Below are 141,714 nucleotides of genomic sequence, written 5' to 3'. Positions count from 1 at the left end.
GGCATTCTGAGACCTACCTTTCTAACATTGGGCCTGAGGCCAGACAATCATCAGAGATCCTTACTGGCCTGAACACTGGCCGTACTGAAATTGGGCCCCCTTAACCCTGTTGAGGGCTACAGCTCCTACCTTGATGACCAGCTGCAAAATATGGAAGAGGGACAATGGGGCCTGGCAGAGGATCTTTTTGCATCTGTGATTCAGAGGGGAAGAAGGGGCCTGCTGACTGAGACCACACAACTCAGTGACCCCAGTCTCCTCCTCCTGCTGCCACATTCTCACCACCTGCAAGGGGCCATGGAGGGAGCTGTGGAAGGAAGGCTGCAAGGAAGACCAGGAGTTGATTCCCTGGCTTCAAGCTGATCTGCCAGAAAACCAAGGTTGTTGTAGTACCACAGCTTGGGGTAATGTATGACATCTGCTGCTGCTTCTGATTTCTGGGATTTGGGGACCACATTGTGACCCCAATTAGAGGGCAGAGGCGTCCCTAGGGGGGGGCCAGAGGGGGCCCTGGCCCCCCCAACATCATGCTGTGCCCCACCATGTGCCCCCCAAAAAAAAAAAATTTTTTTTTTTTTTTTTGCAATTTTTGTATTTTGCTCCCCGAGAGGGAGAGCGATCCCAGTCAGCTCTGCGGGGGATTCCTCCCCCTCCCTCTGCTCGCCGACACTGCATAATGCAAGCACTCACACAACCAGATATTCTAGCCTGGACCGTGTTTAAGTGTGTGCACTGCAGACTGCAGTACACTGTAATCACTGAACTACATTATCTCCATCCCTTCTCTCCCCCCCATTTGTCTCCCTCCCCCTCTCCTGTTCTTTCAAAACATTAACAATTTACTCACACTTTCAGTTAGGCAGATAATATACGGTGCAAATTTCTTTCCTGCATCCACAGATTGCAGGAAAGAAACTTGCATGATTCCCCCATCAACAGACAGTGGTGACAGGGGAATATCCCTCCTGCCCAGCAATTATATTCTCCCGACAAACAGTGATTATCACCAGTGGCTATACAGCAACCACTAGTGATAATCATAAGAGAATCTGCTCATTAATGGTTCAAATCTCAGCCAGTTTCTGCTGAACCAGCTGAGATTTAAACTGTCTATGGCTAGTCTTAGCTCTTAGGCAGCCCATACATTGATTAGCACTGTGGAGTGTCGGTTTCCTGGCGTGATCGGGCATGTGTGATTTTAAACACACCCGAGCCCATCTCTATTGGTTGTAGACAGTTGAGCTCCCTGCAGGTTGCTTAGCAGCAGTGGACCCTTCTCTGACATGCTGATCGGGATGCAATCCAGGTGATGCTCCTAGTCAAATCCTAGTCATAAATATCAGTGATTTTATTGATCAAAGCCCACACTTTTCAGGCCAAGAGCCCACATGGCTGCTGAACATACGGTTGATTATATTTATGTGGTTGTACTCTTGATGCTAATAAATACTGTGTTTATTAGATCTGATTGGGAGCATCACCTGGATCACATGCCGATCAGCATGTCAACAGAGAAGGTTATACAGCATTACTGCTGCTAGGTGACCAGCTGGGGGCTCGGCTCTCTATAACCAATAGTGCCAGCCTTCCCCTGCATGCACCCATAATGTCACCAGCACTAGGTCCTAATAGACTGCCGCCGCTGCCAAGGAGACAGATGCCAGACCAGCGCTGTAAATAGCAGGGACAGGACAGCTGGGGAACCCCACAGTGGCAGAACACCAGGGCCCGGTGGCAAGACAACCTTTGCAACCCTGATAGTTCTCCCACTGCTTTGTACCCTTATATTTTCTCGGTGTGCTGGTGACATATATCTTGTTTTCTGCCACCCTGGGGGGCCCCAGTATAGTAGGAAGGGAGCTCACTGCAGAACATGTGAAAGGGCTCATAGTGGGATCGTAGTAAAGGGCCCCAGGAGATTATATATATATATATATATATATATATATATAAAATTGCATTTTATAGTTGGCCCCCCTACTTTTGTCCCTGTCCCCCCATGTGCCCCCCCTAAATATGAAAGCTGGAGACGCCACTGTTAGAGGGACTCCTCATGTTATTGATGTTGTTGTTTATCATGGTGGAATGTGCCTTTGGGGTCCAAAGTCTGCATATATTTGGCTGATTGCTCAATTGTTGCCCTTCATGTTTAATTTTTTGGTCCAGAATAAATGGAGATTTAATTTATGTTAAATACTTGTCTATTGTGTTTTTCTGATGAATAGCCATAAAACATTTTAGAAATACAATGTGTAATTAACAAAGGACACAACCTCCTTGTGCACAATGATTAATAACATTTCAACAATAAAATGTAGATATAAAAATGGACAACATATAAAGCGCACCTGTCAGATTGTAGAACCATAATATGGTATTGATGCTAGAAGTATACAGGTAGTGCATAATTATTAGGTAAGTTGTATTTTTGAGGATTCATTTTATTATTGAACAACAACCATGTTCTCAATGAACCCCAAAAACTCATTAATATCAAAGCTGAATTTTTTTGGAAGTAGTTTTTAGTTTGTTTTTAATGTTAGTTATTTTCGGGGGATATCTGTGTGTGCAGGTGACTACTATTACTGTGCAGAATTATTAGGCAACTTAACAAAAAAATAAATAGATACCCATTTCAATGATTTATTTTTAACAGTGAAACCAATATAACATCTCAACATTCACAAATACACATTTCTGACATTTAAAAACAAAACAAAAACAAATCAGTGACCAATATAGCCACCTTTCTTTGCAAGGACACTCAAAAGCCTGACATCCATGGATTCTGTCAGTGTTTTGATCTGTTCACCATCAACATTGCGTGCAGCAGCAACCACAGCCTCCCAGACACTGTTCATAGAGGTGTACTGTTTTCCCTCCTTGTAAATCCCACATTTGATGATGGACCACAGGTTCTCAATGGGGTTCAGATCAGGTGAACAAGGAGGCCATGTCATTACTTTTTTTTATTTAATACCCTTTCTTGCCAGCCACGCTGTGGAGTACTTTGACACGTGTGATGGAGCATTGTCCTGCATGAAAATCATGTTTTTCTTGAAGGATGGTGACTTCTTCCTGTACCACTGCTTGAAGAAGGTCTCTTCCATAATCTGGCAGTAGGACTGGGAGTTGAGCTTGACTCCATCCTCAATCCGAAAAGGCCCCACAAGCTCATCTTTGATGATACCAGCCCAAACCAGTACTCCACCACCACCTTGCTGGCGTCTGAGTCGGACTGGAGCTCCCTGCCCTTTACCAATCCAGCCACGGGCTCTTCCATCTGGCCCATCAAGACTCACTCTCATTTCAGCAGTCCATAAAACCTTAGAAAAATCTTTCTTGAGATATTTATTGGCACAGTCTTGACGTTGCAGCTTGTGTGTCTTGTTCAGTGGTCGTCGTCTTTCAGCCTTTCTTACCTTGGCCATGTCTCTGGGTATTGCACACCTTGTGCTTTTGGGCACCCCAGTGATGTTGCAGCTCTGAAATATGGCCAATCTGGTGGCAAGTGGCATCTTGGCAGCTGCACGCTTAACTTTTCTCAGTTCATGGGCAGTTATTTTGCACCTTTGTTTTTCCACACGCTTCTTTTGTTTGATGATCACGCTTCAGAAGCTTTGCAATTTTAAGAGTGCTGCATCCCTCTGCTAGATATCTCTCTATTTTGGACTTTTCAGAGTCTGTCAAGTCCTTCTTTTGGCCCATTTTGCCAAAGAAAAGGAAATTGACTAATAATTATGCACACCTGATATAGAGTGTTGATGTCATTAGACCACACACCTTCTCATTACAGAGATGTACATTACCTAATATGCCTAATCGGTAGTAGGCTTTCGAGCCCTTTACAGCTTGGAGTAAGACAACATGCATAAAGAGGATGATGTGGTCCAAATACTCATTTGCCTAATAATTCTGCACTCCCGGGATGTGTTAGACACATAACAAGTGTATACACATGATAATGATTGATTAATAAGCAAAAAAAATATTTTATTTATTTGGTAACGTTCTTTGAAATCCAAATGTTTTTTTATTATATCCTAACAGCATCAAGAGATCTGAGAAGGCAGAACAGACTCATCAAAAAGACCCACCAGAGGATCCTGCAAAACCAACACAAGATCCGCTACCTGACGCAGCAAAATGCGCTGCTAGAGCAGCAGCAATCCGAACATATTGCGGAACTGGAACGGATTCAGAAACGCATTGATAGTTATATTTGAATTTATTTTTTTATTAAAAAATCTTATTTTTTGGAAATGTTTCATTTCTTTTTGAGATAGATTTGTAGGTTTTTCAACACATCTAACTTCACATCAAACAAATCAACATCAACACATTTAACTTCATAATAAGCAAAAACATTTTATACTATTATTTTATTTAACAGTAACCTAGGACAAACTAAAGCACACGACACAGACACGACGAACACAAAATAAACTGTTGAAAAATGAACATAACAAAAGCAACAATATATATATATATACAAAGAGAGAGAGAGGGAGAGCAAGAAAGAGAGAGAGAATGCAGATGAGCTCTTGCAGACAGCCCAATGGTTGCAGTATAAATGCCGCAAAACAGGGTTTAACATAAGGTTCATTGTTATAGTTACACTTGCTGTTTAGATCCGGTCTGGTAGCTTGTAGCGGAGGCTGTTGGTGGATCCGCTGTGCCAGAGAGGTCATGAAGCTTTACTCAGCATGGAGGCAGCAGCAGGAGTATTAAAATATAATATAACTAGACAATGCATTTCCTGAGGAAAATGCGAGTGGGAATGCTGAATAGCTTAATTGGTGAGCCCCTTGCCAAAGACATTCACCATAACCACTACACTATCTTTAGGACACACAGCTTCTTTCTCTATCTGCAAAGTATAGAGTATGCTGACTTCCTGGTCGCCCCTCCCCCCTCAATAGGTTTCCCCTCCCCCCCAGGTCAGTGAGGAGGAATATTGCACTGAGGTCAGGAAAGTTATTTATGGAAAGAAATAACATTACAAACGCTTTTAATTCACAGATCTAATACATGATTTAAGCCTCCAAACAAAGCTTAATAAATCCTCAACCGTACATGCGATCGATACAACGACTACACCGTTTGAAATACACGGCCCTTGTAAACGCATCGATATGAAATTTATGTTGATAAACTTAAAAATGTGGCCATGTCTGCGATTTAGAAAAGAGCGTCTTTGTGAGTTCTGCAGCAACATTTTTTAGATAATTTAACATGAGAGTCTATGAGACATAATTTCTGGCTGTTGCTCCAATAACTAAAACTAAAATACGTATCGCAGAATTGATCACATTGCCATAAACCAGACAAGCATAGCTACGTTTTGATATAAAAATTGTGTATGAAAAGTAAATCTTGTGGGCGTGAGACCAATTTGTTTCCCCTTTTTCTAAAGATATTTTTAATTACAAAGATCTCCAATGTTAAGGTCACATGACAGACTCTAAATCCCCTCCATATGATTACATTATAACCGATTGCATTTTTGTGAAAAATTCGCCAAACGTAAATTGCGTTTTCACCAAAAAATTGTAAACGATAACGATCTGAAAAGTCATAGCCGGATAGCTAAATATTTTGTGACCGCTTTAAAGTTTGTTTAGTGTCTGTAAGTGAAAGTATGAAGTAGCTGAAACTTTTGGCAGGGCATGTGAATTCAAAGGGGAAAAGGATGTTCTCATTGACTTCAATGTTAAAAAAAAGGGTCTAAAAGCTTAAAATTTATAAAAGTGTAAATAGTCGAAAAAAACTTGAAGAAGTCCCATCATTAGCTGAACGAGATGAACATTTTTACAGTTGAATGGTCTCAATAGCTGAAAGTATGCCGAAGTTACGCAGAACCAAAAAACGTAAGGAATAATAAGATTACTAAATTTACGTATATCAATACTGGAAATGTTTATTAAAGCATTCACACTAATTAAGATTAATACATTTACGGGTATCCATACTGGGAATGCTTATTAAAGCATTCCCACTAAGTATCACACAGGCATGATTTACAAGCAGTAGTGGTAATAGTACTAGATAGCATAAAAACACTTGGGGAATACTTTACAGCATCAGTAGTGGTCATAGTAGTCAATAGTGTACCAAAAAATTGGGACACAGGTGTCTTGACTGAGCTGTAATAGTAGTAGTAGACATTGACAATACAGTGTCAAATCACTCGGGCAAGAGGTGCCATGATGAACAGCAGCAGCAGCATCAGTAGTGGTAATAGTAGTATAGAGTGGCAAATAACTAGTGACATAGGTGTCTTGATTGAGCAGTAGTAGTAGTAGTAGACATTGACAATACAGAGTCATATCACTTGGGCAGGAGGTGCCATGATGAACAGCAGTAGGAATAGGAGTATATAGAGTGTGAAATAACTGCTGACATAGGTGTATTGACTGGGCAGCAGCAGCAGAAGCAGCAGTAGTAGTATTACCAGTAGTAGTTGATACAGAGTCATATCACTTGGGCAGGAGGTGCCATGATGAACAGCAGTGTTAATAAGAGTATATAGGGTGTGAAATAACTGCTGACATAGGTGTCTTGACTGGGCAGCAGAAGCAGCAGTAGTAGTATTAACAGTAGTAGTTGATACAGAGTCATATCACATGGGCAGGAGGTGCCATGATGAACAGCAGTAGGAATAGGAGTATATAGAGTGTGAAATAACTGCTGACATAGGTGTATTGACTGGGCAGCAGCAGCAGAAGCAGCAGTAGTAGTATTAGCAGTAGTAGTTGATACAGAGTCATATCACTTGGGCAGGAGGTGCCATGATGAACAGCAGTGTTAATAAGAGTATATAGGGTGTGAAATAACTGCTGACATAGATGTCTTGACTGGGCAGCAGAAGCAGCAGTAGTAGTATTACCAGTAGTAGTTGATACAGAGTCATATCACATGGGCAGGAGGTGCCATGATGAACAGCAGTAGGAATAGGAGTATATAGAGTGTGAAATAACTGCTGACATAGGTGTATTGACTGGGCAGCAGCAGCAGAAGCAGCAGTAGTAGTATTAACAGTAGTAGTTGATACAGAGTCATATCACATGGGCAGGAGGTGCCATGATGAACAGCAGTAGGAATAGGAGTATATAGAGTGTGAAATAACTGCTGACATAGGTGTATTGACTGGGCAGCAGCAGCAGAAGCAGCAGTAGTAGTATTAGCAGTAGTAGTTGATACAGAGTCATATCACATGGGCAGGAGGTGCCATGATGAACAGCAGTAGGAATAGGAGTATATAGAGTGTGAAATAACTGCTGACATAGGTGTATTGACTGGGCAGCAGCAGCAGAAGCAGCAGTAGTAGTATTACCAGTAGTAGTTGATACAGAGTCATATCACTTGGGCAGGAGGTGCCATGATGAACAGCAGTGTTAATAAGAGTATATAGGGTGTGAAATAACTGCTGACATAGATGTCTTGACTGGGCAGCAGAAGCAGCAGTAGTAGTATTACCAGTAGTAGTTGATACAGAGTCATATCACATGGGCAGGAGGTGCCATGATGAACAGCAGTAGGAATAGGAGTATATAGAGTGTGAAATAACTGCTGACATAGGTGTATTGACTGGGCAGCAGCAGCAGAAGCAGCAGTAGTAGTATTAGCAGTAGTAGTTGATACAGAGTCATATCACTTGGGCAGGAGGTGCCATGATGAACAGCAGTGTTAATAAGAGTATATAGGGTGTGAAATAACTGCTGACATAGATGTCTTGACTGGGCAGCAGAAGCAGCAGTAGTAGTATTACCAGTAGTAGTTGATACAGAGTCATATCACATGGGCAGGAGGTGCCATGATGAACAGCAGTAGGAATAGGAGTATATAGAGTGTGAAATAACTGCTGACATAGGTGTATTGACTGGGCAGCAGCAGCAGAAGCAGCAGTAGTAGTATTAACAGTAGTAGTTGATACAGAGTCATATCACATGGGCAGGAGGTGCCATGATGAACAGCAGTAGGAATAGGAGTATATAGAGTGTGAAATAACTGCTGACATAGGTGTATTGACTGGGCAGCAGCAGCAGAAGCAGCAGTAGTAGTATTACCAGTAGTAGTTGATACAGAGTCATATCACTTGGGCAGGAGGTGCCATGATGAACAGCAGTGTTAATAAGAGTATATAGGGTGTGAAATAACTGCTGACATAGGTGTCTTGACTGATCCAGAGGAGTCATGGGAGAAAATCATGTGGTCAGATGAGACCATAATATAACTTTTTGATCATAATTTCACTAACCGTGTTCGGAGGAAGAATAATGATGAGTACCATGCCAAGAACGCCATCCCTAATGTGAAGCATGGGGGTGGTAGCATCATGCTTTGGTGGTGTTTTTCTGCACATGGGACAGGGTGACTGCACTGTATTAAGGAGAGGATGACCGTGGCCATGTATTGCGAGATTTTGGGCAACAACCTCCTTCCCTGAGTTAGAGCTTTGAAGATGGGTCGAGACTGGGTCTTCCAACATGACAATGACCCAAAGCACACAGCCAGGATAACCAAGGATTGGCTCTGTAAGGAGCATATCAAGGTTCTGGCGTGGCCTAGCCAGTCTCCAGACCTAAACCCAATAGAGAATCTTTGGAGGGAGCTCAAACTCCGTGTTTCTCAGCGAGAGCCCAGAAACCTGACTGATGTAGAGAAGATCTGTGTGGAGGAGTGGGCCAAAATCCCTCCTCCAGTGTGTGCAAAGCTGGTGTAAAACTACAAGAAAGGTTTGACCGCTGTAATTGCAAAGAAAGCCTACTGTACCAAATATTAACATTGATTTTCTCAGATGTTAAAATAGTTATATTCAGCACTGTAAATACATCAGGTCCGGGGCTCCATCAGGGAATGCATGACAAGGGACCCTTCAGCGCCCTGAACCGACGACGGGTGCCAGAAAGTCACCGCCGATCCAGGACTCATTCATCTTTATGAATGTGAGTCTGTCCACGGAGTCTGTGGACAGACGGGTCCTCTTGTCCGTGACCACCCCACCTGCCGCGCTGAATGTCCGCTCAGATAGTACGCTGGAGGGGGGGCAAGACAATAACTCCAGCGCATACTGAGCGAGCTCGCGGCAGGTGTCCAATCTGGCAACCCAGTACTCCATGGGGTCGTCGGTGCTCATACTGTCAGAAGCACCGACGGACGCCATGTAGTCTGCCACCATGTGGGCCAGCCGCTGGTGGTGACTGCTGCTGCTGCTGGTGCTGGTACTGGGTCGCTCGGTTTGGAAGAACATCCTCATCTCATCCATTAGGTCCCCTGCTCGGCTGCTGCTGGGTGCAGCCACCTGCTTGGTGAGATGAGGGGGGACAACTGGAGGCCGGGGAGTTGCCTGCTCCAACCGTCTGACAATGCCTGCCTGCAGTTCCTCCATCCGGTGCTGCCTCCGGCTGGCTGGGATGAACTGCTCCAGTTTCCCCTTGCACCTGGGATCCAAAAGGGTGGCCATCCAGAAATCATCCCTCGCCTTGATGGTCTTAACCCGGGGGTCCCTCCTGAGGCATCTCAGCATGTGGGCAGCCATGGGGAAGAGCACAGCCCGCTGTGACTCCTCACTGCTGGCCAGGTGAATGAGGTGCGACTCTTCATCCCTGAGGCGCTGCTGGTCAAACTCAGAGATGCCCAACCCCCGGACTATCGGTGCCCCCAACACCGGCTCTCCCTCCTGACCAGGCCCTGACTCCGGGACGACACCAGCAACCACCTCCTCCTCATCATCATCATCCTCCTCCTCCTCCTCGTCCTGGCCCTGGTCTCGGTGGAGCATTGCTGACTCCTGCTCCACCAAGGCACTCTCCCCAGCTTCGAGCAGGCGATCTAGTGTCCTCTCCAGCATGAACACTATTGGCAGCACGCTATTGAGGCCGACGTGCTCACTGCTGACCATCTTGGTCGCCTGCTCGAAGGAGGACAACACTTGGCAGACCTGGTTTATCTGCCCCCACTCCGCACAGGCGATGAAAGGGAGTTGTGGTGAAGCCCTTTCAGTGCCTAGTTCCATCAGGTACTCCCTCACCGCCCTTTGCTGCTCCCACAACCTCTTCAGCATGTGGAGGGTGGAGTTCCACCGCGTCACACTGTCCACAATCAGCCTGTGAAGGGGCAGACTGTACTTCCGCTGCAACTTGGACAGGGACGCGGTAGCGGTTGGGGAGCGCCTGAAGTGGCTGGCAATCCTACGCGCCTTTGCCACAATGTCACTCAACCCGGGATAAGTGCGCAGGAACTTCTGCACCACCAGGTTGAGGACATGTGCCATACAGGGCACGTGGGTCAGACTGCCAGCACTGAGGGCGGCGAGTAGGTTGCTGCCGTTATCGCAGACAACCATACCTGCCTGGAGCCTTCGGGGTGTCAGCCACTTCTGGACCTGAGCCTGAAGTGCTTTCAGCACTTCTTCTCCAGTGTGTCTCCGGTCCCCTAAACTAACAAGCTGGAGCACGGCCTGACAGCGCACGTGCCCCACACTTGAGTAGCTACGGGGGCGCTTGCTGGGAGGCTCAGCAGCTGCGGAGACAGTGGCTTGAGGGAGACCAGCAGTTCTCCCCTGGACACCCCGGGGCGGCACCACAAGATCGGTTGCCGCCGATCCCTCACCGACGCCTCGGAGGGAAACCCAATGGGCCGTGAAGCTGATGTAGCGCCCCTGCCCATGCCTGCTGGTCCAGCCATCCATTGTCAGATGAACCCTGTCGCTGACAGCGTGATCCAGCGACAGGGTTACATTCTGCACCATGTGCTGGTGTAGGGCAGGGACACCAGTCCTGGCAAAGAAATGGCGGCTGGGGACACGCCATTGGGGTTGGGCCTGCTCCAACATCTGCCTGAAGGGGTTGCTGTCAACTATGTTGAAGGGCAGCAGATGTTGGGCAATAACCCTTGCCAGGAGCCCATTGAGGGAACGCACACGTCGGTCTCCAGGGGGGAAGGGAGTGGTGCGGTCAAAGGCGTCTGAAATCGACGCCTGGCGCCGGACGGCAGTGCGGGACACAGACGTGGAGGGTGCTGTGGAAGTAGAGGTCTGGCTGCCGGTACCAGTACCTCTACTAGAGGGAGCGGGGGGGCATGACCTGCTGGAAAGAGATGAAGATGTGGCAGGGGCTGCTGTACCCTGCTCACTTGTGGTGGTGGCGCTGCTACCACCACCACGCTTCATCTCGTCAAACACCGCCCAGTGGTTTATCCTCAGGTGCTGGTTCAGGGCTGTGGTACCCACCCGAGCCAAACACTTCCCTCTCTTCACCCTCACTTTACAAATCCGGCAGATGGCCACGGTAGGGTTGTCTGCCACCAGGGTAAAGTAGTTCCAGACAGGTGACTTCAGCACCGCCCTCCTGTCAGATGGGGTGACGCTTACTTGCACCTGCTGGGACTCGGTGCGCACAGGTGGAGCTGCCTGCTGCTGCTGCTGCTGCTCCTCCTGACACCTCCTGCTGCCATCACCAGTGGAGACCCTGACGATGGTCTCCCTGGTGGTGACCTGGCGCACCGTTTCACCAGGGTGCCTACCTTCCCCGTCGTCACTGACGTAGTGAGCCGACGCATCAGATGGCAACCATGATGGGTCACCCTCTTCGCCCACAGAGATGTCAGACCAAGGGCTGAGATGTGTTGGTCTGAGGGAACCAACTGACATGGAGCCTCTAGCCTGGCTCCGCTGTCCCCTCACCCACGCCTGGGTCTGACTAGGTGCTGCTGTTTCCTGCACCAAAACAGCAGCACCAGTTTGAAGGGATGTCTCTGGGATACTGCCAGCAGGTATCCCATCCTCCTCATCCATCCCTTCAAAAAGGTCCTGACCATCAGGACAGAGCTGAAGGTCTGCCTGATGCATGGCCTCCCCCAAGATATCCCTCTCACTGTCGCTGTCGAACAGTAAGATGCTGGACTCTTGGGGGCTGGGGGGGGTACTACAGGCACCGGTGTAATGGTGGTACTACTGTGAGTCGGGACCGACGACTCAGTGGCACTGCTGTGCCCCATGTAGTCCACCACTACTTCAGCCTGAGATGGCAATATCGGGCGGCTGCCCGATGGGAAGAACTCCCGGATCAGGCGTACTCCCCTTGCACCCGATCCTCTACCACTAGTAGGGGCACGAGAGGTACCCCGTGCTGGCAGCGACCCAGCACTGGGAGTAACTCCCCTACCCCTGCTGCCACGGCCACGGATGCCGCTCATTATTGCTGATATGTGTGTGGGGGGGGTAAACTTTATTGGGGGGGGGGAAATGTGAACAAAATGTGTTTTTGTGTTTTTTTTACAAGACAGGCACGCAGACAAAGACGTACACAGACAGCTACTAAACTATAAGAAAAGTAGTACACCAAAGACAAGGACTACAAAATTAAAGAAAAAAAAAAAAAGCACTAAACAAACACTAACTTTTTTTTTTTTTTTTTTTTTTAAACACAAAACACAGACACTAAACAGACACTAAGCTAAGCTAGATGAAATAAATGTACACTAACAGTGTGTACACTTACTACACAAAATTTAACTAAACTGAACACAAAACTTAGCTTTTAGAAAAGCTCTTTAGGAAAAACTAAGCAAAATGTGCACTGAAATGACTAGCAAATATCACTGAACAGCGAAGCTGCAAGATCAAACAGTAACACAAGATGAACAAAACTTAGCTTTTAGAAAAGCTCTTTTAGAAAGCTCAGCAAAATATGCACTGAAATCTCTAGCAAATATCACTGAACAGCGAAGATGCAGGATCAAACAGTAACACAAATGAATAAAACAGCACAAAACAGCACAAAACGTAGCTTTGAAAAAAGCTCTTGGGTCTATTGCTTTGAAAAAAGCAGTTGATATACTGGAAAAGATGCACTGGAATCACTAAATAGCAATGCAGCACTATGCTGGTGATGATATAAATCAATCATGAACAAAGACACAGGAACACAGAAACAGCCTCCACACTCTCTAGCCAGCTTCTGAATCTGCAATGAAATGGTGCTGGGAGTGAGCTTATATAATGTCCATGCAGGCAGGTTCCTATTGGTTGCTAACCTCTGACGAGTGTGGAAGGAGAACTCTTATTGGCTCTGATGCAAAAGGGCGGAGAAAATAATCGCGCAATATTCCTATTGCCGAATATTCGCATTGCGAATATTCGGCAATATAAAATGATCGCTTCAGCTACTCGGCCCAAGGTCTCTAATCATACCAGCAATGCTTTTAGACGTCTATGGAGATCACTAGGATGTGATCTGTTTTAAAAATGAAACTGTAAAAATCGCTCTGATGCGGAAGATAGGGGCGAAGAAAATAATCGCGCGATATTGCGTTTGCCGAATAATCGCATTGCGATTTTTCGGGAAAATTCAATGAACGCTTCAGCTACTCGGCCCAGGGTCTCTAATCATACCAGCAATGCTTTTAGACGTCGATGGAGATATCTAGGATGTGATCTGTTTTAAAAAAAAATTGTAAAAAATCGAATATTCGGAATTGCGAATATTCACCGCGAAATTCGAAATATAGCGCGATTTCTCGAATATGCTATATTCGAGTCGAATATTCGCAATGCGAATATTCGTGAGCAACACTGGTAAATATATAGAGTAGTTGGATACAGTTTAAGAGCACAAGGAAATATTCAATGTTGGTGGGAGTCTGAGAGGAGAAGTGAAGTGTACATAAGGAAATAAAATAAATATATTATATTTTAAAGGAGAAAGAGGGATAATGGGGAGAGGGAGAGGGAAAAAGGGAAGAATTTTGTGAAAGTGATTGTGAATAAACTATTTATTTTTTGTATAAATGGAAATGAATAAAAATGCGAAAACAATAATAATAATAGGTACCTTTGCTGCTCTGAAATGGTAAGCAGTGTTGTCAGCCCATCCCTGCAGGACTACAGAACTTCACCTAAACCTTCATTTATATCCCAGCAATAGTACATACCTCCAAAATGTCCCTGATTTTGAGGGACTTTTCCTGATTTGGAGAAATGTCCCTCTGTCCCTATTTCCTCCTTGTTTCCCCTCATTTTGGTCTGATTCATATAGTTGTTTATAAAATGCACTATTTATCTTTCAAAAAGTGTTTTCCAGTGCTAAACTTTTCATCTGATTTCTAAATTGCTGCATTTGTCAATTTTAAAAGCCAATATAAAGGAATATTAGTGGCAAATAAAAGTACTTGTGGATTTAATTAACCTTTTTTTTTGGTAATGTCCCCTTTAAGGGGTGTGGCAGTGGGCGTGTCATGTGCCTACATATGTTTGCTAATAGGTGTTCCTCATTCCCATCTCAAAATGTTGGTAGGTATGCAATACAGTGTTGTTGCCTCAATTCCAGAGAGCCTGCTTACAGGCTTTAGGGCATGCTCTGACATTCCCCAAACATTTACTGTCGGATCTAGCCGAGATGCCATCGTATCTTGTTTTGAGGATTCAAAACAAAGATACGACGCGGGAATTTTGAAATTACGCCTGCGTATCAATAGATACGCCGGCGTAATTTCTTTGTGGCTCTGCCCCTGAGTCTGCAGTGAAGACGTTTTTCAGGCGGGATAGCAGCGCTATTTTTAGCACTGTACCGCCTGAAAAACTCCTCAATGTGAAAGGGGTCTTAGTCGTGAAACACTGTGCCCAAATTAATTTTTTATTATTTTTTGAGACAGATAAAGCTTTCTTCTGGTGGAATTTAAATTTGCTATGTAAAAGAAAAAGACTGAACATTTAAAAGAAAAAGTTGTTTTTTCTTTGTTTTTGTTCTAAAACTTTGCAAAAAATAATCTTTCTTCAAAAAAGTATTTTTCTACCTTTCTTTGGTGGAAAAAAACCCCATTTGGGGGCCTCTTATGTAGTCTGTGTTATAGAGTCTTCAAACTATGGTGTAGGGCCCAATGACCCTTTTTTTTTAAAGTAGACAGGTCCAAGGTATTTAAGAGGCATGGTGTAGAGGAGAGAAGGGGAGCAAAAGGAAAGGGTTAAAAAACAATCCCACAATAAATGAAAATCCATCATTTGTTGTTGTTCTTTTCACAAATCTTTATACTCACTACTTTTCCTTCCTCTATAGTGTTTGCACTTGTAATTGCTGTGGTTGATCATCACAGTGGTTATAAAGTACAAGGCCACTCATATTGGCTCTGTGCATTGTCCGGTGATGGCCCAGATCACAGGCATTACCAGGCACAGTGGGAACCCATACTTAAATCAGGAAGGCTGGAAACTCGGATACTCTTGAATAAAAGTACTTTATTAGTTACATGGGTACACAGGTACAGGCTATAGGCCGACGTGTTTCGTCTAAGAAGCCTTCATCAAAGCTTTGATGAAGGCTTCTTAGACGAAACACGTCAGTGTGGGGATCATGGCCCAGATTCACAAAGCACTTACGCCGACGTATAACAAGTTACGCCGACGTAAGTGCAAATGTGCGCCGTCGTATCTGTGCGCCAGACCCACAAACAGATATGCGCTTAAAACCAGGCTACACCCCGCAGCTTGCTTACGCCGGTGTAGGGTGGGCGCACATTTAGGCTGGGTGCATGGTGCCGCTCCCATTAATTAGCCATTCCAACATGCAAATGAGGGAAATATGGCGATTCACGAACGTACGTGCGCCCGACGCAGGCTACGCGAGGTGCGCGTAAGTTGTACGTCCGGCGTAAAATTATTCCCCATAAAGGAGGCGCAACCCAGCAGCAGACATGCAAAGGCCTGCACCAGGGAACACAAGCCGGCGTATTTTACGTTGGACGTGTGTCTGGCTGGGCGTAGGTTACGTTCACGCCGTACGCAGTAATCCGGCGTAGTTTAGGCAGTTGTTCCGACGTGGTTGTGAGCAGGCGCAGGGGGATTCGTCCACGTCACGGTGCATGCACAGTTTGTGATACGTATCTGTCTGGCGCTCGGCCCATCATTTGCATGGGGTCACGCCTCATTTGCATGGGTCACGCCCACTTCCACCTACACCGGCGTACGCCTTTGAAACCCACGCCACGCTGGCGCAGTGTTGGGAGCACTGGCTTGCTGATTTCCATGCTTGCCTCTCTGCACTGCGTTGGCGTAGCGTACAGTGGTTACTCTACAGCAGCGTAATGTGCGCCGTGCTCTCTGTGAATCTGTGCCAAAGTCCCTAACCACTGATGCAGCCGACCATATTGCAGCCTCCAATCCTGCCAACAAACACATTATTGTTATTAAGTTTATTTCTTTTTCATGTATGTCATAAATATCAATGAAAAAAACTGTACGTTCCATATAAGGACATAGGTCATATCAGAAACAGCATCTATGGTTATGTCTTCAAGTCATCAGAAAGTGTAGAAAATAACTGTCAATTCTGCAGAAAAACGAGAACTTTCTATTTCTAAATGTTTCAGATAAAATGATGGATTGCAAGTTTGTATTTCAAAAGCGATTGCAAGTTTTTATTTCAAAAGCTGTAAAGTGCTTTTCAGATATAATACTGAATTCGTTATTTAGTACAACTAGTGTACATTGTGTAAAGACATCATTTTGGTTTGATATGAGATTCCAGTACAGCAGTTCTTGGGCATATTCAAGTGTGCTGCATTCACCTGTGTAGATTGAGAACTTGCTGAAAATTATTTTACTTCTCAGTAAAATCCAACATGTAACACATCTATGAACAGCAAAAAACTGACGATCCGCCGATTCCTATAAAAATAGAATTATTTGGATTTATCTATTGTAAAATAATTTTATTCCCTTATGCTTTAATGTGTATATCAGGTCAACATTAATAAAAAAAAATGATATACAGTTCTTCTGCACAATACATGTACAACTTCCCACATTTTGACTGTATAAAATGCTGCAAATACAGAAATCAGTGATAATCACCTAATATATCACCTAATAAATGCAGCAAAAAATTTTGGATTCCAAAATATCGGCAATGACCAGAAAGCCTAACGATTAGGCCTCGTACAGACGAGGGGACAGTCTGCTGAAAACGGTCCACCGGACCGTTTTCAGCAGACATGTCCCCTCGGAGATTTCTGTCTGATGGTTGTACACACCATCAGACAGAAATCCGCGCGGACGATGACGTGGCGATGTGCGCAACCTTGGAAGTCAATGCTTCCATGCATGCGTCAAAGTGATTCGACGCATGCGAGGGATGGTGGCCGCTCGGACATGTACGGTGAGTCTGTACAGATGACCGAACATGTCCGACGGACAGGATTCCAGCGGACATGTTTCTTAGCATGCTAAGAAACATTTGTCCGCTGCAAAACGGTCGGCTGGACAAATGTCCGCTGGAAACCTGTCCGGTCGGCCTTACACACGACCGAACATGTCTGCTGAAACTGGTCTGCGGACCAGTTTTAGCAGACATGTTCGGTCGTGTGTACAAGGCCTTAGAGATTAGATTACTGTAAAAGGGTAGAATTTATCTAAAAACATAATTTATCTACAACATGGAATAATTGTATCATTATGGAGAGGATAACATAGACAAATGTCTAAATATATGGAGTGGTTGGATACAGTTTAAAGCGGGAGTTCACCCGAAAAAAAAATTTTAACATTAGATTGATGCTCATTTTGTCAAGGGGAATCGGGTAGTTTTTTTAAAATTGAAGCAGTACTTACCGTTTTAGAGAGCGAACTTCTCCGCCGCTTCCGGGTATGGTCTTCGGGACTGGGCGTTCCTATTTGATTGACAGGCTTCCGACGGTCGCATACATCGCGTCACGAGTAGCCGAAAGAAGCCGAACGTCGGTGCGGCTCTGTACGGCGCCTGCACACCGACGTTCGGCTACTTTCGGAAAATCGTGACGCGATGTATGCGACCGTCGGAAGCCTGTCAGAAGCCTGTCAATCAAATAAGAACGCCCAGTCCCGCAGCCCATACCCGGAAGCGGCGGAGAAGATCGCTCTCTGAAACGGTAAGTACTGCTTCGATTTTAAGATCGAGCATCAATCTAATGTTAAAAATTAAGTTTTCGGGTGAACCTCCACTTTAAGAGTACAAGGAAATATTCAATGTTGATGGGAGTGGAGAAGTGAAGGGTACAGAGGAAATAAAAAAAAAATATATATATATTATATATTAAAGGAGACAGAATGGGGGGGGGGGCAGAGGGAAAAAGGGAAGAATTTTGTGAAAGTGATTGTGAATAAAGTATTTATATTTTGTATAATCGGAAAATTTATAAAAATTTGATTAAAAAATAATAATAAAAATAAAATGCTGTAAATACAAAAATCGGTGATAGTCATCTAATAAATGCAGAAAAATTCTGGATTCAAAAATATTGGCAATTGCCAGAAAGCCTAATGATAAGAGATTGTGTTAAAAGGGTAGAATTTGTCTACAACATGGAATAACTGTATCATTATAGAGATGATAAAAAAAATAAAAATGTGTAAATATATGGAGTAGTTGGATGCAGTTTAAAAGTACAAGGAAATATTCAATGTTGGTGGGAGTCTGAGAGGAGAAGTGAAGGGTACATAAGGAAAATAAAATAAATATATTATATGTTAAAGGAGAAAGAAGGATAATGGGGGGAGGGAGAGGAAAAAAGGGAAGAATTTTGTGAAAGTGATTATGAATAAACTATTTATATTTTGTAAAATCGGAAAATGAATAAAATGTGATTTAAAAATAAAAAGCTTCAAATACAGAAATCGGTGATAATCACCTAAAATATAACCTAATAAATGCAGTTAAATACTGGATTCCAAAATATTGGCAATCACCAGAAAGCCAAATGATAAGAGTTTGGGTTAAAAGGGTAGAATGTATCTAAAACATTTTTTATCTATAACATGGAATAATTGTATCATTATGGAGAGCATAAAATGTGTAAACATATGGAGTGGTTGGATACAGTTTAGGAGCACAAGGAAATATTCAATGTTGGTGGGAGTGAAGAAGTAAAGGGTACAGAGGAAATAATTGTTTTTATTATATGTTAAAGGAGAAAGAAGGATAATGGGTGAAGGGAGAGGAGGAAAAAAGGGAAGAATTTTGTGAAAGTGATTGTGAATAAAGTATTTATATTTTGTATAATCGGAAAATGAATAAAAATGTGATTAAAAAAATAATAAAAATAAAATGCTGCAAATACAGAAATCGGTGATAATCACCTAATATTGGCAATCACCAGAATGCCTAATGACAAGGCCTCGTACACACGACCGAGAATCTCGTCGTAAATGAAACGTCGTTTTCCTTGACGAGTTCCTTGTTAGGCTTGTCGAGAATCTTGTCAAGCTTTCTTTGCATAAACACTGTCAAGACAAAATCTCGTCGTTCTCAAACGCGGTGACGTACAACGCGTACGACGGCACTATAAAGGGGAAGTTTGATTCCACTGGCACAACCCTTGGGGCTGCTTTTACTAATCTCATGTTACTGCGTGTTAAGTAAAAGTTTGGTGACAGACGATTCGCGCTTTTCAGTCTGTTATAGCGTGACGAATGTGCTATCTCCATTACAAACCCTACTTTTACCGAAGGCACGCTCCCATCTCATACTTTATTCTGAGCATGCGCGCGTTTCTAAGCATACACACAAACGTGTTTCTCGTTGTAAACCAGCCCGACGAGAAACACGACGAGGAAATTGAGACTCCCTACGAGAAAAAAGAGAACATGTTCTCTTTTTTTCTCGTCGAGATCCACGACAGTTTTCTCGACGAAAAACATACACACGACCGTTTTCCTCGGCAAAAAAGCTCTGCCAGCATTTTTCTTGATGGATTTTTGTCGAGGAAAATGGTCGTGTGTACGAGGCCTGAGAGATTTGGTTAAAAGGGTAGAATGTATCTACAACATGGAATAACTGTATCATTATGGAGAGAATAAAATTGAAAAATGTGTAAATATATGGAGTGGTTGGATACAGTTTAAGCGTACAAAGAAATATTCCATGTTGGTGGGAGTGGAGAAGTGAAGGGTACAGCATAAAATAAAATAAATATATTATATGTTAAAGGAGAAAGACGGATAATGGGGGGAGGGAGAGGGAAAAGGGGAAGAATTTTGAGAAAGTGATTGTGAATAAAGTATTTATATTTTTTATAATCGGAAAATGAATAAAAGTGTGATTAAAAAAATTATAATAAAAAAAAAATGCTGCAAATACAGAAATCAGTCATAATCACCTAATATATTACCTAATAAATGCAGCAAAATTCTGGATTCCAAAATATTGGCAATCACCAGAAAGCCTAATGATAAGAGATTGGGTTAAAAGGGTAGAATTTGTCTACAACATGGAAGAATAGTATCTTTATGGAGAGAATAAAATAGAAAAATGTGTAAATATATGGAGTAGTTGGATACAGTTTAAGAGTACAAGGACATATTCAATGTTGGTGGGAGTCTGAGAGGAGAAGTGAATTGTACAAAGAAAAAGAAAATAAATATATTATATGTTAAAGGAGAAAGAGGGATAATGGTGGAAGAGGGAAAAAGGGAAGAATTTTTTGAAAGTGATTGTGAATAAAGGGCCAGATTCACAGATGAAATACCCCGGCCTATCTACTGATACGCCGGCGTATTTTAAAATTTCCCGCGTCGTATCTTTAGTTTGAATCCTCAAACCAAGATACGATGGCATTTGGGTAAGATCCGACAGGCGTACGGCTTCGTACGCCTTCGGATCTTAGGATGCAATACTTTGGCGCCCGCTGGGTGGAGTTCGCGTCGTTTTCCGCGTTGGGTATGCTAATTAGCTGTTTACGGCGATCCACGAAGGTACGCGTGGTCTTCGCATTCTCTTACGTCGCTAGTCGGCTTTTCCCGGCGTAAAGTTACGGATGCTATTTCAATGGCTTATATTTAGACTAGCCATGTTAAAGTATGGCCGTCGTTCCCGCGTCGAATTTAAATTTTTTTTTTTTGCGTAAGTCGTCCGTGAATAGGAAAGGACGTAACGCATGTCGCCGTTCAAAAAATTACGTCGGTGCGACGTCATTTCGCGCAAAGCACGGCGGGAAATTTCAAAACGGAGCATGCGCAGTACGTTCCGCGCGGGAACGCGCCTAATTTAAATGACACACGCCCCATTTGAATTAGGCGCCGGACGGATTTACGTTACGCCGCCGCAAGTTTACAGGCAAGTGCTTTGTGAATCAAGCACTTGACCTTTTTCGCTAAAAAGAGGTCAAATTGAGCTTGTTGTCACCATGGACAAAGTTATGACACCTGGAATTTCCTTTGGGTCAGCTTGTTGGAGCGTCATTTAGGGTATAAGAAGAGAGAGATACCGCCATGGCATAATAACGTTTTATTTTAAAATTTAAAAACAACACAGTGCCGAATGGCCGCTTACTTGGATAGTGCCCGCGTCCCCGCACTGAGGCTATAGGCTTATGGTCGAAATGGATCGATTGAATGGATCGTGTAGAGAGCGATGTCCATGCTGGGGAGACTTACAGCGTGCGCTCCACCTCTCGATGATGAGGAACCAGCTGGACCAGAAGGTGCTGTGCGTGCGAGGTGAACACGCACAGCACCTTCCAGTCCAGCTGGTTCCTCATCAATACATGTCCTCAGCATTACATAACAGAATATCTTCCTAAATGCTTGTAGCTCCCTCAAATACCAGGGCCCATAGTCAGTAGACAAGAGACTAGCATTCAGTTCCCTTCAAAAGCCTCTGTCCCGAGTGAGTCTGTCACAGTAGCCAATCAGCCTCTAACTTCAGCTTATTCAATTAAGTTTTGACAATAAAAGCTGGGAGCTGGTTGGTTTCTATGTAGAGTTGCACCACATTTTGCACTCTCCAGTTTAGTAAATAACCCCCATTATACTTAATGGTGCCTGTTCACATCAATGCGACTCAGCACGTAATGATTTTGGAAAAAGTTCCTGTACTACTTTGGTAAGACTCCAGTGCAATTTTGGCCCCATAGACTTCAATGCAAACTCACAGAAATAATTTCTGCCTGCTATTTGATGTGATTCTGAAAGCGATTCCAGTGCTTTTTTTTACCCTCTACCCAGGCATGCTCCCCCCAGTACAGAGATGTAAAACTTGCATAAAAATTGTGTAAATCAGTTAGGTGTCCGATCTGTCCGCCGCAATGTCGCAGTCCCACTAAAAATCACTAATCGCCGCCATTACTAGTAAAAAAATTATAAAAATGCCATAAATCTATCCCCTATTTTGTAGACGCTATAACTTTTGCGCAAACCAATTAATATACACTTATTGCAATTTTTTACCAAAAATATGTAGAAGAATACATATTGGCCTAAACTGATGAAGGAATTATTATTTTATTTTTTTGGAGGATATTTATTATAGCAAAAAGTAAAAAATATTGTTTTTTTTTTTCAAAATTATTGCTCTTTTTCTGTTTATAACGCAAAAAATAAAAACTGCAGAGCTGATAAAATACCACCAAAAGAAAGTTCTATTTCTGGTAAAAAAGGACGTCAATTTTGTTTAGGTACAGCGTCACACGACCGCGCAATTGTCAGCTAAAGCGACGCAGTGCCGTATCGGAAAAAGTGACTTGGTCATTAGGGGGAAAATCTTCCGAGGCTGAAGTGGTTAAATAAAGCAGTTAAAACTCTTATTACACAGGTAGGGAAGGCAAACAGTATTGTCAAGTTTTACCTATTGGTGGCTCTCTAAAAATGTTAAAAAAAAAACCTCTCTGAACACTAAGATCCTTCTTCAGGTATAATAATGCATTAGAAGTACCGAAAGAAGAAGCCTAGTGTTCCAAAAGCTTGTATCTTTTTAATATTTTTATTTCATATATTTTTATTGTATATATGCTTTATATTTTTATACTTTATATTGATTTTTGCCTTCCCTACCTGTGCATTTTTTCTGCCTAATACTAATTTTTTATTTTCCTTTACCTCCTATGACATTATTTATTTAAACCTTCTTTTCAATGGAAATGTATTAGACTTCATTTTCAAAGTAATGTCCAAAGACCTGAACTTCACACAGATGAAGATAATCGGATTTTCCTCGCAAAATGACATTGACGTATCGGGCAACCATGCCATTACACATGAAGGTCTCTGTTCCTCCAGCTGGGATTGAGATCACCATTGCACACCTGTAGAGAGGAAATTATCATGGTAATGAACAAGTTTTTAGGAAGTTTATAGGAAAACAAAAGGAAAAACATGAAGTGTTCAGGAGGACAGTCTTCATTGTATGATAGTATGAGAATGAGGCCTTATTGAAGCTCTTAGCTGGAAATAGGGATGTGTATGGGGGCCTAGGTAGTGTTCGGGGTATCGCTTAGAATTGAGCTCTCCAAGTCCCGTAACACTCGATATAAAGGTCCCACTTGCGGTGGAATCTAGGTGTTTTCCAATGATGGGATAGGACCAGGTCCAGCTTTTTTTTCGGCAGTGGGTTCAGCAAATCAAGTTTAATATCTTTGATGGTGGGGGGATGTCCATTGTTTAAGGATGGCTCTATTGGTTGTCCACCATGCTTTGTTGTACTGAATGATTTTGGTTTGCGTTTTCAGTTAACTGGGAGAAGAGGCATCCAAAGAGCCAAAAAGTAAAGAGTATGGGGCAGATCCACAAAAGATATGCCGCGTAATTTTAAATTTCCTGCGTCGTATCTTTGTTTTGTATCCACAAAACAAGATACAACGGCATCTGGGATCGATCCGACAGGTGTACGTCTTAGTACGCCGTCGGATCTAAGATGCAATTTTTCGGAGGCCGCTAGGTGTCGTTTCCGTCGAATTCCGCGTCGAGTATGCAAATTAGCTATTTACGGCGATCCACGAACGTACGTCCGGCCGGCGCATTTTTTTACGTCGTTTGCGTTCGGCTTTTTCCAGCGTATAGTTAAAGCTACTGTTATGAGGCGTACTCAATGTTAAGTATGGCCGTCGTTCCTGTGTAGAAATTTGAAATTTTTACGTCGTTCGCGAATAGGGATTTGCGTAGAGTGACGTCACCGTCGGAAGCATTGGCTTGTTCCGGGTTAATTTCGAGCATGCGCACTGGGATACCCCCACGGACGGCGCATGCGCAGTTAAAAAAAAAACGTTGTTTACGTCGGGTCAGGACGTATTTACATAAAACACGCCCCCATCACAGAGATTTGAATGCCGCGCCATTACGCCGCCAAAGATACACTACGCCGCCGTAACTTACGGCGCAAATTCTTTGAGGATTCGAAAAAAAAAGGTAAGTTATGGCGGCGTAGTGTATCTTAGATACGCTACGCCCGGCGTAATAATGCGCCGTTGTACGTAGATCTACCCCTATATGTCTCTGCGAGACTCTAACTGAAACTGAAGTCCTCACAGCTATCTCCTTGGTCTCCCCCATCCTAGTGGTCTTCCAGGTCACACCGACTTATGAAGTGAAGCTAGTCTCAGATTTCCTCTCAGACCAGAGATGTGCACTTCCTCCTCCTTCTCCTGGGAACACACAATGTGCACAGCGCCCCCATCCTCTGGCGCGGAACTATATATATATTTTTTCTTTTTAGCACTGATAATGTGTTTGGCCTCCTTTTGTCTATTAGACTCTTGTGCCAACTGGCTACTTAACTACTTAGGAACCCTGTTGGAAGGCAACATGGTTCAATATAACATTTCTGGAGTTTCACTTACTGGTTGATACCGCTAGGTTGCCAATCGGTGCCCAGTCAATGCCCCATCATAACCCACTGTCAGTGCTCAATAAAGTGCAAATCAGTGCCCACCACAGTGCAAATCAGTGCCCACCATAGTGTCAATCAGTGTCCATCACAGTGCCAATCAGTGCCCAGGATTAACACCTGTCAGTACCTGCCCAATCAGTGCTGCCCATCCGTGACATCTATTAGTGTCCATCAATGCCACCTGTCAGTGCCCATCAGTGCCGCCTGTCAGTGCCCATCAGTGCCACCTGTCAGTGCTGCCTGTTAGTGCCCATCAGTGCCACCTGTCAGTGCCACCTATTGGTGCCCATAAGTGCTGCATATCAGTGCCGCATATCAGTGCCCATAAATTCTGCATACCAATCAATAAAAGCTTATTGTGATTTTTTTTACCAAAAATATATAAAATAATACATATTGGCCTAAACTGTGGAAAAAAAATAATTTTATATACTTTATGGGAATATTTATTATAGCAAAAAGTAAAAAATATTGAATTTTTTTCAAAATTGTCGCTCTATTTTTGTTTATAGCGCAAAAAATAAAGATCGCAGTGGTGATCAAATACCACAAAAAGGAAACTATTTGTGGGAAAAAAAGGACGTAAATTTTGTTTGGTAGCCACATCGCACGACCACGCAATTGCGAGTTAAAGTGACGCAGTGCTGAATTGCAAAAAGTGGCCTGGTGGCCTGGTCATTTAGCAACAAAATGGTCTGGGGGTTAAGTGGTTAAAGTGGATGTAAATCCACTCTCATCCTTTCTAAACTACTGTCATAGTGCTGATCTATAGAGATATACATGCCTCCTGATTCTGTGGGTGGGTCTGTTGTCCGGGGTTGGTGGGTGGAGTTGTGATGTCAGTAGACTCCCCGCCCACCTCTGCACTCCCCTTGTCAACATGCATTTTCTCCTGTGTATTTCTTACACTGAACTTCTGATATGATCACTAACATCGAGAAAAAACCCAGAAAAGTCACCACATGACTTCAGCATGCCCAATCATGATGAGGTGTGGAGCTGCCAATTCTGGGATAGCTGGAGAAGAAAGGAGGAAGGGATCTGAAGTACACAGAATGTCTGTCTCTCTCAGGCTCGTACATGAGATATGTAAATGACCTGTCACTCACAGCAAGGGGGAGAAACGGACTCCTATTTTTATCTCACTGAAAAAAGATAAGAGGATTGCTCAGAGCTGGATTAACTCTTCGTGGAAAGACTGGGCACAGAAGACATGAAATCCTATACTTTACAAGGTGTAAGCCTTAATAAAAAATAAAATTTCGGGTTTAAATCCACTTTAATTGTTAAAGCATGACATGTTAGGTATCTATTTACTCGGCGTAACACCATATTTTATATTTTACCAAAAATTAGGTATTGTTATGTGTTTTTGTGCATTCAAATTCATTAAAGTGTATTTTTTCCAAAAAAAAAATTAAAAACCGCTGTGAAAAACCCATAATTGTATTCTCTGGGGCCTCTGCTAAATATATATATACTATTTGAATTTTCTGGCAAAAAAATACAGATTTTTCCTTAACCTCCCTGGCGGTATGATTCTTTCAGAAAAAACATGCTGAAAGCGGTACCATTATTTGCAAGGAAATTTGGCGTTTTATATTGTAGGCCTGTAATTTTTAGAAATAACTCACTTAAATCTGACCAAACAAGATTCTAATAGGCATCCCGGGTATGACATTTTTTTTAAAACAAAATTATAAATTATAATATAATAAATAACTATAAATAATTATAACAAATAATAATATAATTATAATAAAAAATATTCAATAATGTAATCAAATCAAAATCACTGAAATTTGCTCAGTTGCAGAATTGTCGTTGTCATTATTTTTTTTTTTTTATGACAAATTTCCCCACAAATCGCTATCGCACAATTCTGCAAGTGATTATAATTTATTATCGCTGTTTTCTAGCTGATCTAAAACTATTTTTGACATAAAGGGACACTTTTGGTTGCTATGGACAATCTACAGTTTGCAGGGAGAAAAAAAGGTTTTTATTATATAAAATGACATGCAGGACACTGGGCAGACCACTAGGGACAAGGGGGGTGAGTTTTTTTTACATACAGTACTGTAATCTATAAGATTACAGTATACTGTAATCTATAAGATTACAGTATACTGTATGTAATGTGTTTGTTTACTTTTTTAAATTTGGCGCCGTTCTCCGTCCCCGTGCATCGTAACGTCGCAGGGAACGGAGATCGGCGGCACAGGAGGACGCTGTGTGAATCGAGCGAGGTCCCGCTCGCTCACACAGCGCGGTGGCATCGCTGGATCCAGGGACAAGGTAAGTAAAAACTCCCTGTACATCCAGCAAGGCGAGCCTGAGTCTGACTCGGGGTTACCGATCCTAGCCCAAAAATCTCACCCCGAGTCAGACTCGGGAACACCGCCCAGGAGGTTAAAAACAAAAAGTGTCAGGAAAAGGCCTGGTCTTCAAGTGGTTAATGAAAAGTAGACCAGAACTTTGGGCCGGATTCACATACATCGGCGCATATATATCTCTTTTACGCTGACGCAACGCAGAGAGGCAAGCATGGAATTCACAAAGCAAATGCTCCCAACGTTGCGCCGGCGTAACTTAAATTCGTAGGCGTAAGCCAGCCTAATTCAAAGTAGGTGGAAGTGGGCGTGATCCATTTAAATGAAGAGTGACCCCGTGCAAATGATGGGCCGAACGAACGGCGCATGTGCCGTCCCGTGGACGCATCCCAGTGCGCATGCTCAGAATCACATCGAAAATACTCCCTAAGATACGTCGAATCACTGCCTAAGACGTGAACGTAACCTACGCCCAGCCCTATTCACGTACTACGTAAATGACGTAAATAACGACGGCTGTGTTCCCTGGTGCAGCCATTTGCATTGATGCTGCTGACTTACACCTGCTTTATGAGTCGTAACTTTACGCCGGACGTACGACCTACGTAAACCGCGTATATTAATGCGCCGGGCGCAAGTACGTTCGTGAATCGGCGTATCTCACTCATTTGCATAATCGAATCGTAAATCAATGGGAGCGCCCCTTGCGGCCAGCGTAAATATGCGCCCACGATACGACGGGGTAGGAAACTTACGTTGGTCGGATGAAGCCTATTTACAAGCGTATCTTGCTTTCAGAGTCAGGGCGCATAGATACGACGGCGCATATGTGCACTTACGTGGTGTATCTCGAGATACGTCGGCGTAAGTGCTACGTGAATCTGGGCCTTTGTTTTTAGCCTGTGATCCCAAATGGCATTTCATTCGTGATAGGGAGTTTCTGTGACTTTTGCCTGTAGGTGTTTTTACTTATTGTGGTGGAGGATTTCACCCTTTCATATACTGTATGTGGAAGAAAGTAGGCTAAACCCAACCTCACCTGGGATTATCATTTCCATTGTTGGACAAAGAGTTTCCAATGAGAATTTCAGCACCGTTCAGTCTTTCAGCACAGCAGTCCCCTCTGTTAGTAATGTTGATGTGATAGATTCTATAAGATGTCAGCAGGTCCACCCTCCACCAAGGAGATGGGTCATTATGTGTATGGGAGCAGGAGCCGTGGGAAAAGTCTGAGTCCTGGTTACCATCTATTGCATTGATTGCTGCTGACTGATAGCCGCTGTTAGAACTTCGTAAAATTGAAGACTGAGTTGCCCGACCTCGGAGGGCAGCATTTATATCTGAGAACATAAGCAAACAAATATACAAATATTATTCAGTATACAAACATAGTAAAATAGACATGACAAACAGACAGATACCTGCTTCTCCATACCCAAGCAGTGGTTCCTGCCTTCTCATACATGGCTACAAGGGGTAGGAGCCAGTGGGAGGAAACCCTAGTGTTGATTTACTAAAGGAAAATAGGTTGTTCTCTTTACAAGGAAAATTAAACATTTTCCCCAGAGCTTAGTAAATGTGGCGAAATGTCGCTTTCGAAAGAATACCCAATCATGCCTTGGCGTACCTAGCATATCTTGGACCTCGGGTTGATCCTTTTTTTACAACTCCTCCTGCACAGACACAAAAAATAAGTAAAGGAAAAAAAGCAGCAGAAGTGGGGCCAAATTGCACAATGAGATGGGCTTAAAGGACAATAGTTAAATGAAATCTGAGCCCACTCACTGTATACACAGCACACACGTCACAGTACTTATACAGTACCCACACTCCCAGGAGGGCATATTGCTCAGAGTTTAGGGCTCAGGAAAGTACAGTACAAATCCTCCCCCACAGGCCAGGATCCCCCAATCCAGTGTACCACCTCAGTATCGACACCCTTCCAAGCCTAACTCTTCAGTACATACCAACCGAAGCCCAGACCCCAACTCCTAGTCTAACACCAGAAAGAGGGGACCTATTTTAATGTGCATATATCACGTGGTGACACCGCGAATGCACCTGTATATAATGTGCCAACGCCCCGATATAACGAGAATTGAAAGAAGAACTAATAAGTTGGGCTTTAAGGGCACACAGTACAAATAGATGTAGAAAACTAGAGATTTATTTAGTATGAAATATCATAAAAGTGGAACGACATAAAATCAAAAAATTACGAAATTAAGTCAGCAACTAATACTACAGCAGTGATTACAACAGTATACAATCTTGTTATATATAGGCTTCGTTAGAGAGCACAGTTACAGGTACAGTGTTGAGTTGTATATCCAGTGTAGTATTCCAAAAGTTTGGTGAAGAGCTTGCTCTACATGTTACGCGCTTAGCGCTTCCTCAGGAGCATAGGATATTGCATAAAATAGGTCGCATTGGGGGTAGACATGCGACAGTAGTGTGTTAGCCCCACAGTGGCTGGACGGACAGAATGTATCAAGCCAGCCGAACGTGGGGGTATGGTCAAAAACACTAAATTATAAACATACAGGTGTTCGGACAGTCAGGTGCTGGTAGGCACTAAAATTTCGGATCCAGGGATCTGAACATGCGGTAATTCAAGGCTCACAGTGCTGGGCTGGGCAAGATAGGTAATAGCGTATAATAAGGCAATCTCAAAATCCTGGGTATATAAACCCAAGGATATTGTATAGGATTACCAAGGCTAATTCCTGCAGCCTGGTCAGCAAAATGAGTACCGCACGTGTCCCCAAGGAAACGATGACGCCAATACAGTCTAACACCAGTCCAGTATAACACCAGTCCAGACCCCCCAGTACAAATCCCCCTTCCAGCTTAACTCTTCAGTATTGACCCTTTTCAGAAAAAAAACCTCCTATCCTAACCTCCTATGTAGTGTACAGACCCCACCCCAATATGACTCCCCTTCTATCCTAACCCCTCAGTACAAAACCCCAGGATGACCCTCCTATCCCTCCTAACCCCTCAATACAGACCCCTCAGTACAGATCTTCCCTCCCACCCTATCACCTCAAAACAGACCCCTCTTCTATCGTAACCCATAAATACAGACCCCCCTTCTATCCTAACCCCTAAATACAGACCCCCCTTCTATCCTAACCCCTCAGTTCAGAACCCCTATTATCCTAACCCCTCAGTACAGCCCTCCAATACAACTCCCCTTTCAATTCTAACCCCTCAGTAAAAATCCCCCTTCCATCCTGACCCCTCAGTACAGATCCCCCTCCTATCTTAACCCCCGAGTACAGACTCCCCTATTATCCTAACCCCTCAGTACAGACCCCCCCTAGTACAAATCCCCCTCCTAACCTAACCCCTCAATACAGACCCCCTATCATCCTAACCCCTCAGTACAGCCCTCCAATACAACTCCCCTTTCATTGTAACCCCTCAGTACAGACCCCCCAGTACAAATCCCTCTCCCATCCTGAACCCTAAATACAGATCCCCCTCCTTTTCTAACCCCTCAGTAAAGCCCCCCAGTTCAACTCCCCTTTCATCCCCTGTACAAACCCCCCTGCTATCATAACCCCTCAAAACAGACCCCCTCTTATCCTAACCCCTCAGTACAACCCCCCAGTATAACTGCCCGCTTATCCTAACCCTTCAGTATAGACCCCCAGTACATACCCCCCTCCCATCCTAACCCCTCAGCACAGACCCCCTTAAGTATAGTCCCCCTCCCAGCCTAAACCTTCAGCACTGTACCCCCCCATACAGACCCCCCGATTATGGACCCCCTCCAGGTACAGACCCCCCCATCCTAACCCCTCAGTACAGCCCACCCAGTACAGTTTTCAGTTCCAGTGCAACCCCTCAGCACAACCCCCCCCCTCCCCCTACCCAATACAGACTCCCTCTGAACAGAGGCACCTCCCAGGACAGACCTCCCCATCTTAACCCCTCAGTACAGCCCACCCAGTACAGTTAGTTATCAATCCCAGTGCAACCCCTCAGCACAGAACCCCCACCCCCCACCCAATACAGATTTCCTCTGAACAGAGGCACCTTCCAGGATAGACCTCCCCATCCTATAAACCCTTAGTAGAGCCCACCCAGTACAGTCCTCCATCCCAGTCTAGAGAACATAAATATTTGGATGATGGAAGCCAGCCTACCTTCATCTCATCCACTAACCTCAGGGAAAATTCCACCTGCAAAATTAACAGCCGACTTGCCTTTAGTAAATCAACTCCACTGGGTGCAGTGTGAGGAACAAGTATACTTTTTTTTTATTTAGAGATTATTATTTTTTTTACAGAATAACATAGTCACTATAATGATAGCTGTACTGTATATTATTCTTGGTTCTTACATTCGGCAGTAACTCCAAAGAGAGTCCACAAGAGGGCAACAGACTGTAGAAATATCATTCTTATGATCCTGTAGATACACCTAAAGGAAAACATACAGAACATGATCAGACCTTTATATTGCAACAAAAAGTTTGTCGGAAGTCCGAACCTGTCAATTCTATTAAAATTGTGCTTTTATCTGAGTCCCTGCTGGAGAGATTTTACATAACTAAAAGGAATGGATAGGGCACATCAAATGTTAATTGATGATACTAGTGTATTTATATAACAGAGCATATATCCCCAACCTACAGGATCAATTGTTTTTTTTGTATCAAGCAAGGCCAGAGACTTGATGTCATTGCCTTCCACATTGCCCAGCTTACAATAGGATGACCAGACATACCTGTCTTTAGAATGGTGTCCTCAGACAAAAAGTGCCCATCCCTGATTTTGGGATGCTGTCTCCATATTTCACAATGATTTCATTGGAAATAAGTGAGGAAAAATTTGCAACAGGGACATGGACAGAATTTTGTCTTTTAAACACACGCCCCCTTCTATGACACTGCTGTGAGAGGCGTGCCTCCACTGCAGCATTTTTAATGAGCAGCTTGGGCCAATGGTACTTTATTATCAGTCCAAGTCTCCAAGCTGTCCATTGAGCTTGGTGCCTCATTGTGAGCTCAACCTCTCAGTCTGCTGCAAACAGAGTGTGTCAGCTTGAATTTAACCTGGCCGCTCTGTATGTAGCTTCTGACAGGCTGTGCAAGGAGCCCCGTATCTCGGAAACCATAGATGATAGGAGCCCCATGGTGGGGTAGCACTTAAGCTACCTACCCCCTAAATTTAGGGTCTCTGTGACCCCAGGTCGCTGAGCTACGACCCTCAAAGTTGATTGTTTTTTTTCTTTATTTTCATGGCAGATGAGGCTTTGCCTCACTTGCCTCCCCTGACAACACTTGACAACTGGGCACTTAAACACCCTTAATAACCAGACCAATTTTCAGCTTTCGGTGCTCTCACATTTTGAATGACAATTACTCAGTCATACAACATTGTACCCAAATGAATTTTTTGTTCTTTTTTTCCCACAAATAGAGCTTTCTTTTGGTGGTATTTAATCAACGTTGGTTTTTTTATTTTTTGCGCTATAAAAGAAAAAAGACTGAAAATTCTGTAAAAAAATGAATTTTTCTTTGTTTCTGTTATAAAATTTAGCAAATTTGTAATTTTTCTTCATAAATTTTGACCAAAAGTTATACCTATACCACATATCTTTGGTAAAAAAAAAGTACAAATTGGTGGATATTATTTGGTCTTTGTGAAAGTTATAGCGTCCACAAGCTATGGTGCCAATATCTGAAAATTGATCACACCTGAAGTACTGATGGCCTATCTCATTTCTTGAGACCCTAACATGCCAGAAAAGTACAAATACCCCCCAAATGACCCCTTTTTGGAAAGAAGACATTCCAAGGTATTTAGAAAGAGGCATGGTGTGTTTTTGAAGTTGTAATTTTTTCCCAGAATTCTTTGCAAAATCAAGATTTTTTTTTTCACAAAATTTTCATATTAGCAGGTTATTTCTCACACACAGCATATGCATACCACAAATTACACCCCAAAACACATTCTGCTATTCCTACATGTGTGAGACTTTTACACAGCCTGGCTACATACAGAGGCCCAACATGCAGGGAGCACCATCAGGCTTTCTGGAGCACCCAGACCAATTCTGACATTCCTCTCCTACATGTAAAAGTCATAATTTATTTGCTAGAAAATATCATAGAACCCCAAAACATTATATATATGCTTTTTTAGCAAAGACCCTAGAGAATACAATGGTGGTCGTTGCAACTTTTTTATCGTGCACAGCAATTTTTCGAACGCGTTTTTTTTGGAAATAAAACTGTTTTGTGCTTTAAAAAAAAAACATTAAAGTTAGCCCAATGTTTTTGCATAATATGAAAGATGAAGTTACGCCAAGTAAATAGATACCCAACATGTCACCCTTCAAAACTTTGCTACTTAAAAATCCTCATAGGTGACATTTTAAATATTTTTACTGGTTACATATTTTTAGTTACAGAGGAGGTCTATGGCCAAAATTATTGCTCTCGCTCTAACGTTCGCAGCGAGACCTCACATGTGTGGTTTGAACACCGTTTTCATATGTGGGCGGGACTTACGTGTGCGTTCGCTTCTGTATATGAGCACACGGGAACAGGGGCGCTTTCAATTATTTGTATTTATTTTTTATTGTTCATTTTACTTTATTTATTTTAGTTTGACATGTTTTTCCCCAAAAACAAATGTTTTGATCACTTTTATTCCTATTAAAAGGAATGTAAACATCCCTTGTAATAGGAATATAACATGACAGGTCCTATTTACAGTGCGATATGGGGTCAATAAGACCCCACATCTCACCTCTAGCTTGGGAAGCCTGAAATAATAAAAAAATAAAAAAACTATCCTGGCTTTGAACGTAGCAGTGAGTCAGAAGAAGCACCGGAGGGCGACGGGAGGGGGGGACGTCCCCTTTCGCCTCCCGTAAGAACGATCAAGAGGTGGAACAGCCACCATGATCATTATTATGGTTTAGAGAATCCCTGTCTGAAAAAGATGATATCTGAATGATGCCTGTAGCTGCAGGCATCATTCAGATATCCCTGCACAAAGTCAAGGACGTCATATGACGGCCGGCGGGCAGGAAGTGGTTAAAACGCATTTTTCCAGAGTATTTTCTGGGTATTGCAGAGTATTGTGCGGGGGTATTGCAGAGTATTGTGCGAGGGTATTGCAGAGTATTGTGCGGGGGTAGTGCAGAGTATTGTGCGGGGGTATTGCAGAGTATTGTGCGGGGGTATTGCAGAGTACTGGCAGGGGTATTTCAGAATATTGTGCGGGGGTATTGCAGAGTACTGGCAGGGGTATTTCAGAATATTGTGCGGGGGTATTGCAGAGTATTGTGCGGGGGTATTGCAGAGTATTGTGCGGGGTATTGCAGAGTACTGGCAGGGGTATTGCAGAGTATTGTGCGAGGGTATTGCAGATCCAGCCCACAGCGCTGCTGACACCCGCTCTCTCCTCTCACACTGTACCGATCAGTACAGAGAGAGGAGGGAGGAACCGGCGTCATCAAATGACGCTGGTTTGTTTACATGTGATCGTTCCGTCATTGGGACGGAGCGATCACGTGGTAAACGGCCACTATCAGTGGCAATTTACCACGATCCGTGATGCGCCGGGTGCGTGATTCTGGGAGGACGTCAATGTACGCCCTCCCAGAGTTAACGAACCGCCCTGTAGACGTATTTTGTCTATGGGCGGGTCGTTAAGTGGTTAATTTAGGGCACACATGCAACAAATTATCCAAATTTTGGTCAAATATAAAAGATGAGGTCACACCGAGCAAATAGATACCCAACATGTCAAACTTTAAATGTGATCACGCCCGTGAAATGGCGTCAAAAAATAGTGCCCTATATTTTCTATAGGAGACACTTTAAAAGCCCCCCGTAAGGGTCGCTCCTGGAACCGCCTAGGGTGGTTCTCCACTCGTGGCAATACCAGAGCCCGAAACGCGCTGTGCTTAGATAACTGAGGAGGGTAGGCGAGCCATCCACCCTACTCTCAAGAATAATCTTCTTATGCTTTACTTGTTTTGGCTACCTTCGGATATTTCTTTGTGTTTTCTTTGTTGTTTTGTTGTAATGGAAAAATGTACGTCACTGTTACTAACGAGTATTGCTAAACTGTAAGATGTGACTGAACTCAATAAAATATGTTTTACAAAAAAAAAAAGCCTCCCGTATGTAACCATTTTAGCGTTATGTAGAAGTTCTGCTGCTAAAAAATTTGCTCTCACTCCGGCGTGCTCAGTGATACGTAACATGTGTACTTCAATCAATGTTTTCATGTGTAAGTTCCCTCCGATTTGTGTGTTTAGATTTGTACATACGTATATGTAAGAGTTGGGGGTCTCAACATTTGAAGGGAATTATATATGCTTAGGTGGAACTTACATTTTTTACAATTTAAAAATAAATGCTTACTTAACTTTTCTTTTCATCACATAAGGGACAAAAAGTCCTCTATGTGATGATTTTTCTCTTTAATGACACATCCAGGTTCAAAAAAGACCCTGGATGTCTCCGATGTGCTCCACTAAATGTCATGCAATGCAGATTACACTGCATTACATTTTTTCCTAGACATACTGGCTGGGGAAACTGACAGGGGGACCCAGAAGTGACATTTTACACACCGATTCCGGATCAGCAACAAGAAGGATAAGAGAGCGGATGTTCACTCGGCTCCCTCCACCTCTAACTGGTGGCACCTGCTTTGGTGGTCCCAGGCCCACAGGTGGGCAAGTATAGGTGTAAACAGAAAAGATATTCTCCTGCACTCGTGCTGGCGGCCTTATTACACGGTGGTAGTATTTTCAAATAATATGATAAATTTTACAAAGAGCCCATCCGTGTCCTGCTGCCTAAACTGACCGCAGGAAGTCCGAAAGAGCTAAGTAACAAAGGAGAAAGAAGGCTTGTGAACTAACGCATGGATCAAATGAAAAAAAAAAGTTTATTCTACACAAAATGAATGAATACAAAGAAAATGACTACATGTTCATAAATAAATAAGTTATAATGTTCTAATTTAGTAAAATGATAAAAGTAATAAATAAAAAATAATTAATTAGAACCCATGCAAGTGTATAGGCTAAATAAATGGCTAACGCGTTTCGAGGGGATTCCTCTTCATCAGACCCTTGGAAGACAGGAAATGGTCTTTATAGTGTGGTAGATTTAAACAGAGAGCGATGACTGTATGGGAGATGTATCACATGATAGATGATGTATTTCCATATGTGGAATCTTCTTTGTTCTAGTGGTATTCCCATCTACATCACAAAGCTCTATGTGGGCAAGTGGGCAAGCAGAGCCGGGGTAACATGGCAGAGGCATGCACACGGGGGTAGGGTGCCCCGGGGGGGGGGGGTGTATGAACTGGTGTAAGGTAAGACTGTTGTATCATGTATAGTTGTGTCAACTTGTTTATTAATGGCTGGAGACACCTGTAAATGAGAGGAACGAGCCTCTTCTCAATCCTCCTCTGTTAAATATGGTATGATTTGTTGCCATTTGGTGGATTTTTGCTAACAGCAGCATTTAAAAGTTAGGTATAGACTTCAGATATGAGTCCTCCAGGACCTTGCGACTTTAATATGCCTGTGAGTGGGTAATTGAAAAATTTTGAGACGTTAGTCCTAAACTGAGCATGAAGTTGAAGGTATTTATAAAAGTTTGTACGGGGGTAGGTCAAAGTCAACAAAGGGTGAAAGAACAGTGCCATTATAGATATCCTCTAGAGTAGTTAACCCTTTTTATTCCCAGAAAGAGTAGTCCATAAAATGTAGTAATTGAGAAAACATGGGGTTATGCTAAGTAGTCAGTGTCCTTAAATCCTACAATGTGTTTGGACTCTCTCCACACCGCTCTGGCCAAATTCAGAATCGGCAAATGCACTTTTTTTAGGACTGTCTTTGGTGCCTCCAAATGGGCTGTCTTTAACCACATCCCACCCAGCCACTGCATATATACAGCCGGTTGGGCGCTTCCTCCTTCTGAGTGGACATTCAGAAACATCCCTCAGAAGGAGGGGGGGTCACGTGCGTGCGTGCCCGCAGAGCAGCGCGATCCCGATGCGCTCGTGTCACCCGGACGCGGCACATCTCAGATCGGCAAGAGGGCTCTGTGATTGGCCCTCCTGATCACATGATGAATGTGTCCAATCACAGCCGTCATGTGATGTAAACAGAGAGCCGGTTGCTAGGCGATTGGCTCTCCTCTCCTCACACATAAGTTGTCAGTGAGGAGAGGAGAGGAATTGCTGCAGCCCAGCTAGTGATCAGTGAAAATTAGCTGTTTTTTTTACAGCTTTTTACACACTGATCACCAGCCTAGTGTCACAACAGTTTAAACACACAAAGTCCCCAAAATAATGTCCCCAAAACACTGTCCCCGCACAGTAAAAACACCTGTCCTCCACATGTCCCAGTAAAATCACATGTCCCAATGATCATCTGCACACATATGTCCGCGATCACCTACGCACATCTGTACATGATCATCTGCGTACATATGTCCGTGATCACACAAACCAATTATTATACACTTAACAGGATTTTTTTTTACCAAAGACTTGTAGCAGAATACATTTTGGCTTACATTTATGACAAAATTCAATTTGATTGGATTTCTTATAAAATAGAAAGAAGAAAATATTGTTTTTTTTTGCTTATATCGCTAAAAATGAAAAAATTAATAACATTTAATTAATAAAAAAATTAAAAAATAAATACCACCAAAAGAAAGCTCTATTTGTGCGAACAAAATGATAAAAATGTCATTTGGGTACAGCGTAGCATGACCCCGCAATTGTCATCGAAAGTGCGAGAGCGCTGAAAGCTGAAAATTGGCATGTGCGCGTTCATCTTCTGAAGATACATATGGAGAATCATCTGATATACAAGGAATAATCTGGAATCCTAAACTACGTGATCAGACAGAATGTACAGACAAATATTTAAGAGAATCAAAGAGTGCTGAATCAGCAATCGCTGTAATGTGATCATTCCAAATAAAGTTGTTTTATTATTAGCATTATAATATTATTATTGTTATTCTTATAATTATTATTATTATTAGTGTTATTAGTATTATACTGTAAGTGTTATTAGTATTATTATCATTATTAGTGTTATTAGTATTATGCTGTAAGTGTTATTAGTATTATACTGTAAGTGTTATTATTATCATTATTAGTGTTATTAGTATTATACTGTAAGTGTTATTATTATCATTATTAGTGTTATTAGTATTATGCTGTAAGTGTTATTAGTATTATACTGTAAGTGTTATTATTATCATTATTAGTGTTATTAGTATTATGCTGTAAGTGTTATTATTATTATCATTATTATTGTTATTAGTATTATATTGTAAGTGATATAAAGTTAGCCTCTATAGGGTACATATGATATAGAATTAATTAAAAGTACCATCATCCAGGGTTCTAAATTGAATAAAGGTTGGAATTTGGGTCTCAAACCAAAGACCAGGGAAGTTGTGGGCAATGGACTATTACGGTACGATAAGCAAAGGTAAGGAATACACATGTGAAGGAAAGTACACATTTTTATTTAATATGGCTGTAAAACAATAAAATACAAACAAACATGAAATTAAAAAAGTGACACTCCATGTGTATCACCACAGTAAACGACCCCTAAGAGGGGGAAGGTCATAGTGGGAGTAGAGGTCACTAGAAGTTTCTCTACTAGTTTCGCGGGCAAAGCCGCTTCTTCAGGAGAACAGTCTATGACCCCCACCATCCGCGGGGGCAGGAGTGACCAGGTGAGGTCTCCTGCGGCGACGAGCGGGGGACATGTGTGTGGATGGACTTAGAATCTGTACTGGTAAGTAACAGGAGTATGGGGTCCCTGGAAAAGGAACCCAGCCGGAACTGGTGCTGGGACAACATGGTGATTGAAGGCAGCAAAGGTGCTGCTTGGTGCAGGGGTAAAAAGCACAAGCAATGGCACCTGGGACTGGAGATAGTAGCCAGGGTAACTGAGCACTGGATAAAGTGGCAGAAATCCCGACCCCTGCACCAAGCAGCACCTTTGCTGCCTTCAATCACCATGTTGTCCCAGCACCAGTTCCGGCTGGGTCCCTTTTCCAGGGACCCCATACTCCTGTTACTTACCAGTACAGATTCTAAGTCCATCCACACACATGTCCCCCGCTCGTCGCTGAAGGAGACCTCACCTGGTCATTCCTGCCCCTGCGGATGGTGGGGGTCATAGACTGTTCTCCTGAAGAAGCGTCTTTGCCCGCAAAACTAGTAGAGAAACTTCTAGTGACCTCTACTCCCACTATGACCTTCCCCCTCTTAGGGGTCGTTTACTGTGGTGATACACATGGAGTGTCACTTTTTTAATTTCATGTTTGTTTGTATTTTATTGTTTTACAGCCATATTAATAACAATTTGTACTTTCCTTCACATGTGTATTCCTTACCTTTGCTTATCGTACCGTAATAGTCCAATTGCCCACAACTTCCCTGGTCTTTGGTTTGGGACCCAAATTCCAACCTTTATTCAATTATACTGTAAGTGTTATTAGTATTATTAGTATTATAGTGTGAGTGTTATTATTATCATTATATAGTGTTAGTATTATGCTGTAAGTGTTATTATTATTATTATTATTATTATTATTATTATTATTATTATTATTATTATTATCATCATTATTAGTGATATTAGTATTATGCTGTAAGTGTTATTAGTATTATTATGATCATTAATAGTGTTATTAGTGTTATTAGTATTATACTGTAAGTGTTGTTATTATTATCATTATATAGTGTTAGTATTATGCTGTAAGTGTTGTTATTATTATTATTATTATTATTATTATTATTATTATTATTATTATCATCATTATTAGTGATATTAGTATTATGCTGTAAGTGTTATTAGTATTATTATGATCATTAATAGTGTTATTAGTGTTATAAGTATTATACTGTAAGTGTTATTATTATCATTATATAGTGTTAGTATTATGCTGTAAGTGTTGTTATTATTATTAGTATTATCATCATTATTAGTGATATTAGTATTATGCTGTAAGTGTTATTAGTATTATTATTATCATTATTAGTGTTATTAGTATTATACTGTAAGTGTTATTATTATCATTATATAGTGTTAGTATTATGCTGTAAGTGTTGTTATTATTATTATTATTATTATTATTATTATTATTATTATCATCATTATTAGTGATATTAGTATTATGCTGTAAGTGTTATTAGTATTATTATTATCATTAATAGTGTTATTAGTATTATACTGTAAGTGTTATTGTCATTATTAGTGTTATTAGTATTATTATTATCATCATTATTGCTACTACTACAACATACCTAAGAAAGAATAGCTTTCTACCGTAGGGAATCTTCCTCCAATACTAGTTAAAATTGCAAGAACAGTTACATACATTTACAGTTTCTGATGAGACCGCGCTACTGTTTTTCGTTGTGTCAGGATAATTATTGTGCAACAGTTATTTTTATAAATTCTTATCTTCCAGCACAGGAAATCCACTACCAGCACAACTGAGAAATTAGATATGGGGAAACGCAGGATGGCTTCTTATGGGACACATTATACACTATATTGTCAAAAGTATTGGGACATCTGCCTTTACATGCACACAAACTTTAATGTCATCCCAGTCTTAGTCTGTAGGGTTCAATATTCAGTTGGCCCACCCTTTTCAGCTATAACAGCTTTAACTCTTCTGGGAAGGCTGTCCACAAGGTTTAGGAGTGTGTCTATAAGAATGTTAGACCATTCCTTCAGAAGCGCAGTTGAGAGGTTAGGCATTGATGTTGGACAAGAAGGCCTGACTCGCAGTCTCCGCTCTAATTCATCCCAAAGGTGTTCTATCAGGTTGAGGTCAGGCCAGTCAAGTTCCTCCACCCCAAACTTGCTCATCCATGTCTGTATGGACCTTGCTTTGTGCTCTGGTACGCAGTCATGTTGTAACAGACAGGGGTCATCCCCAAACTGTTCCCAAAACGTTGGGAGCATGAAATTGTTCAAAATGTCTGACACCTTAAGAATTTCCTTCGCTGGCTCTAAGGGGAGAAGCCCAACCCCTGAAAAACAACCCCACATCATAATCTCCCCTCTACCAAATGATTTGGACCAGTAGAATGGTATTTATTTTTATAATTTACTAGCCAGTAGATTGAGGCACCCTTCTACAGTATACTATTAATTAAAGTGGATTTCCGCCCCCCCCCCCCAGCAAAATTAAAAGTCAGCAGCTACACATACTGTAGTTGCTGACTTTTAATATTGGGACATTTACCTATCCTGGAATCCAGCCTATTTTCTGATTGGCTCTCGGATGCTGACACTGCCATTCGTGGTAAGGGAAACCAGCAGTAAAGCCTTTCGGCTTCACAGCCGATTCCCTACCATGCATGTGCAAAGCGTGCTGCACTTTCTGAATGGTCCGACGGTGGGGGAAGGAGGAGAGAGGCAGAAATTCCGAGTGAACTTGTCGCGCAAAGATCTCTCCGAAGAGGGATGGGTCAGCACGCCGCTCTGCTCAGCCCTACGTCATTTCGCAATAGAGTTACATCTTCTAGGGGCCACAAGTGCCCCTGGAAGATGCAACTCTATTGTGAAAACGATAACTGCCAGAGCGGAGCTGCGTGCTGACGTCATCACCCATTACTCTCATACATCCAGTAGGACGGGTTTGCCTGTTTGTGTCCGGCCGGCAACAACAGGCTTAAGGCCTTTTATTACTGTATAATTGTTACTGTGCTACCTTTTTATTTCAATAAACTTCAAAACGGTTTGCACTATGGAAGCATTGGGGGTTATTTACGAAAGGCAACTTGGAGGTGCAGTCGCTGTAGATTTAAGGGGAAGATCTGAAATGAGGGGAAGCTCTGTTGATTTTATCATCCAATCATGTGCAAGCTAAAATTCTGTTTTTTATTTTCCTTGCATGTCCCCCTCAGATCTACAGCGACTGCACGTCCAAGTGCAAAACAGATTATAGCGCACACATGCACACAGATTATAGCGCACTTGCAGTGCAAAGTGGATTTGCCTTTCGTAAATAACCCCCATTATGTCTTTCACATGGTACATACACACGAGTCTGAGATCCATTGAGTGTCTACGGAATGTGCCGATTGAGATTGCTGTCCAATTTGGGTATCTTTGGAGAAAATCATGCTTTTTAATCCCAGCTTCTCCGGATCCTCTGTCACAGGCGGTCACGGAGCTCTGGTAAGGAGGCATTTTATTCTATCTGGTGGTAGATTTCACAGCAGCTTCCCTTTATATTCTGAAGAGCTTGCACTTATGGATCATCTTCTCTGAGCATATTATTATTTTTTGCACGGGTACAAGGACTTTATATAATTTTATATATTTTAATTTTTATGAACTTTGACTCACGGTTGATTCGTAATTTTTATTAGTTTTCAGTTAAGATATCACTGTTGGATTTTTTTCACATATGTATGGTTTATTTATTTGACATTCATAATACTTTTTTGGGGATATTTACATTTTTCACTCATGTGTTGATGTATTCACAATGTTATTTGTAGCTGTGCACTTAGTTGTGCAATCTCTTTAGGGTTAGCGCAACCATATTTTTTTTTCACAAAAAAGTCTTCTCCTTCTCAAAATGATGGTGCTGGCTCAGTGTGCAAATAGCAAATAGAAAAGAATTCAATTCAGATGGCCGCACTCCAACAATGATTTCTTTATTGGTTAAATCTGCTGGCTACTGGGAGACACCTGCTTGTGGATACTGGAACCACACCCTTAAGGTATATAGAAAATAATTCAAACCGGATGGCCGCACTCCAACAACGATTTCTTTATTGGTTAAAACCATACATCAAAAGAGGCAATCAACAGCTGACATGTTTCACACTGTAACTCTTGGTGCTTACTCAGCTATGACTAAGCACCAAGAGTTACAGTGTGAAACATGTCAGCTGTTGATTGCCTCTTTTGATGTATGGTTTTAACCAATAAAGAAATCGTTGTCGGAGTGCGGCCATCCGGATTGAATTATTTTCTATATCCGGATGGCCGCACTCCAACGGCACTTCTCATAATATGGGATGATGCCCTCGAAGCAGCAGGCGAAGGAGAATCATGTCTTCTGATCCTGCTGGACCTTAGTGCGGCCTTCAACACAGTAGATCACAAAATGTTGCTGACTCGGCTCACAGAAGTAGCCAGAGTCGCTGACTCCGATCTACCATGGTTCGCTTCATTCCTGGAAAATCGATCCCAGATAGTGAATCTGGGACCATTCACCTCGGAAGCACGAACTCTGACATGTGGAGTCCCCCAAGGGTCCCCCCTGTCACCCGTGCTATTCAATATCTATCTTCGCCCACTCCTCAAAATTATCAGTAACCAGGATGTACTCTACCACTCCTACGCCGACGACACTCAACTCTACTTTCGAATAAACAACAAAAAGGACCAACACGTCAGACTTGAAAAATGCCTCACTTTGATGGTTAATTGGATGACAGAAAGTCACCTTAAACTTAATGGATCAAAAACAGAACTCCTTCTGCTTCACGCAAGCAAAAAGAGACTTGCTGGTGCAATATGGACACCCCCTGCCCATATTGGGACAGACCATTACCCCAAGCACCAAGGTCAAAAGTCTCGGAGTAATTTTTGACTCTGACATGACAATGGATGCACAAATTGGGTCCGTAGTCAGTGGATCCCACCATCTTCTCCGTCTGATACGAAGACTTGTTCCGTTCATCCTGGAAAAAGACACCGCAGTAGTGGTTGGTACAATAATCAACTCCAGGCTCGACTATGCCAACTCCCTTTACCTCGAGCTCCCAAAATACCAGATTGCCCATCTACAAGTCGTCCAGAACACAGCGGCACGACTGGTAATGGGAAAAAAAAAACATGGGAGTCAATTTCTCCCTCCCTGAGGTCTCTCCATTGGTTGACCGTAAAGGACAGAATCACATTTAAGGCCCTCTGCCTGACGCACAAATGTGTACAAGGAACCGCCCCCCAATATCTGTGCGAGAAAATAAAACACCACACCACCAATCGCATTCTTCGGTCTACTAACCAAAATCTTCTACAAATCCCCAAGGCCCGAAAAATCCAAAAGAATGAAAATAAGAAAATAAGAACAAAAATCTAAAAAAAAAAAAATCAAAAACCCGAAAATCTGAAATAATAGCTAACTAATAATAACTTAAAGCGGATGTCCACCCTAAAGTGAAGTCGCGCTGATCGGCACCCTCCCCCCCTCCGGTGTCACATTTGACACCTTTCAGGGGGAGGGGGTGCAGATACCTGTCTACAGACAGGTATTTGCACCCACTTCCGGCCACACGATATGGGCAAAGGACGGGTTTTTTCCTGGCATCCCGTCCGTCCCCCGTTGTATGCTGGGAACACTCGGCTCCCAGCACACAGCAGGAGCCAATCGGCGGGCGCAGCGCGACTCGCGCATGCGCCGTAGGGAACCGGGCAGTGAAGCCAGAGTGCTTCACTTCCTGGTTCCCTCACCGTGGATGGAGGGGGGAGCAGCAGGGTGACGAGCGATCGCTCGTCATCTGCTGCGGACGGCGCTGGACTCCAGGACAGGTAAGTGTCCTTATATTAAAAGTCAGCAGCTGCAGTATTTGTAGCTGCTGGCTTTTAATATATTTTTTTAGTGGCACATCCGCTTTAACTATTACTAACTATTAAATTATAGGTATTGGTCCTTTCAAATTTGACTGTTAGTGAACGTAATGAATACAAATTTATCAAACGTTAAGAATTATCCGTAATAACGAATGGAACGTAACAGATAAATAATAATAAATAACAATAATAATATTTATTATTTTGTTTTGTTTCATTTGTTTAGATGCGGAATTATTTATTTGGAATAATTGGTAACTTCAGATAGATAAATTTGTATTTGTTACATTCACTAACAGTCAAATTTGTAAGGAAATCACAATATCTACAATTTATTATTTCGAATTTGGGGATTTTTGGATTTTCGTTCATTCAAATTTTTGGATTTTACTTTCTTATTTTTGAATTTCCACATTTCCAAATTTTCGAATGCTCGAATTTCAAAATTTACGAAATTTTCTGATTTACAAAATTTTGTAATTCCGAATTTTCAAATTTGCAAAATTTACAAATTCCGCATTTACAAATTTTTTAATTTACGAATTTAGAAATTTCTAATTTCTGAATTCCGAATTTTCTAATTTACAAATTCACAAATTTCAGAATTTTTGAATTGACGAATTTTCGAATTTCCGAAAAAAACAAATAATGAATGAAATGAAAACAAACACATTTTTCGACAGTGCACATGTCTAGGCACTATTTTTATTTTTTTGCTAAAGGTGCACTAACCCTTTAAATTATAGTACAAGTTCATCTGACTGGATCTAAATATAATAATTGCTTAGGTTCGTACTCTGCATAGTTACTGGTTTATCTTACAAAATGGTTATATAATCAAACTATATGGCGACAAGTTTAATGCTGAACATACACATTGTTATCTCATCTTTCAAGAATATTTTTTACTTCTTGGTTGTGAATACACTTTATTTTTATAACAATTAAAATAGACTGCAAACCTCCTTCTAACCCTCCCTGTCACACATTTTCAGGAGGTACTAGCTCCCAGTTCCTTATTTCTTGCATGGGGAGGATAATGTTGTCATGCCTCCCCTTCCCATACCCTCCTGGGATAACATTACACATCCCAGAAGACTACAAGACCAATCATCAATGAAACAAAAAAAGCCGCTTCAGGCGAGTGAGTGTCTGGTTAATCCCCCCACACACACACTAGCCAGGTGCTAGCCCAGCTTGCATGCTGTGCAACATAAGGAAATTATTCCGGGCGGCTGCACTTCTAAAAATACTTTTATTGAAGCTTCACATAACCAGTGGTTGACAGATGGAACAGGGGACAAAGAGGTAGACGCGTTTCGTGAAAATTTTAGCTAACATCTACCTCTTTGTCCCCTGCTCCATCTGTCAACCACTGGTCATATGAAGCTTCAATAAAAGGATTATTGGAGGTGCAGCCATTCGGAATAATTCCCTTATGTTACAAGACCAGTCATCTGATTTCAAGTCTAGTGCTTACCCCCTTAAGGGCCCGCTGTGTTGTCCCAGGGTTCTTTCCCATAGTTTGTGTATTAGCAGCTAGTCACACAGTCCCAGTCACTCTTCTAGCTCAATGAAAAGTCTCGGGCTATCCTTTTTTTGGTGCTTTATTATAACTTGAATTTAGATGGGGTGCAGGGTAACTATGGGTTACTTCCAGTGTAGGAGAATAACAACTTGAGGACATTTCCTAGCACAGTCCTTGCAGCAGCACATAAACTGAACTGGACAGGAACACCATAAGAAATGTCCACCTTTAAGCAAAAGTTGACTTTGATGCAAGAGGGGTAGCAGCAGCAGCACACAGTCCCTGGGATCTCAAACACCGGTCTGTACTCACAAATGTCCCTGGATATGTGGATGCCTCCTTACAATGTGAGCCAGATACTGTATCTGGCTGACATTGTTATGTACTTTCCGAGTAACTTACTGGACCTCCTCCCCCAGGGTCTGGCTGGAACCACATAAATATTCAGGCTGTAGATTTGACTCTTCCAGCCCACTACTTTCTAGAGGAGGACATGAGAGAACACACAGACAGTTGTCATGATGGACACGTTTGAGGTGTGGTCTTTTTTATCAAGGTGACCTCTAACCTTGACACCTCCTAAAGTCGCAATGGCTACTGTCTGATGTGTGTTCTCTTCTGTCCTCCTCTGGAAAGTAGTGGTCTGGAAGAGTCATATCTACAGCCTGAATATTTATGTGGTCCCAGCCAATCCCTGGCTGACTGGGAAAGTGCATAAAGTTTTTGGTCTAGTTTGAGGTCTTGAGGAGAAGAGTTCTTGTTCAGGAGGAGAAGTTCCAAGCCGGTCTCTGATCTTCCTGGTGTCGTTGGTTCACTGACTATGTGCGGCTCCGGCTGGACCGGGCGCATGTGCATCGGGGTATGATAGGATCCATGCAGCCAGCAGTTCTGAGACCTCCCTCACTTTGACTTTGATGTGCCTTTTTATCGTCTGTTAAAGGGGTTGTAAAGGTTCATGTTTTTTCACCTTAATGCATCCTATGGGGTCACAGAGCTGAAGAATGGGGAGAGGTAAGTGTAAACAAACCTTTCCTAGTGAGACTGTCACTGATAGTCTGTTCCCTGTCACAGTTAGAATCACTCACTAGGAAATACTTAACCCCTACAGGTTAACCCCTTCACTGCCAGTGTCATTTTCACAGTAAACAGTGCATTTTTATAGCACCGATCGCTGTAAAATTACATTGATCCCAAAAATGTGTCAAAAGCGTCCACCATAATGTCGCAGTCACAATAAAAAATTGCCGATCGTCGCCATTACTACTAAATAAAAAATATGAATAAAAATGCCATTAAACTATCCCCTATTTTGTAGACATTATACATTTTGCGCACACTGATCAATAAACGCTTATTGCGATTTTTTTTTTACCAAAAATATTTAGACGAATACGTATCGCCCTAAACTGAGGATTATTTTTTATCTTTTTTGGGGATATTATAGCAAAAAATATAGTTTTTTTCAAAATCGTCGCTCTATTTTTGTTTATAGCGCAAAAAAAACGCAGAGGTGATCAAACACCACCAAAAGAAAGCTCCATTTGTGGGAAAAAAGGGACGTCAATTTTGTTTGGGAGCCACTTCGCATGACCACACATTTGTCAGTTAAAGTGACGCAGTGCCGAATCCCAAAAAGGGGCCTGGTCCTTTAGCAACAAAATGGTCCGGGGTTTAAGTGGTTAAAGTCTTTTTAATAAATTAATGTTATAAAGCTGTGTCACACTAGGACAGATGTGTGCTCTCTCTCTCCAACTCTCTTTTTTTGTTTTGTAAGTTAATTTGATAACTCTCTCTTGCTCATTATTGCAAGGTCTGATTGAACTAAATTTCCCAGCCTGGAAAATAGAAGAAAGAGGCACTGTGCATAAATTAGAGGTAAGTGACACTGTAATACAGATGTATGAGGCATTGTAAATGGAAAACTACTCATACACAAAGGATTCATGTAGGCCGTTCCAAGGAAGCAATACAATAATATATAAACAATGCTATCAGAAGCAGAGATTTTCCAAATTGCTGCCAAAGAGAACAACATTCTTTTTTTTTTGTACATACACGGTTTGTCACTAATGCCTGAACCGCAATTGATTAAATCCTACCACCAGGGGCATCGGGAGCCTGGCTTGGGGGGATTGGAGCCCTGAAAAGCTTAGAGTCTATGGAATGATGGAATTCTATTGTTAGCCCCTGATCGCAGCCGTGGCCGAGTGCGGGTGCGGCCGAAAGTGGCCGAGTGCCATAGGTCCCGCCTTCTGGAGCCTGCAGCACCAATGCCAGGAGTGGACCATGGGATGTGTGACGTCCATCATAGCCTGCAGTCTCCAGAAGGCGGGAATTTCAAATGCAGCCGCCGAACAATATCCCTGCTCGGGCGGGCGGCTCTCCTCCTCCTCTGCTCGGCAGCTCCTCTGACTGCCTGCTCCCTGCACACCACGGCTGAGCTCAGGCAGGTCAGTGTAGGTAGCTCAGGCAGGTCAGTGGTCAGCATTGATGGGCACTGGTAAGTCACACAACCCCAAAAACGCTGCGCCAGATACAACACCACCACTCAGTCCCCCCCCCATTCCGGCCTTGGACTTCAGGCTGAAGCCCCTGGTCTTTGCCACCTAGCAACGCCCCTGCCTACCACCCTTTATGGAATGTAGTGACCATTCCATTTTTTTTATATATGGCTGCCCACGATTTAAAAATTACTTTACAAATGGTGTCCGACAATAACTCTTGTATATTATGGACTATCATTTATAAATGCAGATCATACCCAGTGACATCTGCTACATTATGAAAAAGAGGGGTGTACTGCACCAATTTGATAAATGGTAAAGCGGCAACTAAAAATGTTATACAACACAAATAATAATGGTCAAAGGAAGAGCTGCGCTGTTATAGGCTAAAATGTGACACTAGTGACAATGAAGTGCTAGATAAATATTAAAATTATGAAACACTGACTGAGTGAAAAAAAAATAATATCTGTAAATAGATCTGTGAGATAACAGGGGGTTAATTCCTAAATTAGGTAGAAAGCTGAAAGTCACCAAGTGAATAAATACCAGTCCGTATGAACAAACCAAAAAAATCTTTAGGAATACCATTAATAAAGCGTCAAAGGTAAAAAAAACGTGAATGTGAATATAATAAAAAAAAAAAAAAGAAAATCTGCTACATTGTATTGTTTGCAAGGTATACTGTTTATTTATCAGCATGCTTAATCGTTATTATTGGGACATATTTTAGTGCAGCCACAGCATTCATCATTAATCACAGGTACTCCGTAGATCTCAATTTCACAAAATGTCATATATCCTGCTTTTCCAGGTAGGACGACATTTACGTACTGGCCCTTCATATCGAAGCAGTGGAAGGTTTGAGTAGCACCCTGTGGAATTGATGAAATCTGAGCACATCTATGCCAAAAAAAAAAAAAAAGAAGCACATAATCAAATAGAATATGGAATTCTGGAGATTATGTATGAATGTATGAATATATATATATTATATAGGGCTATATTATATAGGGCTATAGGGCTATAAAAAGTGGAGAAGAAAAAAAAGCACAAGAGCAAGACGAATATGAAAGAAAAAAATGAGGAGAAGGGGAGAGAAAAGGAGAAAATAGATTATAGTAGAAGTGGAGAGAGAGAAGTACAGTAAATGAGAGGAGAGGGAAAAAAAAGAGAAGAATAATACAAATGGAGGAAGAAAGGAGAATATGGGAGAAAAAGAAGGAGCATATAGTAGAAGAAGATGTAAGAATATGAGAGCAAAATAAAAGAGGAGAATACAAGAGGAGAAAAAAGAAGAAGAAAATATGAACGGAGAAAAGAAAAAACTGAAGAAGAGAGGAATGAGAGGGGAGGAAGAAAGGAACAGAAGAGAGGGAAAAGTAAATATAGAGAAGACCTAAAGAGAAGAGATCAGAGGATAAAAAAGAAGAAAGAATATGAATGGATAGGATAACATAGGGGAGAGAAAAGGGAGAGGAGAATATCAGAGGATAATATAGGAGAAGTGGTAAAAAAAAAAAAAAAGGAGAATATGAGATGAATAGAAAGAGGTGAGGAGAACATTAGGGGAGAGGAAAATGAAGAGGGAGAGGAGATGACAATATGAGGTGCAATAGAGAGGATATTACAATATGAAAGAACTGGAGACTATAAAGGGAGAAGAAATGAGAAGCATTTGAGAGAAGAGAATAAGAGGAGATGAAGAGGAGAGTATGAAAAAAAAAAAATAGGAAGAATATGAGTAGAAATGAGTATTAGGGGACAGAAAAAAAAAAAGGAAAGAAAACAGGAAAAAAAAAAAAAAGAGAATTCTAGGCATAAGGAAAAGAGAGGGCAACATGAGAGAAGAGAGGGCAACATGAGAGAAGAGAGGGCAACATGAGAGAAGAGAGGGCAACATGAGAGAAGAGAGGGCAACATGAGAGGAGTGAACATAAGAGGAATGATGGAAGAGAAAAAAAAAACAATAGAGAATATGAAGAGCAGGGAAGAAGAGAAGAACAGGAGAGGGTTGGGTATACTGTGATGCCTTGAACATATGACCGGTTTTCCCGTCTGAAAACTGCGATGAGAGCTTTTGGCCGGGAATTCCATCGCAGTTTCCGATGGGAGAACTGTCGGGGAAAAATAGGCTTGAGAGGAATTCCGTAGGGAAAACCATCGTTTTTTTTATCCAACAGGGGAAACCGGTCATGTGTACGAGGCACAAGAGCAGGAGAGAGGTAATGTGAATATGAGAAAAGAAGGGAAATGAGAGAAGAGGAATAACTTGCCTCGAATTGCTATTTCCATTATTGGCCAGAGAGTCTCCAATAAGGATTTCTGCTCCATTTAGATAGTCTGGACAGCAGTCTCCTCTACTGATTATTATATGGGATATTTTATGGCTTGTCAATAAATCCACCCTCCACCAAGGTGACATTTGGCTTTTGCTGGAGAAGCAGGAACCATGCAAATAGTCCGAGTCCAAATTTCCATCAATGGCATTTGTTGCTGTGCTTAAAGTTGCATGATTTGTAGACTGTGTTGCACGGCCTTGAAGGGCCACGTTTTTGTCTGGTTGAGAAGATTGAATAAGATTAGATTAGATTAGCCAAACATTGTTACAAATAGTTTTTTTCACTTAAAGGAGTTGTAAAGGAAAACATGTTTTTGCCTAAAATGTATGTCTGCAAGGTAGACAGACAAATAGTGTAATGATTCTGTTAAAAAAACGAGTAAATACCTATTGAATTCCTTCATCTATATCACCTCCGGCATTCTAGTTTCTGTTCTCTCATTCACTTCCTGGTTTGCGGCGCTCGTTCATGTAAGAACTAGATTTCCCAGTATGCATTGCGGCACGCCCAGTAATTCACACCTCCTTGAAGTCTAACACGTAGAGAGTGTCCTGCCGCACAGATGTAGGTCCCAGGAGAGGGCGAGCACGTCACTAACCACCGCAGTAAAGCCTCCCTTCATGGTGGTGAGTAACAATCAGACAAGCAGGAAGTGAACAGAACAGAGAAGAAATAGAGCAACTTCTGAGCAAAAACGAACAATGAGGAAGTGAAAAGAGGAATGTCTGCAGGTAAAGGATGCTTATTATGAAAAACATTTTTTTCCTTTACAACCCCTTTAATAAAATACAGCATTTGTAACTGTAATTTTAAATCCAGTGCATACCTTTATACAATATGGAAATCTGAAAAGTTTAATTTTAAACCGTACAGCAAAAGGCACAATGGATAATTTAGAAAGTTATTCAGATTAGTAAGAGTCATATGTTTAGCAAGTTTATAAACCCCCCCCCCCCCCCCTTGCAGGACTACACCTACACTTGATCCAGTGGAAACTAAAAAACCTTTATAAAGTGTGGACCAAACTGCTCTAAAAATAAATAATTATTTTCCTGATGGCTTCATGTCAACGGGTATAGGCCTTGCTCCAATATTCTTTCAGGAACTTAACTCAAGTTTGAGTCCACCTGCAGCCTCTGTGTTCCTCCTATATACAGGGCCTAGGTGTGCTCCTCTACCTGGCTGGTCTAAAGGGCTGGCCGACTGTCCATGTATGTGGGTTTAGGCTGGACTCAGTCCCTGGTGTCTCAGCTAAATAACCGATAATCCTGGGAGCCCCGCTGCTGGTCCTCTGGGTTGCTTTTATCATTGCCAACAGCCTTGTCTGGGGTCCGCGTGAAGTGGGCAGCAGTGTTGGCAGAGTCTCTCCTAGGCACGCACACCCACGCTGTGCCAGCGTTTACAGGCAGATGGCAGAGGTTGGGTGAGCTCAATTTAAAAATGCTTTGTACCAAATGAATGCTGCATTGTTGTCCAGTATTGTTGTGCCTTGCTCCCTGCAGCTGCATAACAGGTGCACAAAGTAATACATTCCATCTGTTCACACATGGCATTAAGCCGTTGGTGGCTTCTCATGTTTGCTTTACTATTGTGCCATTGTGCCAACCCCCTCAGAAGACCAGCATTCCCAGAGAAGTTAGAGGAGTTGACTACTGTAGCCAGCTATTAACCTGTTTAAGTATAGGATGTCCTTTTATATTTCTATGTGCTCTCCATTGTTTCTCCCAAAAGAAAAAGTGAGAAGCATGCTTTTGATGTCTACATTTCCTTGGGTCAAGCATGCATAAAAAAGGAGTGCGGCTATCCCAACATCCATAGCACGCTGGCTCTGAAACGTGTCACATATCAGTGACGTCACTGCCCGGCGCCGCACCGTTTGCTTCCCAAGCCTCGCTCTGGACTGCCACCGCATGCCCGTTTTCCACCATTGCGGATGCCAGATGCCAAAACAAAGCCTCAGCGCGGCTTGCTATAGGCGCTGGCACCACACTGCCTTCACCTCTTTCAGAATTTAACCCTGCTTAGTGGATCATTACTAAGCCACCGCATTCTTTCTGAGCTTGAAAGTGCTGCACCTGGCCAGTACCCAGGGACTTGCTGTGACCTTGAGTTCCACACCATCCTGACTGACTTTTGTTGTGCTGCATCCTGCAAGCCAAAAGTGGACTCACTGCAACTTGTAGTCCCACCTCGTCAGCCCAGAAGATGTGCCTGAACTCAACTCTACTTTCACATGAGTGGATATTGTTTTTTATAATAAAGTATTTTTGATATACACTCAGAGGCACCCCTTTCCTTGTCTTTAAACTTGTGGTTGGAGAAGCCCTACTTTAAGAGCAATGGGCTCAGGGCCCTTTTTCGAGGGTCCAATATGGTGTCCAACATCCTGGAGTTAGCAGCATTTCAGGATCCCCTGCCCTTCAGTTACCTCATCTGGGGTGAACCTGTCCTGCTGAAGTTAGCCAGCACAATAACTGTGGCATACATCTGGAAACAAGGCTCAGTCACTCACTCCTGAAGAAGGTTTCTCTGATTCTAGAGTCTACCCAAGTCAATCTTCTGCAGCCATCTGCAACCTATGTGCCTGGTCAGAAGTTTTTTTAGGCAAACTATTTGTCCAGGACAATTCTGGACAACAGTGAATGTTCTAGACTGCTGCGAGTCTCAGAAACTAACAGAGCTAGGTAATTTCTTCCAGAGGTAGACATGGAAGAAACAGGTGGTGGGCATCCACTGGCCTATAAAAGACTACTGCTGGGTTCACCAGATTGCTGGATTGTCATCAGCCTTTCTGGGCTCCTGAGCCTTTGTGGGCGTTTCCTTGGATTTCCTGTTGACCCAGCTTGCCCTTGACCCGTCTGATCTCTGCTCCTGGCTTTGACCCCTGGCTTGTTCTAACAACCCTTCTACTTACCTGTTCATCTGTATATGACCCTGGCTTGCATTATGGTCTTTTTTTACAACTTGCCTGATCACCTGTGTATGACCTCGGCCTGTTCCTACTACCCGCCTCCGCTACTGACTGATCCACCGGGTTGACCCCTGTCCTGACTTCCATTACCATTTACTGTGTGCACGGTTGCCAAGTACACCTTGAGACAACTGCCTTATCGTACATCCTGCCTATCCAACACTTAATTATACTATTTTTCAAGATGCAATTTGTTTGAAACCTCCCTAAGGGATTGTTGTTCATGAAGTGGGATCTCCCATTAATGTTGGATGTTTTTGCATCAGATGCCTTCAAACAAAGTGGCACCTCTCACTGAAAACTGCTTTCCTGGTGGCAATTACATCAGCTAGAAGAAAGTCTGTATTAGTGGCCTTGGGGTTTAAAGACATGGAACTATCAGGAAAATGTAAAATTAAATGACAGATACTTATACCGTAATTTTCCTTTCCCGACAAGAAACATGGCAGCAGAGATCCCACCCAGCTTGGTAAGACTAGTTACAGAACACTGAGGCTGCAGGTGGGCTCAAATTTGAGTTAGAGTTGTAAAGGCAGAAGGTTTTTTATCTTAATGCATTTAGATTAAAAAAACGTGTTTAGCAGCCTCCCCAGCACCCCCTAATTACTTACCTAAACCCCATCTCCCTCCAGCGATGTCCACGAATGTCTAAGTCCTCCGGGACACTCCTCCTGATTGGCTGAGACACAGCAGCGGTGCCATTGGCTCCTGTGGCAATCAAAGCCTATCAGGGGAGAGGGGCCGGGGCACTGTGTCTGAATGAACACACGGAGCTGTTCACAGCACCCCAGTATTACCTGCAGTCCTAACTCCAGATTTTGAGAGCCTTCATAGTAGAAGCACATGCATTATAATGAATAGGCAGAGGGTAGGTGAGCCTGGAGGGAGCCCACCCCTCCTTAAAGGCACAGGGGTGCACTAGACACCCAGCATATACTGTAGCACAATTGTAGCAAAGGTGTCCAGTGCATCCCCTCACCAGTATTCCAATAGTACAAATAAATGGCCACTGCCCACACCTATAACTGGCCTTTGCAGCAAGGAGTACATGGAAGGGGCGACATGTCAAACAAAACGAAAGAAAACAAAACAAAACCCCTGTTTTAATGCGTACTGCTAGACAAGATAATTTGGTTGGTTTTGCTTGACATGTGTCGCCCCTTTCATGTGCTCCTTGCTGCAAAGGCCAGTTATATGTATGGTCAGTGGCCATTAGCTTGTACTGTTGGAATACTGGTGAGGGGATGCACTGGACACCTTTTCTGCCATTGTGATATATGCTGGGGTGTCCAGTGCACCCCTGTACCTTTGAGGGGTGGGCTCCCTCCAGGCTCTCCTGTCATCTGCCTATCTATTATAATGCATGTGCTTCTACTATGGAGGCTCTCAACATTTGGAGTTAGAACTGCAGATAATACTGGGGTGCCATGAAGTGGCTCTGAGGCTTATGCATGTATAAGCAAATGTGTGCAAACTAAACACTTGTTTTTAATGCATACTGTTAGACAGGATACTTTGGTTGTTTGCAGGCTGGTCGGTAAGTTGAGCTCGGAATTTTCTTTGGTTTTGTTTATCACGATTGATGTGGATTTGCATCGCTTGACAACGTGCTTCGTGTACACCGTGGAAATTGTCAAATTTTGCATTTGTGTCTATTTACACGTAAAATTTTTTGCTGAATGAGCAGGGGTTCTATATACCGCTTACTTATTCACATGGGGAGACTGATATCTGGGTGTCCCCTTATTGTTAAAGGAGGATTCCAATAAACCCCCCTGTCCCAAACCCCCACAACCACCAGGCTAGGGTTGCAGGAAAGAGGCCCTTATTCTCAAGTAGTTGTATAAAATTTGAAAAGGGAGACACATGTGTTTTTTTTTCTTTGTGTGGCATCCCCCCCCCCTTTAAATTCATACCAGACCTGAAGGCCTTTTATGAATTTCGAGGGAACCCCCATGCAGTTTTTTTTTTTACTATACCCAGCTTCTTAGTTGACATGCCCTGGGATTCCCACCACTTCTTTAACATCAATTGAGAGCAAGAAGCTTTCATATATTTACACAGTAGCGGGAGAAAAACCCACTACTATATATGACATGTGTCCCTTGCCAAATGGGCTGAAAGTCCAGTGTATAAGCATATACCCGAACAGGCAAAGTTTGGTTCAAACCTGTGTTCAGACTGAGCTGGAGCTCATTTCTATTGGGGATAAGACATGAAACAAATGAGATAAAATAAATAAAAGCATACAGCAATTAAATATTCATCCAAAAATGTAAACCATGACTGCTTTACCATACACTTACCGTATATACTCGAGTATAACCAGACCCGAGTATAAGCTGTGGTACCTAATTTCACCACAAAAAAAATGTGAAAACTTATTGACGTGAGTATAAGCCGAGGGTGAGAATACAGCAGCTACTGTAAGCTGAAAAGAGCGTCAACAATGCCCATTTGCATGCCTCACTGTTCCTATTGCATCCTCACCGTGCCCATCCTCACCATGCCTGTTGTCAGTGTACCTGAAATTGACAGGCTGCGGGTATCCATTCATTGTTTAAAACTCGCGGTCTCCTCCTGGTCCCTTCCGTGATAGGCGGAACTGTGTCTGCTGAGAAACGCCTATCACGAATGTTCTCTCATCCTCGGACTCAGTTTCCCAGCAGACAGTTACATAGTTAATCAGGTTGAAAAAAGGACACAAGTCCATCCAGTTCAACCACAAAAAAAAAAATATATAAAATAAAAAAAATACATATTACACTCCCATACACCCAACTCCATACCCACAGTTGATCCAGAGGAAGGCAAAAGACAGGATTCAGAGAATAGTGGTTAATGATTCTTACTCTGAATGGTCCAAGGTTATCAGTGGTGTACCCCAAGGTTCAGTGCTGGGACCCTTACTTTTTAATATCTTTATAAATGATATTGGGTCTGAGATCAAAAGCAACATTTCTGTCTTTGCAGATGACACCAAGCTATGCAGTGGAATAACGTCCTTACAGGATGTCTCCAATTTACAAGCCGACCTCAATGCTCTGTCTAATTGGGCAACTAAGTGGCAGATGAGGTTTAATGTTGATAAATGTAAAGTTATGCACTTGGGGGCTAAGAATATGCATGCATCATATATACTAGGAGGAGTGCAACTGGGGGGATCCGTAGTAGAGAAGGATCTGGGGGTTTTGGTAGATCATAAGCTCAATGGCATGCAATGCCAAGCTGCGGTTTCCAAAGCGAGCAAAGTCCTTTCTTGTATAAGAGAGGTATGGACTCCAGAGAGAGAGATATAATTTTCCCCCTGTACAAATCATTAGTAAGACCTCATCTGGAATATGCAGTTCAGTTTTGGGCTCCAGTTCTCAAAAGGGATATCGGGGGAACTGGAGGAAGAGAAGAGCAACCAAACTGATAAGAGGCATGGAGAATTCTGTCTTTTAGCCAGTTTATTAGCCAATCACGGACGTCCTCTTGTCCGAGGATGAAAAGGCTTCCCTGATTGGTGGAACACTGAACACAGTGTCTGCTGGGATGGGTGAGGATGAGAGAACGTTCGTGATAGGCATTTCTCAGCAGACACAGTTCTGCCTATCACGGAATGGACCAGGAGGAGACCGCGAGTTTCTAAACGATGGACACCCGCAGCCTCTCAATAATTTTAGCTACACTGACTCGAGTTTAAGCCGAGAGGGGCATTTTCAGCCCAAAAAAAAAGTCTGGAAATCTTGGCTTATACTCGGTATATATGGTACATAAAACTCTAATAAACAGTGTCAGGCCCCATACACACGATAGAATCCATCCGCTGAAAAATCCCAGCGAATGGGTTTCAGCGGATAGATCCTATGGTGTGTACACTCCAGCGGATCTTTTTCAGCGGATATTTATCCCCTGGGATGGATTCCAGAAGATAAATATTTGCTGACATGCTAAACAAATCTATCCGCTGGAATCCATCCCAACGGATGGATCCGCTGGTCTGTATAGACTCACCGGATCCATCCGTCCGAAGGGATCCCCCGCATGCGTCGTAATGATTCGACGCATGCGTGGAATTCCTTATATGACAGCGTCGCGCACGTCGCTGCGTCATAATAGCGGCGACGGCGCGACACGTCATCGCCAGAGGATTTCGGCGCGGATTTCAATGCGATGGTGAGTACACTCCATCGCATGGAAATCCGCTCAAATCCTCGAGAGGATTTATCCGCGGAAACGGTCCGCTGGACCGTATTCGCGGATAAATCCTCTCGTGTGTATGGGGCCTCAGAGTTAAATTAATGAACACAATTAAAATATATTTTACAGCTTAGTGAATCAACCCTATTAGAAAGTAAAGATTGCTGTATTGTTAAGTCAATGTCTGCATTATTCCTTAAAGCGGTGGTTCACCCTCCTTAACATCATTATACCATTACATTCGGCATCGTAGCGCGAGCTACGGTATGCCGGTCTTAAATTTTTAATCCCTGTACTCACTGTGCTATCGATCATTGAAGTTTCCGACTCCCGCGGGGAATGGGCGTGCCTATGGAGAGGGAGGATGATTGACGGCCGGCTCTGGCACGTCACGCTCCCCGAAGACAGCCGGAGTAGGTCTCGGCTCTTCACGGCGCCTGCGCACAGGCTATGCGCAGGCGCCGTGAAGAGCCAAGCCTATTTCGGCTATTTCCGGAGGAGCGTGACGTGCCAGGGCCGGCCGTCAATCACCTTCTCTCACCATAGGAACGCCCATTCCCCGGAATCTTCAATGATCCATAGCACAGTGAGTATGGGGATAAAAAATGTAAGACCGGCATACTGTAGCTCGCGCTACGATGCCGAATGTAATGGTATAATAATTTTTTTTTTTTTTTTTTTTTTAATAGGGTGAACCCCCGCTTTAAAGAGGACATTAGTTACAAGAATAATCAGGGGGTGAGGGGGGATTGTGCTACAAGCCCAAGTGAATAATAAAAAAAAATAATAACTGGTTGTAACATGAATATATGTACTTACAAATCTTAGCACTGCTGGCTAATGTCCACAAGAAGGTGAAAATTATCCATTGATTCATGATTTTTAAATGACTTCCAGTTGTTGATCGATGACTTGGGCGAGTCTACCCTAAAAGATAAACACTAGTTACATAGATAAAAGAATAAAAGTTTTCTCATTCTATGAATTGCATATTGGCAGGGCTTTTTTTTCAGGGGGAACTTGGTGGAACTCAGTTCCACCACCTCTGGCTCAAACCCTTTGGTGCCTGCTCACCACAATCACTTGTAAACACAAAAGTCTGGTTTCTGTGTTTACAAGTGACAGCTCTGCACTCTGTATGTAATGCAATCCTGGTATTTAATGCCCCCTTAAGACCCTACACTATTTGATGTGATTTGGAGGGTGTGTGTAGGGGAGGGGTTAAGTTTCAGCACCTATTGTTTGAGAAAAAAAGCCCTGCTTATTGGGATCCCTATATTTTGCTTCACGCAAGTCTTATTAAAAAAAAAAATAATGTAATAAAAGTTCCCTATGAAGCCATTGAACAACTACCTTTTTGAGGAGCCCAAGCAAAGTTACATAGTTAGTCAGGTTGAAAAAAGACACAAGTCCATCCAGTTCAACCATTTAAAAAAAATAAAATCATACAAACAATCCCATATACCCAATTCTATACCCACAGTTGATCCAGAGGAAGGCGAAAAACCCCAGCAGAGCATGATCCAGTTTGCTACAGCAGGGGAAAAAATTGCTTCCTGATCCTCCCTGATCTTCAGGAGGGTTGGATGCTTGTGTCTCCCGCCACAAGCTTTAGTGTAATCTTCTAGGGCTAGGTCAATACAGGACACAGTAGTGCCATGAAATAACCACTAGGTGCTGCGGAAATCCAGACAGTCAACACCAGAAGTATTTAGGATATGAAGATTCTGGCAGATGTTGTAGCACTTGAAGACTATGAGGCTGGGTTCACACTGCCAGTTCCCCGTTTCAGGTCTGATTTCAGTCCCAATTTTTGGTTTAAAGGGTCACTAAAGGAAAAACAAAAATTGCCTAAAATTAATGTCTGCAAGGTAGATAGAATTCCTTCATCTATATCACCTCCGGCATTCTAGTTTCTGTTCTCTCATTCACTTCCTGGTTTTCAGCGCTCGTTCATGTAAGAACTACATTTCCCAGTATGAATTGCGTCACGCCCAGTAATTCACACCTCCTTGAAGTCTAACACGTAGAGAGCGTCCTGCCGCACAGATGTAGTTCCCAGGAGTGGGTGAGCACGTTACTCACCACCGCAGTAAAGCCTCCCATCACGGTGGTGAGTAACAATCAGACAAGCAGGAAGTGAACAGAACAGAGAAGAAATAGAGCGACTTCTGAGCAAAAACAAACAATGAGGAAGTGAAAAGAGGAATGTCTGCAGGTAAAGGATGCTTATTATGAGAAAAAGAAAAAAAAAGTTCCTTTACAACCCCTTTAATTTGGACCTGAAACGGACAAGAAGACGCAACTCGTCCGGAGCATCTCTGAAGATGTGAACCAACTCCATTAAGAGCCAGTCACAATCTCCTGAGAAACCCGCATCCAATTAGCATACTATATGTGAACCCAGTCTAATGCCGTGTACACACGACCATTTTTAATGGTCTAGAAAAAAAAAGTTCTCTTCAACCCGATTGTTAATCTTGCCTACACAAAAAAAAAATGCTCTAGCAAAGCGCGGTGACGTACGACGGCACTATAAAGGGGAAGTTCCGTTCGGATAGCGCCACCCTCGGGTCTGCTTTTGCGTTAGTAAAAGTTTGGTGAGAGACGATTCGCGCTTTTCAGTCTGTTACAGCGTGACGAATGTGCCATCTCCATTACGAACGCTAGTTTTACCAGAACGAGCGCTCCCGTCTCATAAGTTGCTTCTGAGCATGCGTGTTTTTTTCACGTCGTTAAAGTCCACACACGACCATTGTTTATGACGTTAAAAAAGACGTGAAAAATTAGAGCATGTTCTAAATTTTTAATGCCCATTTTATACTCTGTGAAAAATGCTCTGGAGCCCACACACATTCGTTTTTAATGCCTTTCAAAAAGTCATTTTTTACATCCCGAAAAACGGTCGTGTGTATGCGACATAAAGTATGAACTCATATCTGCTGGAAAAGTGAGTATTCAATGGCTTTCATCACAGGTAGTTTTTATATATATTTTATTTGAATTTTTTTAATTTTTGCTGATCTAACACTATAGTACAAGTACATATAGGTTGTTGTACACCCTTTTTGTACCCCCCCCCCCCCCACCTTTCTAAAAAAATAAATTAGATATGTTGTAGTATCTGTAAAAATGATGTGATTAAAAAACAATTACTCCCTAAGTTTTGGAGATTGGGATAATTTGTGGTTTAGCAAAAAGCAGCTGGGTAGGGCCGACATCATTCCTTGCAATTTCAGTCCATAAAAGGCACTCAGGTGGATCTATAGGCTTTTGTTGATCACTATTTAGTGTCTGAGATGCCCATTAAGCCCTGCTCGGGCATTTAGGCATTGATCCATCTGCTGGGGTGATCTATCCTTGTTCATCTATTTGTCCTAGCATTGCTGTGTGAGTAACTGTTGGTGTGCATGTCTGGACACTGTTGTGTGTATTTTTATGTGCGACAACGTTGTTAATCTTGATGTTAAATTAGGTGTTTTGAGGGTTTATGGCCATCTGGCTATTTTTTTTCTGCTACTTTTTGCAATTCAATAAAGTTTTTCGAATTACTATATATTGCAGATGGTCTTCATTTACAACTACGTGTTGGGTGGTCACCCTTTGACTCCCTGTTGCTTTTTGGTTACATTTGACCAGTTGTTGAGGTACCCCACCTTAAAGACAGGCCTGTCGCTACAAGGCAGGCAAACCAAGCAATTGCTTGGGGCCCCAAGCTAGCCTGGGGCCCCAAGCAGGTCCCTTTGCCGCGCTTCCTATATGCTGCAGCCGCCTGAGTGTTCTATAGAGAACCTGCAGCACTGCTGCCTCGAGTCGTCACTTCCCCTTCTCTGTAGCGTGGCCGAGCTCCTCTTCAGTCCGGACTCTGGCCGGGTACCGTGCGGTACAGGAGATTCAGTTTCCTGTTCCCGGACTGACAGGAAGTGCACAGTGAGTGCTTACTTCCTGTCAGTCCGACCGGGAACAGAAAAATGAATCTCCTGCCATGCAGTACAGACCCGGTATGGGGGGGGGGGGGGCTGGGGCGGTCGTAAAAAGAACATAGGGAGGGGGGGCACGTGGGAGTAAAAAGAACATGGGGGGGGCTTTGCATGCGTGTGTGCGGGGGGGGGATTGGGGGGCCTCCATGTCCATTTTGCTTGGGGCCCCCAAATTCCTTCAAACGGCCCTGCTTAAAGGGGTTGTAAAGGTTTGTTTTTTATTTTCTAAATAGGTTCCTTTAAGCTAGTGCATTGTTGGTTCACTTATCTTTTCTTTCGATTTCCCTTCTAAATGTATTTTTCCTTTGTCTGAATTTCTCACTTCCTGTTTCTCCTCAGTAAGCTTGACACCATCATCCAAGCAGTGGTAAGTCAGCCAGAACAGCTTACTGAACAGCTTACTGAGGAGGAAAAGGAAGTGAGAATTTCAGACAAAGAAAAAAAAACATTTAGAAGGGAAATTTGAAGGAAAAGGTAAGTGAACCAACAATGCACAAGCTTAAAGGAACCTTTACAACCCCTTTAAAAGGTGAGTCGGTGACTGATCTGCTAGAAGCGGCGTTATTACACAATTAACCTCTGGTGGGAACTTTGGCCCCTTGGTTTTTATTTTTATATAACTTTGATATTTGAAAAGAGTAGAGGCTGTTCACTTAGCTCAGTCTATCATCAAATCACATGTAAGAGAAAATCCTGCTAAAGTTTTAAAAGGAGCCTTGATATTAATGATGCTTAAAGTGAAACAATAAAAATGAAAGATTCCTTCAAATATATTGTGTATGGGGGTCCCCTTTGTCTGCCCGTAAAGCGGCACATCTGTACTATATATATATAAAAATTAGGGCTGTGACTGATTAAAATGTTTGTGTTCGATTAATCGTTTTTTTTTTTAATCGATTAATCGACTAATTTCGATTAATTAACGCACATACAGATACAACTACTTTTAGCTGATCTCCTTGCATTGCAACTCTGCATTAGCCACTGGTAAATGTGGTGGGGGCAGTATGGGGGCAGATGTGTATATTACAGCATCTGCCCCCATGCTGTAATATACACATCTGCCCCCATGCTGTAATGTACACATCTGACCCCATGCTGTAATATACACATCTGCCCCCATACTGCAAGAATATACACATCTGCCCCCCATACTGCCCCCACCACATTTACCAGTGGCTAATGCAGAGTTGCAATGCAAGGAGATCAGCTAAAAGTAGTTGTGTGGCAGATGTGTACATTACAGCATGGGGCAGATGTGTATATTCTTGCAGTTTGGGGGCAGATGTGTACATTACAGCATGGGGGCAGATGTGTACATTACAGCATGGGGGCAGATGTGTACATTACAGCATGGGGGCAGATGTGTACATTACAGCATCTGCCCCCATGCTTTAATATACACATCTGCCCCCATGCTTTAATATACACATCTGCCTCCCATACTGCAAGAATATACACATCTGCCCCCATGTGTACATTACAGCATGGGGGCAGATGTGTATATTCTTGCAGTATGGGGGCAGATGTGTACATTACAGCATGGGGGCAGATGTGTACATTACAGCATGGGGGCAGATGTGTACATTACAGCATGGGGGCAGATGTGTACATTACAGCATGGGGGCAGATGTGTACATTACAGCATGGGGGCAGATGTGTACATTACAGCATGGAGGCAGATGTGTACATTACAGCATGGGGGCAGATGTGTACATTACAGCATCTGCCTCCATGCTTTAATATACACATCTGCCTCCCATACTGCAAGAATATACACATATGCCCCCATGTGTACATTACAGCATGGGGGCAGATGTGTACATTACAGCATGGGGGCAGATGTGTACATTACAGCATCTGCCCCCATGCTTTAATATACACATCTGTCCCCATACTCCAGGAATATATACATCTGCCCCATAATGTTACCACACACAGATGGTTGTCCTTTCTTACCTGACTATCAGGCAGGCAGACCCATCTGCAGCGTAGCCGATGGACACACGTGCGCAAGGGAAGAAGATACAAGCAGGCGGGCAGGTGATGATGACGTCAGCGCGCCGCGGCTCCGGAGCTAGGCCGAAGCCGCGGCCTTTCCTATGGGCGAGACCGCGGAGCTCACTCCGCGGATCGTCATCGATCAAAATAATTTTAATCGACCAAAGAAATTAACGATTAATCGACCAATTAATCGTTAATTTCCGCAGCCCTAATAAAAATGTAAATAGATTTTCCTAAAAAAAAAAGGTGGCAATTGGCGGTCCCCCCCAATCTATACCAGGCCCTTTGGGTCTTGGATTTTAAGAGGAACCCAATGCCAAAAACAAAACAAAGGTGTATTTGAGGGGAATGCGTACGCCAAAATGTAAAAAAAAAAAAAAAAGGCATGGGTTTCCCCCAAAATCCATAAAAGACTCTTCTCTGAGCATGCAGGTGAGGGGGGGGGGTGAGGGAGCGACCCCCCCTGAACCATACCAGGTCACATGCCCTCAAAATGGGCTCTGCCCCCCCATCCCAAAGCACCTTGTCCCTGAAAAAAAACTCTGCCCACGACAAAGGCTACATAGCTGCTCCATCGTGTGACAGTTCTTAAATAGCTAAGGGACAGAGTCACCTGACATCATCTGGTGGCACCGTCCCATGTGACATCACAACTGGTGCAAGCTGGGTTGATGTCACATGAGAGCGGTGCCATAAGGTGACCTCACCAGGTGGTCCCGCCCCTTACCTATTTAAGTACTGTCACACAGGGGAGCAGGCAGATGGCAGGGAGCATTTGTCACAGGCAGAGCTTCTTTTTTTATTTATTTTGGGGCGTCGTGATTGATGATGGATCTAAATGGGGGAATATGTCAAATACTGTGTATGCGTTTGTTTATTTTTGTCAATGTACCCCAAATTCATTTACATGAGAGAGGGGCGGGATCTAGGGGCCCCCATGTTAATGGGGGCTTCCAGATTCCAATAAGCCCCCTGCCCACAGACCCCCACAAGCATCGCCCAGGGTTGTGGGGAAGAGGTCCTTGTCCCCCCCTGCCCTAAAGCACCCCCCATGTTGAGGGCATGTGGCCTGGTATGGTTCAGGAGGGGAGCGCTCGCTCTTCCCCTCCTTTCCTGGTCTGCCAGGTTGCATGCTCGGATAAGGTTTTCCACATTTTTGTATTTACAGCAATGTTTTTTTTTTAAATCGGCTGTCAGCGGGAAAGGTCGCTGACAGCTGATGACTCATCCATTGTTAAGAATGCTGCAGCCAGCTTCCTGTCCTGCTTCTTAACAACCAGCTATTCACTGTGCCTTGATTGGGCAAAGCCTTGCACCTCACCATCGATCAGGTGCATTTTTTCAGCCAATTAGGGAATTAGAATGCACTGTGCAGCACGCAGTGCATTGTGGGGCACTCGGCGGGCAAACATCTCTCTGAGCGTGCCGCAAATTTGGGTGTTCGGGTTAACACCCAAACAGGCGCTGTTCAGCCCAAACTGTTCGCCCATTAGTACTGATGGCAGAGTAGTCTTCCTGCTGTCAGAATACAAAAACACAGCAGGGAGGATTGGGGCAGTTTTATTTTCAACCCCCTAGCCAGATTTAATTCAATTAGAATTAATTAGAAGGTCAATTATAGATCAATTAGAAGCCCTGCAGAGCAAACTGTGCTTTCTACATGTTATAGCAAGTTATGAATATTCACTGTTACACACAACTGAAGTACATACTGTATATAATAGCTGGTTTACCTAAATTAAAAATGTGTGTATATCTATATATATATATATATATATATATATATATATATATATATATATATATATATATATATCTATATCTATATCTATATCTATATCTATATATATATATATATATATATATATATATATATATATATATATATATATATATATATATATATATATATATGTATTTAGGAATATGGAGCTGTAATAATTTGTGCCTTTTATATCTATCCGGATTTCAGCTTTAAATGTTTGCATTACTAATATGATCAATTTCTTTTTTTGCTATCAAAAATAGGAAATCTTACCCAAATGAAGCCTTTTGGTTCCTGTGATTGCTAGTGGAGTGAGCATTTATTAAACCATTGGATTCTGTCACTACAATACTATATATGTTTTTCATACTACTTAAAATGCAGTCCTGTACTTATTTACCAGACTGATACTTCATTGAAGGCAACCCTTGTACCTTAGACTGCTGTGTGTTAGAAATATCTTGTTAATTGACAACTTTCTGTAAAAAAATTAAAATTATTTCCTGAATTTTCAAACAAATTAGGGCAACAAAAAGGTAATTTTCAAAAGACTCAATATGCCTTTCAGAAAATTCCTTGGAGTGTTTGCTATGCAAAATAGGGTAATTTTCAAAGTATTTCTACTCTTGGTGGCTCCAGGGCATCTAAAAATGTGTTAGGTAGTCAGGAAATCGGATGCATAATTTATGTTCCTTGACAGCCCAAAGGTGCTCCTTGGATTGTGGGCCCCTCTATGCATCTAGGCTGTAAAAAAAGGCTCACACTTGTGGTAACCACATACTCAGGAGACCTATCAAAATGTTTTTTTGCGGTGTAATTATATATTCCAAAAATCTGAGACAAAGAAAATTGCAGCTTCAAAAAAACTCACCATGAGTACTACTAAATACCTTGGACTGTCTTCTTTCCAATAAGGGATCATTTGGTGGGCATTTGTACTTTCTTGGAATTGTAGGCCCTCATGAATTGACATGCAGTCAGTACATCAGGAATTATTAATTTTCCAATTATATACCATAGTATTGTACACTCTATAACTTTCACACATGATGCCATTCGTTTTCATCTGTTCTGTTTATTTCCATTTTTAGGCAACATTTTTTGTTTATACTTTTGTAACCTGCTATTGGTCTCTGCAACAGCTTAATCAAGCAGAGGTAAAAATGGATGTAAACTGAACTGAATAGAGATGTGTTAACAGGATGTAAACTGAGTAATTTTTTTTCTCTGAAAAAATGTGACTGAATGGATGATGCCCATTTAAATGGCACCTTATTTTAGTTAATTTCATTAATATCCTTTGTATATTTCCCCTTTAGTGTTTCATCATTATCTGTGTACTATAGTTTTAAAGTGATACTATGGGTTCAGTTTTTTTAAATAACAAACATGTCATACTTACTTCCACTGTGCAGTTCGTTTTGCACAGAGTGGCCCCAATCGTCCTCTTCTGAGGTACCATGGCGGTTCCTCCCTGCAATAGATAACCCCCTCTAGGAAGCTCTCTCCAGAGGGGGTAACCCTGCGGGCGCGCTCCCGTGTCATACCGAGTGTATGACTCGGCCCCGCCCTGGCGGCCGCGTCATTGGATTTGATTGACAGCAGCGGGAGCCAATGGCTGCGCTGCTATCAAACTATCCAATGAAGAGCCGAGAAGCTGTGGGGATAGCAACATGGGATCACGTCCACAATAATTCAGGGCTCAGGTAAGTAAAACGGGGGGGGCAGGCATAGCAAGGTGTTTTTTACCTTAATGCATAGGATGAAAACAGCCGGGCAAAGGTCCACTTGTTTTCCTGGCAAAAAAAAAAAAAAGAGTTGGTTCTCTTTTTTTTGGCTGACGCTTTTTGGGCAGTTTTCTCGTCGGAAAAAACTGCGAGGAGCATACACAGGCCGGGATTCCTGGCCAAAATCTCTCCTCCCATTTTTCCCGTCGGGAAAACTGGCCTGGTGTACGAGGCTTAATAGTTGTCCTGTGGACAGATTCTAAAACCTGAGCTGTGGATCTCTGCTGTTCCTCAAGAGTTACCATGGGCCTCTTGGCTGCTTCTCTGATTAATGCTCTCCTTGCCTGGTTTGTCCACCTAAACTGACAGGCCAGGCAAGAACAGCATTAATTAGAGAAGCAGCCAGGAGGTCCAGCCAAGAGTCCCATGGTAACTCTTGAGGAACAGCAGAGATCCACAGCTCAGGTTTGAGAATCTGTCCACAGGACAACTATTAGTCGTGCACTCCACAAATCTGGCTTTTATGGAAGAGTGGCAAGAAGAAAGCCATTGTTGAAAGAAAGCCATTTGCAGGTGGCTTAACCACTTAAGGAACGCCTCCTGCAGATACACGTTGGCAGAAGCACGGCTGGGCACAAGCACATACCTTTATGTCCTCTTTAAGTGCCCAGCCGTGGGTCGCGGGCGAAGTCCGAAGCCCCTTGACCGCGGGATCCGATCGCCGCTGGAGTCCCGCGATCGGTCCCCGGAGCTTAAGAACAGGGAGAGCTGTGTGTAAACGAGCGAGCGCCCCCCTCCTGAGCCGTACCAGGCCGCATGCCCTCATCATGGGGGGTGGGTGCTTTGGGGTGGGGGGGCACCAGATACCGGTAAGCCCCCCGCCCGCAGACCCCGACAACCAATGGCCAGGGATGTCGGGAAGAGACCCTTGTCCCCATCAACATGGGGACAAGGTGCATTGGGGTGGGGGGGCGCAGTGCCCCCCTGCTCCAAAGCACCCACCCCCCATGTTGAGGGCATGCGGCCTGGTATGGCTCAGGAGGGGGGGCGCTCACTCGTCCCCACCCCCATTCCTGACCGACCGGGCGGCGTGTTTGGATAAGGGTCTGGTATGGATTTTGGGGGAACCCCTAGCCGTTTTTTCGGCATAGGTGTTCCCCTTAAAATCCATACCAGACCGAAGGGTCTGGTATCATCCTGTGGGGGAACCTCACGCAAATTTTCATCCTCCGCGGTGGATTCTCTTCCTCCTCCTACACTCGGTTTCTTCTTGTGAATGGGGCGCGCTGCATTCTGGGAACTGTGTGTATCCCAGAAAGCAGCCGGCCCATTCACAAAGCGCCGCGCTGCTTGCACATGTACGGCTTCACTGCCTGTTTCCCTTACTGTGTATGGCGGCGCCTGGAGCTGCCAGGATCGAGGATCGGCCTTGGCGGGGGCCGACATCGCGGGCGACTAGGACAGGTAAGTGTCCTTATTAAAAGTCAGCAGCTACAGTGTTAGCAGCTGCTGACTTTTAGTACATTTTTTTTTTTTACCGGACCTCCGCTTTAAGAACATATCTGTAATACTATTTTCATCCTTCGATATCTAATGTTACAGGGAGGTTGGAGCAATACTTGAAAAACTGGAAAATCAGATGCCAGATAATCTTCTACATTTGCCAGGAGTTGTTCCTCCTGTTCATCTCCTGGCCCCTTTTTCACAAAAGAGAGATTTGGAACTTGATCTGTTGGGGAGTGCTAAGCTTTGAAAAACATTAGGTTATACAACATAATCCAAATCATCAACATGTTAATTATTGATTGGCCAATAGAAGTAAAAACACGCATAGACTATTTCTGTAATTCTGTTTGGTTGTCAGAAATGGATGTCCTCACTTTGTCTCTCTGCTCGTTTTTGCTCTTCTACTTCATTATCTCAGTATGGAGAATACAGAAAATGCGGCTCCGGCTTCCTCCAGGACCGACCCCTCTGCCGTTTATCGGTAATCTGCTTCAAGTGAGCTTTGCATTGTATCAGTTTTATCCCAAGGTGAGTCCAGGGCAGCCATCACAAATTTTGGGGCCCCTTACACAGCTTTAGGCAGGGCCCCCTGGAGCAGAGAACGGGGGGGGTGGTGCTGACGAAAGTGTCATCTCTTCTTGTAATGAATCCCTATGGGAACGCGTCCGTTAGCGGATGGAGCATCCGCTAGCGTCCACGTCAGTCGGGATCCGCTTTTCCGAACGGAAGAAACCCTATTTTTCTTCCGTTCGGCGGAACGGACCGGATGCAGACGGACAGACGGTCCGTCTGCATCCGGTCCCCCATAGGGAACAGCGGAGCAGAGACAGAGCGTTCCCTGCACTGTGTGCGGGGACCGCCCTATCCGCCGAAAGCTCAGCGGGGATCCCCGCTGAGCTTTGGCGGACACACGGAGCGGACCCAGAAACGGTCCGCTCCGTGTGAAAGAGCCCTAAAGGTGTAATGCAAAAAAACAAAAAACGGGAGGGGGGCCGGTTGGGCCTGTAAGGGGCCCTGGGGACCATTTGGCCCCTTACAGGTGTAATGCAAAAAATAAATAAATACAAAACAATTAAAAAAATTAAAACCGGGAGGGGGGCCAGCCGGGCCTGTAGGGGGCCCTGGGGACCATTGGACCCCTTACAGGTGTAATGCAAAAAAAAGTAAAAAATAAATAAATACAATTTATAAATTAAAAAAAATAGGGAGGGGGGCTAGCTGGGCCCCTGGGGACCATTGGGTCCCTTACAGGTGTAATGCCTGTACCCCCCTGATGGCGGCCCTAGGTCAAATACCCAGGTGTAGAAGAGATATCTAGTGAAACTATGGGGTTTATTTACTAAAACTGAAGAATGAAAAGATCAGGCCCCTTTCTGCATAGAAACCAATCAGCTTCCAGGTTTTATTGGCAAAGCTTACTTAAACAAGCTGAGGTTAGAAGCTGATTGGTTTCTAGGCAGAAATGTGTTTGATTTTGAACTCTCTAGCTTTAGTAAATAAACCCCTAATGACGATCGGACATTCCGACAACAAAACCATGGATTTTTTTTCCGACGGATGTTAGCTCAAACTTGTCTTGCATACACACGGTCGCACAAATGTTGTTGGAAATTCTGAACGCCAAGAACACGGTCACGTACAACACGTATGACGGCACTATTAGAGGGAAGTTCAATACCAGTCGTGTTAGTAGAAGTTTGGTGAGCCTCATACTTTTCAGTCCGTCATAGCTATCTCCATTCCGAACGCTAGTTTTACCAGAACGAGCGCTTCTGTCTCGTACTTGATTCAGTGCATGCGTGGAATTTTGTGCGTCGAAATTTGTCCACACACGATCGGAATTTACAAAAACAGATTTTGTTGTCGGAAAATTTCAGAACCAGCTTTCAAATTTTTGTTGTCGGAAATTCCGATAGCAATTGTCCGATGGAGCCTACACACGGTTGGAATTTTCGACAACAAGCTCCCATCGAACATTTGTTGTCGGAAATTCTGAGTGTGTGTACGCGGCATAAGAGTTTTAGAGCTTTGCTTTGCTAAAATGTTGCCAGCACCGAAATTGGTAATTTTGCACATCCCTAGCAGAGACAAATTAAACATGATTTAACCACTTAAGGACCGGAAGGATTTACCCCCTTAATTACCAGACCATTTTTTGTGATACGGCACTGCGTCGCTTTAACTAACAATTGCACGATCGTGCGATGCTGTACCCAAACAAAATTGACGTCCTTTTTCCCCCCACAAATAGAGCTTTCTTTTGGTGGTATTTGATCACCTCTACAGTTTTTATTTCTTAAGCCTCATACACACTCTTGGTTTACTCGGCAAGAACCAGCAAGAAAACTGCTGGCAGAGCTTTCTTGCCGAGTAAACCGAGCGTGTGTACGAGGCTTTCAGGTTTCTCGACAAGAAAACTGCCCAGAATCTAGATGAGAAAAATAGAGAACATGTTCTCTATTTTCTCCTCATGAGATTCTCTGCAGTTTTTCAGCCGAGAAACCTGAGTGTGTGTATACTTACCTGTCGCCGTGGAAACCCGCACATGCTCGAAATGACTTTGACACATGCGCGGTAGCTTCCTAGGCATAGGTAGGGTGCAGCAAGATGGCAGCGACAGCGGCATCGAATGTGACGAGCGCAAGCTCGTCGTACATGACGACGTCACCGTGATGACGTCAAAACAAGGGTTTTTTCCTGATGAGATTCTGGCCCCGTGTGTACAGGGCTTTACGCTATAAACAAAAAAAAGTCAATTTAAAAAAAAAAATTAAAAATGTTTTACTTTTTGCTATAATAAATATACCCCCAAAACATATTTAAAAAAAAAAAATCTTCCTCAGTTTAGACCAATATGTGTTCTTCTACATATTTTTGGTAAAAAGAAAAACGCAATAAGCGTTTATGATTGGTTTGCGCAAAAGTTATAGCGTTTACAATAAAGGGGATAGATTTATGGCATTTTTATTATTATTATTTTTACTAGTAATGGCAGTGATCTGCAATTTTTATTGGGACTGCGACATTGCAGTGGACACATCGGACACTTTTGACACTTTTTTGGGACCAGTGACATTTATACAGCAATCAGTGCTAAATGCACTGATTGTTGTATAAATGTCACTGGCAGGGAAGGAGTTAACACTAGGGGCGATCAACAGGTTAAATGTGTTCCCTGGGAGGTGTTTCTAACTGTGGGGGGAGTGGACTGACTGGAAGAGGAGAGAGATCGCTGTTCCTGATCACTAGGAACAGACTATCTCTCTCTCTTCTCCCCTAATCTGTTTGTTTACACTGACAGATCCCTGTTCTGGCTCTCTGTGTAAGGTGACCAGGTTTTTTAAATGAAATCCGGAGACATATATTTTTTTTTACTAGTAATGGCAGCAATCAACCACTCTCTGGCCATCGCCCGCCTCACAGCCTCTCAAATCTCACTCTCCGGGCCCCAGCTACTACTGGGTGGGGAGCGGAGTAAGAAGCCAAGGCAGAAGAACATGCGAGCGGAGCTAAATGGGCATGCACCCAAAACTGAATAAATATTCCCTCCGCAGATTGGTGGTAGATTGCCTCTGGGGGAGGCCTGCCTACTCCCAACTCCTGCAGTCCGGCTCATGTCTCGAGTACACGCACAAAATACACTTAAAAAAAAAAAAAAAAAAAAAAAATATTCCCTCTGCTCCGACCAGCACATGATCATCAGAAAGGGGCACAGATAATGGAGGAAAATACACCTCATTAAGCTAGTAGGAGCAGCAGAGCGGGGGGGGGTGTATTTCAGAATAAAACTGAATGTGTGTACCAGGCATTATAAGGGTATATCAAGACCATCAAAAGTTAGAGAAATGGAGATACGGGAACTGTTCAAGTAAATACATTTAAAAGCTTTATGGCAAATAGCATACCTTAACAGACCAAAAACATTAATAATTGGGACATGTAATCCCACATCCCAATTGGATGTTGTATCTTCTCCTTATTCCATATTCTTAATGGGCGCAATGCAGTTTAGGTCCTGCAAACAGACAGTGGAAATAAAACACTAATTAAAGGCGATGAGTGCAGTAAACTTTGACAGGGGGTAGGCACATCAGGAATAGGAGCAAACATGAGACACGTAGGCCCCGTACACACGGACGGACAGTCCGCTGAAAACGGTCCGCCGGACCGTTTTCAGCGGACATGTCCGCCCGGAGATTTCTGTCTGATGATTGTACACACCATCAGAGAGAAATCCGAGCATAAACAATACGCAGGGACGTGGCCGCGCCGTCGCCGCGACGATGACGTGGGCGGCCTTGAAGTTCAAAGCTTCCACGCATGCGTCGAATCAGTACGACGCAGGCGAGGGATGGCGGTCGGACATGTCCGGTGAGTCTGTACAGACGACCGAACACATCCGACGGACAGGTTTCCAGCGGACAGATTTCTTAGCATGCTAGGAAATTTTAGTCCGCTGGAAAAAGTCCGCTCGGCCGGGAATCCGGTCCGGTCGGCTGTACACGCGACCGGATCTGTCCGCTGAAACTGTCCGTCGGACAAATATCAGCGGACAGATCCGGTCGTGTGTACGGGGCCATAGGCATGGTCAAGGAGAAAAGTGATCCTGCTATTTGGGCCATTTTAGTGGCTGCTTGTTGTCAAAGAGGACATAGCTCCTTGGAACTTCAAAAGATGTGACAAGGGTGCCTCAGGCTAGGCAACCATGAAAACAATTTAACTGTTCTATATGTGTTTTCTCTTACAGCTGCTCAAGCAGTATGGGCCCATCTTCACCATCTGGTTTGGTTCTAAACCAGTGGTAGTGCTTTGTGGGTATGCAGCTATTAAAGAGGCCCTGATCAATAATTCTCATCAATTTGGTTCTCGTGGATCCTTACCGATATCAGAAAGACTGGCGGATGGTTATGGTAAGGAAAATCTGTGCATTGTAGGGAGTTTTTTATATACAGGTCATTCTCAAAAAATTAGCATATTGTGATAACGTTCTTTATTTTCTGTAATGTACTGATAAACATTAGACTTTCATATATTTTAGATTCCTTATACACAACTGAAGTAGTTCAAGCCTTTTTGTTTTAATATTGATGATTTTGGCATAAAGCTCATGAAAACCCAAAATTCCTATCTCAAAAAATTAGCATATCATGAAAAGGTTCTCTAAGCGAGCTCTTAACCTAATCATCTGAATCAACTAATTAACTCTAAACACCTGCAAAAGATTCCTGAGGCTTTTAAAAACTCCCAGCCTGGTTCATTACTCCTAACCGCAATCATGGGTAAGACTGCCGACCTGACTGCTGTCCAGAAGGCCATCATTGACACCCTCAAGCAAGAGGGTAAGACACAGAAAGAAATTTCTGAACGAATAGGCTGTTCCCAGAGTGCTGTATCAAGGCATCTCAGTGGGAAGTCTGTGGGAAGGAAAAAGTGTGGCAAAAAACGCTGCACAACGAGAAGAGGTGACCGGACCCTGAGGAAGATTGTGGAGAAGGACCGATTCCAGACCTTGGGGGACCTGCGGAAGCAGTGGACTGAGTCTGGAGTAGAAACATCCAGAGCCACCGTGTACAGGCGTGTGCAGGAAATGGGCTACAGGTGCCGCATTCCCCAGGTCAAGCCACTTTTGAACCAGAAACAGCGGCAGAAGCGCCTGACCTGGGCTACAGAGAAGCAACACTGGACTGTTGCTCAGTGGTCCAAAGTACTTTTTTCGGATGAAAGCAAATTTTGCATGTCATTCGGTAATCAAGGTGCCAGAGTCTGGAGGAAGACTGGGGAGAGGGAAATGCCAAAATGCCTGAAGTCCAGTGTCAAGTACCCACAGTCAGTGATGGTCTGGGGTGCCATGTCAGCTGCTGGTGTTGGTTCACTGTGTTTTATCAAGGGCAGGGTGAATGCAGCTAGCTATCAGGAGATTTTGGAGCACTTCATGCTTCCATCTGCTGAAAAGCTTTATGGAGATGAAGATTTCATTTTTCAGCACGACCTGGCACCTGCTCACAGTGCCAAAACCACTGGTAAATGGTTTACTGACCATGGTATTACTGTGCTCAATTGGCCTGCCAACTCTCCTGACCTGAACCCCATAGAGAATCTGTGGGATATTGGGAATAGAAAGTTGAGAGACGCAAGACCCAACACTCTGGATGAGCTTAAGGCCGCTACCGAAGAATCCTGGGCCTCCATAACACCTCAGCAGTGCCACAGGCTGATTGCCTCCATGCCACGCCGCATTGAAGCAGTCATTTCTGCAAAAGGATTCCCGACCAAGTATTGAGTGCATAACTGAACATAATTATTTGAAGGTTGACTTTTTTTTTATTAAAAACTCTTTTCTTTTATTGGTCGGATGAAATATGCTAATTTTTTGAGATAGGAATTTTGGGTTTTCATGAGCTGTATGCCAAAATCATCAATATTAAAACAATAAAAAGGCTTGAACTACTTCAGTTGTGTGTAATGAATCTAAAATATATGAAAGTCTAACGTTTATCAGTACATTACAGAAAATAATGAACTTTATCACAATATGCTAATTTTTTGAGAATGACCTGTAATATATATATATATATATATATATATATATATATATATATATATATATATATATATATATATATATATATATATATATATATATATATTATATATTGACATGGGAGAAAACCAGGGTTTACAATTGTTCTACAGGGTTTTTTTTACAATTTTTTTTTTTAAGAGCTCACAGTGTGATTTGCAAAATGTGAACACAAAATACCTTTGGGTCTACCTTTGGTCCTTCTCTAAAGAAAATGGTCTCAAATATCCCTGAACCCCCCCCCCCCCAGGTGCATTGCTACAGACAAAGGCCGTCAATATTGGTCCACTTAGGCAAAGTCAGGCAGAATCAATTCTTCAGGTGACCTGGCAAAGCTCGTTCACCCAGGTACTAGGATGAGACTACCTCAATGGTGAAAAGAAACTCCCAAGTGGTGGACATAAACATAATCAAGATTTACAGCATAGATCTAATTCTAAAGGTATATATTGTGGGAATCCAGGGGCTCACTCACCCTGCAAGGCTATAGCTGTAGCAAAAATATCACTTTAGGGTAAACTGACCATTTAAAGGGGTTGTAAAGGTTTGTTTTTTAAAATACCAAACATGTCATACTTACCTCTGCTATGCAAGTGTTTTGCACAGTGCGACTCTGATCCTCCTCTTCTGGGGTCCCTTAGCAGCACATCGGACTCCTCCTCCAGGTGCCTCCGTGGAGAGCCGCATTCCATGGGGGAACTCCCGAGTCCTGCTGCTGCATTCATTGACACAGACAGCAGGACTCAGCCCTGCCCCCCCCCCCCCCAGCACCTGCGTCACTGGATTTGATTGACAGCAGCAGTAGCCAATGGCTCCTGCTGCTATCAATCTTTTCAATGAGGACCCGAGATTTGGACTGTTTATTTATTTTGGCTGAAGTAAGCTGTCATTTTGGTTTAGTTGCGATTAAAATAAATGAACTGTTTTGCTTTCACCAAACTGTCTGGCAGTCATTCCAGAGATACCCCAGGTTACTATATATACTGTGTGTATATGTATATATATATATATATATATATATATATATATATATATATATATATATATATATATACAGTGGGGATCGAAAGTTTGGGCACCCCAGGTAAAAATTAATGTGCATAACGAAGCCAAGGAAAGATGGAAAAATCTCCAATAGGCATCAAATTACAGATTAGATATTCCTATAATATGTCAAAAAAAGTTAGATTTTTTTCCATCATTTACACTTTCAAAATTACAGAAAACAAAAAAATGGTGTCTGCAAAAGTTTGGGCACCCTGCAGAATTTATAGCATGCCCCCTTTGCAAAGCTGAGACCTGCCAGTGTCATGGATTGTTCTCAATCATCGTCTGGAAAGACCAGGTGATGTCAATCTCAAAGGTTTTAAATGCCCAGACTCATCTGACCTTGCCCCAACAATCAGCACCATGGGTTCTTCTAAGCAGTTGTCTAGAAAACTGAAACTGAAAATAGTTGACGCTCACAAAGCTGGAGAAGGCTATAAGAAGATAGCAAAGCATTTTCAGATGTCAATATCCTCTGTTTGGAATGTAATTAAGAAATTGCAGTCATCAGGAACAGTGGAAGCTAAAGCAAGATCTGGAAAACCAAGAAAAATATCAGACAGAACAGCTCGCAGGATTGTGAGAAAAGCAATTCAAAACCCACGTTTGACTGCACAATCCCTCCAGAAAGATCTGGCAGACACTGGAGTTGTGGTACACTATTCCACTATAAAGAGATACTTGTACAAATATGGTCTTCATGGAAGAGTCATCAGAAGAAAACCTCTTCTACGTCCTCACCACAAAAATCAGCGTTTGAACTTTGCAAATGAACATATAGACAAGCCTGATGCATTTTGGAAACAAGTTCTGTGGACCGATGAGGTTAAAATAGAACTTTTTGGCCGGAATGAGCAAAGGTACGTTTGGAGAAGAAAGGGCACAGAATTTAATGAAAAGAACCTCTGTCCAACTGTTAAGCATGGGGGTGGATCAATCATGCTTTGGGTTTGTATTGCAGCCAGTGGCACAGGGAACATTTCACGAGTAGAAGGAAAAATGGATTCAATAAAATTTCAGCAAATTTTGGATGGTAACTTGATGCCATCTGTGAAAAAGCTGAAGTTAAAGAGAGGATGGCTTCCACGAAGAATGGGCAAAGACACCTCAAACAAGAATTGAAAGACTCTTGGCTGGCTACAAAAAGCATTTACAAGCTGTGATACTTGCCAAAGGGGGCAGTACAAGATATTAACTCTGCAGGGTGCCCAAACTTTTGCAGACGCAATTTTTTTTTTTTCTGTCATTTTGAAAGTGTAAATGATGGAAATAAAATCTAACTTTTTTTGACATATTATAAGAATGTCTAATCTGTAATTTGATGCCTTTTGGAGATTTTTCCATCTTTCCTTGGCTTCGTTATGCACATTAATACACATTTTTACCTGGGGTGCCCAAACGTTTGATCCCCACTGTATATTACAATACCAAATGCAATACAATAGATTAATGTTCTATTCCATATTTAGGTATCATCACCACAAATGGTGAACGCTGGCTGCAAGTTAGGCGGTTTGCTATGACCACACTGAGGAATTTTGGAATGGGGAAGCGATCAATGGAGGAGCGAGTGCAGGAAGAATCCAGACACCTAATAAAGGCTATAGAGGAAACTAGAGGTAAGATCAGGCAGAGGGAAGTCATTGAAAAGTTATGATGTAACAAGCAGGCCATTCTTGGTGTGTAAGGTAAGACGACCAGATTTTTTTAATTAAATTCGGGGACATCAGCGACTCTCTGGCCGTCGGCGCCCGCCTCACAGCCTGTTGAATCTTACTCTCAGGGCCCCGGCTACTACTGGGTGGGGAGCGGAGGAAGATCAATCTGCCAGGGAAGGCAAGAAGATAAACAGGCAGGTGACTGGCCGGGACAAGGCAGAAGAACATGCAAGCGGAGCTGAATGGGCATGCGCCCAAAACTGAAGAAATATTGCCTCCGCTCCGACCAGCACATGATCATCAGAAAGGGGCACATGTATTGAAAAAAAAATACACCCCCCTAAGCTAGTAGGAGCGGCGGAGCAAGGGTGTGCAATTTTGATTTTTTTAAATTTTTATTCTGCACTTACTGTCTTTGAAATTGCCCCAGCACCTGTTCAAATCCAATCCGGGGACAAAACCGGGGACAAACTTGGTCCAGGGACAGTGTCCTCAATTCGGGGACTTTCCCCAGAAACCGGGGATGTCTGATCACCCTAGTGTAAGGTGTAGAGCTGGATATTGAGGAAGAAATCTTTCCATGACTGTCTGTTCATTTGGAATATCTTTGAGGTGGCTTGACCTGTGCAGAAATTGGTAATTTCTGGCTTGGCAGAAATACATCTTACGTAGCTACAGGTAAGAAGCTCCAGAAATATAGTCAAAAGAACTGTCTAAATGATAAATTTGTTCCTTTAATGATAGTGAATTAAAAAAATCCAACATGTCTTGAGAGTTTTTCAGGAATGTTTGTTCTGCAGCAAAGTCCGAGCTATGCTACAAATACAGAACCAGAGTTTTTACGACCCCCAAAACCAGTGCCTCCAAAACCATTGAAGCATGAATTTGATTTTACTATTGATGAAAAAAATAGATTTAGCAGAGCATATGCTCTTATGATTTCTTTGTGCAAATATTGAATACAAGTTGCACAAGGTGTTATCACCAGGACAGAAAATTAGTCCAACGCTTCTCACAAAGGCAACTCTCCCAAGCTTTCTTCCAACCCCAACCGAAACTAACAAAAAATGTTTTGTTGGAGTTAAACTTTAACATTCTAGAGTGTTTCAAATGTAAACCAATAGCCAGATTCAGGTAGACGTGCCTAACGTTAGACAGGCGTAGCGTATCTCATATACGCTACGCCGCCGTAAGTATAAAAATACCTAGGTCATGAGACATAGTGCAGAATAGAGTGGAGTCATGACCTAATGCAGTTTCACACATTTGGGTCCCAAACCCATAGTGTTACTCTAGTGTGACATAGTTGCCACTCTCAGGTGATGTTTGCCAGCACATGCAGTTGTATTTCCAGCTCTCAGCCCGACCAGGAAGCACTACTCAAATAAGAAAGTGCTGGGCCCCTGAGCTCTCCACACACTAAGGAAGTAATACCGACCCCCATCTTATCTAGTGGACTCTTAATTTGGATTCTGATGAAGGTCCCTAAGGATCCCCATCATACCACCAGAGATACTATAGATGATAAGGTTGAATAAAGACACCAGTCCATCCAGTTCAACCTCTATAAGCCATTCCTGCCAAAATCCCAGAATGACAGTGGAGTACCCCTACTGGACACCGATAAAAACAGATATTATACTTGACCTTAGCCAAAAGGTTGAGAAGCGATAAGGTCCCATATTGTATTAATGCTTATTCCTTACCTCCCTAGGTAAAGCATTCAATCCGCACACAGTTCTCGGGCGTGCAGTAAACAATGTGATTAACTTGGTGGTATTTGGGCGGCGATGGGACTATGAGGACGAGAACTTCTTGAAATTTCTCTGCATCACCAACAATCTGTTAAATTTTCTCCGAAGGCCTCTAGGAGTGGTCAGTGCTTTTTTTTCTTGTATAAAGCTTTACTGAGTTCAACAAAAATTGTACAGCTACATCTTCAGCTACAGAGGTCAGTGAGGAATTGTTTTAAAGCTCTTTTACTGATTGTTAAAATATGTACAGTGCCTTGCGCAAGTATTCGGCCCCCTTGAACTTTGCGACCTTTTGCCACATTTCAGGCTTCAAACATAAAGATATAAAACTGTCATTTTTTTATTAACAATCAACAACAAGTGGGACACAATCATGAAGTGGAAAGAAATGTATTGGATATTTCAAACTTTAAAAAATGAAAAATTGGGCGTGCAAAATTATTCAGCCCCCTTAAGTTAATACTTTGTAGCGCCACCTTTTGCTGCGATTACAGCTGTAAGTCGCTTGGGGTATGTCTCTATCAGTTTTGCACATCGAGAGACTGACATTTTTGCCCATTCCTCCTTGCAAAACAGCTCGAGCTCAGTGAGGTTGGATGGAGAGCGTTTGTGAACAGCAGTTTTCAGTTCTTTCCACAGATTCTTGATTGGATTCAGGTCTGGACTTTGACTTGGCCATTCTAACACCTGGATATGTTTATTTGTGAACCATTCCATTGTAGATTTTGCTTTATGTTTTGGATTGTTGTCTTGTTGGAAGACAAATCTCCATCCCAGTCTCAGGTCTTTTGCAGACTCCATCAGGTTTTCTTCCAGAATGGTCCTGTATTTGGCTCCATCCATCTTCCCATCAATTTTAACCATCTTCCCTGTCCCTGCTGAAGAAAAGCAGACCCAAACCATGATGCTGCCACCACCATGTTTGACAGTGGGGATGGTGTGTTCAGGGTGATGAGCTGTGTTGCTTTTACGCCAAACATAACGTTTTGCATTGTTGCCAAAAAGTTGGATTTTGGTTTCATCTGACCAGAGCACCTTCTTCCACATGTTTGGTGTGTCTCCCAGGTGGCTTGTGGCAAACTTTATACGACACTTTTTATGGATATCTTTAAGAAATGTCTTTCTTCTTGCCACTCTTCCATAAAGGCCAGATTTGTGCAGTATACAGGGACTGATTGTTGTCCTATGGACAGAGTCTCCCACCTCAGCTGTAGATCTCTGCAGTTCATCCAGAGTGATCATGGGCCTCTTGGCTGCATCTCTGATCAGTCTTCTTGTATGAGCTGGAAGTTTAGAGGGACGGCCAGGTCTTCGTAGATTTGCAGTGGTCTGATACTCCTTCCATTTCAATATTATCGCTTGCACAGTGCTCCTTGGGATGTTTAAAGCTTGGAAAATCTTTTTGTATCCAAATCCGGCTTTAAACTTCTCCACAACAGTATCTCGGACCTGCCTGGTGTGTTCCTTGTTCTTCATGATGCTCTCTGCTCTTTAAACGGACCTCTGAGACTATCACAGTGCAGGTGCATTGATACGGAGACTTGATTACACACATGTGGATTCTATTTATCATCATTAGTCATTTAGGTCAACATTGGATCATTCAGAGATCCTCACTCAACTTCTGGAGAGAGTTTGCTGCACTGAAAGTAAAGGGGCTGAATAATTTTGCACGCCCAATTTTTCCTTTTTTTTTTTTTTTTTTTTTTAAAGTTTGAAATATCCAATAAATTTCGTTCCACTTCATGAGTGTGTCCCACTTGTTGTTGATTCTTCAAAAGAAATTACAGTTTTATATCTTTATGTTTAAAGCCTGAAATGTGGCAAAAGGTCGCAAAGTTCAAGGGGGCCGAATACTTTCGCAAGGCACTGTAAATACCTTATTGTCCTCAGTTAGGGCAAAAGTTAACTTTGAGAGTAAGATAGAGAACTTTAGTGTATATAATGTAAATTTGCTCTTCTCCCTCCCCAGGCATATGCTACATTTGACAATCTTATGAAGCATCTTCCAGGTCCCCATCAGAAGGTGTTTGCAGACTGTGATCATGTGAAAACTTTCATCAGTGAGGAAATTAACTCCCATAGGAGATCCCTGGATCCAGAGTCCCCCCGAGACTTCATAGATTGCTTCCTAATTCAGGCTAACAAGGTAATGGTCTACCTCCCAACTTTTTGAGATGGGAATGAGGGACACCTATCAGCAAAAGTATGCAGGCATAGGACACACCCCTTGCCATGCCCCCTTAAAGGGGGATTGTACAAAAAAACAAGATTGGTTAAACCCACAAGTGCTTTTTTTTACCACTACTTTTCTTTTATATTGGCTTTTGGAATTTACAAATGCAGCAATTTAGAAATCAGATGAAAGTTTTAGCTCTGGAAAAAACTTTTTGATAGATAGAAAGTGCATTTAATTTACATCTATATAGATCAGACCAAAATTAGGGACAAATGAGGTGGAATGAGGGACAGAGGGACATTGCTCGAAATCAGGGACAGTCCCTCGAAATTAGGGACAGTTGGGAGCTATGTAATGGGCTGTATGCATGAGGCTGCACCATTGAATATCAGTAAATATTCTAATACCGAGGGCTGATTTAGACTTCTTTCACACTGAAGCCGCGTACACACGATCGGTCCATCCGATGAGAACGGTCTGATGGACCGTTTTCATCAGTTAACCGAAGAAGCTGACTGATGGTCCATCGCGCCTACACACCATTGGTTAAAAAAACGATTGTGTCAGAACGCGGTGACGTAAAACACAATGACGTGCTGAAAAAAACGAAGTTCAATGCTTCCAAGCAAGCGTCGACTTGATTCTGAGCATGCGTGGATTTTTAACCGATGGACGTGCCTACTAACGATCGTTTTTTTCCCATCGGTTAGGTATCCATAGGTTAAATTTAAAGCAAGTTGGCTTTTTTTTTAACCGATGGTTAAATAACCTATGGGGCCCACACATGATCGGTTTTGACAGATAAAAGCGGTCCATCAGACCGTTGTCCTCTGTTTAACCTATCCTGTGTACGAGGCCTTAGGCAGTTTTCAGATGTTTTAGCGCTAGAAAAAGCTCCTGTAAAACGCCTGAAAACTGTCTCCCATTCACTGAAATGAGTGCTTTCACACCCGGTCGGTACGCTTGCAGGGCCTTTTGGAAACCAAGTGTTACTGCAATGCTGGTGTGTCTAAGACCAGGATGTACTATCCCGCTTGCCAATTCACCAAAAGGTAGAGCGGCACTAGTACTGACACTCTGCTGCATACAGGGGACACATCATGCTATTAGACATGTGCACAGCAAAAATTTTCGTTTATTTCTGTTTCGTTTCTGTTCGTTTATCGTGATTCGTAACGAGTCGTAATTTCGTAAGACGTTAGTTATCGTATTCGTACTCTTTAGTATTTTCGTAACACTCTTTTTTCCGTTTCCGTTTTTTTCTGTTAGTTTATTTTTCGTTGAATCGAGATTCGTATTTTCGTTATATTTTGTCTTCTGCCGCGTTCGTATTTTTAAAATGATTTTATTTGTTTCTTAGTTTTTACGTTAGTTTAATTTTCGTTGTTTTGCTATTCGTATTTACATTATATTTTCCATCATGCCGCATTCGTATTTTCGTAAGAAATATATTTTCGTTGCTTTATGATCATTCGTATTTTCGTGTCTAATTTCCTTTGATTGTAAAAACGTACTTTTGTAGATTTTATTGCATTCGTAATTCCGTTAGAATACATTTTACGTTTATTCGACACACTACTCGTCGTAATTTTGTAATTCGTACTTTACTGTGATTGACTTGACTGTCTTAGTTAGCACACACACCCTGTCTAGAATAAAGTCTGACGTAGAAGAAAACTAAAATATGTCAGATATTACAAATACAAATCTAGAAATTAGATGCACTGCAGTCTAACACAGAAAAAGACACAAGGAGCCAGGAGGTAATGAGAAAGAAGCTCATTGGGGGAAGGAACAAATCTCTTTAGAGGAAAGGGACAGCGCTCAGTGGCTATTGGTCAATGTCCAGAAATATTTCAGTACTAACGAAAGCTAATTTACATTATTTTGTATTTTCGTTGGTTTCATTTCCGTTTTCGAAGATTCGTAATTTATTTTTCGTTAGTTTTGATTTTCGTTTTTTATTCTTTGTTCGGCATTTCGGTTGTTTTCTTTTCGGTCTTCGAATATTAGTAAGTTTGCATTTTCGTTCATTTTGTTTTTCGTAATTATTATTTTTTTTGGCTTCGGTATTTTCATTGTTTTCGTTTCTTTCATCTTTCGTATCTTCGTTGTTTTTCATATTCGTTATTTTGAAAATATCGTTATTCGTTATTAATTGCGCTAAACCGTTCGTTCATTCGTATGTTAACGAATCAACTAAAATAACTAAAATTGACGGAAAACGTATTCGTAACTTAAAAAATTGCACATGCCTACATGCTATTATACCCCCCAGCAACCAGGGCACAGGGTCGGGTACACCTTACCCTAGCAGGGACCTCTACTCAATCGTCTGAGCTATCTGTCAGGGTGCCGCTGCTCTCAGTGAGGATACCCCATTGCACTTATCTGTCATGCTCAGAATCATGTAGGTCTATTCATTTTGACCACTAAATTTACAGGTACCTGGTGCAATTTACTTCATTAATTGCTTCCTTATTCAGGCTAAGAAGATAATGGGCTGTATACATGAGGCTGTACCATTGAATATCAGCAAATATTCTAATGCTGAGGGCTTATTTAGACCCCTTTCACACTGAGGCAGTTTTCAGGCGCTAGAAATAGCTCTTGTAAAGAGCCTGAAAACTGCCTAGCGTTCTCTACAATGGGTGCTTTTACACCCAGGCGCAGGGCCGCTGATAGGGGGGGACCACCAGTCCTCCTGTAGGGGGCCCGGGCACACAGGGGGGCCCAAACACCAGAGGGAAGGAGGGGCAATTACAGGATGCCCTGTGCGGCGGCTCTCAGCAGCAGCTGAAATCCCTCTCGCTGACTTTTAGCTGTTGCAGGGAGAGACGCATAGGTAGATTCACAAAGAGTTAGGCCGGCTTATCTGCAGATAAGCCAACCTAACTCTGAATCTACGCCGGCGTTTGTTTAAGTGTATGCTCAAACAGAGATATGCTTAAACAAAGCTAAGATAGGCCGGCTTGCGCCGTTCTATCTTAGCTTGCAATGTTTCTGATGGCTGCTAGATGGCGCGTCCATTGCGGCCGGCGTAGATTATGTAAATGAGGGGATATTTATTGTGAAAACATTTTTTTATATATATTTGAGGGGGGGCCCTGCCAGGTAGGCTGTATGTGGCCCCGTGATTTCTAACAGCAGCCCTGCACAGCCGGTGCGCTTGCGGGGCTTCTGAAGTGCCTGTAAAGTGCCTAGGAAACTCCGGCCACACAGGGGTTTTTAACCCTTTCTTTGGGGTTCAAAGCGCCTTGCTAGCAGCTGAAATGCAGTGCAGCGGTACAGCGCAGCTAAAACGAGCGGCGCTTTGCTTTGGTTTCTGATTGTGTTGTATTGTTACATATCTATATATATAAAACTCAACGTGTGTGTATGTATGTATGTTCCAGCATCACGTCCAAACGGCTAAAGATATTAACATGAAACTTGGCACACATGTTACTTATATGTCAGCAACAAACATAGGATAGGTGGTTTAACCCTTACCCACCCCCATTTGCCATGGTCGGGGTTTTTCTTTAAAGTCCCATTCAACTCTATGGGAAATACATGTTACTTCATAACTTCCAAACGGCTGTAGATATTTCGATAACACTTGGTCACATGTTACTTATATGTCCACTTAAACTATAGGATAGTTAATTTATCCCTTAACTACCCCCATTTGTGAGGGTCGGGGTTTTTGTTTAAAGTCCCATGCAAATCAATGGGAAATGTATGTTCCCACATAACTTCTGTACGCCTGGAGATATTTCAATAATACCTGCTACACATATTACTTATATGCCAAATAAAAATATATGACAGTTAAATTAACCCTTACCTACACCCTTATATAAAAGATGGGTATATTTATATTACTATGATTTTCCTCCCCAAAAGGTTAAGATAGGAAGACCGGGCAACGCCGGGTATTCAGCTAGTTTATTATAAAAGTTTTGTGGCAGGGAGTCTTTGAGGCGTTGCACACCACTGCTGGAAACAATGTCCATGAACGAGCCTCACACAGACTAAAACTCACAATTCTGCTTCTAAATTGCAGGAAAAAGATATGAAGAACAGCGAATTTTGCCAAGGGAATCTTCTGATTTCTGTTTTTGAACTTTTTATGGCTGGAACTGAGACCACATCCAGCACCCTACAGTTCAGCTTGCTGGTGATGATAAAACACCAAAAGATTCAAGGTAAGGTGATCAATGATCAGCAGAGGAATGATCACAGGATGTGCAGAACATCGATAGATTGAAGAACATAAGCAAGTGCCAACCCATCTGTCTCCCTCTACCCAATCCTCAAGGAAAGGTCCACTTTTTCTGTGGTCAATGCCCACTTATACTGTGAAGAGACAGTATGATAGTTTTGGGACAGGTTTATATTAGCATTTTCTTGTTTAACATTTATGGGTGTTTAACCACATCCCACCCGCCCTATAGCAAAATGACGACCAGACGGTGGCTCTCCCATTCTGACTGGACATCATATGACATCCAGCAGAACAGGCCCCTTATGCACGCCCCCGGGGGAGCGCAATGCTGCTTTAGATAGTGCAGTGTGTCTCTCCTACATACTGCATCTCCGATCATGGTAAAGAGCCTATGATGTAGGCTCTTTACCATGTGATCAGCTGTGCCCAATCACAGCTGATCACTGCGTTACCAGGAAGTGCCAGTATTCGGCATTCCTCTATTCACTGCTGACAAGGTAGAGGAGAGACGATAAGTGCTCTCCTGACAGGGGGGTCTGCACTCATAATCAGTACAGTGATTATCAGTGCAGCCCCATCAGCAATGCCCATCTGTGATGCCAATCAGTGCCCGCCTGTGATGTCACATGTGATGCCAATTAGTGCATATTTGTAATGCCTGTCAGTGCCTATCAGTAATGCCTGTCAATGCCTTCTCATAAGTGCTGCTCCTCAGTGCCATCTATCAGTGCCCAGCATTGCCCATCTATGCCAATCAGTGCTGCCTATCAGTGCCACCTTTCAGTGCCCATCAGTGCTGCATATCAGTGCCGACTATCGGTGCCCATCAGTGCTCCATATTAGTGCCTACTCATCAGTGCCAATCAGTGCTGCATATCAGTGCCGACTATCAGTGCCCATCAGTGCTCCATATTAGTGCCTACTCATCAGTGCCTTTCAGTTCAGCCTCATCAGTGCCTTTCAGTTCAGCCTCATCAGTGCCATCTCATTAGTACCACCTCATCAATGCCCGTCAGTTCAGCCTCATCAGTGCCCATCAGTGAAGGAGAAAATTTACTTCTTTACAACATTTTATAACAGAAACAAAGAAAACTAATTGTATTTGTTTAGCAAAAAAAAAATCCCCAAATCCTGCGCAATTGTCATTCAAAATGCGGCAGCGCTGAAAGCTGAAAATTGGCCTGGGCGGGGAACGGGGTGAAAGTGCCCAGTATTGAAGTAGTCAAGGGATTGTTTGCACTTGTGTTGCCCTCTGAAAAGTGATGCACACATGAATGGGTAGCATTTGGAGGAAGTACTGGCTGCTGAATGCAACATGGGATATCATTTTTGCTGTAGCCATGAAGCAAAGCATCACAGCTGCTACATGTGTACCATCTCTCTGGTCCCCATTGTAGCTTAGCCCCTTAGCTTTCTGCAGATATTCCTGCCATTCAGAATCACAATTTCTAGGATTCCTAAACAATGTGACAAGTTATCCTCTGAAATCCTTTATCCTTATTTCCTAATAATTATTCCACAGGGAAATAGAGAATGTTTAATGTTGCACATTTTAATTAAAATACTTATATAGAAGAGAGGAGTTTGTGGGACTTTAAATGAGGGAGCGCCATGTAAAAAGAAATACCATAAAAAGTAAATTACAGTACATGATTTATTTTTACAATCTTATATACATGTCAAATATTTTGTATTAAATAAATAGGTAGTCACAAGGCTTACTCTAGATATGCTGCTACATAGCATGCAATACAGAAATAAAATCAAAGACATGGCAGATATATGTAATAAAATCGGTAAGTATGTGGAATATGAACAGGTGATTGTTGGCATCTGGGGGCACTCTACGCGTTTCCTGGCATTTCAGCCAATCATCAGGAGTGTTTTTAGGACAGTATACTGGAAATGAGAATAAACAGAAATAATTGATGATGCATGAAAAATGGGGAAGTACAGGGACTGTCCAACAGAATGGAAATAGTTGGGAAACTTACTATGCCACCACAAGACCCGGTCCGGTATCTGCCAAGGAAAGAAGGGGGGTCCGGGCAGGATGTCTCCCCCGGGGTTGAAACGGGGAACCCATGAGAACGAGGAACAGTGCCCGGAGTAAGACACGGTGGTCAAAGCCTGATCCAAAATGTTATGTGTGCACGTAAAGTGCATAGTGTACCTAAAACAATGTATCAAAAATAAATAAGTAAATAAAAAATATTTGTAAAGAGGAGGTAAGGAAATAACAATGTGTTCCCATAAGGGGATGCATGGGAAAGTGTGCAAAGGGGAGAGCCAGACAGGGGAAGAAAAAACATACCATAAATTGGTGACTAGGCTCCCAACAAGGGAGGGTGACCTGTGTGCAGGATCAGATGTGTTGTTCCTAGTGGTTGAGTCAAGCAAATGAACCACCAGCCACTCCAAGGCTACTATATACCTCCATTCCCAGGTGGGGCCCCCATCAACATCATGCCTAATTGACCATTTAGCACAAGGAAGGCGGGGAGGGAAATCCCAGCTGCGTATGGTGAACCATCAGCAGTGGGTTCCCCGCCCAGCTAGTATGGTCAAAGATGGAAATAAACATCAAAGTGATGTCAGTGACGCTGTTAATACAGCATCAGAGCATGATGCCGATGCGCAGGAGGCCGACCCCAACACCCACCAAAGGGTGGGGGGAGGGGCCGGACTGCCACGCATCGCAACCCCGGAGCCAGAAAAACCACCCAGGCCCCCCAAAAAAAACCAGACCACACCAGACAAGGAGTTGGGAATTGGTCTGGTAGCAATAATGAGTCAAATATAACACATGGAAAAGTAGTAGCTAAAGGGTCTATTGAAAAAAGGAGGGGGGTTTAATAACAGTGTTACTGAACACTGATAAAGGGGCAGTAAACAAAAATGAGGAAATTAGTCTATTATCAGTAGTAGACCAAAAATAATACATGGGAAAATAATAAATGCAGGGATGTGTTCAAAAATAAAAAGGTGATCTAATAACAGTGTTACTAAAAACTGGTATAGGAGCAATAAACAAAGGTTGGGAATTGGTCTGGTAGCAATAGGGATTAATAATATAGGGATATATTCAAAGGTAGGGAAGGGATCTAATAGCAATGGGGCTAGACATTGGTATAGAAACAATGAACAAAGGTTAGGAATTAGTCTGGTAATGCATAGGAAATTTATAAGTAGCAGTATTGCTAAATGCCAATATGGGGACAATAGGCAAAAATTAATAGCAGTGTATTAGGTGTGACAGGTCACTTGGCGGGTGTCTTCCACCCAAATCTTTGTTATATAGTAAATGGATGTGACCTGACATACACTATAATAAAAGTAGAACACATGGCGGCCTCCATCCCTAAATTTGTTATATAGAAGAGAGGAGTTTGTGGGACTTTAAATGAGGGAGCGCCATGTAAAAAGAAATACCATAAAAAGTAAATTACAGTACATGATTTATTTTTACAATCTTATATACATGTCAAATATTTTGTATTAAATAAATAGGTAGTCACAAGGCTTACTCTAGATATGCTGCTACATAGCATGCAATACAGAAATAAAATCAAAGACATGGCAGATATATGTAATAAAATCGGTAAGTATGTGGAATATGAACAGGTGATTGTTGGCATTTGGGGGCACTCTACGCGTTTCCTGGCATTTCAGCCAATCATCAGGAGTGTTTTTAGGACAGTATACTGGAAATGAGAATAAACAGAAATAATTGATGATGCATGAAAAATGGGGAAGTACAGGGACTGTCCAACAGAATGGAAATAGTTGGGAAACTTACTATGCCACCACAAGACCCGGTCCGGTATCTGCCAAGGAAAGAAGGGGGGTCCGGGCAGGATGTCTCCCCCGGGGTTGAAACGGGGAACCCATGAGAACGAGGAACAGTGCCCGGAGTAAGACACGGTGGTCAAAGCCTGATCCAAAATGTTATGTGTGCACGTAAAGTGCATAGTGTACCTAAAACAATGTATCAAAAATAAATAAAAAATATTTGTAAAGAGGAGGTAAGGAAATAACAATGTGTTCCCATAAGGGGATGCATGGGAAAGTGTGCAAAGGGGAGAGCCAGACAGGGGAAGAAAAAACATACCATAAATTGGTGACTAGGCTCCCAACAAGGGAGGGTGACCTGTGTGCAGGATCAGATGTGTTGTTCCTAGTGGTTGAGTCAAGCAAATGAACCACCAGCCACTCCAAGGCTACTATATACCTCCATTCCCAGGTGGGGCCCCCATCAACATCATGCCTAATTGACCATTTAGCACAAGGAAGGCGGGGAGGGAAATCCCAGCTGCGTATGGTGAACCATCAGCAGTGGGTTCCCCGCCCAGCTAGTATGGTCAAAGATGGAAATAAACATCATTCTGTTGGACAGTCCCTGTACTTCCCCATTTTTCATGCATCATCAATTATTTCTGTTTATTCTCATTTCCAGTATACTGTCCTAAAAACACTCCTGATGATTGGCTGAAATGCCAGGAAACGCGTAGAGTGCCCCCAGATGCCAACAATCACCTGTTCATATTCCACATACTTACCGATTTTATTACATATATCTGCCATGTCTTTGATTTTATTTCTGTATTGCATGCTATGTAGCAGCATATCTAGAGTAAGCCTTGTGACTACCTATTTATTTAATACAAAATATTTGACATGTATATAAGATTGTAAAAATAAATCATGTACTGTAATTTACTTTTTATGGTATTTCTTTTTACATGGCGCTCCCTCATTTAAAGTCCCACAAACTCCTCTCTTCTATATAACAAATTTAGGGATGGAGGCCGCCATGTGTTCTACTTTTATTATAGTGTATGTCAGGTCACATCCATTTACTATATAACAAAGATTTGGGTGGAAGACACCCGCCAAGTGACCTGTCACACCTAATACACTGCTATTAATTTTTGCCTATTGTCCCCATATTGGCATTTAGCAATACTGCTACTTATAAATTTCCTATGCATTACCAGACTAATTCCTAACCTTTGTTCATTGTTTCTATACCAATGTCTAGCCCCATTGCTATTAGATTCCTTCCCTACCTTTGAATATATCCCTATATTATTAATCCCTATTGCTACCAGACCAATTCCCAACCTTTGTTTATTGCTCCTATACCAGTTTTTAGTAACACTGTTATTAGATCACCTTTTTATTTTTGAACAAATCCCTGCATTTATTATTTTCCCATGTATTATTTTTGGTCTACTACTGATAATAGACTAATTTCCTCATTTTTGTTTACTGCCCCTTTATCAGTGTTCAGTAACACTGTTATTAAACCCCCCTCCTTTTTTCAATAGACCCTTTAGCTACTACTTTTCCATGTGTTATATTTGACTCATTATTGCTACCAGACCAATTCCCAACTCCTTGTCTGGTGTGGTCTGGGTTTTTTTGGGGGGGCCTGGGTGGTTTTTCTGGCTCCGGGGTTGCGATGCGTGGCAGTCCGGCCCCTCCCCCCACCCTTTGGTGGGTGTTGGGGTCGGCCTCCTGCGCATCGGCATCATGCTCTGATGCTGTATTAACAGCGTCACTGACATCACTTTGATGTTTATTTCCATCTTTGACCATACTAGCTGGGCGGGGAACCCACTGCTGATGGTTCACCATACGCAGCTGGGATTTCCCTCCCCGCCTTCCTTGTGCTAAATGGTCAATTAGGCATGATGTTGATGGGGGCCCCACCTGGGAATGGAGGTATATAGTAGCCTTGGAGTGGCTGGTGGTTCATTTGCTTGACTCAACCACTAGGAACAACACATCTGATCCTGCACACAGGTCACCCTCCCTTGTTGGGAGCCTAGTCACCAATTTATGGTATGTTTTTTCTTCCCCTGTCTGGCTCTCCCCTTTGCACACTTTCCCATGCATCCCCTTATGGGAACACATTGTTATTTCCTTACCTCCTCTTTACAAATATTTTTTATTTACTTATTTATTTTTGATACATTGTTTTAGGTACACTATGCACTTTACGTGCACACATAACATTTTGGATCAGGCTTTGACCACCGTGTCTTACTCCGGGCACTGTTCCTCGTTCTCATGGGTTCCCCGTTTCAACCCCGGGGGAGACATCCTGCCCGGACCCCCCTTCTTTCCTTGGCAGATACCGGACCGGGTCTTGTGGTGGCATAGTAAGTTTCCCAACTATTTCCATTCTGTTGGACAGTCCCTGTACTTCCCCATTTTTCATGCATCATCAATTATTTCTGTTTATTCTCATTTCCAGTATACTGTCCTAAAAACACTCCTGATGATTGGCTGAAATGCCAGGAAACGCGTAGAGTGCCCCCAGATGCCAACAATCACCTGTTCATATTCCACATACTTACCGATTTTATTACATATATCTGCCATGTCTTTGATTTTATTTCTGTATTGCATGCTATGTAGCAGCATATCTAGAGTAAGCCTTGTGACTACCTATTTATTTAATACAAAATATTTGACATGTATATAAGATTGTAAAAATAAATCATGTACTGTAATTTACTTTTTATGGTATTTCTTTTTACATGGCGCTCCCTCATTTAAAGTCCCACAAACTCCTCTCTTCTATATAACAAATTTAGGGATGGAGGCCGCCATGTGTTCTACTTTTATTATAGTGTATGTCAGGTCACATCCATTTACTATATAATTTAATTAAAATACTGTTGCATTTTAGCATATTGTATTCTTTTCTCAGAGAGGATACAGGAGGAAATAGACTCCGTCACCGGGCCGGACATAATTCCCAGCATCGCTAACCGCTTAGAAATGCCGTACACCAATGCTGTCATCCATGAAATAATGAGATACTTAGACCTTGCCCCAATGTCACTTGCACATAAGGTAACAGAGGATACCAACTTCAGAGGCTTCACCCTGCCCAAGGTGAGATCCGTTTTATTTTGCTGATCCTGCCAATCGCACACAGAACTGTGACCAAAACCAAACCAGTAATGAAAGATGGCTTCAGGTCTGATCGCCTCCCAGGAGAGGTCCCTCAGACACGTTTCTCCCCTAGTGGGCTTAATCAATGAGGCTCTGTCCATTGGGGGCGAAACATATCTGAGGGATCTCAATCGCACGCAGAACGCCGACTCACTGTGACGAAAAACCAAACCAGTAATGAAAGATGGCTTCAGGTCTGATCGCCTCCCAGGAGAGGTCCCTCAGACACGTTTCTCCCCCTAGTGGGCTTAATCAATGAGCCTCTGTCCATTGGGGGCGAAACATGTCTGAGGGAGTTTAAGCCATCTTACATCACTGGTTCCGTTTTGGTCGCAGTGAGTCTGCATCCTATGTGCGACCGCTTAACATTTTCAAGGCAACGCACTGACATCTTTGCTGCCATAGTGCTAGGTGCTGGGTGTTCAGTGTGCTCCTGTACCTTTTAAGGAGGGGTTGGCTCCTTCCACCTGCCCTTTGACTTTCCACGAAATGCATGTGCTCTCATTAGGGATGAGCTCCGGCGTGTTCACACAGTCCACGTGCAGAGCGCGCCAGGAAGTCGGCACAGCGCTGCGCTAATCACAGGCAGGGAGACATTTCCCGATCTCTGCAGCCGAGCATCGGGACAATGTTTCCCTGCCTGTGATTGGCAGAGTGCCCTGCCGACCTCCTGGCGGGCTCTGCACGTGGACTGTGCGAACACGCCAGAGCTCATCCCTAGCTCTCATTGTAGAGACTCACTGAAGTTAGAGTTAGAGCCCCGTTATTCTTAATGCATATTGTTAGACAGCTCAATGTCGTTGGTCACTGGCTGGTTGGTAAGTTTGAGCTTGGAAATTACTTTGTATTTGTTTGACATATGTCGCCTTTCCAGGGCTCCTTGCTGCAATAGACAGTTATAAGTGGAGGCAGTGGCCACTTGTTTGTAGTATATAGTAGCCTGGCAAGCTGTTTTATACAATCTGTATCAGTTCATTACATGCCACGTTCTCTGATATCAGTGGTAGGAGCATTATGGGCCGTACACACGACCGAACATGTCTGCTGAAACTGGTCTGCGGACCAGTTTCAGCAGACATGTTCGGTCGTGTGTAGGCCCGAGCGGACAGGATTCCAACATACATTTGCCCGCCGGGCCTTTTTCCAGCGGGCAAATATTTCTGGACTTGTTTTAAAACAGCCCGCTGAAATCCTGCCCGCTCGGACATGTTCGGTCGTCTGTACAGACCTACCGTACATGTCCGAGTGCCCGCCATCCCTCGCATGCGTCGAATGACTTTGACGCATGCGTGGAAGCATTGAACTGGCAGGGCCGCCCACGTCGCTGCATCATCGTCGCGGCGACGGCGTGGACACGCCCCGCGTATTGTTTGATGTACAGCCACCATACAGAAATCCCCGGGCAGACATGTATGGTGAAAACGGTCCGGCGGACCGGTTTCATCGTACATGTATGCTCGTCGGTACGCGGCCTTAAAGTGATACTTTTTTAGTGTGTTTGTCTTCAGATCAACAGACATGCTTATTTTTATTTATTTATTAGTAATTAATTAATGTTTATTACATTTTTTTTAGTGAAGGGATATATATAACACAATGGGCTAGATTCAGCATTGATTTACGCCGGTGCATCTATAGATACGCCGTGTAAATTCAAAGCTGCGCCGGCGTATCTTCTTTCTGTATTCAGAAAGCAAGATATGCCGGAATTAGGCTAAGATCCGACTGGCGTAAGTCTCTTACACCGTCGTATCTTAGGGTGCATATTTACGCTGGCCGCTAGGTGACGCTTCCGTAGTTTTCGACGTAGAATATGCAAATGACCTAGATACGCCGACTCACAAACGTACGTGCGCCCGGCGGAATTTTTTTACATCGTTTGCGTAAGGCTTTTCCGGCGTAACGTTGCTCCTGCTTCTATGAGGCATACGCAATGTTAAGTATGGACGTCGTTCCCGGGTGAAATTTAGAATTTTTTACGTTGTCTGCGTAAGTCGTTTGCGAATAGGGCTGGACGTAATTTACGTTCACGTCGAAACCAATACGTCCTTGCGGCGTACTTTGGAGAAATGCACACTGGGATATGTACACGGACGGCGCATGCGCCGTTCATAAAAAACGTCAATCACGTCGGGTCACCACCCATTTACATAAAACACGCCCCCTCATACTCATTTGAATTAGGCGTGCTTACGCCGGCCCCATTTACGATACGCCGTCGTAACTTAGGAGGCAAGTGCTTTGTGAATACAGCACTTGCCTCTCTGATTTACGGCGGCGTAGCGTAAATACGATACGCCGCCGTACAAATGCGCGGCCCTACCTGAATCTAGCCCAATATGTTTAATTATATAGTATATTTAGAGCCTATTCACACAGGGGCAACATGACTTCTAGCACGACTTTGGGAGGCAACTTGGACACAACTTGAGTACGAATCATCAGGCAACTTCAAGTTGCCTCCAGGACAGGAGGCTTTCCAGTGGCCAATCAGATAAGATAAGTGATCCGACTTCTGAGGCAACTTCCATTGAAATCAAGGGCCCTGAAAAGGCTGGGACATCTAAAAAGGTAGCCGGGGGGGTGATCACTCCAGCAGCCGACACGTCAACTGAAGGCGAACATGAAGTCAGCCAAATTGACGAATCAAGAATAAATTGAACTCATCTACCCACAAAAGTAGAATTGGAGGGGATGTTAAAGAGGCTGGAAAAGGCAATAAGAGAAGAAATAGGTATGTTAAGATCAGACATAACCCATATTTTGGAGCGGGTAGAGAAAGCAGAGACAAAAGTGGTACAACAGGAACTGGAATTAAACCAACTAAAGGACCAATTCCACACAATGAAACAAAATCAGAGACTATTACAATACCGGCTAGAAGACCAAGAGAATCGTAATAGAAGGCAAAATTTAAGAATACGATCTATCAAAGAGGAGAAAGGCGAAGATTTGAGGAAAATCCTTAATGATCTGTTTCTCCCCCTCATGGACAATAGCTCAGAGGAACCCTTTAGAATAGAACGGGTTCACCGTATAGGAAGAACCAGGGAGGGTGAGGGCAAATGGCCTAGGCACATAATAGTAAGGTTCAGATATTTTGAAGACAAAGCTGAGATCTGGTCAAAATTGAGAAGGAAACCTCCCCTGTGTTACGACGGGGTAGAGATACAGATTTTCACTGACCTAGCATGGGAAACTCTGGCCAGAAGAAGGCACCTCAAACTTTTACTAGAACAGATGCGCGTGTCTAATATCAGATACCAATGGGGGTTCCCGGCGTGCTTGATTGGACACAAAGATGGGGTATCAGCTAAATTGGTATTCCCAGAGGATCTACCAGGCTTTTGTGGTAAATTGGATATGCCCATCTTGGAACTGCCTAGATGGGCAGAGTAGTCTTTTTGGGTGGTATAGAGAGGTGGGATCGGTAGTGGACGAGGGGGGATGGGGGGGGTGGGGGTGTGGTGTTTAGGGGGGGGCTGTGAGGGCGGGTCCGCAACCTCACTCATATAAGATCAACTCCCAAGGGCCCGCTCTTGGGGGGAATGAGAGGGGGGCGTCGGGAAGCTTCACCTCATTACAAGAGAACCGACGGGTAGTGGGGCGTGAGGATCCCAGCGGTTCAGAGGCGATGTTTTGGCCTCGTCAGGGGAAGGGGATGGGGGTAGGGAGGGAGTGGGAGGGGAGGTTCGGAGAGAGCGAGGGAACTCTCCTCTTCCAAAAAGGGGTTGGGATAGGGAACGTGGCTCCCAGCGGATCTTTCAGAAAACTTAGTGAAATGACGTAGGGATTTGAAATGGCAGAAGTAAAATATTTATCTTATAACGTAAAGGGCTTGAACTCAATAACCAAAAGACTGAAGGTTTTGGAAGAGATTGAACAATACAGAGCTGATGTAGTCTTTATACAGGAATCCCATTTGACTCTAGATTCTAATGTAAAGTTGTACTCACCCATGTATCCTACCTGGTTTTACGGGGACACCATTTCTAAACGCGCTAGGGGTGTAGCTATAGGTTTCGCGAGAGGGATCGGGTTCATTCTGGAGGCAAGGCTGACAGATCCGGAAGGCAGATTTTTATTTTTAAAAGGAAAACTGGGAAACACTGTCTATACCCTTGCAAATATTTACGCCCCGAACGTACATCCAACCCAATATTTAAGCAGAATCCTGGGCAAATTGAAAAATGTTGCCGAGGGGTATATAATTCTGATGGGGGACCTTAATTTCGTCATGAATCCGAGAGAAGACAGTACATCCCGGGTGAAGGAGACAACGAACGTGCAACTACAAAAAATAAAACACAAGATCCACGATAGTCATCTAGTGGACGCCAGGAGGGTACTCCACCCAAACACACATGATTACACGTTTTTCTCTCCTCCACACGGAACGTATACCAGAATATATCACATACTGGTAGATCATAGGCTATTGGACTTGATTACTGAGACGGACATTGGAATTATGACTATTTCAGATCATGCTCCAATTACTATGAAGATTAAATCATCCTTACAAAAGAGTGAACGGCCGAGGTGGCTATTAAACGATAATCTGATTCGAGACGAAGAGGTGGCTAGTAGGGTGGAAGCGGATCTCAAACAATTTTTCACTATAAATGACACAGAGGGGATATCAAGCGCAACTCTTTGGGAGACACATAAAGCGTACATTAGAGGGATGTTAATTGCTGAGAATGCCAGGGGAAAAAAAGAGAGGAAAAGGAAGGCTGAGACCCTGACCAAAGATATAGCAATTTTAGAACGTAAACATAAAGAACAGGGACTAAAAGAGACTTATCACAACTTAATCCTAAAAAGAGATGCGCTCAAGGAGATCATGGATCTAGAAGCGAGGAGAAAAAACTTAACTGCATAGCTAGAGAGAGGTATCTATGGGGTAATAAACCCAGTAAGCATTTGGCCAAAATGGCCCAAAAAAAGAAAACCAGAAATTATATCGGAAAAATCAAAAGGAAAGATGGGAATCTGGTCTATACGACTAGAGAAATCGCAGATACCTTTAAAAATTATTATGAGGAATTATACACAATAAAGCAGGTAGGGTGGCAAACAGGGGAAAAGGAGGCTAAAATACGCGATTTCCTTGTAAAAGCGGGACTTCCCAGATTAGAGGAGTTTGATAGAGTTAATATGGACCGTCCCATAACTGAGGAAGAAATTAAAAATGCTTTGAAAAATACGACAGTGGGAAAAAGCCCTGGCCCTGACGGGTTTTCTGTCTGGTATTATAAAAGATTCAGTAAGATTTTAATACCGAGGATATGTAAATACTTCAACGGCCTAGGATTAGAATACGAAACTAGCAGGGAAGCGTTAGCGGCATCGGTTACATTAATTTTGAAAGAAGGAAAAGATTGTTCACTCTGCTCGGGATACAGACCAATATCTTTGCTAAATACAGACATCAAGCTCTTTGCTAAAGTTCTGGCTGAGCGTCTGAAAGGGGTCATGCATTTGGTGCACCCCGACCAGGTTGGATTTGTCCCCAATAGAGAGGGCAAAGACAATAGTATAAGAGCAATTCTCCTGCTTCAGAACATAAGGCTGAATGCGCCCCCAGGTCTATTCCTGTCGGTGGATGCCGAAAAAGCATTCGACAGGGTAGACTGGGGGCTTATGATGGAGACACTTACAGCCATGGGTATAGGCAACAGGTTATCCCGATGGATTAACACACTCTACTACCATCCCACTGCAAGAATCAAAATTAACGGTACGCTATCGGAGTCTTTTGAGATGAAAAATGGGACAAGACAAGGGTGTCCTTTGTCTCCCCTGCTATTCATCCTATCCCTTGAGCCTCTACTGTCCATGATTCGAAATGACCCAGATATCAGCGGGGTCAGAGTCGAAGAGGAGGAACATAAATTGTCGGCCTTCGCCGACGATATTTTATTTTATTTAACTAACCCGAGTAAATCCATCCCCGAGCTTTCTAAAATCCTGCAACAATATGGTAATATTTCAAACTTCAAAATCAACGTAACTAAATCTGAAATATTAAACATAAACCTAAATAAAAGTGAGGAAGGCCGTGTGAAAGAAATCTGTGCCTTCCCATGGAGTAAAGAAATAAAATATCTCGGTATCAAATTGGCTAACACGGTACAGAAGATGTATAAAATAAATTATGTCCCTTTACTAAACGAGATCAAAAATGAATTAAAAAGAACGGTAAAAAAAACTATATCGTGAATTGGGCGCATTAATATGTTGAAGATGGTGGTGGTCCCTAAAATATTATATAAATTCTTACTAATCCCTATTGCCCTGCCTCAGCAATTTCTAAGAATTCTTAATACCCTTTTAATGAATTATGTTTGGAAAAACAAAAAGCATAGAATATCACTCTCCATCCTAAAACAGGGGAAGTTACTGGGCGGTCTGGCAGTACCTGACATTAAAAGCTATTACAAAGCGGCGGTTCTATCTCGTGCGGTGGAATGGGCGCGGGACAGGAAAGGTAAAAGATGGGTGCAAATTGAAAAGGCACAAGCTAGGTCACAATTGAGTAATATTATTTGGATTCCTGCACAATACAGAGCACTGGGCCACAAATCATTTGACATAACACGGGACACTTTACGAATGTGGGATAGAACTCAGACATTACTGAACAGGGAATTTAATTCTCCACTAATGATTTTAAAAGATAATGCTTACTTTGCACCTGGGGAAAAAAAAATAGGTGGTAACTGGATCAGGAATAACACGGTACACTTAGGGGATATCACAAAAGATGGAGAGATAATGACATACGAAGAATTGAAAGCTAGAACAGAATATTGGAATCTCGATAGGTGGCACTACTCCCAGCTGCATCATTTTGTGCGGCATCTCCCCCGTCCTTTACGGACGGGGGCGGAGTTGACACCACTCGAGAAAATCAGAAAATTCCAAGGGCACAATCACTAAATTATATGGGATACTGGTTAAGATAGGTGCACGGGATGAAGCACCGTTTGTACATAAATGGGAAAGGGAGCTAGAAATCACGAGAGGGACAAACACTTTTCAGAGAATCATGCAATTAACACACTCCTCCGCAATAGATACACAAACCGCCGAGGCAAATTATAAGTGCATTTCGGGTTGGTACATTACCCCTGATAAAGCTAACAATGTTAGATCTGACCAGTCCGCCGAGTGTTGGCGGGGATGCCCGGAGAGAGGAACGATGGCACATATTTGGTGGACATGCCCGAAAATCCAAATCTATTGGGACACAATAATAAGTCAAATAAAAGAGATTACGGGTAAAGAAATAAAGAAAGACCCCTGGGTAGTGCTCTTTCATGGGAGTCAAGAGGGCATAAAAAAATATAAGCAGTCCTTATTACCACACCTGTTAAATGCTGCGAAGAGAATCATACCAAAAAGGTGGCAGGAAAAGGAAAGTCCACTCCTGTGGAATTGGATAGATGCAGTGGAGGAAACTTATAGGCTAGAAGAGCTTAAGGAAAGTCTATCAGAGACAAACAACGACTTTAAGAAAAAATGGGAAAAATGGAAGGAGTACAAAAAAACAGGGAGCTATGCAGAGAGTTTAAGAGTGCGCTAATTCTTTGGATTCTGAGAATATGGGGTATAATGGGCCCCGAAACAAAGCCCGATCGTGGTGACTGTTATTTTCAAATCATACGCATTTTTTTTGGGTAAAATTTCATAGATATTTTAGCGATGGAAAAAGATAAGATCCCTGGGCGCCACGAGGGGGGGGGGAGGAGGGGGGGGGGTTTTGCTTTATATGGTAGTGAAGTGTCGATACCCTAGAGGGGATGTAAAATAATAAAAGAGCATGGATAAGATCCTAGCCCCTTGCCGGATGCCAACACTTATACTTATTGTTAGGGTTGTCCCGATACCACTTTTTTAGGACCGAGTACAAGTACCGATACTTTTTTTCAAGTAGTCGCCGATACCGAATACCGATACTTTTTTTAAATGTGTCCCCAAATGCAGCCATGTCCCCCCCATATGCAGCCATGTCCCCCACATATGCAGCCATGTCCCTCTAGCCATGTCTCTCACATATGCAGCCATGTCCCTCTAGCCATGTCCCTCACATATGCAGCCATGTCCCTCTAGCCATGTCCCTCACATATGCAGCAATGTCCCTCTAGCCATGTCCCTCACATATGCAGCAATGTCCCTCTAGCCATGTCCCTCACATATGCAGCCATGTCCCTCTAGCCATGTCCCTCACATATGCAGCCATGTCCCTCACATATGCAGCAATGTCCCTCTAGCCATGTCCCTCACATATGCAGCAATGTCCCTCTAGCCATGTCCCTCGATGCGGCGGCAGCGGCGGGGGGGGAAAGGGGGGGGGGTATTCTATTTAGGTATCGGGGGTATTTGCGCGAGTACGAGTACTCGCGCAAATACTGGTATCGGTATCTGGACAACCCTACTTATTGTATGCGAAAATATTGTACAAGGGGGGGGGGGGGGAAATCAAATCTCTTTTGAAGCTAATTGGAAGTTACGGCTACTTTTGCCCTACTTTGGCTATATAAAAATACCACGCATGATGCAAACCGCAAATAAGAGACGTAAGAAGCATCGAATCATGAGCTGGTCTCTAGAATTTGGTAAAAGCTGAGGTGGAAAAAAAAAAAAAAAAAAAAGAAATCAAGGGCCCAGATTCAGTAAGAATCTGCACCTTTCTTACGCAGTCACAGGGCAGCGTTTTTGCCCTGTGCCCGCGCAAATTTTCTGCGCTGCCCGCGATTCACGGAGCAGAAGCTCCGTAAATTGCGGGGGCGCTGTGTTAACTTGCCCGGCGTTAGGGCGCCTAATGTAAATGAGCCCGCCGGCGGCGGGAATCATTTACATTAGGCACGCTCCCGCGCCGAGCGTAGAGCGCATGCTCCGTCGGGAAACTTTCCCGACGTGCATTGCGGCAAATGACATCGTAAGGACGTCATTTGCTTCAAAGTGAACGTGAATGGCGTCCAGCGCCATTCATGATCCACTTACGCAAACGACGTAAAATTTGAACGTCGCGACGCGGGAACGTGGCCATCCTATAGCATTGGCTGCGCCTGCTATTAGGATGTGTAACGTTACGCGAAACCCGACGTACGCAAATTACGTAATTTGCGTACGCAGGGCCCGCGCAAGTTTGTGAATCGGTGTTAGTATGCAATTTGCATACTATACACAGATCACAATGGGAGCGCCCCCTAGCGGTTTTCGCTAGAATGCAGCCTAAAATCTGCGTGGCATAAGAGCCTTATGCCGCGCAGATTTTAAGCTGCAGTCGGCGTAGCGATGTTCCTGAATCAGGAGCATTCGCTACGCCGGAGCAAGTAAGCAATTGCGCCGTGTAACCTATGGTTACACGGGCGCAATTGCTTCTTGAATCTGGCCCAATGGGTACAAATTGCCTACAAGTTGCCTAGAAGTCGGATTGAAGTAGTACAGGAACCTTTTCTGAAGTCGGAGCGACTTCAGTAGTGTACATTAAGAGGCTCCCATTCACATCCATTAATTTTCTCGACCACGTGACTTGGGGCGACTTGAAGTCGGATCCCAGGTCGCCCCAGTGTGAACTGGCTCTTAACAGGACAAAAGGAAGCAAATAAGATGCATTCATTGTTTGGGTTTGTATTCATTTTAACAAGGTAAATGATCTACTGGGGGTTTGTGGAATTTTAGGTGACTGTATGTAAAGAAGGACAGGACTAGAGAAACATTAATCCTCTCGGTCAGCATTTTTGTAACATTTTGTATCTCTGTACTTGATATGTATACAAAATGTTCTAGTAAACAATTAACTTTTCAACAATTTGACCTTTTTTTTTCCCTAAAGAAATCAAAGTATATATTTACCTGTCTATCTAAATGTACTGTATAACAGCTGAGAGGAGATAGCAAAGGCAAAACATAGTGTATTAGAAAGTACTCACTAATGTTGCTTTATTTACTATTGAATAATTTCATGTTTTTATTTAATTTCAAAAAATTGTAAATGCTCTTTAAATTGAATGTAAAGTCTAATTTTAGAAAAAAATTTAATAAATATCAAACATCTGTTATACTTATCTCCTCCTACCCTGTGCAGTTGGTTGATCCTCCTCTCCTCTTTGCTGCTCCTGGCCCCTTCTGATGAGTGCCCCCACAACAAGCAGTTTGCTATGGGGGCACCAGAGCCGAGCTACAGCTCCATGTGTCCATTTGGCCCCGCCCCCTCTCTCCCCTGATTAGCTAACAGCTGCTGGAGCCAATGGCGCCGCTGCTGTGTCTCAGCCAATCAGGAGGGAAAGTCCCGGACGGCCGAGGGATTCATGGACATCGCTGGACAGAGAGGGGGCTCAGGTAAGTATAGGGAGTAAAAAAGAAATGACTGCACATCGGTGGATTCCAAATGACGTTTATTGGTCACCAGAATGACACCAGGAGACAGCAACACACAGTCTTGTAGACGCGTTTCACACAGTACAATTGTGCTTAATCAGGTATTAGGGGGTGCTGGGGGCTGCTACACACAGCAGGCTTTTTATCTTAATGCAATAAGATAAAAAAAATAACTTCTGTCTTTACATCTCCTTTACGTTTATTGTATATAAGTGATAAAAATCTCTCTAAAGCCTCATACACATGGTCGGACTTCAAATAAACTTTTCTGTGGATTTTTGTCCAAAGGGAGTTGGCCGGGCACACCCATAGCATACACAGGCAGGACTTTTCTGCAAACTTTACCAAAACTTTTCCAACATCACGTGGTTTTTCTGCTCTTTTCTGCTCTTTACCGCCACCCTTTGGTCAACTTATGCTATTGTTGGTTGATTTTAACATTGGTTCTGAGCATGCATATTTGTACTTTTTTGTTGCATATTTTGTTGCCGAAAAGTTTGTCCGTTTGCAGAGCGAACTTTTGTCCGATGAAAACCGAAAAAGTTTGTCCGATGGAGCGTACACACGGTAGGATTTTTTTGAAAACGTACTCATTTTGAAGTTTGTTGTCAATAAGTTCTACCGTGTGTATGGGGCTTTTGGCACATATGATTTTTTTACACGCATTTTTGACTTGCAAGAACCTTTACGACCCCTTTAATATGTGAAAATGATCTGCTGAATGTGTTGTTAGTAAAATGTGCTGGTGCCATTCATTTCATCCCTGTCATTGTCTCACAGGGGACAACTGTAATTCCTCTCCTTGGTTCTGCTCTATCAGACCCAGAGTGCTGGAAGTCACCCTATGGCCCCATACTCACGAGCAAACATGTCTGCTGAAACTGGCCCGCAGGCCAGTTTCAGCAGACATGTTTGGTCGTGTGTGGGCGCGAGCGGGCCGAATTCCAGCAAACATTTGCCCGCCGGGCCTTTTCCCAGCAGACAAATATTCCTGGACTTGTTTTAAAACAGTCCGCTGGAATTCAGCCCGCTCGGACATGTACGGTCGTCAGTACAGACCTACCGTACATGTCCAGGCGCCCGCCGTCCCTCGCATGCGTCGAATGACTTCGACGCATGCGTGGAAGCATTTTAAAGGCGGGCCGCCCACGTCGCCGCGTCATTGTCGCGGCGACACCGCGTCATCGACGCGGCGACACCGCGGACACGCCCCGCGTATTGTTTACGCGCGGACTTCTGTACGATGGTGTGTACAACCATCGTACAGAAGCCCTCTGGCAGACATGTATGGTGGAAACGGTCCGACGGACCGCTTTCACCATACATGTTTGTCCGTGTGTACCCGGCCTATGACTTTAATCCAGAAAATTTCCTGGATGAGAATGGGAAGTTCTGTCCACATGAAGCTATGATTCCTTTCTCTGCAGGTAAGAAGCAGAAAGAAAACCAATCATAGTATTTTCATCTGCCATGTAATGTACTCCTATTTCTATCTATTGTTCCAGGAAAGAGGATCTGCCCTGGGGAAGGTCTCGCTCGGATGGAGATCTTTCTGTTCCTCACTGCTCTGCTCCAAAAATTCTCCTTCCACCCTGCAAATCCAACCGACACGTTCAACCTGGAGGTGCTTCGACGAGCTAACCGAAAAAAGGGTCTCTCCTACAATTTTAGAGCCAATCCTAGAATGGAGAAAATGAATAGACACACAAGTCCAAGACTCAAGGACACACTTCAGTAATAACAAGGAACATTATCTTTTCCAGCATTTCTAGCGGTCACTTGATTCTGTAGACCTCTGAAATGCTTTATATGGAAGACTGAGACTCTCATTCCCTCAGCATACAGTTCTTTCTCTAGAAGTCTTAATGCTAATAATTCTATGAACTTATTTCTTAGCTTGTCTAAGCCTGACACTACAGGTATTCTGACTCCGATTGTTGTGAAGCGATTTATCCCTTGTGAGACCTCTATGCCTGGCCTGTATAAGATATAATCACTGAGGACAATCCTCATCAGATAGCTTGAACTCACCATATACCGTTTCCATCCACAGAGGTGTTCAAACACTTTGGCCCGGATTCAGATACATTTGCATATATTTCGGCGGGCGTAGCGTATCTCAGATACACTACACCGCCGTAACTTAGGGCGCAAGTTCCGTATTCAGAAAGAACTTGCGCCCTAAGTTACGGCGGATGTGTATATGGGCGGGCGTAAGCCCGCCTAATTCAAATATAGATGATGTGGGCGTGTTTTATTTAAATTACTTGTGACCCCACGTAATTGACGTTTCTTACGAACGGCGCATGCGCCGTCCGTGAACGTTTCCAAGTGCGCATGCTCCAAATTACGCCGCAAACTGCCAATGCTTTCGACGTGAACTTGCATACAGCCCTGTTCGCGAATGACTTATGCAAACGACCTAAAATACGACGCTGTTCGTACGTTTCTGACGTCCATACCTAACATGACTTATCCCTGCTTTATGAGTGGTAACTTTAAGCCGGAAAAATCCTTATGTAGACGACGTAAAAAAATGCGCCGGGCGGACGTACGTTTTTGAATCGGCATATCTACCTAATTTACATATTCTACGCGTAAATATACGGAAGCGCCACCTAGCGTCCAGCGTAAATATGCAACTAATATACGACGGCGTAAGAGACTTATGCTGGTCGGATCTTAGGGAAATCTATGCGTAACTGATTCTCATGCCACATACACACCATCACTTTATGTGATGAAAAAAAACGAAATTTTCTGTGAAGTAAAAAAAGACGTTTTTGAAACTTAAATTTTCAAAGACGAAGTTGCCTACACACCATCGTTTTCTCACAATGCTCTAGCAAAGCGAGGTTACGTTCACCACTTTTTTCCATTGAAGCTCGCTTCATAACTAGCTTCTGGGCATACGCAGGTGTAAAAACTTTGTTTTAAACGTCGTTTTTTGCTACACACGGTCAATTTCTGTGAAGTAAAAAACGACGTTTTGAAAAACGACACATAAAATTGAAGCATGCTTCAATTTTTTTTTGTCGTTTTTCACAAGACATAAAACGATGTTTTCCCCCATACACGGTCATTTAAAGTGACGTTTTTAAAAACGTAGTTTTTTTTCATCACATAAAGTGATGGTGTGTACGCGGCATCAGAATCAGGCGCATAGATACGACCCCGCACACTCAGAGTTACGACGGCGTATCTGAATCCGGGCCTTTAGCTTTAGAGGGCTTTTATATTGCAGGCACAGAGCAGAGTATCCATTGTTTTCTTGCAGGTTACCTGTGCTTTTCCATAGACTTCTATTAGATTATGCATTTTTTATGTGTTTTCCAAAAGCATACAAGAAGTCCTGCATGCTGCACATTTAGTGCACTTTCAGAATGCCCAATCTAATGGAAGTCTATGGGAAAGCATGGTAAAACTCACACAAGAACCACAGAGAGATTTCCCGCACCAACATGGACACCGCCGCCCATTCTGGGACAAATCATCACCCCTAGCACCAAAGTCAAAAGTCTCGGAGTCACTTTTGACACCCACATGACAATGGATGCACAAATAGGGTCAGTAGTCAGCAGATCCCACCATCTGCTGCGCCTACTACGTAGACTCGTTCCCTTTATCCCGAAAGAAGACGTGGTGGGAACAATTATCAACTCCAGACTCGACTATGCAAATGCCCTTTACCTCGGACTCCCAAAATACCAAATCACTCGTCTGCAAGTCGTTCAAAATACGGCCACTTGACTAGTGACTGGGAAAAAACCATGGGAATCAATCTCACCTTCACTGAGATCCCTTCATTGGTTGCCAGTAAAAGACAGAATCACTTTTAAGGCACTTTGTCTGACGCATAAGTGTGTTCAAGGAAATGCCCCCCAATATGTATGCGAAAAATAAAAATGTCACAACCCCAATCGCGTTCTCCGATCCACCGACCAAAATCTACTCCAGATACCCAAAGCCAGATACAAGTCCAAAGGAGAACGAAGATTTGGAATCCAAGGACCTAGACTGTGGAACGCTCTACCAACCAACATCCGGTTGGAGGTGAATCACCTGGCCTTCAGAAAAAAAATCAAAACCCATCTTTTCTGAAGGCAAAAGGACAGTAGGGAACGGATACTAAGCGCCCAGAGGCGATTCAATTCGCATGTGTTGCGCTATATAAGTTTCTCGCTCACTCACTCACTCACTCACTCACGGGTATACTGCACTGCATCTGAGCTGTGGCCAAACTGCAGTGTGGTAGTGTGAAAGCATTGTAAGGCCCCATGCACACGGGACGCCGGTGCAAACTCTGCTGAACATATGTTTTTAAAGGCTAAAACCGGCGTTTAGAAACGTCCGTTTTGCCACGATTTTAGCAGCGTTTTACGGCGTTTAAGCGTTTAGTTTAGAAACATCAAAAAAACTGTATTATTTAACCATTTCAGCCATTTTGTGAGAGTGAGTAGCAGCTGAGAGAGCAGCAGTGTACTTGTACTTAGCGTGTCACTTGCCACATCACCTGCCTCAAGCTGTGGATTGTCCACTTGCCACGTCACCTGCCAAAAGTTGTGAATTGCCCACTTGCCACGTCACCTGCCACAAGTTGTGGATTGTCCACTGGCCACATCACCTGACACATCACCTGGCCACGTCACCTGCCACAAGTTGTGGATTGTCTACTTGCCATGTCACCTAGTCATGTCACCTGCCACGTCACCTGGCCATGTCACCTGGCCACTTCACCTGCCACAAGTTGTGGATTGTCCACTGGCCATATCACCTGGCCACGTCACCTGCCACAAGTTGTGGATTGTCCACTTGCCATGTCACCTGGCCACGTCACCTGCCACAAGTTGTGGATTGTCCACTTGCCACGTCAACTGATCATGTCACCTGGCCACGTCACCTGCCACAAGTTGTGGATTGTCCACTGGCCACGTTACCTGACCACTTCATCTAACAGAAGTTGTGGATTGTCCACTTGCCACGTCACCTGCCACAAGTTGTGGATTGTCCACTTGCCATGTCACCTGGCAATGTCACCTGATCACGTCACCTGGCCACATCACCAGCCACAAGTTTTGGATTGTCCACTTGTCACATCACCTGGCCACGTCACCTGCCACAAGTTGTGGATTGTCCACTTGCCATGTCACCTGGCCACTTCACCTGGCCACGTCACCTGCCACAAGTTGTGGAGTGTCCACTTGCCATGTCACCTGGCCACGTCACCTGCCACAAGTTGTGGATTGTCCACTTGCCATGTCACCTGGCCACGTCACCTGCCACAAGTTGTTGATTGACCATATGCCACGTCAACTGGCCATGTCACCTGGCCACGTCACCTGCCACAAGTTGTGGATTGTCCATTGGCCACGTCACCTGGCCACGTCACCTGCCAGAAGTTGTGGATTGTCCACTTGCCACATCACCTGCCAGAAGTTGTGGATTGTCCACTGGCCACGTCACCTGACACGTCACCTGCCACAAGTTGTGGATTGTCTACTTGCCATGTCACCTAGTCATGTCACCTGCCACATCACCTGGCCATGTCACCTGCCACAAGTTGTGGATTGTCCACTGGCCAGGTCACCTGGCCACGTCACCTGCCACAAGTTGTGGATTGTCCACTTGCCATGTTACCTGGCCATATCACCTGCCACAAGTTGTGGGTTGTCCACTTGCCACATCAACTGACCACGTCACCTGGCCACGTCACCTGCCACAAGTTGTGGATTGTCTACTTGCCATGTCACCTAGTCATGTCACCTGCCACGTCACTTGGCCATGTCACCTGCCACAAGTTGTGGATTTTCCACTGGCCATGTCACCTGGCCACTTCACCTGGCCACATCACCTGCCACAAGTTGTGGATTGTCCACTTGCCACGTCACCTAGCCACTTCACCAGGCCACGTCACCTGCCACAAGTTGTGGATTGTCCACTTGCAATGTCACCTGGCCACGTCACCTGCCACAAGTTGTGGATTGTCCACTTGCCACGTCACCTGCCACAAGTTGTGGATTGTCCATTTGCCATGTCACCGGGCCATGTCACCTGCCACGTCACCTGGCCACATCACCTGGCCACAAGTTGTGGATTGTCCACTTGCCACATCACCTGGCCATGTCACCTGCCACAAGTTGTGGGTTGTCCACTGGCCAAGTCACCTGGCCACGTCAACTTCCATGTCACCTGGCCACATCACCTGCCACAAGTTGTGGATTGTCCACTTGCCTCGTTACCTGCCACAAGTTGTGGATTGTCCACTTGCCACGTCACCTGCCACAAGTTGTGGATTGTCTACTTGCCACAAGTTGTGAATTGTCCACTTGTCACGTCACCTGCCACAAGTTTTGGATTGTCCACAATTCAATGCAAGCAATTACAGTTTTTTATATATGTTTTTATGGTTTTTCATCATCTGCCATCATTTTTGAGATTTCTAATGTAAAAAATAGGTCAACTTTAAAAACGCTTATAAACTAAATCGTGGCAAAACGCCGGTACCGCGTTTAGCCGCGTTTAGTGTCTGAAACGTGGAAAACTTTTGTGTCTGAACCCATTTTTTGCTTCTGGAAAAACGAGGTTAAACGCAACTGCCAAAAAATGGCAATAAACGAGACTGTGTGCATGGACACATAGTTAGTGTCTAACTGCCTCTGAACACGCATTTACCAGCGTTTACCAGCGTCTCGTGTGCATGGGGCCTTACACATACCCGTCCAGGCCTGCATGGAAGAGGAAAGCTTGCTGAAGCATGTTCAGCATTCAAAACACAGAGGCCCCTTTCACACAGGTGTTCCGTATGTCAGATGAAAAAACGGACATACATGTATCTCTATGGGATACCGGACGTTAGCGGAAGATCAGCGGAAAATCATCCGCTGACATCCGCTAACATACGTCTCCACTAAGCTCTGTTTTTTATGATGGAAGAAAAACATATTTGTCTTCTGTAAAAAAATGGAACGGACGAAAATTGGATGTCCACTTACATACGATCTGCTAATATCCATTTTAAACCCTTTTTCTCCCCTCATTAAACACACCGTATATAGCTGGTTGCTAAGGAGAGTGCCGGGAAGCCGACCACCGCGTCCTTAACAACCGATGAGTCATGTAAAAAAAAAAATTGCCGGAAAAAAACAGGGGTCCTCCCAAAATCTATACCAGACCCATAGCCCAGCAGGTCAGGAAAGGGAGGGGACAAGCGAGTGCCCCCCCCCCCTGAACCATACCAGTCAGCATGCCCCCAACGTCAGGAGGTGGGTCCTTTGGGGTAGGGGGCTCTGTGCCTGTTCCTCCCTATTAACACAGATCTTGCTCTTCGTTCCTTCTGCACAAACTTGGTTTTTCAGTACAGCACCTCACTCCTGAGGGAACTAACAGTTTTAGTTAGTTCAGCAAAGGCTCATTACAGGCAGGGACTCGCAGCCCATTTTTACACAGCACAGAGTTGAAGTGAATAGCAAACACACTTCCTTCTGCCTTCCTGTGGCCACTGATCCCAGCTCTACTTGCTTGCAGAAATGCTAACATACATTCGTATCAATTCGAACATGCGAAAAGCTGAAAGAACCAAAATACGAAAATTACGGAATTACGAATAAGCAAAATAACGAACAAGCAAAAATACGAACGTATGATTGGACAATCTTACTAAAATACGAAACACCGAAAAAGCAAAAGAACGAAAATGACATCTATAACGAACGATTTGCATTCCGTATTTTAAATCCTTTGTCTGTTCGTATTTTCATACGTATGTTCATATTTTCATTTGTGTGTTTTGTAAATCCGTTTCTTTGTCTGTTCGTAAATTTGTGTACTTGTATCGTTCTTTCGAATGGGCACTGGGCAGTGTAGTTAGTGAATGATTACTTAATATCTTAGCCAATCAGCTTATCTCTTTTGTGCTGAGTCACATTGTACAGTGTAAAGCCTCGTACACACGATCGGACTTCAACCAAACTTTTCCGTGGATTTTTGTCTGAAGGGAGTTGGCCGGACTTTTGAAACCCAAAAAGTTTGTCCTATAGAGCGTACACACCGTCGGATTTTTTGGAAAACGCTCATTTTGACGTTTGTTGGCAAAAAGTCAGACCGTGTGTACGGGGCTTAAGAAAAAGTATATCTTAATATGGATTAGCCGCGTGTTGCTATGTATTTACGAAAGTACAAAATTACGAATCCATTAAACGAAAATTATTATCTAACAAAATTACGAATTTCGAATCAACGAAAATAAATTAGACAGAATTACGAATCATTCAGTATAAACGAAAATAAAACTGTTACGAAAATACGAACGGGTCCGAATAGGAAAACTTGCGTCTTACGAAATACGAACGGGTCCGAATAGGAAAACTTGCGTCTTACGAAATACGAACGGGTCCGAATAAGAAAACTTGAGTCTTACGAAATACGAACGGGTCCGAATAGGAAAACTTGCGTCTTACGAAATACGAACGGGTCCAAATAGGAAAACTTGTGTCTCACGAAATACGAACGGGTCCGAATAGGAAAACTTGAGTCCTACGAATTTACGAATCTTTACGAATCGAGACGAAACGGAACAAAAAAATATGATTTTTTTTGTTGTGCACATGTCTACTTTTTTATTAAATATTGTAAAGGCCTCATACTAATTATTTCAGTGAGACAATAGCTACACGTTTTCTTAAATTGATGTAGCGCTGGAATTAACCAAAAAACAAATGACAACAAGCACAGCATAGCTTCCAGAAATATTATGTGCAGCACCTTCACAGTGCTGGAATTTAGCAGCAGAATAGCAGCAGCAGAAACAAGAGATGTTGAACCTTGACAGTGCCAGAGTACTGGAATAAGGCAGGGGAGGCAGCATGAGATGGTAATGTAGGAGGTCTATAGTAGTGCCAGCAGATGGTTATGGTTTTAGGTCAGCAGCAGTAAAATAAGCTGTTAATGGTGGCAGGATATGGTAATGGAGGCAGGCCAGCGATGGTGGAAGGCAATGGAACTGCTGTAATAATGTTTTGGTAGCCATATTAAACAAATAAAGTATAACTAAATGCAAAACCTTTTTTAGTTGTATTTATTTCAGGTACTTTTATAGAGCCGTCAATTTATGCAGCGCTTTACATATACATTGTACATTCACATCAGTCCCTACCCTCAAGGAGCTTACAACATAAGGCCCCTAGCACACATTCATACACATACCAGGGCCAATTTAGACATTATCCAAATAACCTACCAGCGTGTCTTTATAGTGTGGTTTTAGATCATGTGGAGATGAATTAAAACACCTATTAGGTAGTTATTTATTTCTGTGTTCATCTGAGGCCTAGTACACACGAGAGGATTTATCCGCTGATACGGTCCACCGGACCGTTTCCGCGGATAAATTCTCTCGAGGATTTGCGAGGATTTTGATCCGATGGAGTGTACTCACCATCGGATCGAAATCCGCGCCGAAATCCCATCGTGTTGACTTGTCGAGCCGTCGCCGCGATGATGACGTGGCGATGTGCGCGACGCTGTCATATAAGGAATTCCACGCATGCGTCGAATCATTACGACGCATGCGGGGGATCCCTTCGGACGGATTGATCCGGTGAGTCTGTACAGACCAGCGGATCAATCCGTTGGGATGGATTCAAGCGGATAGATTTTAAAGCATGTCTTCAAATTTTTATCCGCTTGAAATCCATCCCAGGGGATAAAAATCCGCGGAAACAGATCCGCTGGATTGTACACACCAGGGGATCTATCCGCTGGAGCCGGTCCGCGGATCAATTCCAGTGGATGGATCCTCTCGTGTGTACGGGGCCTCAGGGTGAGTTACCCTCTCTATTTATCCTGTGTATCATTATCATTAAAAGTAAAATAAAATGTTGGGTTCTCCCCAGAAAAGGAATAGAGGGGAAAGCCTCCATTGAGGACACTAGTTCTGGTGACTTTGGGGGCCCCAAAGGATTCCCTTAATTTGCAGGGACTTCCTCCCACTTCCTGTTTAGGCAGCATCAGCTGCAGGGGTTTGGTATACAGTGTATATTGCTGATCCAGCACTGGTTTATCTTTTGTCTGGGCACAGGTAGATTATTTTCTGTCACAAAGTCGCCCACCTAACTAAATGCACATTCTGAAAGCACACTGGCCACAGGGCAGCCCAGAAGTTTGGTTGTACATTGAGCAAACTATGGACCAATGGTTCATCTTCGACACACAAATTTCAAGGAGGTCATTCACTCTAAGGGTGTACACAACCACCCTCAAACCCTTATAATGAAAGATAATTTAGTTTATTATTATTATTATACAGGATTTATATAGCGCCAACAATTTGTTCAGTGCTTTACATCATTAGGACAGACAGCACAGTTACAATACAATTTAATACAGGAGGAATCAGAGGGACCTGCTCATTAAAGCTTACAATCTAGCAGGGAGGGTCTAGTGATACAAAATGTAATAGCCATGAGGGATGAGTTGATGGAGAAATTAAAAGTATAGTTGTTATTTGGGAGTAGAATAGGCTCCTCTGAAGAAAAGGCTTTTCAGGGTTCGTCTAAAAGTGAACATAGTAGGGGATAGTAAGACTGGGGTAGGGAGTTCCATAGGATGGGAGATGCTTGGGAAAAGTCCTGGAGGTGAGCATTGGAGGAGGTGACAAAGGAGCTAGACATCAGGAGGTCTTTGGAGGAGCAAAGAGAGCAATTAGGTTGGTATTTTGAGACAAGGTTAGTGATGTAGCTGAGGGCACAATTGTGGATGGCTTTGTAAGTTGTTAGTATTTTTAATTTAATTTGGTGGGTGAGCAAAATCCAGTGGAGGGATTGACAGAGAGGAGTAGCAGACACTGAACGTTTGGTAAGGTGGATGAATCTGGCAGCAGCAGCATTCATAATGTACTGAAGGGGGGATAGCCTTTGTAAAGGTAATCTAGTGAAGAGGGGAGTTGGAGTAGATGAGGCGGGAGATAACCAGGGAGTGGATTAGGAGCTTTGTGATGTCATTGGATAGAAAGGGGCATATTTTGGAGATGTTGCGTAGGTTAAGGCAGCACGATTTGGACAGCGATTGGATGTGGACTGAAAGGATAGTTCAGAGTCCAGGATAACACCTAGAACTTTGGCATGTGGGGATGGGTTGATAGCTGTGATATCAATCTTGGCAAGAAAATCAGGGAACGAGGCGCATGGGGGAGGAAATATTACGAGCTTGGTTCTGGATAGATTGAGTTTGAGGAAATGGTGTGGCATCCAGGCTGATATTTAGCCAGCGGCTAAAACCCCACAGTGTGGCTGTACAGAAGTCGATCAGTAGGTCTGGTATAGTATAGGACGTCTGTTCTTATTTAGATCGCTCTAATCCATAGGTATTTTTTTAGAGTAGATTTCAGCCTCTGTAGGGAAAGTAGAAGTAATAATTCCTACTCTGTCAACCAAGATAAAGGGATTTCTAGGTCTTGTGAAAGGGTTCAGTATTTGTGGAACATAAATCAAGAGGGCTGCAAGCAAATGGCAATGTGCTTCCATTAAAACTTCAGTTTCCAACCCTCCCTAGCCCACCACTAGATTTAAATTTAAAAAAATACTTTTCCCAGGTTCATACTGCTTGAGGAGTACATTTGCAGCCTGCTCCAGTGTTGGAATTCCTGCCTAGACCTAACTAGTCTTAACAATGTTTATTCTCCCCTCCTAACACCTATTCTACATTCACTCTCAGGAGCCTCCTGCACAGTTTGAGTCCCCCCTTCCCCAGCCAATTGGAGAACCCATTTATCTCTTTCAGGGGCCTTTGGTCTGGTCCAGTGATGTTACCATACCGGCCCTCCTTTTTCCTTTTATTCCCCTGGAATTAGGTGCAACCTAAAATGCACAGACTTAATGCCCTGAGCTCAAAGCAAGTGGGTCAAATGATGCTAGCACCATTCAAACCTATAGATATCTCTGAAGAGGGAGTGGATATAGCAGATGGAGTTTCTTTTATTGTTAGGAGCTGATGGAGGACCCAATTTTTTATTTTTATTTTTTTGTACCCAAGCTGGAATTGGGCTTTAATATCCTCCAGCTGAAAGCTTCCCCATTGCTGGTTAAAATGAACCCCTATAAACTATATTGCCATTCTCTGAGTTGCCCAACCCTGGCAAGATGGCCCTATACAAAAGCACGTGGGCTTGTAGCCATGGCTAGTTGTTGAGAACTTTTAATTTTTTTTGCTATCCCTAGATTTTTTTCATTGCATATAATTGTGTGTTTTTTAGTAAGTTCTAAATTCACAAAACAATAATCATAATTCTTTTATTATCCCAAGCTATACCATTTTTCATTTAGCATTTGTTTGAATGATTACTTAAAAACATTTCTTTGGGTTACACTTGTCTTCACATTCATCTCTGATCTCAGCAGAATGATGCAACATTTAGGAATAAAGATGCAGCCCAGGACACCGGCACTGGAGGACAAGATGGCAAAGACTTCCACAGCCACCATGTATTTACCTTTGGTGCTTAGGTAGGCTGGGATGAAGGAAACCCACACACTACAGAAGAACAGCATGCTGAATGTGATGTACTGAGCTTCATTGAACGTGTCTGGAAGTTTCCTGGCTAAAAATGCTACAATAAAGCTTAAGACAGCCAGACCTCCTATGTAGCCACTCATAATGTAGAACGCAGTGACAGATCCCTCGTTACACTGTAATATTATTTTCCCCACCATCACTTGGGTGTTATACTCTGGGAATGGTGGAGAGAAGATTAACCAGAAGACACAGATCACTCCTTCCCCAACAGAGCAGATGATCAGAATAGATGTGGAAACATGTTTGCCCAGCCATTTTGTCTGCATACTGTTAGGTTTGGTAACTTTAAAAGCCACAAGGACAGTAACTGTTTTGGCCAACATTGACGAAATGGCAACAGAGAAAGTCATCCCAATGACAGCCTGTTGAAGGAGACAAGAAACCTTTGTAGGACGTCCAATGAACAGCAGAGGGCATAGAAAGGACAGGATTAGTGAGAGGAGAAGGATGAAGCTGAGGGTCTTGTTATTCGCTTTTACAATTGGAGTGTCTTTGTATTTGACAAATATTCCAAATATGATAATAGTTACCAAACATAAAATAACAGAGATAAAAATGAGAGACAGTCCCAGTATATCTCCATAGGATAGGAATTCAGTTGTTCTTTGTATACAGGTGTCTCTTCTATCATTGGGCCATTTATCCTCCGCACACTTATAACACCTTTCCATGTCTGAAAGAGTTAAAGAAAAGGGTTCTTAAATGTCAGAAGGCAATGTATTTTTTATTTTTTTTAAAAATGTATAAATTACATGTGAGTATGTCAATACAACACATCCTCTATTTTACAGCTAACATCTTCTTGACAAATACCAATTACTATGAGGCCTCGTACACACGACCGAGTTTCTTGGCAAAAACCACCAAGAAACTTGCTGTTTTTTTTTTTTTGCCGAGGAAACCGGTCGTGTGTACACTTTTTGCCGAGGAAACTGTCGAGGATCTCGTCGAGCCAAAAAGAGAGCATGTCTTCTTTTTCCTCTACGGCAATGGAGAAATTTGGCTCGCCGAGATCCTCGACAGCCTAACAAGGAACTCGACGAGCAAAACTATGTGTTTCGCCCGTCGAGTTTCTTGGTCGTGTGTACGAGGCCTTACACATGCAGAGAGGTTATATTATGTTTAAGCTAGCACTTCATTAAAGCGGAGGTCCACACAAAAAGTGAACCTCCGCTTTTCGGAACCCTCCCCCCCTTTGGTGTCACATTTGGCACCATTTCGGGGGAGGGGGGTGCAGATACTTGTATAATACAGGTATTTGCACCCACTCCCAGGCATAGATAGCTGCAGAATCTGCGGGTATCTACGCCACTTCCCAAAACACAGTGGGGACCAGTGAAAGATGCGCAGTGCGACTCACGCATGCGCAGAAGGGAACTGGGCAGTGAAGCCGCAACATTTCACTTCCTGATTCCCTCACCGAGGATGGCCCAGACATCGCGGGCACCCTGGACAGCTAAGTGTCCATTTATAAAAAGTCAGCAGCTGCAGTATTTGTAGCTGCTGGCTTTTAAGATTTTTATTTTAGGTGGACCTCCACTTTGATAATCTAATATAAGACGGCAATTTCTACTCTTGTTATATTTTCCTTAACTAGGGACAACCCTGGTTATCCTCCGTAAAAGACAAAGACAGAGATTCGAAAGAACAGAAAAAGAAAAAGACAAGAAAGGAAAAGAAAAAGAAGAGAAAATAATTATATTATGGCCCCTCATACTGTCCACCCCGCCCCCGGCCCACCTCCACCCCCCAGCCATTCCCCAAAGTGCATATGCAAAAATTATTTGTTACTACAAAATTTAAGGATTTTATTTAGGGATTTTGTTCCCTATACAGTATATAATATAGGGAGACCAGACTTTCCGATACTTATCCTCTTGCTCTCTCAACATTATAGTAAGATTTTCCATTTGTTGGATTTCTGTTATTCTACTGAACCAATGTGATCTAGTTGGAGATGCCATGATTTTTTAAAGGATACAGGCTTTTGCTGCCGTAAGCAGATGCCTTGGGAGGAAGTTTTTATATTTCTCAGTAGATAACGGGATATCGTGCAACAAAAAAGCTGCCAGGTTTTCTTCAAGAGACACATCCATAATTTCTTTAACTGTTTCTGAAACCATCTTCTAAAATTCTTTCAGTTCAGGACATTCCCAGAATATGTGTACCATAGTGCCCTCTGCACTTTGGCAGCGCCAACACAGATTAGTCTTCTTGTGGAAATATCTGATTCAGTACTGCAGGGGTTCTATACCACCTAGTCAGAATTGTATACCCCCCTTCTTGGTATCTAATTGCCATTGATGCCGTATGCGTAAACATAAAGACCATGGGGCAGATCCTCAAAGAAATTACGCCGGCGTATCTGTTGATACACCGCGTAATTTCAAATTTTGCGCGTCGTATCTTTGTTTTGGTATCCACCAAACAAGATACGACGGCATCTGTGTTAGATCCGACAGGCGTACGCCTTAGTCGGATCTAATATGCAATTTTCCGGTGGCCGTTGGGTGGCGTTCACGTCGTAATCCGCGTCGAGTATGCAAATTAGCTTTTTCCGACAATCCACGAACGTACGAGCGGCTGTCGCATTCTTTTACGTCGTTTCCGTTCGGCTTTTTCCGGCGTATAGTTAAAGCTGCTATCTGGTGGCGTACTCAATGTTAAGTATGGCCGTCATTCCCGCGTATAATTTAGAAAATTTTACGTTGTTTGCGTAAGTCGTCCGTGAATGCGGCTGGACGCCATTTACGTTCGAGACGAAAACAATGACGTCCTTGCGACGTCATTTGGAGCAATGCACCCTGGAAGTTTTGACGGACGGGGCATGCGCAGTTTGTTCGGCGCGGGGACGCGCTTCATTTAAATGAAACACGCCCCCTACTCGCCGCATTTGAATTCCGCGCCCTTACGCCGCGAGAAATACACTACGCCGCCGTAACTTACGGCCCGAATTCTTTCAGGATTCAAACATTTGCAAAGTAAGTTACAGCGGCGTAGCATATCTCACATACGCTGTGCCCATGCAAATGTATGAGGATCTGCTCCCCTATTTTTCTATGCCTTAGAAAATGTAACCCCGGGTCCCTTTTCTCATGCTTGTAGGAAGGCCAGATCTTGTTAGACATGTGCATTCGTTTTCGTCGGAATGCATTTTCGTCCAAATTTCGGGTATTTTCGTTATGGTTTTAACAAACGAAGTCCGAAATCCAAATGATCCGACATAATAAAATGCTTTATTTTCATTTTGTTGCTACAACAGTTCGATATAGATTGGAGATTCGACATGATGCTGAAAATAGCAATCTCTATTAGTCCAACATTATTCTACATAGAGAGGAAAGATTTGACATTATAGAGACAGTAATAGTAATAATAATTTATAAATATAATTATTACTAGTGTTATACAACATTAGAATTCTTCTATAGCTTGTAGGCGGAACATTCGACCAGAAATGTACAATTGCGGCGTCGTACAGTTTAGCTGCTCCATTGAATCTTCTTAGAACATTAGACAGACACTGTGGGCTAGATTAAATTTAAATCAGGTGCGTCCCCGCGTCCCCGCGCCGAACGAACGGCGCATGCGCCGTCCGTCAAATTTTCCAGCGTACATTGCTCTAAATGGCGTCGCTAGGACGTCATTGGTTTTGCCGTGAACTAAATAACGTCCATCCGTATTCGTGAACAATTTACGCAAACGAATTCAAAATTCGACCCGGGAATGACGGCCATACTTAACATAGGATACCCTGCATATAGCAGGGGTAACTATATGCCGGAAAAAGCCAAACGCAAACGACGTAAAAAAAAAGCGCCGGGCGGTCGTTCGTTTCTGAATCGGCGTAACTCCTCATTTGTATATTCCTCGCGTATACAAACGGAAGTGCCACCTAGCGGCCAGCGCGAGATTGCAGCCTAAGATCCGATGGTGTAAGTCACTTACACCTGTTGGATCTTAGGGATATCTATGCGTAACCTGGTTCTATGCGCATAGAAAGGACGGCCGGACTCAGAGATACGACAGGCGTATCAGGAGATGCACCGTCTTCTTTCTGAATCCGGGCCCATAAGCCTTCAATGACAGATTTGACCTTAATTCATTTGGATTTTCGGACGAATTACATTTTTTAACAAAACAAAATAAAAAAATAAAAAAATTGAGAGTAACTAAATAAATCTATTTTTCGGACGAAAACGAAATTCCAAAACAAAATTATTCAGTGAGCACATGTCTAGATCTTGTTGGGCTTCTAACTTAAAGCGGGAGTTTACCCATTTGTAAAAAAAAAAAAATTCTCCCCTTAGCTTCCTGCTCGTTTGGTCTAGGGGAATCGGCTATTTGTATTAAAATATGAGCAGTACTTACCCGTTTTCGAGCTGCATCTTCTTCCGTCGCTTCCGGGTATGGGTCTTCGGGAGCGGGCGTTCCTTCTTGATTGACAGCCTTCCGAGAGGCTTCCGACGGTCGCATCCATCGCGTCACTCGTAGCCGAAAGAAGCCGAACGTCGGTGCGGCTCTATACTGCGCCTGCGCACCGACGTTCGGCTTCTTTCGGAAAATCGTGACGCGATGGATGCGACCGTCGGAAGCCTCTCGGAAGCCTGTCAATCAAGAAGGAACGCCCATTCCCGAAGCCCATACCCGGAAGCGACGGAGAGGATGCATCTCGTAAACGGGTAAGTACTGCACATATTTTAAAATAAATAGCCGATTCCCCTAGTAAAAACGAGCAGGAATCTAAGGGGGAAAAGTGCCCTCTAAGGGTGAACCCCCGCTTTAATCAACAAGGCATATATAGATGAAAGTGAATGTCTCAGCGATTCTCCCTTTTAGCATATCTTCTCAAAGTTAGATGGTGTACGCACCACTGACATTCGCAGCATTATCGATCGAAGGAAGGCATTAAGCTGTATTCGCCTAAATGGGTCTAGATCCCCTGAGAACACTTGTTCAATCTCCCCAATAGTCATCACATGGTTGTATATCGAGAAATCCATAAGCCTGTTAATTCCCCGCCACCTTAAAACCTTAAAACCCTGGTCTGTTAGGCCTGGCTCAAAAATCGGGGGGACCCAGCATTGGGATCATGGGACTTGGATGTGTTGACATCTTAGTTTTCTTGAATATCTTTTTGATGGATCGGAGAGTGGCACCCACAGTAGTGTGTCTCCTCTCCACCTGTGGTATCTCTACATCCAAGAGCCATGCTACTCAGAAGGCAATGTATTCGATCGGGAAATGAATAAATAGAGAACTCCGCGCTATGGTAATATGAAATATATTAAAGAAGCTGCTCCCCTAAAGTGGTGTGAAAACAACTTTAGCAATGTGGGGGGTGTATAATAATAAGGGGGCGCGAATAGTAGGTGATAAATCCATTCCAAATTCTAGCTTGAAACAATATATTAACTATAAGGTCAACAATAAAAATGTGATTTAAAGTGCTTATATAATAACAACATCAAGAAATAGGTGCAAACAGGTCCAAAAAATGCAGCACTGGTCACTAAATGATAAGCATTGGTAAGTCCATGCATCAAATGGTTGACTTGAGAGTAGATGCCATCACCATCACCACGGAACAGATATCAAACTGGCGACACCCGGTGAGAGATAGAGGTAAGTGCCTACTTACCAGACCACCATGACCCTTCGTTTTAAAAAAAGGATCAGGCGGAGCTTTATTACAGTTAGTGGCCTAAGGTCTGTACTGGTACCTGGATGGGACTGGCCAGGAATGGACTCCAACAGAAGAAATTACCATGGATAAAATGAAGAAAAATGGGCCATAGTGAAGTTCTGCAATTTATTGTAAAACAGATTAAAAACAAAAGCCAAATGGCCGCTTACTTGTGCAAGTGCCGAGACCTTGGCACTAAGGAATCAAGCGTGTTACAGCTAGATGTGACGTGGAGCACCAGCTGCACTGTGTCTCACTCTCGTGGGTAGGTGTAACGTGTGTTTCACCGCCTCTCTGTGCCAAATCCGGAAGTAGCTGAACGTGACCAGGAACGTCTCGACGTACGTTTCATCCATTGATGTCATCAGGAAGCTTCCTGGTGACATGATGGGTGTCCTATTTATGTATTTGATCAGTAGTATTATAAAAGTAGTATTATAAAACTTTGACAGACATAGCAGACAAATAGAAAACTAACACATGTTGTTATTTCTGTATTCTGGTGTACCCAGTCTTCCCAATACCAGTATTAGTTTTTGAATGTTTTTATTACTTCATTAGACTGATAAGAAGAACTAAATTGAGCAAAAAAACATGGATACTTCAGGCTTTTGAAAACCAGAGTTCTACATTGACATTTCCAAATCTAATGAGGTTATTTTATTTATTTATTTTGAATTGCATTTAAACAATTTTGTATCATTTGATTGTGATCTTCTGTAAATTCAGTTGCCTTACATGCCCTCCTATAATTCTTCCTGGCCACCTGCCTCTTACCATTGCCAAACAGAGTGGGTTGTATAATCCATCAAAAAGCAAAAGAAAGTGCTGGAGCCGGCAGATTCAGCTTGCTGCCATTGGGGTAGATTTACTAAAGGCAAAGACTGTGCACAATGCAAGTTTAGTTGCTCTCGTTTTTTCCAGAGTTTAGTAAATGTGGTTAAAGCTTCAGTTTGTAAAGATTAACTAATCAAGTGCAAATTAAAAAAAAATAATAATGATTGGATGATAGAAATCAGCAGAATTTTACTACATGTACTAAAGCTATCTATACATGGATCAAAATTCAAGGACCGGACAATTTTCAATCCATGCATGGACAAGCTGGTTGTACACAAGTCGATCTATGGACCAGCTTGTGTACAACTAGTCTGTTGGGTTCTTCCCGAATGATATAGCCAGCAACACTGTTCATTGTATTCTGAAGACATGGAAGGCTCCCCACTGTCAATACAATATCATAGAGGGAAGGATTCCCCCATCCACCTCAAGTGTGTAGACAGGGAAATCGGCTCAATTTTTTTTTGGGTTGAATGAAAAACAAGAAGAATTAGGTATGGTTAACGGTTAACCTAAGTTCAGGGAAAAGTTTGGGGAAAAAGGAGTGCAACTGCACTTGAAGCGTGCATGGTCTATTTGCCTTTAGTAAATCCACCCCATTGCCTTCTGTGGGCCATACAGACTGTCCAAAGGCATGTGTCTTTCTCCTTGCAGAATTATTGCATGTCTGTCACTTTAAAAGGTTGCTGAGTTTATAGAGCTGCATAGTGAAATGTATCTGTGGCAGAACAAAGAAATTCTTGCTTTTTGCTTGTTTAGACTTAGTTGTTGAATTTTGTACCTATTTCCAGACTTTTAACTTGTTATTCCAGTTTGCTCCAAGTGAAAACCTAATTTATCTAACTCACGCCTTTGATCATTTCCCCTGCATAGTTATTGGCTGTATGTTCAGGGTGATGTGCAGTGTTAGTTTTATGCCACACATCGGCCCAGATTCACAAAGCACTTACACCAACGTATAACAAGATACGCCGACGTAAGTGCAAATGTGCGCTGTCGTATCTGTGCGCCGGACCCACAAACTAAGATGTGCCTAAAAACAGGCTTCATCCCACTGACGTAACTTGCCTACGCCGGCGTAGGGTGGGCGCACATTTAGGCTGGACGCATGGTGGCGCTCCCATTGATTAGCCATTCAAATATGCAAATTAGTGAAATACGGCGATTCACGGACATACGTGCGCCCGACGCATTGCGCGTAAGTAGTTCGTCCGGCGTAAAGTTATTCCCCATAAAGGAGGTGTAACCCAGCAGCAGACATGCAAAGGTATGCACCAGGGAACACAAGCCGGCGTATTTTACGATGGACGTGTCTGGCTGGGCGTAGGTTACGTTCACGCCGTACTCAGTGATCCGGAGTAATTTAGGCAGTTGTTCCGACGTGGCTGTGAGCATGCACAGGGGGATGCGTCCACGTCTCGGCGCATGCGCAGTTCGTTATACGTATCTATCTGGCGCTCGGCCCATCATTTGCATGGGGTCACGCCTCATTTGCACGCCTTCGAAACCCAGAGCAGCGTTGGGAGCACTGGCTTGGTGAATTCCATGCTTGCCTCTCTGTGCTGCGTAATGTGCGCCCGCTCTCTGTGAATCTGGGCCATAGTGTTTTGCTTTTAGGCCAAAAGCTTACATTTTGGTCTCATCTGACCAGAGCACCTTCTTCCACATATTTTCTGTGTCCCCCACATGGCTTATCGCAAACTGCAAATGGGACTTCTTATGGCTTTCTTTGAACAATGGCTTTCTTCTTGCCACTCATCCATAAAGAACAGATTTGTGGAGTGCACAATTAATGCCATGTACACACGACCGTTATTCATGTCATGCAAAAAAACAACGTTTTTCTCTACGTGATTTGTCATGATTCCTCTCAAGCCTGCCTTGCATACACACGTTCATGAAAAAAAATGCTCGAGCAAAGCGCGGTGACGTACAACACGTACAACGGCACTATAAAGGGGAAGTTTCATTCGAATGGCGCCACCCTTTAGGCTGCTTTTGCTAATTTCCCCGTCTCATAACTTGCTTCTGAGCATGCGTGTTTTTTTCCCCCTCGTTAAAGCGTACACACGACAGTTTTTCATGACGTGAAAAAGAACGACGTGAAAAATGACGATAAAAAATATAGCAGGTTCTAAAAAAAAATTCCGGTCATTTTTCTCGTCGAGAAAAATGCTTTGGAGCATACACACGACCAATTAAAAAAATGGCATTTCTCTCGTCATGAAAAATGGTTGTGTGTACGCAGCATAATAGTTGTCCTGCGGACAGATTCTCCCACCTGAGCTGTGGATCTTTGCATCTCCTCCAGAGTTACAATGGGCCTCTTGGCTGCTTCTCTAATTAATGCTCTCTTTGCCTGGCCTATCAGTTTAAGTGGACGGCCATGTCTTGGTAGGTTTGCCGTTGTGCCATACTCTTTCCATTTTCGGATGATGGATTGAACAGTGCTTTTTGAGATGTTCAAAGTTTGGAATATTTTTTTTATAACCCAATCTTGCTTTAAACTTCTCCACAACTTTATCCCTGACCTGTCTGGTGTGTTCCTCGGTCTTCGTGATGCTGTTTGCTAACAAACATCTGAGGGCCCCACAGAACAGCTGTATTTATACTGAGATTAAATTACACACAGGTGGACTTTATTTAGTAATTAGGTGACTTCTGAAGGCAATTGGTTCCACTAGATTTTAGCTAGGGGTATCAGAGTAAGGGGGGCTGAATACAAATGCATGCCACACTTTTCAGATATTTATTTGTAAAAAAAGTTTGGAAAACCATTTATCATTTACATTCCACTTCCCAATTATGTGCCACTTTGTGTTGGACTATCACATAAAATCCCAATTAAATACATTTATGCTTTTGGTTGTAAAATAACAAAATGTGAAAAATTTTAAGGGGTATGAATACTTTTTTCAAGGCACTGTAATTAAAGGCCTTTAACACCAATACCCCCAATCAGGCCCTGTGGCACAGTTCAGTTGCAGTGGCCCTTTTATGACCTGGCTTGCAAGGTGTTACACAATCCGGCTTGAGAGGACGAATGCTGATGCATCTGTGGCATGGTGGCTTCCTGGGAACGCTTGTACAGACGAACACCCCGATAGCGAAGAAGTCTGGAACATGCCACCTGCAAGGCAAATTTGGCCTATCTCTTGGTCCCTAACCTGACTATAGGCTATCAATGCTACTGGGCCGCTATCTATCTAAGTGGCCATCGGAAGCCTACCCTATCTCTACCCTGAGCTGTTTTCCGTTCCCTAGGCTAATACTTGCTAGGAACCCCCCAGATCAAAAAGGGACACTGTTGCTTTAAATAATGAAGCAGCGGGTATGCACTTCAACACAAAACCAGTCACTTGATAGGTTATTATAATCAAATGAGCTTTGCTCTCATGCACTTGAGAATAGCCCACGAATATTGAAGTATGCAAATAGCAAGTTTCAGTAAATCAGAGATGCCTCAACAGATATAGAATCTCTGATTCCCACACAGGAGTGACAGTAATATAATAAGCAGTGAGCTTTACAGTGCAGTAACACTTGCCTATATTGTATTGTCCCTTTTCGACCTGGAAGGATGAATGGGTGGATGGATGGATGGATACAGCACAAAATCAGCCTGCAGCACCTCCAGTCCTGCAAAGCATGTGTCTGGCCACTCTCCTTTCACTTCCTGTAAGACATCCATATATATATATATATATATATAGCCTTGAAGGGTCTCCTGACCTTTAAGTAGGGGCAGGAAACAACCTCTTAACAGGAAGAATCCATTTGTAATAAGAACTCTATGACAGGTGCCAGGCATGAATGTAAACAACCTCATAGTAAGTGTACAAAACAAAAACACTTCCCGACAGGTGGATGGAGAATATCTTATCTCATGTCTACAAGCTAGTGTAGGAACCTTGCCTTAAGGCAGTGGTTCTCAACCGTTTTAGTGCCGTGACCCCTTGATAAAATTGCCCAAGTTGTGGGGACCCCTAACAGTAAAAAATTTCGTAGCGTCAGTTGTCAGCACCCAAGGCAAAACAAGTTATTTGTGCCCCTAACCCCTACATTTGTGAAGTATTAAAACCAGGGGTCAAGTGCTGGGGAAAAAAGTGTGGGAACTCCCACCCAAGATCCACCCCCCGCAAAAAAAAAAAAATGATACGCTCATATGCATAATTACTAAACCGCATATTTAGCAAGTTCTTTCTAAATCCCGCGATAACTCGCGGCAGACCTCCGCAATGTCTTCTGGCAACAATGACAAAAGCTCCCAGGAGACATTGCGGCATCGAGGAAGTGACGGAAGACCCGCAACCTACCCGATGAATCCATATACAGGAAGCGGCCTGTAACATAAAGGATTACTAAGGTTCGCCTGCCCCTGACAGTGACTCGAGCTGGGCATCGCCGCTTAGTGAAGGATTGGCTCGGGCGGCTCGGCTGCTCTAGTCCTGCAAAGAGAACAGCGTTCCTGCTGTGAAAAAAGTGCAAGAACTCCGTTCCCACGTGTTCCCGCAGGACTTGAGCCCTGATTAAAACCCCTTATGATACATTTTAGTATGTACCACTCTTTGTTCTCCTTTCTTTGCCTTGTATCTCTCTATCCTAATTTCTTCTTCTTTTTTTTTTCCCATCCCTCAATCTAGCCGTCTTTCTTGCTCTTTCTCTTAATCTTTCTCTCCCTTTTTAATTGTTACTCCCCCTCTTTTCCTTTCCTTTCCACATAGTCTCTAATTTTATTCCTTCCCTTACTCCTTGGGTGGTGGGGAGTTGGGATGAGTGGCAGTGCTGGTGGGAGAGTTGGGATGAGTGGCAGTGCTGGTGGGAGAGTTGGGATGAGTGGCAGTGCTGGTGGGAGAGTTCTGATCAGCCAACATAGGTGCTCTTGATCAAGGTAATTTGCTGATCTAAGAACTGTAGTGGGGACTTTTAATGGGAACTATAATCACAGGTTGTGTTACTCACTATGTCTCCCACTTCACATTCCTCACCAGTCAGCTGACCTAGAGTCTCTGGCCCCCCAGCAATGTTGTGAACTGAATGGGCGGCTGCAAAGAGGCTGAGTGGGCGGCTGTGGGCTCCAGGGACAGCCCTTCTGGGTGGCTGAAAAAGAGGTGCAGGCTTTAGGAGCAGCCCAGGATTTGGTGACCCCTGGCAAATCATCATTTGACCCCCAAGGGGGTCCCGACCCCCAGGTTGAGAACCACTGCCTTAAGGTATGTGTCAAGGCAAAATATACATATACAAATATGTAGTCCATCTCTACTATACATGCAGAGTTCCAATGTTTTATCCCTTTAATTATCTCTTGCGCAGCCACTGTATATATGGCTGGGTTGGAGTTGTTTTGATTCGTCCTCCCATTCTTGCCACTTATGCATGGCCCCAGGGCTACGAGGGGTGCAGTCTGTGATCACTGTGTCCCTCAGGCACTGGCTCTGTACCATGTGATCGTTGTGACCAACCACTGTGATCATACCTCCCAACATTTTGAGATGGGAATGAGGGACACCTACTAGCAAACATATGTAGCATAGGACACACCCCCTGCCACACCTACTTAAAGGAGAATTAACTCCCAAAAAAAGGTTAATTAAATCTACAAGTGCTTTTTCTTTATCGTACATCACGGGACACAGAGCTGCATAGCCATTACATGTGGGTTATAGAGTCTACCTTCAGGTGATGGACACTGGTGTAATCAATTAAACAGGAAGTTCCCTCCCTATATAACCCCTCCCCTACTGGGAGTTCCTCAGTTTTTTCATCAGTGTCTAAGGTGTTGGTCACGAGTTAACATGTGCTCTTAGGAGCTCCACTGGAGGGATCCATGCTGGATGTAAAAAGCCTCCATAAATCCGGATCCGTCCAAGGTGCTTCATAGCCAAAGTGGACGGTACCCGGGCCTCGGTACGAAGAACGAGGTTTAGCCTATAATGCCTCTCTGCGGAGGGCTGGATCCTGGGTTCCAGAACTTTGTGCCTTCTAAGGACCAAATGTTTTTTCTGCTGCCAGGGTGCTATATAGGTCCAGGGGTGTGGTGTTCCTGCCATGGACCCCGGTTCCCTGAAGGTCTAGGACTATACCCACGGTGAAGGGGGAAGATTGGGCCTCTTGCTTGGCAATACCCTGCAGCGTGGAAAGGTAAGAGAGGGACCTACGGGACTTGGTTCGACAGTAGGTCTTCTGTAGGGGACTATGGGTCTCACCTATATTATGTTTTTATGCATGGGCAATGTAAACCACAATGTCTTTTGAGACGGGATGGCTCAGGGCACCCATATACCTCCCCTAGCCGGCATGTAGCCTGGGCCACTATGTCTGTTCAGACAGGATGGCTGTAGTACCCATATATCCCCCCCTTGAAGGGGCTGGTACATAAAAAAAAAAATGCCCTTAATCCTATGCAAAGCATTGTCTTCCATGAGTAGCTGCAAGTCTTATCTGTTTTTCCACTACTATGGGCAGTAAAAGACATGCCTGATGTTTTCGCTTACCATGCTTTCCAAAGACGGAAGCTTAAGTGTTAGCTGGTCTATTGTGCGTCCCACTTCCTCAGCTTCAGGCTCTACCATGTCGCACGTGCTCACCGGCTCAGTGCAGTCGTAGAGAGGGCTCTTCAAAAAGGCCCAGACGTCAGAGCTCTGTAAAGCTAGGGGGACACAAACGCAAGCACCTTGTGTGAGTTGGATACAGATTCATCTAAGACGCCTACTCCGCATCTAGCTGTGCAGATTAGCATTGTTGCTGCCAGACTATGTTCAGCTGTTGATGCACCTGGGTTAAGCTCCTCTGCTTTTAGCTTAGGACTTTGGTCTCCCCATTGAATAAGGTCAGGGGTAGGAATATAAAAAGGAATCGCCACCTGAACCTGGTGGCCCCTTATTCTCCCCTGTAGAGACAGCTCACAGATTGAGCCATCAGACCTGTCAGGCAATCAATGCAGCCTCCCCCAACATTGCAGCCACTCTGCATGTGTTTTGTTTTTTGCATCACATTTGTTGTTCTACAAGAGGTTAACTGCTATGTTCGCAGCATCCTCACAAGAAGAAAAAAAAAAAAAAAAGCAGGGTGTGTCCCTTTTCCTGCTTTAATCCTTAAACAAAGGGATTAGAAGAGCTGGGGATGAAGGTTCACTGTCAGAGGACAGGAGACAGGAGCTGCAGCCTAACGAGGAGAAGCTATCAATAGCCCTACAGGTTCTGATTGCACCTGCAGTCTTTTCAGAGATTCATGCTGCATATAATTTCCCTCTGCCTACTCGGCCAAAGCCTCTATCTTCTCCTTAGAGTGTAAAGAGAGGTTTTCCTATAGGTGGCTAGTAAGACCTCCATATGGTCCTCAGCCTGGTGTCGGCTTCAGGCTAACCAAATGCACATCTGAGGGATGCACAGTTGCTGGTACACATTGCTAACGTCTCTTAATTGAGGAAACGCACATCTACAGAGGATAACTTCCTTTTTACCAGTCCGCATGTTGCATAAGATACATGAGTTTGGAATGCATGTGGGATAAAAACAAGTAACAAAGCATGTTTTATTGTGGATCGCATAAGGATACATGTTTCTGTCTGTATGGTGTTGCATGTTTGTTAGAGTTGCATAGAAATGCTTGAGTGCATAAAGATGCTAGTTACCTGATCACTCAAGTCCTGGATTACCCAAGGATATTTGGTCACACAGAGAGACTTGTTTCCACAGAAAGGCCTAAAATCGCATAAAGACGTTTTTATGTATAAAAATGCTGGATCACACACACATGGTTACCTGATCACCCAAATCCTTGATTACCCAAGGATGTTTGGTCACACAGAAGTGGTTTGTTTCCACAGAAAGGCCTAAAATCGCATAAAGACGTTTGTATGTATAAAAATGCTGGATCACACACACATGGTTACCTGATCACCCAAATCCTTGATTACCCAAGGATGTTTGGTCACACAGAAGTGGTTTGTTTCCACAGAAATGCCTAAAATCGCATAAAGTTGCTTGGATGCAAAAAAGATGCTGCATCACACATGGTTACCTGATCATCTGCGTCCTGGATTACCCAAGGATATTTGGTCACACAGAGAGGCTTGTTTCCACAGAAGTGCCTAAGTTCGCATAAAGATGCTTGTATGCATAAAAATGCTGGAATCACACATGATTACTTGATCACCCAAGTCCTTGATTCCCCAAGGATATTTGGTCACACAAAGAGGCTTGTTTCCACAGAAATGCCTAGAATCGCATAAAGAGGCTTGAAGGCATAAAAATGCTGAATCACACATGATTACCCGATCACCCAAGTCCTTGATTACTCGAGGATATTTTGGTCGCACAGAGAGGCTTGTTTCTACAAGAATGCCTAAAGATCGCTTAAAGATGCTTGAATGCAAAAAGAAGCTGGATCACACATGGTTGTCGGATCAACAGCGTCCTGGATTACCCAAGGATACTTGATCACATAGAGAGGCTTGTTTCACAGAAATGCCTAAAGTCGCATTAAGATGCTTGAGTGCATAAGGATGCTGAATCGCACAGGGGTGCTTGGTCACACAAGAGTCCTTGGTCACACAAGGGTTCTTGTCCGCACAGTAGTGCTTAAAATGCATAAGATGTTGATCGCATGGAAGATGCTAAATCGCATAAGGATGCATGATTACTTTAAAGTTGCACATGGCGGCCTAATTAAGCAATACAGGATTCCTTGTGTTTGCATAGAAATACGTGTCTGCATGGGTTCATGTTGCACATTGTTGCATAACACGTTTATATCGCATGCTTGCTTGCAAGATGCTTGTTCCAGAGCACACATGCTATATGCATGTTTTTCTTAAAACATATTTATATGAATTCATGCTTCCAGGAACACACGCTGCCATGTACACACACTTCCATTGAGTCATATGGCTTTAACACTTGCCACATACACACATGGGGAGCCAGTTGCATATGTGTTTATTTACTTGGGTCTGCAGAGGTTGTCTGCGTTTCGCAGGGGAACAGCACTATCTCCAGTTGGTGGTCTTGCCCTTTTGGGTTAGCCTCCGTGCCTGGGTTGTCAGGGTGCTAGGGCCCGCCTCTAGCAGGTCTGTAGGCCCAGGGTATAGCAGTAATGGCATACCGAAGCAAACTCCTGCTGATGGGTCAGTCAGTAGCATGGCTGGACCTAAGGGTGTCCAGCATGGTCAAGTATCTGGAACTCTAAAGATACATTCTTTCATTTGACAAGAAGCTGGGTATGTTTGGCAGTCCAAAAAGGAGAGTTTTTTTTGGCCTCAGACAAGACCATCGCTATAAGAAAACTGGTCTATGTGGTCACGGCAAGGAACAGTTCCTTACTTTTGGCCTTTTGATTAAGGCACTAGGGAAGATGCTGGCTTCATTCAAGACAGTTCCCTATACTAACTTTTATTCAGGGCTGTTATAAACAGTATTTTGTCGGCCTAGAAAGAGTGGATCTTGACCTAGCATTATCCAAAGAACCAGGTCCCAGAGATATGCTGGAATTCCTCTTGGTGATTCTTAACTAAAAGGGTTTGCCAGGTCAGGAAGAGACCATGGCCCAGGGGAAGTAGTCAAGCTCCAAGGGAGCCTTATCTGTCAGCTAGAGCTACCGATGGAGCATCTGGCTTAGGGGCCTGAACGTTCAGGTGGCAGGTTGGTTCTGTCAGAGTACAATCAGACTATGCCATACTAGTGATTTACTTAATTTACCAAGGAGGAGCTTGTGCCTTGCCTATTGACATTCGTCATTTCATGAAATGCAGAATTGGCAGGCGATTCGCTGGAGCCGTCAACAAGTGTCTCCGGGAGAATGACCTCTACACCCCGACTGTTTTCCTGACCAAATGTCACAGAAATAGTACCCTGTACATAAGATGTATTGGCATCCAGGCTCAACAAGAGATTGAACAGCTTGGGGTCAAGGATAAAGGATCCACCCGCATGCGGGGCAGATGTGTTTGTAATCCGAGGGGGGGGACCAGTTGTCACTGGTTGTGTCTCTCCCCCCAGTGCCGCGACTTTTGTGGCTTCTATGCAACATTTAGAGGAGAACGGAAGCTGGCCTGATTACTCCGGCATAACCCTGACGACCTCTCGGTGCAGGAACAGTAAGGGTGGTAGTAGAGGACCCACAGTCCCTTACATCTTGTCCAGGCCTACTTTGCAGGGGGTATTACATTCTGCCTTGCAACAGGTGAATTAATGGTCTGGCTATTATAGACCACATTCTCGAGGATCGGGGCTTTCAGAATCAGTGGCAATTCCCTTGATTCATACAAGAGAGCTGGCCTCCAGGACCAGATATACTACAGTCTGGAAGGCCCATGTTCCTGGTGTGAAACCAGATGGTGGCATCCGTGGAAGTTTGTCAAAGGTAAAATTCCTGCCTTCCTACATTTGGGAAGGAGACGGAGCTAGCCTTAAGTTATATCAAGGATCCGATCTCGGCCTTGCTTCCAAAGGTCGATTACTTCACACTCTTTGGTCCGGGCTGTTATGCACGTCACCCCTTGTATAAGTCCACCAGTTGGGTCGCCCTTGTGCTCGGAGGATTGGCTCTAGTTTTGTCGGCTTACAGGGTCAGCTCCTTGGGCCGATGCACCATATTTCTCTTCATCCTTTAACAAGGAATTGGTGTTCTTGGTTGTGGTAGCCTCCAAGAGTTTCAGTATTGGCAACTTTCTTGGTATAGAGCCATACTCAATTATTCTTACAAGTACAGGGAGTGCAGAATTATTAGGCAAATGAGTATTTGGACCACATCATCCTCTTTATGCATGTTGTCTTACTCCAAGCTGTATTGGCTCGAAAGCCTACTACCAATTAAGCATATTAGGTGATGTGCATCTCTGTAATGAGAAGGGGTGTGGTCTAATGACATCAACACCCTATATCAGGTGTGCATAATTATTTGGCAACTTCCTTTCCTTTGGCAAAATGGGTCAAAAGAAGGACTTGACAGGCTCAGAAAAGTCAAAAATAGTGAGATATCTTGCAGAGGGATGCAGCACTCTTAAAATTGCAAAGCTTCTGAAGCGTGATCATCGAACAATCAAGCGTTTCATTCAAAATAGTCAACAGGGTCGCAAGAAGCGTGTGGAAAAACCAAGGCGAAAAATAACTGCCCATGAACTGAGAAAAGTCAAGCGTGCAGCTGCCAAGATGCCACTTGCCACCAGTTTGGCCATATTTCAGAGCTGCAACATCACTGGAGTGCCCAAAAGCACAAGGTGTACAATACTCAGAGACATGGCCAAGGTAAGAAAGGCTGAAAGACGACCACCACTGAACAAGACACAGAAGCTGAAACGTCAAGACTGGGCCAAGAAATATCTCAAGACTGATTTTTCGAAGGTTTTATGGACTGATAAAATGAGAGTGAGTCTTGATGGGCCAGATGGATGGGCCTGTGGCTGGATTGGTAAAGGGCAGAGAGCTCCAGTCCGACTCAGACGCCAGCAAGGTGGTGGTGGAGTACTGGTTTGGGCTGGTATCATCAAAGATGAGCTTGTGGGGCCTTTTCGGGTTGAGGATGGAGTCAAGCTCAACTCCCAGTCCTACTGCCAGATTATGGAAGACACCTTCTTCAAGCAGTGGTACAGGAAGAAGTCTGCATCCTTCAAGAAAAACATGATTTTCATGCAGGACAATACTCCATCACACGCGTCCAAGTACTCCACAGCGTGGCTGGCAAGAAAGGGTATAAAAGAAGAAAAACTAATGACATGGCCTCCTTGTTCACCTGATCTGAACCCCATTGAGAACCTGTGGTCCATCATCAAATGTGAGATTTACAAGGAGGGAATACAGTACACCTCTCTGAACAGTGTCTGGGAGGCTGTGGTTGCTGCTGCATGCAATGTTGATGGTGAACAGATCAAAACACTGACAGAATCCATGGATGGCAGGCTTTTGAGTGTCCTTGCAAAGAAAGGTGGCTATATTGGTCACTGATTTGTTTTTGTTTTGTTTTTGAATGTCAGAAATGTATATTTGTGAATGTTGAGATGTTATATTGGTTTCACTGGTAAAAATAAATAATTGAAATGGGTATATATTTGTTTTTTGTTAAGTTGCCTAATAATTATGCACAGTAATAGTCACCTGCACACACAGATATCACCCTAAAATAGCTAAAACTAAAAACAAACTAAAAACTACTTCCAAAAATATTCAGCTTTGATATTAATGAGATTTTTGGGTTCATTGAGAACATGGTTGTTGTTCAATAATAAAATTAATCCTCAAAAATACAACTTGCCTAATAATTCTGCACTCCCTGTAGAGTGATTTTCATCCTCACCCAACCTTATTTACTAGAAGGATCTAGTATTCATTTGAATCTAGATATTCTTACCTTCCCTTTTTTCAAAACCTTGTTTCACGGAAGGAAAGGTTATTGCTTTTCTCTCAATTGAGATGAGAGCAGTTAAAGGTTTCAGATATAGAAAGCTGACGTTTTTATTGGGCTGCCAGAAGACCCTAGATGGGCAGGCAGTGTTCAGGTCAGCTATTAAAATGGTTACACTCTCTCTCTCGTTGGAGTAAGAAGGGTCTAGGCCTATCTGAAGCGGCTGCTCGGATACGGAAAACTGATGTTGTTGCGCTACCAGGAGGCCCCAGGAAAGGGCAGGCAGCGTCTAAAATCAACTGTTTTTAAGGTTGATTCATCAGGTTATTATTCAGGCTTGTGGTTAGAGTAGGATTCCCCCTGTTTTTTTTTTTGTGGGGGTGCTCCCTACCAGGATGGTAAGCGCTTTATGCGCAATGCATTTCCAAGCCTTTATGACGCAGATTTTCAAGGCCGCAACTTGGTCATCTGTGCTTACGTTCACTAACTCCTATCAGGTGAACATAAGATGGCAAGAGGATGAAGCTTGTTGGCGCAGTATGCTGCAGGCAGCATTATAGGTCCTCACGTCTGATGGCGGTCTGCGTTGTTGGTGTCTCCCTCCCCTCAGTAAGCATTGCTTTGGGACATCCCACATGTAATGGCTATGCAGCTCTGTGTCCCGTGATGTACGATAAAGAAAATAGGATTTTTATAACAGCTTACCTGTAAAATCCTTTTCTTGGAGTACATCACGGGACACAGAGCTCCCACCCCTCTTGTCTGGGGATATTGGGACACTTATTGCTTTGCTACAAAAACTGAGGAACTCCCAGTAGGGGAGGGGTTATATAGGGAGGGAACTTCCTGTTTAATTGATTACACCAGTGTCCATCACCTGAAGGTAGACTCTATAACCCACATGTAATGGCTATGCAGCTCTGTGTCCCGTGATGTACTCCAAGAAAAGGATTTTACAGGTAAGCTGTTATAAAAATCCTATTTTTTACCACTACTATTCCTTTATATTGTGTTTTAAAATTTACAAATGCAGCAATTTAGAATTTGGATGAAAAGTTTAGCACTGGGAAACCAAAATGAGGGACAAATGAAGAGGAATGATGGACAGAGGGACATTGTTCCAAATCAGGGACAGTCCCTCCAAATCAGGAATAGTTGGGAGCCATGACAGCAATCACTAACATAAACAAAGGCTGGGGGGGAAGAGGGAGGGGCTGCAGATTACCTCACCCGATGCCTCACACGCTGCTTCAACACGATTAGACCAATCGATCATACTCGCTGCTCCAGCTCGGACCGCGGACAACGCTCTCATTCCTGCTAGCCATCGTGATCGTGATCCGGGGGGCGAGGGCGGAGACTCACCACGACAGCTGCCGAACCCCTGTGTATTGTATATCGGGTACCGTGAGTAACTACAATTGTGTTCCGCAATTCCTGTGTACTGTTTCCCATGTTTTGGTGAGTAGCAGGGGAGCAGTAGAAGAAGGAATAGCTGTGAGCAGAAACACCACAAATATTACAAACAAGTGTTAAATTGTTAGAGTTTTAAAATGCCTTAAAATGCCTTAAAATGCCTGAAAATGCCCGAAAATTCCTGAAAAGCCAAAAATACCTGGAAGCCATGGCACTGAGTAATACAGGGACTGGTGAATAGTTGTGAATAGTGCCTGGTGCCGGAAGTCTAAAGCTTAACGCCCAGGAAAGGGGGAAAAGAGGAAAGAAAAGAGAGAGAAAAATATATACCTTTTTTTTTTGGCTTAAGTGGTGTAAGCTGCTCATCTATATACAATCTATATACAAATCTAATGGTTGCCTGCACCCCTCTTTTGGGGGAAGCAGAGTGGGCTTACGCTTAGAGATTGAGAGAAAATAGGATATCTGGCTACTAACAACAGAGACTAACAACAGCTTCACCCGGGAAGTGGCAGCAGTCGCTCATATTGAACGCTGGAAGAGCAGAGAGGTGTGATAAGCAGAGAGTGGTGAGTGGTGAGGTGAAATACTTGGAGGAGCAGTGGCCCCGATATTTGCACGGGGGGTTACCAGCAAGTGCACCAGCAAGTCCCTGTCCCACTGCCTACCCCTCTTATAATTAGTATTGAGGCACATTGTACTGGCGGTCTTAATATTAAGGACTTTGTTTTGTTACTTCCTACACAATATACTTCTCTCTAAAATGAAGTTAGACTCTGCTACCTTGTTGAATCGTATCTTTTTCTCAACTAAAATATGAGAAACTGATCTGATCGTTATACTGAACTGAATGATCAGAATAAATCCCAGAGGGGGCGACTCTTTATTTTTTCTTATCTAAATCACAATACTCTGCTAAATCCGGTTAAATAAACCACCCCTGGGTTACCTGGCACTAGAGTAAATAAGCAGTCGCATAGAAATCGCAAGAAGTTTTTAAAACTCATAGAACACAGTTACAGACTGCATACATCTTACAGGCGAACAAAGTATCACCAGAAACATTGGATGTAATATTTACATGCTCTAAACAAGTTTTGGGGCGAGCCTTATTTCTTTTTTGGGGTAAGTCTTACTATACCCTCAATAACCTCAATAATATAAGAGCAAAAGAACGGATTCGTAAAACCAGAGAAGCAATTGAAATCCAACTGAGTCCGGATAATACGAGAGCTGATAATATCTTGTACTCATAAACATCTCCCCCCCTTCCTACTGCATGATCAGGTTATGGATTTAATACTCAATATTTAAACCCAAAACCCTCAACCAAAGGACAAACTACTAAATTGAGTCTATCAAATACCTAATGCACAGAAACTTCTAGCACATAAAGTAGATCGGACAGGTTTGTATTGCATATATAAACCTGTCACGGACAACGGTTGAGTTCTACGGTTATAGTGCTGGGAATAAACAAATGACCGAACTGCAATCCGAACACTCGCCAGACCGGCGTTCAAAAGGGAAAAGGGCAGAAAATAAAGAGGCTGAATAAGAATGAGGGGCATGCCGTTAAGAAGGGCTACAGCAAATCCACCAAAAATAAGCGCTAGCCCGAGTACAATTAAAAAATACATGATAAAAAACCCAGTTAAGATAGCCCGGACCAAATGGCGTCAACAAAGAAAAAGGGCGCAGAAAACCTGCAGAAAACTGGGCTCAGAAGACAATCAGAAGCTTTAGAAGGGGCAAGGCCCTCTACAACAGCAGACGAAGAAGACGAGGACTTTGAAGAGAATGGATCGGTAGAAGACCAACTCCCCACTAAAGGAGAAATAGCAAAAATGTTTGCCAGAATGGAAACAGTTATGCACAAAATGGAATCTTCTCTCAAAGGAGAAATGGAATTAATACACGAAGACATGAACCATATCCTGAGGAGAGTGGAAGAAACAGAAGAAAAAATAGATTCCCAGGCAGCAGAAAACAAGGAACTAAGGGCCAGATCCACAAAGAGCCGCCGTAACTTAAATATTCTGATTTAAGTTACACTGCCGCAAAATTTCTACCTAAGTGCCCGATCCACAAAGCACTTACCTAGAAATTTTCGGCTGTGTAACTTAAATCCGTCCGGCGCAAGGCGTTCCTATTTTCATGGGGCGAGTCCCATTTAAATTAGGCGCGCTCCCGCGCCGGACGTACTGCGCATGCTTACGACATCATTTTCCCGACGTGCATAGCGCGGTTTTACATTACGCCGAGTTTTGAGAATCGCGCCGGGTAAAAAAAGTTGCGTCGGGGAAAAAAAAGATACGGCGGGAAAAAACAAATAAAAAAATAAAAATAACAGCGTCGCGGGTAAGAAGGGTCTACTTTTACAAGGTGTAAACAGTTTACACTTTGTAAAAGCAGCCCTAATTTTACGATTGCAACGTAAGTATTTACGGAGATTTCAGGAAGCTAAACCGCTTCGTGGATCTCCGTAAGTGCTCATTTGCATACGCGAAGCGGCATTTCGACTCGAAATGCCCCCAGCGGCGGATGCGGTACTGCATCCTAAGATCCGGCAGTGTAAGTCCCTTACACATGTCGGATCTTCTGCCTATCTTTTGGAAACTGATTCTGTGGATCAGTTCCAAAGATAGAAACAGGGATACGACGGCGTATCAGTAGATACGCCGGCGTATCCCTTTTGAGGATCTGGCCCAAAGGGCCAGAAGTACATGAATGTCTCTAAATTGCTGAGCATACCGCCGTTCATCAAGAAATGAGAAGAGGAGATGGGCTCATCTGTAAATGAACATGAGATCAGTCAGTTAATAAAGAGAGTTCACGTGACGTCGGTAAACAATTATATAATGGAACAGAACTACTATACATGTTGCCGAGAATGTGTTTCTAGCACGACAGCATCGCGCTGATTCTCGGCGACAGGGTGCCGACATCTCGCACTCGCTGGAATAGACAAAGCACATTCCACCGAGCGCGTCATAGAAGCGACGGGAGATCCGACTTGGATTCCCGCCAATTCTAGCTGCGGCGTTTGGTATGCATCCTGAGAGGGAGAACTCCACGCCAAATTTTAAATAAAAAACCGACATGGGTTCCCCCCCCCCAGGAGCATACCAGGCCCTTAGGTCTGGTATGGGCTGTAAGGAGACCCCCCCTTCGCCGAAAAACCGACGTGGTGGGTCCCCCCACAATCCATACCAGACCCGTATCCAAAGCACGCTACCCGGCCGGCCGGGAAAGGAGTGGGGATGAGCGAGCGCCCCCCCGCCGCATGCACTCAACATGGGGGGGTTGGGTGCTCTGGGGCAGGGGGGCGCACTGCGGGGCCCCCCCACCCCAGAGCACCCTTTCCCCATGTTGATAAGGACAGGGCCTTTTCCTGACAACCCTGGTCGTTGGTTGTCGGGGTCTGCGGGCCCCCAGATACCGGCCCCCCACCCTAAGTGAATGAATATGGGGTACATCGTACCCCTACCCATTTACCTGGAGGCAAAGTTTAAAAGTAAATAAACACACGACACAGGGTTTTTAAAATAATTTATTAGTCTGCTCCGGGGGCCCCCCCTGTCTTCTTTAGCTCTTTTAGCAGGGGGGGCTTCTTCTTCACCGCCGTCTGGTTCTCTTCCGCTCTCCGGGGGGCTTATTCTTCACCGCCGTCTTGTTCTCTTCCGCTCTCCGGGGGGATTCTTCTTCACCGCCGTCTGGTTCTCTTCCGCTCTCCGGGGGGGCTTCTTCACCGCTGTCTGGTTCTCTTCCGCTCTCCGGGGGGGCTTCTTCTTCACCACCGTCTGGTTCTCTTCCGCTCTCCAGGGGGGGGGCTTCTCCGCTCTCCGGGGGTCTTCTCCACTCTCCGGGGGTCTTCTATCTGCTCCGCTCCCCGGTTCTTCTCCCGCTCACTTTCCGGTGCCTTCTCCTTCAAGGCTGGCCGCCGCTATCTTCGTGTGTTAGCTCAATTACTAGCGGTGGCCAGCACGCTCTTCTGTGACGTCTTCTTCTCTTCTTCTGCCTTCTTCCGATGTTGACACAGCGCCTCTTCTCGCTGCAATGACGGGTGCGTGGTTTGCATCCGATTTATATAGGCCTCTCTTATGATGTCACAGTCACTGAACTGGGACCACCCTTGGGAAAAAGATCCCACAGGGCAAAGCTCTCCACCATTTTTTTTTGTTTGGCGAGGACACCTGTCATAATCTTACAATTGTCCCTTGCATACAAACATAGTGAGGAGGCCAAGTCTGGGTGCTACAACCACAGCACTTTTCAGATACCTTTACTTGGGCACCCTGATATATCTCATATTTCTGGAAGGGAGTTTTTTTTTTGGGCTTTTGGTGACACCTTTAGCAACAGGTAAAACAAGAAGTGGTATATTATAAAAAAACAAACTGTGGTGTATATCCCATGTTCATTTACCAGGGCAGCCATAACTGCTTGTGACTGAAGACACATTCCATGTGTCAGGCTGTAGGGCTGTGGAGGGGTCAGAATCCTAGGGGGGGGGGGCTCAGAGTGGCTGGCAGACATAAAAGATCACATTGATTCCAAAGATGCCCCCTGTGGATCACTTGTTCTTCTCGTTCTGGCGTTGAAGTTCTGGAAGTTGAATTATTTTTCCCAGCTATACTGGGCCAGAACTAGGTGGAATCTGTGAGTTGCACAGAACCATCAAGTGTCCAGGGCTGTAATGCAGCATCCTTAGCCGCCTGGTCTGTTTCAATATGTGAGTCTCAAATGCTTCTGGCCCTTTAAATGAAACCAAAAAACCCTCTGTCTCTATATATAAATATATCCACCGACCCCGATTAAAGCATCCAACGACTCTGAATACAGAGTGTCCTTCTGGGTGCAAACTCAACCCATCCTTTCAACTGGCCTCCAAAGAGTAACTACATACTGTAGCAGGGACGATCTATGTGTAGGTATGGTCTCGCAGGTGGGCTTTCAA

General features: G+C 43.5%; 3 protein-coding genes and 3 long non-coding RNA genes across 8 annotated transcripts; 2 read left to right on the top strand and 4 right to left on the bottom strand.

The window, feature by feature from the left end:
- Positions 1 to 22,761: 22,761 nt before the first annotated feature.
- Positions 22,762 to 40,455, bottom strand: LOC120936072 (fucolectin-5-like). Its single transcript, XM_040348174.1, has 4 exons — positions 40,303 to 40,455; positions 31,314 to 31,393; positions 28,002 to 28,302; positions 22,762 to 23,049 (listed from the first exon to the last, which is right to left on the bottom strand). The coding sequence occupies exons 2-4, from the start codon at positions 31,369 to 31,371 to the stop codon at positions 22,890 to 22,892; spliced, it is 519 nt and encodes a 172-aa protein (XP_040204108.1). The 5' UTR covers positions 31,372 to 31,393; positions 40,303 to 40,455; the 3' UTR covers positions 22,762 to 22,889.
- Positions 40,456 to 49,305: 8,850 nt separating this feature from the next.
- LOC120936070 (fucolectin-like) lies at positions 49,306 to 66,239 on the bottom strand. Of its 3 annotated transcripts, none has more exons than XM_040348167.1 (4): positions 66,158 to 66,239; positions 58,955 to 59,062; positions 50,914 to 51,196; positions 49,306 to 49,540 (listed from the first exon to the last, which is right to left on the bottom strand). In XM_040348167.1, the coding sequence occupies exons 2-4, from the start codon at positions 59,010 to 59,012 to the stop codon at positions 49,342 to 49,344; spliced, it is 540 nt and encodes a 179-aa protein (XP_040204101.1). In that variant the 5' UTR covers positions 59,013 to 59,062; positions 66,158 to 66,239; the 3' UTR covers positions 49,306 to 49,341. The 3 variants fall into 3 exon arrangements, with proteins under 3 accessions (XP_040204101.1, XP_040204103.1, XP_040204104.1); XM_040348169.1 differs by having other exon boundaries at positions 58,955 to 59,057; positions 66,158 to 66,227; XM_040348170.1 differs by lacking the exon at positions 58,955 to 59,062 and having other exon boundaries at positions 66,158 to 66,231.
- Positions 66,240 to 69,477: 3,238 nt separating this feature from the next.
- On the top strand, positions 69,478 to 106,029 carry LOC120936065 (cytochrome P450 2G1-like). The gene is made up of 10 exons (XM_040348166.1): positions 69,478 to 69,645; positions 73,865 to 74,027; positions 78,214 to 78,363; positions 80,117 to 80,277; positions 82,129 to 82,305; positions 86,384 to 86,525; positions 93,267 to 93,454; positions 104,687 to 104,747; positions 105,253 to 105,333; positions 105,412 to 106,029. Exons 1-10 carry the CDS (start codon positions 69,478 to 69,480, stop codon positions 105,642 to 105,644), a joined length of 1,524 nt encoding a protein of 507 aa, XP_040204100.1. The 3' UTR covers positions 105,645 to 106,029.
- LOC120936068 lies at positions 88,230 to 89,112 on the bottom strand. Its single transcript, XR_005748583.1, has 3 exons — positions 88,860 to 89,112; positions 88,540 to 88,718; positions 88,230 to 88,444 (listed from the first exon to the last, which is right to left on the bottom strand). It is a non-coding gene; the product is annotated as an uncharacterized LOC120936068 (long non-coding RNA).
- Positions 90,185 to 90,897, bottom strand: LOC120936069. Its single transcript, XR_005748584.1, has 3 exons — positions 90,657 to 90,897; positions 90,345 to 90,523; positions 90,185 to 90,249 (listed from the first exon to the last, which is right to left on the bottom strand). It is a non-coding gene; the product is annotated as an uncharacterized LOC120936069 (long non-coding RNA).
- Positions 92,140 to 93,021, top strand: LOC120936067. The gene is made up of 3 exons (XR_005748582.1): positions 92,140 to 92,392; positions 92,534 to 92,712; positions 92,808 to 93,021. It is a non-coding gene; the product is annotated as an uncharacterized LOC120936067 (long non-coding RNA).
- Positions 106,030 to 141,714: the final 35,685 nt, after the last annotated feature.

This window comes from Rana temporaria, chromosome 4 (genome assembly GCF_905171775.1).
Source record: "Rana temporaria chromosome 4, aRanTem1.1, whole genome shotgun sequence".
In the NCBI taxonomy this organism is placed as follows: Eukaryota; Metazoa; Chordata; class Amphibia; order Anura; family Ranidae; genus Rana; species Rana temporaria.
The sequence above is the reverse complement of the archived record's forward strand: the minus strand, read 5'-3'. Positions and strand labels throughout refer to the sequence as shown.

Excerpts from the sequence above, each read along its gene's own strand:
- LOC120936065 (XM_040348166.1), top strand. The coding sequence starts at position 69,478 with ATGGATGTCCTCACTTTGTCTCTCTGCTCGTTTTTGCTCTTCTACTTC. Across the intron at positions 82,306-86,383 it reads TCCTAATTCAGGCTAACAAG|GAAAAAGATATGAAGAACAG; the intron begins GTAATGGTCTAC and ends TCTAAATTGCAG. Across the intron at positions 104,748-105,252 it reads CCCAGAGTGCTGGAAGTCAC|CCTATGACTTTAATCCAGAA; the intron begins CCTATGGCCCCA and ends GTGTGTACCCGG.
- LOC120936070 (XM_040348167.1), bottom strand. The coding sequence starts at position 59,012 with ATGAATCAATGGATAATTTTCACCTTCTTGTGGACATTAGCCAGCAGT. Across the intron at positions 51,197-58,954 it reads AGCCAGCAGTGCTAAGATTT|ACAAAAACGTGGCCCTTCAA; the intron begins GTAAGTACATAT and ends CTTCTCAACCAG. Across the intron at positions 49,541-50,913 it reads AATGGAAATAGCAATTCGAG|ATGTGCTCAGATTTCATCAA; the intron begins GCAAGTTATTCC and ends TTTTTGGCATAG.
- LOC120936072 (XM_040348174.1), bottom strand. The coding sequence starts at position 31,371 with ATGATATTTCTACAGTCTGTTGCCCTCTTGTGGACTCTCTTTGGAGTT. Across the intron at positions 28,303-31,313 it reads CTTTGGAGTTACTGCCGAAT|ATATAAATGCTGCCCTCCGA; the intron begins GTAAGAACCAAG and ends TTATGTTCTCAG. Across the intron at positions 23,050-28,001 it reads AATGGAAATGATAATCCCAG|GTGTGCAATGGTGATCTCAA; the intron begins GTGAGGTTGGGT and ends TCCTCTCTACAG.